Source organism: Schistocerca americana, chromosome 2 (assembly GCF_021461395.2).
Source record: "Schistocerca americana isolate TAMUIC-IGC-003095 chromosome 2, iqSchAmer2.1, whole genome shotgun sequence".
NCBI lineage: Eukaryota > Metazoa > Arthropoda > Insecta > Orthoptera > Acrididae > Schistocerca > Schistocerca americana.
The window spans coordinates 901,697,056-901,841,234 of record NC_060120.1 but is presented as its reverse complement, the minus strand read 5'-3'; the positions used below and the strand labels follow the sequence as shown (position 1 = coordinate 901,841,234).

Sequence of the window (144,179 nt, the reverse complement as noted above, 5' to 3'; positions counted from 1 at the left end):
CATGTGTTAAGGAAAACTCAAATAAGACATCAGTGTGATCTATTTTAGAGTAGATTAATGCTCCAAGCTTTCAGGAATTGTTGTCACTTACATCTGACAGCAGATGCTACACGAAATAAGAGGCACTGCTAGGATAGTAACAGGTCAGTACTGCCCATACAAAAGTGGAAAGTAGATGTTCATGTAAGTTACATGGGAATGTTTTGAAGAAAGGAAACATTGTTTTCGTTAAACTCTGATGGGTAAATTTAGAGACTGAATTTTTTGGGCAGACAATGTGTTGTATTTTATTTAGCACTGTGGCCAACAAAATAGGCTACTGACACAGGAATTGCATAGAAAATTTACAAATGATACAAAAATATGTAACAATTTTTCTAGTTTCATTGCACAGGCCTACATTATTTGGGGATCATGATAACGAGATATACGATACTCGAGTATCTACAATGGGACATTATCTATAATTTTACTTTCGCTACATAAATTAATGTAAAAGACAGGGCAGACAAACGCTGGAACAATGTACTTTTTCTCATGTTCCACGTCATTATGAAATGCCGTATTTATGATCTATGGAACAAGGATTAATGGATGTATGTATGTACGTCTTTCATTCTCACCGTTGAAGGGGGGGAGAGAGCTGATGAGAGAGCTTATGCTCTTTTCAGCCATTGGTTTAGTTGTTCTGTTTTCTTTCCATTTAAGTTTAGATGGAGACAAGGGGGAACTTTGAATTTACTGTCTTAAAATTTTATTTATCTGATTTGGCTCTGGTTTTAGGTTTGCTCGAGAGTGTAAATCATAATTGGAGCACCTGTGTTACAACCTCACCTGGGATTAATATCTTCAATGCACAAAACAGTACCTACTTACATAGGTACAGGCAATCCTGGTAATGGACAATCAATATACTATTCTTTTGTACTTCCTTATTATAAAGTAGACCTAACTAACGATTGCACGGCAAACAGTTCAAGGTCACCCTGTACTGAAACATAGGCCCTAGAAGAAAACAGCCTGTACTTGACAAACCACTTCCGCAAAACGAATGGTGTAACTGTGTCAACATAAACAAGTAGTATAGACTAGTTGGTTATATATAACAGGCCAATATTGTCGACAGATGCTTCTGAAGAAAAACAATTGTTATGTAGTGGAACTCATCGTCATTTTTCGTTGTTCATGTACCTAATACATATTTTCTGAATGTATCTTGCAGTATTTGTTTCGATGACGAAAAGTGCGTAAAATACGGCTAAGCGCGTTTAAATATGGTGCTAACGTAAACAGTTGGCTACGCTACAGGTCAATCTATTACTGCAGCCTTTTTTGTCATTCATATCCGTCGTCTTCGCAAAATGACAACCAAATTACATTTCAACCTAACCTAAACCTCGATCGACACTAATCTTTCAGGGAGGGGTGGGGGCGGTACGAGTTTCCAATATCACACTCTAACCGCCAATCCTACGTTATCTGTGGGAATGGAAATGGCTTTGCCACTTATATTCACCGACTAAAAGAATAGTTTATTATGAGACTAAAAATGCTGGTAGAAGTCAGTTCTGCCCCTCTGAAGCGCACCTAAGTGAAGTTTGTGTATTACAACAGTAATAACAAAATGTCATATCTAATAACAGCCACACAGTGCTTGCCAATAGCTGCAAGGGAGTATAATACACGATCAACTGTGGATAATTTTCTCTCACAGGGAGTAGGAAACTGCAGGGGGAGATGCACACACTTTCATCTGAAAAATATTTACATTGCTTTTAACGATAAAACACACTGTGAAGCGTATGCTATCCTTACCTCATTGAAGGCCATAATTATGGTTTACTCCTTCTTCCCAATGAAGAAACCGACTTCACGTTAAACACCTGGGTTCTTGGTCACTATCGTTGTTTACATGCGGCAAGCGACGAACAGACACGGCTCACTTATTTTCCACAACTCGTCACATTCGAATTAACATCATGCTGACAAGTTTTCTTTAATATTTGTTGTCAACTTAACTTCGCAAAGATCCATTCCTCAGGTGGGTGCAACAATCCATTAGGTTTATATATTAACAAAAACCTGACACTTCAAAATCAGTTTTTCAGCACTAAACATAATCAGACGGAATCACTATTCTAAAACAAGTAATCGTTTTGTACATCTGATAAATGCGTGTTTGTTTATTTCTTTATCTGCCACTCTCCAAACATACTGTCACAAACAAAAACGCCATTTTGGTTTGATGTAAGAACAGTTTAGCATGACAGATTTGCGGAAGTATCAACAGTACTAACAAATCTACACAACAACAAAGACAACGTGTCCCTCTGCCGCGATATTCGCGTATTAACCCTAACCTCTATCATGTGCATTAATAAAGTGTTTTCGTCAAAACAAAGTAATTGGCACTGTCATAAATTGCGCGTCTCTTGATTCACGTAACTTCTCTGACGAAGTAAAATTTTTAAATGCCAAAATTTGCTGAAATATTTATGTTCTCTGTGTTGGAACCCATCTTTGGATGTCCTTACCGCTCAGTGTGGCAACTAACATGAACTATGATATGATTGCAAATGATGGAAAAATTGTATTGCTGCGTAGTGCGCGTTTTTTGGAGAAGCTTACTGGTTAAAAGAAATCATATATGTATTGTTTTAGTGATATGATCTTTTGCAACTAACGCACACTTAGAACAGAGCAAGAAAGCCATTCTTTGATTGGAGGACGCAAGAGAATCCCTAGATGGTATTAACGTTGTGTGCAATTAACGATAAGCACTTCTACAAATTTTTTGATGTTGTAGAAAACGCAAGCTCGTTTAAAAGACCTTCAACTTTACTCATAGGCTGAAAAAAACACCAGCCGTTCCTGTATGTTGGTGAAACTAAAGACTATGCGAACTAGATATTTTGTAATTCTTCCTTGCGTAAAGTAACTGCTGCAAACCGCCCTCCTCGTCTATCCTGTGTGGATAGACTCATTAGCAGTGATTTAGAGCCAACTGTATCCAACATAAAAGAAAAAATGTGTATAATCGAGTAATCTCATCTTTTATAATTACCTCCCCACTAGCCGCATAGCAGTTCGACTTTTGAAAATTAAATCTTTTTCATTTACTCATAACATTGTGTATGCCTGAAATAATAATAATAATTATAAACACTATATTTCTATACTTGATGTTAGAAAGGCATCTAATCTAGCCAATCACACTCAACTTCTGTACAAACTGGATCCTTATCATAAAAGATGAGCCGGTAATGAGTGGTTTCAGTTATAGCCTAGCTATCAAATAGGGAACAGATGATCGAAAAAATAACACATGATGGAAGAACAACTCATAGAGGTATAATATGAGTCAACTAAGGAGTCCCACAGATCTCAACCACTGCCCCAGCCTCCTCCTCCTCCTCTTTTACTAATGACCTCCTGGAAAATCTACCCTCAATGGGAACAGTTTTATTCACTGATGATGCAAACCTCCTGTATTATTATCATGTAACTGGATAGATAAAAAAAATCTACTCACCAAGTAAATGCAGAAGGAAACATTTATAAAGATTAAGTAAATGTGCAAACTTTTGGAACCAGTGGCTACTTATCCTGGCAGAAAGGTTGACGGGGAAGGAAGAGAGACACTCCTCCTCATCCCTTCTGTTAAGTCTCCCCTGACTCGGGGTTCTGGGCAACTTTTCTGAACTCTCCCTATTTCTATAAGCTTGCCCATCCTTTCCTTCATCCCTTTTCCTTCCTTTTCAACGTTTCCGCCAGATGGAGGAGCTGCTGACTCCGAAAGCCTGCACATATACAAAACCTTCATATATGTTTTCTCCTGCCCCCACTTGGTGAGTAGATTTTTCATCTGTCCAGTTACATTATATTTTCAAAAATTGATTATTTTCATTGATGTAGTAAATGTTTTCTCTTGGAGTATTTCTGCACAGTTGATGAGAGTGGACTTAATTGACATCAATGAATGGCTTCTGTACTGGCTTATGATATTAAACTCCACAGTGGTATTCTGCTGCCCACCAAAAGTATGCAGTAACCTTGTCTATACCTACTCTGCCCCTGCTCATAACACCTTACCTAAGTAAAAGTAAAGCCATATAGCATGAATGCCTGGGTGATCCCAAAGGGCAGATTCAACTGCTTAATTGGAAAGGTTTTCCTCCATCCTTCATGCCTGTAGGCACCTTTCCTTCATGAAGTATGAGAGCTATGTATGTAAGTGTACATGTTAAATGTAGATGACTGTGACGGGTGTGCGTGTGTAGTGTAGTGTAGTGTAGTGTAGTGTCGTGTTCATGTTGAAGATGATGAGAGAAGGGAGAGGGTGAAACATGATACCTACATAGCCTACTCCTCTCAAAACGCACCAAGGGGGCCACTGAACTTAACGTCCCGATCCGACTGATGGATCATCATCTATGCTGTCATAATGGCCTCACTTCATGAGACATTGTGGAGAAGTTTGTATTGAACTCCTGTCACCTCTACTGTAAGAGCAAAGGAGAAAATGTCAACAGTGAGTGGTATACCTGGATGCTCATCGATCCAAGTGCTGGCCACGCCTGATGGTGCTTAACTTTGTATGTAATGGGAACTGATGTAACCATCTCGGAACGGCCGTTGACACATCTTGCCTCATATATCTGCAATGCACCTAGATGCAGGACCTGCTCCATACATACTCCCTCTAATACCTACTCTAGTCCTTTCAGTGGCATCTCCTACGCTATCGATGGCCGGGTCATCTGTGAAAGCAGCCATGTGACCCACAAACTTCGTAGCAACCACTGTACCACATTCTACATGGGCATGACTACTAACAAGCTGGTGCCACATTCTACATGGACATGACTGCTAACAAGCTGTCTGTCCACATGAATATCCACTCCCAAATTTTGGCAACCCAGTTGCTGAATGTGCCACCCTACAGTAAATGCTTCACTTTAATGACTTTTTTTTGCAGCCTGTGGTATTTGGATTCTTCCCACCAGCCTCAGCTTTTATGCTGCACATAGCAGCCCTGTTTCTGTTTCCATCACATTCCTGTATGTTCCCATGGGTGGCATTAGCATCTTCCCCAAACCTATCCATCCCTCCCCCTCCCTGCTGCATGACACTTCCTTCTCTCCACCACCCACCCACTCCCTGCTCACATTAGACACAGTCACAGTCAAGCTTTAGCAACCAGAGACAGTATCCATGTTTGTGTGTGAGTTATTGTTGTGTGATTATTCGAAAGGCCTTTGTTTTAAAGTTTAAACATTTGTAGTATTCTTTTCTATTCCGCCTGTCTGCAACACAACTTCTCCTCTTTCTGGCAAGTAGCAGTCTATCCTTTCTATGTTGTTGTTATCTGTCCTGGACTTTCCATTGTTTGACACTACAATATAATATTCATCAAGATAAACTGCTGCGTAAAATAAGTATCCCCTGCAATGCCTTTAGCATTCTCATTCAGAGGTGTGACAGGACTGCCATTAGAGCTGTTTACTTTGTGCTGGTTAACTCAGTCATTTCAAATGGCATTCCTTTCAGGCAGTCAATACACAAGTAAACATTTGTTATGCAAAAACGAATTTTCTTGACCATGATTCAACAGTCACCACGTGCACTTACCAAGCCAATCTTCAAAGAACTGGAAATAGACAGGAGTATGGGAATAGCTGTTATGTATGGTATGACAATAGCAAAATAGCCACAGGTATTTTTGTGACCACTCTTTATAATGATGTGTTTTGAAAGTATCATCATCAGATTCAATGAAGGGAAGGGACTTGGTACAATGTACTGAGTCAACTTACACGTGCTATATTGAGTAGGTGTGAATGCCTATTCAATACGGCACACTTAAGTTGACTGGGTACATTGTATGGTGTCTGTTCCCTTCATTGAATCTGATGATGAGATTTTCGATACATGTCATTAGAAAGAGTGCTCACAAAACTACCTGTGGCTGTTTTATTATTACCATAGCATCCATAATAGCTATTCCCATACTCCTGCCTAGTATCAACACGGGCCTACACCTCATTCATTGTTTTATATTGCCAATAGAACTAGGAATTTTATCTGTTCCATGCATATACATCATAGTGGATGTTTGATTTGTAAATAATAATCTCCATGTCTTTGAAACAAATGACCTGCCTAATCACCACACCCATACTTGTGGTAACATTCATGTGACAAGTAACTGAGTAAATTCCATGACAGTATGATGCACAAAGGCAGAATACTCTATTATAAATTATCCTGTTTAGTTAATCATAACAAGAACTCCTTCAAGAAGAATGTTACCAGTATAATGTTCTGGCTATTTTTTATTTTCTGTTGGTGAATTTATGGAGACCAGTTTATGTCTCGTGTAATATGAATGTCAGGATGTTGAGTGGATACAAAAAAGGGAAGCATTAATGGTTGCAGGTTTATTGGACCCACAGGAGATGTCACGAAGATGCTGAAAGAGGTGAACTGGCAGACACATGAAGATAGACACAAACTATCCCCTGAAAACCTACTTAGAAAGTTTCTAGAACCAACTTTAAGATTCAAGAACCAGTTTTAAATGATACTGTAGAAATATACTACAGACCCCCAAATATCATTCACATAGGGATCTTGAGGACAAGATAAGAATAATTACTCCATACATGAATTGGATGGGGAAAGGCCCTAATAACTGGTCCAGCGGGATGCACCCACTGCCATGCACCTCGCAGTGGTCTGCAGAGTATAGATGTAGATGAGTCTAAGAATATATTCCAACCTGTATGTATTGCATTCATAGGGATTATAAAGACAAGATTAGACTAATTACAGCATGCACACACGCAGTTGAGCAATCATTCTTCAAACAATCCATATGTGAACGGAATGGGAGAAAGCCCTAATAATTGTCACAATGTGTCATACTCTCTGCCATGCACTTCCCAGCAGTTTAATTGTGCTGACAATGTAATAATATTGAATATTATGGTAGTTTACTTACAATCAGTTCTTATGCTGATAAGTATTTTTTCCTCAGCAATATATGTATAATTAAAAGTAGCGACCTCTGTTTGGAAACTATTTCGGAAAAAACTAGGAAAATTATTAGTGAAGATTAAAATTAAAGATGATGTAATATGTGGAGACTATAACATCGATATGGGTTAAGAATCAAAAACAAAACAAAAATTGAAAGAGACATTGTTACAGTGTAACATGAAAACAATAACAGATGTACCTACAAGAGTGACTGATCATAGTCAGACCATCATTAATAACATAATTACAAATATTGAAAATAGTAAACGTGAAGCAAAAGTTCTATATACCCGAATTTCTGACCATCTCAGGTTAATAATTCACGTTTACATAAATAGGAGCTCAAGAACAAAAGAAATGCAAGATAAGAGAGAAGCCAGGATTATCAATGCACAGAATATGAACATTTTTAAAACAACACTGAGGAAAGAAGAATGGGCTGAAACAATGCAAGCACAAGGGACAAATGGGAAGTATGATGCATTTCTTAACACACTGACGCATCACTTTCACGCAGTCTCCCCCAAAGTAGCCTATCAGAAAAAGCAGGGTCACAGTAAGAAATGGATTAGGAAAGAAATAATTGAACTCAGGACTAGACTGAAGGAACTCAGAGAAGCAGGGGGTATGGAGACACAAAAAGTATCAGAAGAAGTACAGGCAATTAATAAGAGAAGCAAAAGCAATTTCAATAAAAAGGAGCCATAGCAAATTCAAATAAAAAAGTAAAACAACATGGGATATAATTGACAGTGAAAGATATAACGAAAAAAGTGTAAAAAAATGCAATTTTATTAAGTCAATGAAAATTGATGACAACATAGATACAGATGGAACAAAAATTGATAATGTACTAAACAACTACTTTATAGATGCCATACAAAAATTAGAGGGGGAAACAAATCATCAGTGGCTGAAGCATGCTTCACTTGGCCAACCATTCCATTCAATGTTCCGGGAACCAGTGACAAAAACAGAGCTCATATAAATAATCCAGAAATTAAAAACCCAGAAAGTCTGTACGAGTAGATGAAGTATAAAATTATTTGATAAAACATGTGAATGAAGAAATAATCAAACCTCTTTTTTGAATACTGCAATATATTTAGAGGAGGACTATTCCCAGTTAAATTAAAAGTAAGCAAAGTAATACCAATATTTTAGAAAGGTGAAAAAAGTGATTCAGATAACTAGAGACTCTGGTTCCTCAAAAATACTAGAGATGCTCGTGCATAGTAGGTTGACCACATTCCTGGAGAAACACATTATTCTGATTCCAGGACAACATGGTTTCCATAAAGGGAAATCTACAGAACCCGCCATCTCAAGTGTTACAGAATCTGTTATAAATGCATTAGCATTAGGGGGGGTGGGGGATAATCTGTATGTGCTATGTTTCTGGATATGTCTAAAGCATTTGACACAATCACTCATACTAAATTTATTGAAAAACTTGAAAGCTATGGTATTCGTGGACATGCAGCCAAGTGGATAAAATTATACATCAGCAACAGAAAGCAGTATGTGGAAACAGAAACTGGATGCAGATCTGAAATCAGAAATATAAAGTACGGAGTGCCTCAATGATATGTACTTGGCCCTTGTCTGCTCAACCTATTTGTAAACAATATTGATGTCAGTGAGACAGGTAAAAAAAATACTACATGCAGATGACATCACACTAATAAATGAAAAAAATCTGGAAACACCAGAAAGAAGTCTGTTTATGTCAATAAATAACATAGTACTGTGGCTTGTATAAAATGACTTAAATTTAAATATAAAAAAGGCAATGTTCATCGTGTTCACATATAGAGAAAAGGAGGAACACACAGATGTATTTGTAGATGAAACAAGACTAGAAGTAGTTACCTCTATTAAATGTTTGGCTATTACAGTTGATAGTAAGCTTCAGTGGAGTCGAACATATAGATAACATTTGCTGTAAATTAAGCACCACAATATTTGTTATGAAACAGCTTGCACACTGTGCCAACAAGGAGCTTCTATGTACAGTGTACCATGCTCTATTTAAGCCATACCTACAATACTGAATTACTGTTTGGGGAAACTCCAGCAGCAAAAATACAAAAAGAATATTTACATTAGAATAAAAGCTTTTAGGGCCATCTTGAACAAGAAACAAAGAGACTCATGCAGAACTGTTTTTCATAGTCTAAAAATACTGACATTTCCATCTCTATACATTTCCAAAACAATAATATCATTAATAAAAGGAAATTGAGTACTAGAAAGAAATGCAGACGTTCATACATACGAAACAAGAAATTAAGGCCAACTGAGAACTATTCAACACCTACTGAGAGTTGCTGAAAAAGGTCCTCAGTACTCAGGTGTCAAATTCATAATGTGTCTTCCGAAGAGTTTACAATACAATGTGAGCAAAAAGACATTCCAAAAACTTTCAAAGGATTATGTAATAGAAAAAAGAATTTTGTAGTGTAGAGGAGTATATGTATCAATGGATGAAAAATGCTACTATTACCGTTATAGAGGTACTGTAACTAATTGAACATATTGTGATATGTAAAGAACTTGAGAACATGAATACTGAGAGAAATATGTAAATATGAGTGTAATGTAGTATGAAAATAATTTTCCGGACCTAAAAAAAATGGGTGAAAAATGCATGCAACATTATTTTAAGTATTCCCACTTTGATGTATTAAATTGTAATAAATAGGTTAAATATTGCAAGAAAATAGGTTTAAGTAGACTTGTGCTATATTACAAGCACACACTTTGTACAAAATGTAATCAAATGAGACCAAATAAAAATCGATCAATCAATATTGTACTGAAAATATATTTATATTCTGTACTTTACAGTGCTTGAAAATTTAAAAAAAAATCATTACAACAAAAAACTATAGACTTCTTCAACAATTCCTGTAACTTGTATCCTGTACCATGATTTTGTGAACAACTTAATAAAATGTAATCATGCATCTACTGTACTTTAAACTGTAAAATGTAACCATTGTAATGGATCATGTAAAACTAGACTCAGCTTTTAAGTTTTTATGTTGAAGATGTAGGAATATCTGGTGGCTGCAGTCTGCTCCACGCATAAATTAGATCCTGGACTTGCCATAATTTTCAGGCTGTGTTTGTCACAGTTAATCATCTTCTATAGAAATGATGTAGCCGAAGTGAAATATTTTCTTGAAAAATTGGTTATTGTCATGACAAATGACATCACTCTGATCTTGTAAACATAAACCAATGACTGACCTCTTTTGTGGCTATTGCAGCATCTCCTTTTATAGATTATAATAATACAATCAGAATCTAGTGATTTACATTTTTTTAAATGTTAATTTTCATAATTTCTACTGAAAGTTACATTTTTTGAGAATAAATTACAGAATTTGAATTAAAAAACAGGACAAACATTCCAGAATAACAAGTAGCTCAAAATAAATCATTTAACATAGCCAAAACACAGAAACTATGGTTGCACAATAACATATAATGTGTTAAGTACGGGTCAGATTTTGTTGCTTAAATATTTCCTAGGTGTTTTCATTAAACTAAATGGAAAGAACAAATCGTCTTGTACTGCAAGAATTTTAAAAATGGGTGTTTAAGTATTTGTTTATGCTCATTGAATGTCATTTTGTATAAAAACTATTTTTCATTACATTTCAATTACAGATGATCATTATTTCATTGGAAGAATGTAAACAATGTTGAATCAGCCACTTAGCATGGTTACAGCATGCTCTCGTTTCATTTACCTGCTTTGCGTAAATATCGTGACTTAGTATCAGGTTCTCCAGAACATACAGGTATCAGTCTCTGCAATATGTGGCATCCCATTCTTTTATATTTCAACTGCAAATTCCAGAGTTTCTGATGATCCTCTTGTTAAATTAAAGACCAAACCAGCCAATAAAATACTGAGTGCGACTTATGGTTTCCCAGAAAAATAAAAATATTTAAAAGGTAGCTGAAGGAGGAAACCTGTAAAATTGTACCATATTCCATGTTTAGTGAAACTTTCCTGCTACATTGAGGTAGATTGTCTGTATAATAGGTTTTCCCATAAGATATCTCGAAGCCTGCCACTGTCACTACCTTGTATAGTTTTTCTGTGCCACATATAGTTTCTTTATTAGTATTAGTGACAGCTGCTAAATCACCAGCAAATGCAAAACATTTAACATTGATTTGGCATCTAGAATTTCCTGTATTTAATACCTGTGGCATCCTTTCGCCGTTTTCTTGTAACTTTGCCCAGAACTAAGTCAAATGACGGGGATGTAAGGGTGGAAAGACTCAATGTTGAACACCTGTGTGTATCTCAAAAGCCTCAAGAGATTCCACAAACAAATTTTACTTGTGTATTTGTAAGAATCTGGGAAATTAATTCCCTTATATTCCTGTTCACTCTGAGCCTTTCTACCATGTCAAAAACAGTCTGCATATTGACATCATAGGCCTTCTTAAATTCCACAAAGGCAACAACTATGCTGGTACATTGGTGAATACTTAGTATTGGCCGGCCGAAGTGGCCGAGCGGTTAAAGGTGCTACAGTCTGGAACCGCACGACCGCGACAGTCGCAGGTTCGAATCCTGCCTCGGGCATGGATGTGTGTGATGTCCTTAGGTTAGTTAGGTTTAAGTAGTTCTAAGTTCTAGGGGACTTATGACCACAGCAGTTGAGTCCCATAGTGCTCAGAGCCATTTGAACTTAATATTGTCTTTGGCCTTCATATCTGTTATGAACATGAGCGAACCTTTTTTAATCCTATTTGCTAGCTGCCAGTCGTATGGTAAGTCAGCTGTTTCCAACAGTTTAGGAGAGATTTGAAACGGATCAATTGGAATGAAAGTAAATCTAATCTTTCATAAGTGATCAGCAAAAGAGATAGGCCTCTGTAGTTGGTCCATCTGCCTTATCGGCTTTTTGTGCAGTTAATGGGTGAATGCAAACTTTCAGTTCTGTGGTATCATTCCAGTTTCTCTTATCTCTATTAAACACTTGTATCCTCTGTAATAATTCATTCCTACTAACTTCCACATCTCATTACTAATCCAGTCTTCTCAAGGGGTTTTGGTGTTTTCAAGTGATGTGACAATATCTGCTATTTCCTTTATTCTTGGGATTCTGATTCATGATTTGGTACGGGTTTCTCTAAAGGCAAAGTTTCTTTTGTTGGAACACAGTTGAGAAAGTCGTGGAAATAGTAAGCCAGTTTCATCCAAATCTCTTCTGTTCATATCTAATGTTCCATTAGCTCGATATTAACGGACTGTTGGAGGCTGGTAATGAGATAGTTTCCCCTTCTATTTATACCAACCGTTTTGTCATAAGTCAATTTTTCCTTGCAGATTATTTTGAAGTTCATTTTCTGTCTCTTTAGAAAAGTCTCATATCTTCCACTGTTTTCACTTTTATTTGGTCCTCTGTCTCTGTGTTACAGGTTGTCTTACACCATCTGTCTTTATTCTTTCATGGAAACTGTCTCGATATCTGAGCTGATGTTTATCATGGTCAGTATCTCAGATATTGCTTATGTATGTCCTGTAAGAGTTTGAGACACTAAGTGTGTAAACTTGGAAAGCTTTGCATTTATATCTACATATGTTGGCCTGATAACCCACTTTGATTTGTATTGAGTAATGATCCGAGTAAAAAAACTCCCTTTTGGTCTCTGACATTTTGGATTTCAGGCATTATTTTCTTTGAGACTGCAAAATGGCCAATTTGAAATTAACTTGGTAAAGTATTTGATGATTTCCAGGTTTTCTTTTTATTTGCATGTCTTGCAAAGTGCACAAACAAGAGATTCAAATTAAAGGCTTTACAAAAAGCTGTAAGATGCTCTTTGTTTTGATTTGTTCTGCATTGTGCTGTGGGAAGGCATGTTATTCTGTCCATTTGACCCTTACGATCAGCCAATAAGATTTTGCCATGATGTTTTGAGATTTTCCTAGTGGTCTCCTATAAGAACAGACAGAAGTCTTTGTCTTTATAAGCATTTTTCTTATAACTTTTTATGGGGTGTGAATGCTGGTCAGTACAATTTTTTGTGCTTGATTTTACAGTAAGTGCTGAGATTCTTTCCTATTTGAAGTTAAAATCAAAAACTGGTATTATAATTGTCCTTTTAGTGCCAGAAAGGTGGACTCAGGTACTGTTAGATTTTCTTTGGCCTGTAAGGCTGTTTTACCTTCATAAACACCATCTTTTAGTGAATCAACATGGTTTTCATGCTGGAAACATTTTCCTTAGAGCTACGATTTGGATTTGTCATTTGTCCAAGGTGTCTGCCAACTGTTTAAGCTTCCAAGTTTTCAAATGCACCAAGAGAGGTGGCGCAGTGGTTAGCACACTGGACTCGCATTCGGGAGGACGACGGTGCAATCCCATGTCCAGCCACCCTGATTTAGGTTTTCTGTGATTTCCTTAAATCGCTCCAGGCAAATGCCGGGGATGGTTCCTCTGAAAGTGTACGACTGACTTCCTTCCCCGTCCTTCCCTAATCCAATGAGAACAATGACCTCGCTGTTTGGTCTCTTCCCCCAAACAACCCAACCCCAACCCTTTTCAAATGCAGGTTGACATTATTCACACCTGAGTAGTTCCTTTTTGTAGGAGGAAGCAGATTTTGGAAGCTCGCACTCTTCCCCTTATGATGGTTCTAATTCCCTCAGCATCTGAGATTCAGGAGATACCAGACAGTGTAAGTCAGTTACCTGGGGTGGTTGGTGTGATAATGTGTGTTATATCATATCGCTATGGCAAATTGATAATACATGCAAAGAGTGGTCATTTGGTATGATCAAAAAATTAAAAGTTGGTTGTTGAGGCAACTACTCACATATAGTGGACTGATGTGTGGAGCATAGAAACATGCAACAGAACGCAGTATTCATTCAAACTGTTTTCTGTTAGTATTTCTATGCTTCACACATCAGTCCACTATAGCACTGTAGATGAGTCTCGTGATTTTTATTGGTCCTATAAATTACCTGCTCTACAACTTTGTAGTTGTAACATAGGAAACATCATTATTCTCACAATCTAGACACTATGTACATATAATAGCTTACACAGTAAATACCTGTAACAGCTTGCACAGCACATAAATAATGTCATAATGTTACATAATGTACAATGATTTTCATTACATAATGATTTACAGTACCAGTGTTTAAAAACTGCAGTTTTGTGACATGATATTATCTTTGTTTGTAGCCTACATGAGTTGTCGAATTCTACCTTGCTTTCTAACACTAATTTCTAATGATAATTAATCGTACACAGAGTGGACTTTTGCTCACTGTCTGCTCATGTTATTGGCCACACTGTAGAATTATTCTTCTATCAGAAATTTCATTAGGGCTCAGGGAACATCGTCTGTTTTGTAGTTGTCGTGGCAGTGCTTGCATTAACTTAATCCTCTGCCGTGTACTTCACAGTGGTTTGCGGAGAATACATGAAGATGTATGTTTGTTTTCTGTTCCTTGTGTTTGAAGATGAACTGTCTCATTGGTCTCCAGTTTTGTGGGACCTCATAATGCAGTCACGATGGTCTTGAATATACTTACGGGGTGAGAATAGTTAAAAATATTAAGATCTTTGAAACAATTTTATAAGATTCTTTGTGCTTCTTTTTCAATATAATTATAATGGCTTTCTTCTGTAGTGTGAATATTATTTTTATTCTTGTGATGGTAGAGTTTCCCCAATTCTGTGATTCTGTATTGCATGTTGGTTCCAAAAGTCCATAGTAGTGCTCCCCTTTCCCTTATTTTATGTATTGTTCCATCCAGTCATTTCCATGATATGATAAATCGATTGTTGAGATTGAAAGGTGACTTCTGGTATCCTCTGTGGCCTATGCAGACACAGCATGTTGTTTTTATATATTTTTATGATTCTTGAAATATGCAGCTGCACTGTATGCAATAAGTTCAAGTTCAAATGTAGGAAAGGGAAACCTATTAATGGATCCCTGTATTAATGAAATCTATTGGACAACCAGTGAAAAAATAATTGGCAAAGTGTGAGTAGAGCTTGTGCTATAAGGGATCTGTAGGAACTTGCTTATGTATTTAGATGGTTCATCCATCCTGTGAATTGAGACTCTCAGTTATTTCTGCTTCCTGTTGATATTGATACTGCAAGAAATCAGTCAGATTGAGATGCATGGTGGCTCGGAACATGCAGTGCACTGTGGATGCAGGCTGGTGGTAGAAGTATTATACTATGGGAGGCATTCTCCTGTACTTGCATGGGACCTGTGGTAGTAATTGAAGGCTCATTGACAGCTGCAAACTACCTGCATCCCTTCATGCTTGATGTCTTCCCTGATGGTGATGTCACACTTCAGCAGTATAACTGTCTCCACTTTAGAGCCAGAACAATGCTACAGTGGTTTGAGGAGCATATAGTAATTTCACACTGGTATCTCAGGGATCAAATTCGCCTGTTGTAAATCCCATGGAACCTATTGGGTTGTTATTGTGTGCCACCACTGCATACGCCAATCAGGGGCCCATTATTTATGTGAATTACATGACCCATGCATAGACGTCTAATGCCACATACCTCCACAAACCTAGAGTCTGCGCGGGACATGATGGCTGATGCGCAGTGACCAGTTTTTGTAAAACGTACTGCTCAAGTTCATTTGTACGATCTCACGGGGAGGCCGACAGTGTCTGCCACCTTCCGGCTGGTTAACGATGACGGAATCAAGGCACAGTCCGTGCTATCTTTCCCAAACAATTTTACAGAAACCATTCGGTAAAAAGATTACATTTTTGCTTTGCTTGTAGCTTTGTATGCCAAGTACATGATAATATGACCATCATTTCGTTAAATAATCACTAGTTGTCGGTATGATTTTGCGTTTGTCTCATATTACATAACATGTTGCTACATATGAAATTTGGGTGACGTATTCAATTTTTCCTTAGACTTGGGTGGAGATCTCTATCCCTCACTGATCTCGAGAAAATTCATCGGATGTAGCACACTCATTTGTGATCGTGCCACACCAGCAATAAAGCCATAGTGAAAGTGCCACACCAGCAATAAAGCCACAGTGAAACATCTAAAACATGCATCGTATTTCATAAATGGTTTGAGATATCGAAATGAGATTTTGATGAAAGAGGAAAGTATTTTTCCATATGGGTATTACGCAAACCTTCATTAGCTAACTTGTTATTCCACTAAATACAGACTTTTTTGGTGAAAGAATAAAAATTTTAAGGGCCATCGATAGCTGGTGAAACTAGAAGTGCTATGAGTTTTGGAACATCATAAGCGAAGACATTATACATTTATTTTGTACCGAGGATGTGCTTTTTCAGTAGGTACTGACCTTACTTTTCCTCTTCGTCGCTTAGTAAAGTTAATAAACCACTGTTCCAGAACTGTCTTGCACCTGCATGTGCACTACATATTAGTGAGGTGAGACTGTGTAAACTTAACTGTGTTTCGATAAAACAAGCAATTTTTAATGAGGCAACTTGAGAAATGTGTAGGTTTTACTCAATATTCGCCACTCATGGTGCTTCTCTGAAAGTTAGAAATGGTCAGGCGAAAATAATGATGCATTTTCAGCAGAAATCTTTTTAGATACTAACCAAAACAGAGGTAACAGATCTTTTTGAATGATCAACACACAAGTGTGGGTGTGGAGGGGTCCCACTTGCTATTTACAAAAAATGTGACTGTAGGCTTCAGTTTAGAATGGCACTTTCCCTACAGCGCCTTCCCGAAACCCCCACCACTACCGCTCTCCCCACACATCACTGCCGTCTGTGTGCATCTACTGTCCATGATATTCTGTGCAGACTCTACCAGCAAAATGTCGGATCTCTGATATGAAGAATCAGTCATATATTTCATTCCAAAGAAGGAGATCTCCAAACTGTTAAGCAGCTGATAATAATGTTTAGGCTCATCAGTCTCTTTGGTCACATACGCCATTACGTTATCAGTTGCCCCCGGGTGCTGAGATGGCAGTGGCAATGGACGGCTCTTACATGTCACGATTACAGCACTTTGCCATCACCATCTAATGTGGAAGTGGCCGTGCTCTTCTTCACTCCACTAAAGGACCGTCACCGCTCGATTTTTTGCCGTACGGTCAAAACCATAAAGTGATAAAAGAACCTTAGACTTGTTTCACACTCGTCCGGCCGCCACAGAGTGGTGTTGGGTGCACAGCTGCCTTGTAGACACTTTTCACATCTGCATCGATGTCATGTAAGCAGCGTGCTAGTACGTGCTGGCAGGTCCTCCAGGCCACAGCGACAATTAAATGTTGTCAGACATTCATACTTGTACAGACATTCCTAAAGTTTGACGCAAATGGGTTGCAACAAATCACTGGCATAGGTGGACTTTAGGAGAAGCCAGAAGAAATAGGATGCAGTGGGTTCATCCAATCAACATGAGAAGAGATGAAGTTTGGGCATTCTTTCTGTTTTCTTAGGACTTGAGAAATTATGGTGTTAATTTTGTAACCATTTTAGGATCAGTATGCAAACTTTCGACAATCTGCACCTAAGAGCAAAGCATTCAGTACAATGCTCCAACATATCCTTCTGAGAATTTATCCAACCTAGTGAAAAGAAACGAAATATTTTTAATTTTATTGTAATTTTTATTCCAGTTTCAACAGACTTAAATAATGCAATGTATTTGAAAGATATTTAAGAACCAAAGAGTTACATATTAAAATACTATATTGTAATAGGCAAAAATCTCAAATGCAAAATGATGGTTAAGAAAAAAATTTAACTTATAAATACAGTGAATCAAGTGATGAGGTTTTGAAATGACATGAGAGATGTGCAAAATCTCATTAGCAGGACTGTTGGGCTGTTTCCCAAACTGTGCTCCACAAAACACTGGTGTTCGACTGGAAGTGAATAAGTGCCCCACTAAACTATTAATAATATTGCGTTTTATTTTTTCGAAGTTTTGAAGATACTAATTTTTCAAAATTATTATAATTTCACTGTTATTGGCAATGATGTAAAATTCGGGTACTGATCGACTAAAACATATTTCTCTCATTTTTCAGAATTGTATTATCCTTCCAAATAATCAAGGTGTACCGTCAAAGTACCAGGAGTCTCAAAACGTTGCATCAGAGGAATAGTTTGGGAACCCCAGACGTAGGGTACTGTGCTGGCTACTCTGGGTGATTTGCATCCATGGAATGTGTTGGCATAAACTGCCACACTTACATTTACTGGTTTTTTGCGCATTTTAATTTCAGAAACTATTTGTCGCACTTTCAGCTAGAATTCCACTGATTCACCGTAGCCGAAATCGTCTAAGGACGAAATTGCCCCATTGAAAAACGACTTCTGCCGATATGGCTTTCGTTTCGAACCACTAATTACTTCAACAGGTACCGGTTTCCTTTTTTCGTTTTTGGTTGTTGGTTTTTTAAATGTTTCAGTCTCCTCCTCGAGTGTTTCGCTTGTAGTGGGTTGATGTATTACTTCACTGTCATTTTCAATATGTTCAGTAGGCGTTAGAGCGTCGTATGTAAAGCTGTGGACAATGGATCGGCAGTCCATAGTTTTTCCAAACATTCTAGTTGTTTGCCCCAAAATTAAAGTTCTGGGTGGCTTCGTCTTGGTTCCAGAAGACTGTTTTGCAGACTTTCGCTTCTTCTCACTCTTTTGAAATTAGTAAGGGACATTCGTCGTCTTCTTCATGACAGCATGCCCTGGGAAGAGACTTACTCATTATTACTTGTGATATTTAAGTTTGATAAATTTCACTTCGTATTGATTGGAACGTTTGTTTCAGATATATGGCTCACGGTTGTACGTGCGATCACAGATCTTCACTACAGTTACAACCTCGATATGTCCAGTATCGGAAAAATTGTTAGAAGTGTATTTTATTGTTTCCAGTCTCTATGGCACGAATTATCCCTGTACCCACATCAGATCACTGGAAGGAAATTGCTGAAAAATTTGAACAACAAACTAATTTACCTCACTGTGCTCGAGCTGTCCACAGTAAACATATTCACATTCTCCGTCCGCGTAATTCATTGTATTACAACTCCAAGGGACTTGCATCTGTAGTGTTAATGGCTGTTGCTGACTCACAACTTCCATTTATCGACGTTGCTTCGGCAGTTACGGTAAATATAGTAACTCGACAATATCTCAAGTAAGTTACTGTGTAAGTCACTGCCGAATAATAGTGAATGTCTTCCTGGCACAAAAATTCCCAAGATACCATACTTTTTTGTTTTTAATTAAGTATTCTGGGTGCACATACACCTTCTCTGACCAAGTGCTGGATAACAGTTTATGACTGCAAAAAGGATCTGTAGCCATCGCCACTTGAGGGCTCGAACGTATGTAGACTGTACATTGGGTCCCGAATTTAACATTGTTATTGTTAAGACGTGTGATATTCTATACAACTTTGTTAAAGAAAGAGGCTCTTAACAGCACTACAACAGTAACTGGGCTTCACAGTATAAATACACTGAACCACCAAAGAAACTGGTATAGACATGCGCATTCAAATGCATGCATAATACAGTGCTGTCGTTGGTGACGCCCACATAAGACAACAAGCGTCTGGCACAGTTGTTAGATCGGTTACTGCTGCTACTATGGCAGGTTGTCAAGTTTTAAGTGAGTTTGAACATCGTGTTATTGTTGGCGCATGAACGATGAGTCACGGCATCTCCAAGGTAGAGAGAAGTGGGGATTTTCCTGAATGACCATTTCGCGAGTGTACTGTAAATATCAGGAAGCTGGTAAAAAAAGTCTCTTACGTCCCTGAGATAGGAAAAAGATCCTGCAAGAACGGGACCAACGATGACTGAAGAGAATCGTTCAGTGTGACAGAAGGGCAACCCTTTCACAAATTGCTGCAGGTTTCAATGCTGGTCCGTCAACAAGTGTCAGCATGCGAATCATTCAATGAAACATCATTGATGAGGGCTTTCGGAGCCGAACGCCCACTCTTGTACTCTTGATGACTGCACGACACAAAGCTTTACGCCTCGCCTGCAGCCATAAACACTGACATTGGGCTGTTGATGACTGTATTCATATTGCCTGGTCAGACTAGTTTCGTTTCAAATTTTATAGAGTGGATGGACATGTACGGGGAATGGAGACACCCATACGAATCCGAACCTGCATGACAGAGTGGAATGTTCAAGCTGGCGAGGCTCTGTAATGGTGTGGGGCATGTGCGGTTGGAGTGATATGGGACCCCTGATATGTCTAGATATGACTCTGACAGGTGACACGTACGTAAACATCCTGTCTGGTCACATGCACTCATTCATGTCCATTGTGCATTCCGACGGACCTGGACAATTCCAGCAGGATAATGCGACACCCCACTCATCCAGAATTGCTACAGAGTGGCTCAAGGAACACGCTTCTGAGTTTAAACACTTCTACTGACCACCAAACTCCCCAGATATGAACATTATTGAGCAGATCTGTGATGCCTTGCAACGTGCTGCTCGTAAGAGATCTCCACCACCTCGTACCCTTACGGATTTATGGACAGCCCTGCAGGACTCACGGTGCCAGTGTTTTCTCCAGCACTACTTCAGATGTTAATTGAGTCTATGTCATGTCGTGTTGGGCACTTACGCGTGTTTGTGGGGGGTATACTTCATGTTAGGCAGGTGTACCAGTTTCTTTGGCTCCTCAGTGTAGGAGTGAATGTGTGTGTGGAGGAATTTCGACAAATAACGTCTGAAAAATATTGATGAATCAATTTTAACAACAGCAGGTTCAGTTAAATGGCAGTATTTTATTATTTGATGTGACAACAAAGCATGAAAATATGGAAATTTTAATACACTGTATTTTATAGAATCAATACAGGACTATACTTACCACAATCGTTTCTTTCGTTTTCACCCATGTCTTCAAAGCCATTGTTTAATTCATTAAATACCTCTGTCCAAGTATTTCTTGTAATTATTCAGTCCTTATTACATTCTTGAGTTTGTTCCATAATGTGGGTCAGTCATGTATTAATGTATTTAGTTCTACCAAGTCCACTTTCACCAGAAGAAAACAGGTAAGAGGAAGTGTAATTTCTCACGAAAGTACGCAGAATGAGTGCTACGACAACAAAAATGGTTCAAATGGCTCTGAGCACTATGGGACTTAACTTCTGAGGTCATCAGTCCCCCTAGAACTTAGAACTACTTAAACCTAACTAACCTAAGGACAGCACACACATCCAAGCCCGAAGTAGGATTTGAACCTGTGACCGTAGCGGTCGCATGAGTCCAGACTGTAGTGACTAGAACCGCTCGGCCACCCCGGCCGGCGCTACGACAACAAACGTCAAATATTGCCACCAGATGTGAACGCCACAACGCCCTGCACCCACCCCTGCCTTGGTCGGCTTGGTTTTCCGTGTCCAGCAGCACGGAATAGTGTGAAGATACGCTCTATACAGTGCCAGTAGCCGACTGGTGTAGTGAGAACTGCCGGCTTACTTACCAGCAGCACATACGTGGTTTGCCATTTAGCCGGCTCAAGTGAGATGTGTCTCATTTAATGTGCCTCCTGACAGCCATGTACTGGAGCTGTTTACACTTCTCCGGTTTCGTTTCATAGGTACGATTTTATTGTAAATCCGTTATCGAATCGAAAGAATAAAAGCGTTTTAAATGACATAAAATTTAATTGATTTAAAAAGGCTACTTATTGACTCAATAAAGTATTGTTTGGGTGTAATTTTGCTATATTTATGTTGCATGAAATGTCTAGTCTCTTGTACTGCTTAGTTATCAATCTTATCGGATGTTATGTATATCTTTCAGACATAAACAATGGCATGTAGCCGTTTTATGTGGAATGAAATGAGTGCTAGGAATCACTATGCCTACATAGAAGCGATTCTGAAACGTTGCATTCGCGGACTTGCAGTTTCTCATGTTAGTGTGGCTCACTTAGAATCCACGCCATCCATAAATTCGGAGTAGTCTGCTTGTGATATTGTCCTTCAGTCATCAGTGATTAGTTGGGTCATATATTATAGCATGTAATATAGATTTATACTACGAGCTTAACTTCAATTTCCCTAGAGTCTGTGAATGATTATGTACACTATGAGGATTGTAGAAGCATTACTTAGGTATATACGAGTTTATTGCTGACAATAAACAATTATTTTCTTTCGCTTCCTGAAAAGGAAATGGAGAGCAAGATTTTTGTATTTGTGCTGATATCGAACGGCAGGAAACCGCTACTCATGCCTGTAGACTCGAATTGCCAACAGATGTCAGGTGTAACATGTTATGCAATCACGTTGCTATGATCCTTCGTTATGGTAGCGAAAACGGAAACGACACGGGGTTGTGCACTATCCCCACGAAGTCGTCCCATCTCTAACAGAGCGACCAATGAGCAGGCATAACTGGAAGACCAATGGGAAAATGGTATGTTTCACCTGCGTGCATGTACATTTGTGTATAACGCATGCATTGTATTCTCGTGATTTTCTCTCCACGGGGGGTGAAATCTAAATGGGTGAAGAGGTAACAAGCCACGTAGTTTCTCCCAGACCACTAGAGACGCTAGGGGTCAAACGGAGCTGGAATTGACCAATGAGAGCTGTCCAACCACGGTTGTTGATATTCAGTCATCTTGCTCCATACAGAATTAGCCTGTTACAGTCGTCTTTGTAGTTACATACTACTGTACTACATACTAATTTATGTGCATACTACTGATCTTCATTGTAAACAGGTTTTTTGCTTTAAATTTCATTAAGTTCACTGTGGAACTGAAGAGATTTCCTGCTGAAAAAATGTTCGTAATTAATCCTAAGGTAAGACATTTAATTTTCAGTAAATAATCTTGTAGCCTATAAATGAAACGTATTCTTCTATTGTGGTTTCCGTTTGTTTATTTAAATAACTTCGATATGTCAGCAGTAGATTTATTTAATAAAGAATTTTATGTTTTTTCAGAATATTCAACACAACACAACAAATTGACATTGACGTTGAAATACAGGGTGATTCAAAAAGAATACCACAATTTTAAAAATGTGTATTTAATGAAAGAAACATAATATAACCTTCTGTTATACATCATTACAAAGAGTATTTAAAAAGGTTTTTTTTCACTCAAAAACAAGTTCAGAGATGTTCAATATGGCCCCCTCCAGACACTCGAGCAATATCAACCCGATACTCCAACTCGTTCCACACTCTCTGTAGCATATCAGGCGTAACAGTTTGGATAGCCATCTTAGCATCAACTGACGCTGCCGCCTAGTCAACAGCGCCTCAAGCGAACAAATGTACAACTAAATGAAACTTTATAGCTCCCTTAATTCGCCGACAGATAGTGCTTAGCTCTGCCTTTTGTCGTTGCAGAGTTTTAAATTCCTAAAGTTGTGGTATTCTTTTTGAATCACCCTGTACTCCTGTAAATTCCTCAGCTGTTCATCTGGATATTACATGGGTTCAACAGAGAAAGTTAGCAACAAGCATTTCTACAGGTTTGCAAACAACCTCAAGAATTGCTTCTGAAGTGGAAAAGTGTTTGTAAACTGCCACCTGGTGTGAACTGTGCTACTTATTTTGTTTGTGAACATCATTTTTTCGAAGAAGATTTTATAAATAAAACTAGGCATAAGGTAAACAGGGGTGTGCTTCCAAAACATATGGCAGGCGTTCCTTGTGAAATTGCTAATATCATTAGTGAATCTGCTGAAACCGTTGTTAATAGTGAAATTTTTACTGTGTGCTTGAGAAATAAAAAATAAGTTTTGTTTTTATGTCACTGTTTTTATCCACCTTTCCTATTTTTGGTGCTTAATACTGATGTCTTCTTTTTTGTGTTGAAGCATGTGCAGTCGTAAGATGTAGGAACATTTTTTTAAGAAATTAATGGTCAGTAGTGCAAATTTCCTGGGCAATTGCTCAGAAATTACAGTCCTGAAACATAGTTGTAACAAATTTTAGGACTCTTCATTAATTAACACTGTGATGAAGATATCTTAATTGAACCTCTTTAACTGCCGATTATTCTCTTAATAATAGGTTTTTTTGTAAGACGTCAAATATACCTGTTCAGGTATATTTGTAGTCCAATTTAGCTGCTACAATTTGTATTTAGCTTGTATAGTTATATAGAATACAAGCTTGTTCTGACTTACTGTCAGTTTCAAGTGTTGTGTCTAGCTATTATAACCCACAAAACGTCCTGGAGTTTCTATATGTTGACAAAAATCAATATAAGTGTGTCAGTTTTCAAGTCTATTCTTGACGTTTGCACTTGACAGTTGCTGCTGAAGAAAACATCACAGGAGCAGTGACTGTCAGACGCAACCATCAAAAATAGAATTGTTAAATGACACACTTATATTGATTTCTATCAACATATAAAAGCTCCAGGATGGTTTGTGCGTTATAGGAACCAGATGGAACACTTGAAACTGACAGCAAGTCGAAATAAGCTTGTAGTTTAAATAACTGAAACTAAATAAAATAGTTGCAGCTAAACTGGACTACAAGTATTCCTGAATAATGGGTATGTCACTGCTGTATAGCAGTGTGCTATAGCTGTGTTTAAATTCTTTTACTGTGATTAAAATTAAAAGAAAAAAAACCTACAATGTGCATTAGCTAGGAGGTATGCAACCCGCAATGTTTGACCTTTTTTTAGTTCATCTCCATACCACTAGAGGCGTTGCTATCATTCTGTGTTTCCCTTTTTAGGTCAGTTTGATTAGTGCCCCCGCCCCATTTTTCTTTTTTCTAATTCTAACAACATGCAATGACTGAAGCTCTTGCACTGACTGGTCTGATCCCATGTCATGTATTACTGAATATAATAAGTAAGTCGCCCTGTTTCAGCAATCTACTCTTTTGATTTTTACATGTATGTTGCATTATATTTCTTCACTCCTCTCCTTTGTATGTTATACTTTCATACACCTGAAGATGGGATTTTAAAATCCCAAAACCGGTCTTGGTTTGATTAAATATTAGTAAACTGAAACAGATCTCTCTAAATTACACTACTGGCGATTAAAATTGCTACACCACGAAGATGACGTGCTAAAGACGATTTTACCGACAGGAAGAAGATGCTGTGATATGCAAATGATTAGCTTTTCAGAGCTTTCACACAAGGCTGTCGCCAGTGGGGACACCTGCAACGTGCTGACATGAGGAAAATTTCCAACCGATTTCTCATACACAGACAGCAGTTGACCATCGTTGCCTGGTGAAACATTGTTGTGGTGCCTCGTGTAAGGAGGAGAAATGCGTTCTATCACGTGTACGACTTTGACAAAGGTCGGATTGTAGCCTATCGCGATTGCGGTTTATCGTATCGTGACATTGCTGCTCGCGTTGGTCGAGATCCAATGACTGTCGCAGAATATGTAATCGGTGGGTTCAGGAGGGTAATACGGAATGCCTTGCTGGATCACAACAGCCTCGTACCACTAGCAGTTGAGATGAGAGGCATTTTATCTGCATGACTGTAACGGATCGTGCAGCCACATCTCGATCCCTGAGTCAACAGATGGGGCCGTTTGCAAGAAAACATCCATCTGCACGAACAGTTGGACGACGTTTGCAGCAGCATGGACTATCAGCTCGGAGACCATGGCTGCGGTTACCCTTGAAGCTGCATCACAGATGGGAGCGCCTGCGATGGTGTGCTCAATGACGAACCTGGGTGCATGAATGGCAAAACTTTTTTTTTTGGTATTAATTCAGGTTCTGTTTACAGCATCATGAAGGTCGCATCCGTGTTTGGCGACATTGCGGTGAACGCACGTTGGAAGCATGTATTCGTCATCGCCATACTGGCGTATCACCCGGTGTGATGGTATTGGGTGCCACTGGTTACACGTCTCAGTCACCTCTTGTTCGCACTGACGGCACTTTGAACAGTGGACGTTACATTTCAGAAGTGTTAAGACCCATGGCTCTACCTTTCATTCGACCCCAGCAAAACCCTACATTTCAGCAGGATAATGCACGACCTCATGTTGCAGGTCCTGTACGGGGCTTTCTGCATACAGAAAATGTTCGACTGGTGCCCTGGCCAGCATGTTCCCCAGATCTCTCACCAATTGAAAATGTCTGGCCAATGGTGGTGAGCAACTAGCTCATCACAATACGCTAGTCACTACTCTTGGTGAACTGTGGTATTGTGTTGAAGCTGCATGGGTAGCTGTACCTGTACATGCCATCCAAGCTCTGTTTGACTCAATGCCCAGGCGTACCAAGGCCGTTATTATGGCCAGAGGTGGTTGTTCGGGGTACTGATTTCTCAGGATCTATGAACCCAAATTGCGTGAAAATGTAATTACATGTCAGTTCTAGTATAATATATTTGTCCAATGAATACCCGTTTATCATCTGCATTTCTTCTTGGTGTAGCAATTTTAATGGCCAGTAGTGTAATTATCTTGTTGTTTTCCTTGCACCAGTCTTAGAATAAGCCCAAACTTGCACAGATATGTAATTTTCGTTTGCTGGTCTTGTCTGATGTCCTATATTCGCCATGTTATCACCTGCAGGTTTTCCAGCATCTTCTGCCAGTGGCTCATCGGCTGTTTGCCGCGAATTTGGTAGAAGTCTGTCCATTGCATTTGATGACAAAAAAATGTTGGTCAGTAAATATGTTCGAATTGACTGGTTCAATACCACTGACGCTAAATCGTTTCAAGATGTTGGAGAAAGTAAAAGCCAAAGGATATGTCATCCCTACAATGCTGTATTATGTTATATGATAATTCTTGGAAAACTAGCAGGTGTTGCTGTGAAGCTCCTCATTATGTTCCGCAAATTTAGCTAACATTCAGCAACTATACAGGTTCAAATAGTACTTCCAAACCAAGACAATAACTTTATGGCATGAAAAAATAATTTTCCCGCCAGAACTATTAATTAATGTAATGGTCCAATTAACCTATGAGTTCAGGTTACCCCAACCTCTCCTATGGCTTCTGGACAGTGAGTATGATAACAGTCTATTGCAGTAAAAATGTAGTTGAAAAACTTTCACTTGATCTAGAGGACCTATCAAATCAGTATCAATATGCATTAAATGTTGTGTAAGTTTGTTGAAGGTACTTGCAGGCTTGTGCACATGGTGTGCCTTTTGACACACTAAGCAAGCTCATACCTGCAAGTGGCAGTCATGGCTGTACATACCTATCTGTTGCCATTTGAACAGCATATTTAGCTTCAAAATGTGCAGGTCTGTGAAGAGAATCGAAATTCGTCTCCTGAAATATGAAATGTAAAGAGACTGGTCAATGATTCTAGTTTCACCAAAAATGGGAAATGTGTTACATACAGTACAAACTGTTGCAGTTCTCAATACATACAAATATGTAGAGCACCTTATACATGCATATATTCAGAATACTCAGTACACTCGGGTAACCAGATTATCTGATACACAAAAATGCATCAGAAACCACATAAATTTTGGTTTCAGTAAATTATAGACAATTATTTAATTTATGTGCTGTATGCTTTGAAATATTTCAAACTTGTTGTTGTTACTATTTAAATAAATATTGGATTATAATTTGAAGCAAGTATGCAATGTAAATATTATAAAGCGTTACTGGCTAATAAATTTAACTTTCGATGTACCAATTATTGCAATGTGTGAGTGACAACGCAACATGAGCATCACTGACCACTTTGCATGTGGGTTCTGTTTGAATGCTATAAAAGTAGTAGTTTGGCGTCTGTCCTGTACTGCAGTAAAATAGTGGTCTGGATGTGCAGTGTTGTTCTGGGAAGTTTTATTACGTTGGGACTGTATGTGCCCTTTCAGTACGGAAATTAAACATTTAGTGATGTGTATAATATTTCAGTCCAGAGCACAGATCTCAAAATGAAAACACAGCCTCCTGTAAGCAGATGAATACTACCAGATCCTGAGCAACAACAAAAACACATTGAATCAAGAAATCAAATGAAGTAATGTAATAATTATTAACTAATTCTCATTACAAAAAAAATACATGACAAATTCTACCTTTTTCTTTTTCTGCTAAAATACGTCACACAAACAAATGCAAAGATCAAAATTGTGAGAACTGAATAAAAAAAAGTGCCACCTTCAATGAGAAGAAATGAGATAAGCAGGTTTTCATCTGGAGCGTCAGCAGGGTTCAAATGGTTCAAATGGATTTGAGCACTATGGGACCATCTGAGGTCATCAGTCCCCTAGGCTTAGAACTACTTAAACCTAACTAATCTAAGGACAGCACACACATCCATGCCTGAGGCAGGATTCGAATGTGCGACCTTAGCAGCAGAGCAGTTCCGGACTGAAGTGCCTACAACCGCTCAGCCACAATGGCCGGTTATCAGCAGGGATATAAATGTATAAATGTACTGAAATGCTGTATGTATTACAAGAATAACTGAGAAGAAATATTATTGTTGAGCTGCCTGACTGCAAACATAAGACATATACTGAACAATAAAAAGACTGCCATTCTCAACAGCAACGCATGGACAAGTTAATGACAAAATGATATTTTCTTATAGTTTCTTTATTGTATTTTACATGTAACGAAAAATTTTCCTCGAAATGACCATTACATAGCTGACTTTAGAACCTATAGCAGAAGGGAATGAAAAATAGTAGACATGTGGGAGTTGGATGAAACAGGTGAAGGAGATGTGGTGTTTGAATCAGCAGAATGGAGGGATTCAGACATAAAAAGAATGGTGCAAATGATGGAACAATCGTCTCAAACTGCAGCTGTCAAGTCTGTAAACCAGTCTTTAAAAGTTATGAAAAAAAAGGAATGATGAATTCCCAAAACGGTTAATCAACCACTTTCAAGAACGAGGAATGTTAAAAGCAATAGAACAACTGTTTGAACAGACCATGTTAAAAAACAAAGATTCTACAATAATTTAAAATCTGAGACAATACATAGAAACATTACACAATGAAGTTTGCAAATATGGGGAGCAAATTGCGAGTGAAGAAACAGAAATTTTGAATGTACAAACAAACATGGGAGAAATAAAATGAAGTCTAGGTAGTGAAATAACACAAGTGAAAGAGGAAACAGGTACCGATAGGCATAAAAACAAAATTGCTATTGAAAATGACTACATAGGAATTAAAAATGTTGATGAGAATGTACAAACCTGCATTTATAGGGTTGAAACAAGTATTGAAACAAGTTTAGCAGTAGACAGTAATCTTGATGAAAAAGTAAAAGTAGCTAGTGAAATAGCAAAAAAGATGATGTATTGAAAGTTTAGATCTTTTCAACAAAACTGGTTCTATGTGGCATAATATTCTAGTGAAAAACTTTACAGATGAAAATAGTTTACATGCTGTCGAAATTTTACAAAACTGTAAAGAAAATAATGTCCCTAATATGAGCGACACAGTGAAAATTAAGTTTGTCAAAAACATTTGGAAGATGAGGCATTGTCACAAGCTAATTAAAATTTTACTGTGGACATGTCTTACTCATAATTTGAAAAAGAGTTCTTATATTAGTTCCAGTCATAAACTATGCTGTCTGTGACAAAAAGTGAATTTCTGAATAGATCATATTATAGGGAGAAATGTGATAACATAAAACAGATTTCCAAAAATCAAAAAAAGAAGTTAGCACACTTAAACCATCTATTAACACAAAGAGATTCTTTGAAAAGACAGTTGCCATCCAAGATACAGTGAGAATTAGTGTGTGTCCTAGACGACACAGAATTATGGAGAAAATGGACAAACTACGTTACAACCACTACAGTTGTCCACAGAGGTGAGGAAACCAAACTTTGGGAAAAACTAATCATTTCAAGAGAGAACACAATAATTATAATGGTAGTAACTTTTATCCAATGGGACATCAGGGAAATAATTGGGATAGGAAAAGGAACAGAGGTTTTGATAATAGGAACAAAAGTGGCAGGGAGGCAATGAGGTGGAAAGAAGATAACACTCATCATATCAAACAGTAACAAACCATGTCCACTCTATTAATAGTCTACAAGTTGACTGAACGTAGTAATAAATGAAACAACAATAGTAATGTAGAATGTAAAGTTTGCAGGGACATAATCAGTAATTATTGAAGAAGTGTGTACTACACTATCAATGTAATGTCTGTTGAAAAGCAAATGCATCAAGCAATCAACCTTAATGATGCAGGTCGAGAGAATGAACACACATCTATTAGGGAGAAACACGAGGAAGTGATTACCTTAGCAGCATTTCATGAATGGGCAGAAACTTATCAATTGTCAGAAAATAGTAACTGATTTGCACAACAATTTAGAAACTGAAGAGCTGATGAAGGAACAACGTAAGCAAGATGTGAACACCGTGTTAATTGAAGAATATTTAAATGTAACTGGATGTACAAACAATGTTGAAAGAGTAAGGAAAGAAGTTACTGATCATGTTCGTGATATTAGGGAAAATGATCACTGTAATGACTTGGTGATAGATGATGACAAGGTGAAATACACTCCTGGAAATGGAAAAAAGAACACATTGACACCAGTGTGTCAGACCCACCACACTTGCTCCGGACACTGCGAGAGGGCTGTACAAGCAATGATCACACGCACGGCACAGCGGACACACCAGGAACCGCGGTGTTGGCCGTCGAATGGCGCTAGCTGCGTAGCATTTGTGCACCGCCGCCGTCAGTGTCAGCCAGTTTGCCGTGGCATACGGAGCTCCATCGCAGTCTTTAACACTGGTAGCATGCCGCGACAGCGTGGACGTGAACCGTATGTGCAGTTGACGGTCTTTGAGCGAGGGTGTATAGTGGGCATGCGGGAGGCCGGGTGGACGTACCGCCGAATTGCTCAACACGTGGGGCGTGAGGTCTCCACAGTACATCGATGTTGTCGCCAGTGGTCGGCGGAAGGTGCACGTGCCCGTCGACCTGGGACCGGACCGCAACGACGCACGGATGCACGCCAAGACCGTAGCATCCTACGCAGTGCCGTAGGGTACCGCACCGCCACTTCCCAGCAAATTAGGGACACTGTTGCTCCTGGGGTATCGGCGAGGACCATTCGCAACCGTCTCCATGAAGCTGGGCTACGGTCCCGCACACCGTTAGGCCGTCTTCCGCTCACGCCCCAACATCGTGCAGCCCACCTCCAGTGGTGTCGCGACAGGAATGGAGGGACGGATGGAGACGTGTCGTCTTCAGCGATGAGAGTCGCTTCTGCCTTGGTGCCAATGATGGTCGTATGCGTGTTTGGCGCCGTGCAGGTGAGCGCCACAATCAGGACTGCATACGACCGAGGCACACAGGGCCAACACCCGGCATCATGGTGTGGGGAGCGATCTCCTACACTGGCCGTACACCACTGGTGATCGTCGAGGGGACACTGAATAGTGCACGGTACATCCAAGCCGTCATCGAACCCATCGTTCTACCATTCCTAGACCGGCAAGGGAACTTGCTGTTCCAACAGGACAATGCACGTCCGCATGTATCCCGTGCCACCCAACGTGCTCTAGAAGGTGTAAGTCAACTACCCTGGCCAGCAAGATCTCCGGATCTGTCCCCCATTGAGCATGTTTGGGACTGGATGAAGCGTCGTCTCGCGCGGTCTGCACGTCCAGCACGAACGCTGGTCCAACTGAGGCGCCAGGTGGAAATGGCATGGCAAGCCGTTCCACAGGACTACATCCAGCATCTCTACGATCGTCTCCATGGGAGAATAGCAGCCTGCATTGCTGCGAAAGGTGGATATACACTGTACTAGTGCCGACATTGTGCATGCTCTGTTGCCTGTGTCTATGTGCCTGTGGTTCTGTCAGTGTGATCATGTGATGTATCTGACCCCAGGAATGTGTCAATAAAGTTTCCCCTTCCTGGGACAATGAATTCACGGTGTTCTTATTTCAATTTCCAGGAGTGTATTTTATTTGTTTAAAGAGGAACTGGAGGCATTGTAAATTGATGAGCATATTAGTAATTCTAAAAATATTGTGGAAATACACAAGGATACTGTTAAAGATTTAAGTAATATTAATGAAATTGTGACAGCCAGTGAATGCTATAATTTAATTTCTTATCAGAGGACCTGTGAGAATCCTGATGTTTTAGTTACCAGGCATTATAGTGAGGGTAGATTGCCTGTTAAAATGGGAAAAGGTCAATTATTTCTTTTTATGGCAGAGTATTAGAAAAGATAAGAACTTCAGTAAAATGATTACCAATGTGTATAGAATGTTGTATTTTAGTTATTGACTTAGAATTAAGTACACTTTTATAAAACAACTGAAAGGTATATGTCATAGTGGTGAACGGTATCAAATAGATGAGAATTGTTGAATTAACGAAAATTTTTAGTGAGTTTGATAATTATGGTGATACTTGTGTTAATTTAACGAAAGAGTATCATATAGATGACGATATTAAAAATAATAGTAAATCTGGAGGCCATAATTTCAAAGAAATGGAGGATGATTTGTTACATGAAGGTGACAGTTCTAAAAAAGTGATGAAATTTGTAGTGTATTTATTAAAATATAGATTGTTTCTTGGAAAGATGCATGTAATTAGATTTGAGGTGTGTCAGATGCATTATAGTAGTAAGTGGGAACACTGAGCACAGTTGGCATATTTTTATTGACACCATTTTTTGACAAATTAATTAAATTAATTTTGCTCTAGTATGAATTAATTACATTAATTTTCTTTTAATTTTCACAAATGAAATAAATTAAAAATTAAAATAAAATTAATTAAATTAATTTATATGGAAATAAAATTTATTTAATTAATTTTGCAAAACAGAATGTCCAATAAAATTCCATCTGTACTTAGTGTACCCATTTAATATTTATATATCTAAATCCACATCGATTTTGAGCACACTAGAATTGATTTTAAAACAAATTGCAGGATACGAATTTCATTATCATTATTTTTTAAAGTTCTTTTTCATTTCTAGTACTGTCTTCTTCAAAATAGTTGGAATTGTTAGGAGGAATATTAATATAACGAATAAAAAATTTTAGTTGAAAATTTACTACTCAAATCACACTTTTATTCAGCAAAACCTCCTGTCTCATATAAAGAAATCGTGAGCATCTCTACCCAGGATTTTTAAAAAATACCCGCTATTCAATCAGGGTTCAAACCATGATATACCACTAGGAAACTCGGAATGATTTGAGTCCACTCATCTTGGCACTGGGCTATCTGCAAAAAGCGAAAATAATTTTAATTTCATTCATATCTCAAGCAGCAAACATTGAAAACGATAGTAAGTGACTTAAATAGCGTACGTTCACAGTTTAAATTGTGAAACTTGATTAAAAAAGAAGTGAAAAAATTGTTTACAAACGTTGTGCCAGTCGAAATATATATGGTATGCGTTAATTTATCAAAATGAACTTTAACCATTTAGAAAATGATAGCACGAAACTTAAACAGTGATCGTTAAAATTGTAAACCATTAATATCAGTTATGAAATAGGTAAAATATGCTTAAAAACCTTGTATTAAACTTCACTACGCAGATAACATCTGGTAATCATAATTTAAAACAATTCCTTGTGTGCCAACGCTGCGAATGTAACTGTGTGACAAGCCACAGCTACTGTGTAAAGAATGGTGATAAGGAGGTGGAGCAAAGCAGAAGGTGTGGCTGGAGATCCTTGTCAGCCATGTCCAGCTCACACAGATGAGAGAACTGCTAGAGATTAGAGTTTAGGCAACAACTGCCACTTGGACAGTTAAATAGATCAGTTTTTGTTTATTTCTCAGCTAATAATTGGTGATTTTAAAAACTGAAAATGCGAACATGATTAATATAAAAAAAGCTAAACAGAAAAATGATGATGAATAAAATTGGATATCATTAGATAGTTAATTTTTCAGATCAAAAATTCTCGGTTAATATTTTGTGTTGTGCATCAAATGTGATATTTTTCTTTCCATATCTAATTATGTAAGCGATTGTGTCCTCCAATATTTTATAGTTGAATGTTGCATGTAATTTCATAGTAGTTTTCTGACTGGTAACAATATTCTTTCTGTGAGTTATGTTAATCACATAGATATAATAATTCCTTATGAAATTAAATGGAGTTATATCTACTTCGTCCTTCAATCCTGTAACTCGGTTAAATTCAATAAATGCACCATATGCCTTCAGATAATTATTTTGTAGATCCAAATTCCACATTTCTTGACGAAATAGTTCTTCCATTTTTAATATAAATATTCTTAAGTTTAACATGGTCATATATCGAAGAATTAATCAACTATTATTTTTTCGGTTTGTTTGAAACAAAACAAAAATGAAATAAGTCCTATCAGAGTCTAGTAAATTGTAGTAACTCACAATATCTAGGTCAAAATCTTTCTTTCCATTTAATCCTGCTACCCCAATAATAGTGAGTACACTGGATGCACTTGGCACGTTTTTATTGCATAAGCTTTTTACGAATTAATTAAATTAATTGAATTACGTTATAAAACATGCCAAGTGCACTCAATGTACCCACTTATTACTATGTATAAAAATCCAGGACAATTTTGAGCCCACAAGAATGAAATATAATTTAAGTTGAAAAAAATGAACATTCTTAATTTCTTTGCGTGTTTTTGGTACTTGCATTGTTTAATTCATAAATTTCGGGCGTATTATAGTATTTGAGAGTTATAGCATCGCGTTTTAGTACCTGAATAGTGTTAATTCGCGTAGTCGTTTGTCTACTGTTTTTGTTTTGAACGGCCAGTGTCGGTTGGTCACAGTGTGCTCCCTGCCGCCGTTGGATAAGCAGCTGAGCAGCAAGTCGTATACTCCTAGCTCACTCATTTGTTACATAGTTTAATTCTTAATTTCTTTGCGTGTTTTTGGTACTTGCATTGTTTAATTCATAAATTTCGGGCGTATTATAGTATCTGAGAGTGTAGCATCGCGTTTTAGTACCTGAATAGTGTAATTTCGCTTAGTCTCCTTCCGCCGCCGAGCAGTGTCAGCAGTGCGCAAGTAGCAGCATTACTGCATTTACTAGGCAATTTTGTATTTTAATAACCGTTTAAATTTTGTCGATTTGTTTGCGCTCTCTGTAGATTAGTTCAGACGTTCTTTGCAAAACAATTTTTAGCCTGGATAGGGACTGCAACTGCTGTGTTCGGATGCAGGCTGAGTTGGCATCCCTTCGCTCCCAGCTTCAGGCAGTGTAGGCTTCGGTCACACAGCTTGAGGCTGTTGCCAATGGGCATCACTGTGGGGGTCCAGATGGGGGTTTGTCGGGGACGGCCAGCTCGTCCCACGCATCCTGTGATCGGACTACGACTGTGGTTGCCCGGGATACTGCCCGCATTGAGGCTGATCCCTCACCTGTGGTAGAGTGGGAGGTCGTTTCAAGGTGTGGCAGGGGGCGAAAGACATTCCGGAGGGCTGAACGGAAAGCCTCTCCAGTTTGTCTGACGAACCGGTTTCAGGCTCTGTCTCAGGCTGATACTGATCTTCGGCCTGACACGGCTGCTTGTCCTGTTCCAGAGGTTGCCCCTCAGTCTGCAAGATCCGGGCAGTTGCAGAGGGTGGCCTTACTGGTAGTTGGGAGCTCCAACGTCAGGTGCGTAATGGGGCCCCTTAGGGAAATGGCAGCAAGAGAGGGGAAGAAAACCAATGTGCATACCGGGGGGAGTCATTCCAGATGTGGAAAGGGTGCTTCCAGATGCCATGAAGGGTACAGGGTGCACCCATCTGCAAGTGGTCGCTCATGTCGGCACCAATGATGTGTGTCGCTATGGATCGGAGGAAATCCTCTCTGGCTTCCGGCGGCTATCTGATTTGGTGAAGACTGCCAGTCTCGCTAGCGGGATGAAAGCAGAGCTCACCATCTGCAGCATCGTCGACAGGACTGACTGCAGACCTTTGGTACAGAGCCGAGTGGAGGGTCTGAATCAGAGGCTGAGACGGTTCTGCGACCGTGTGGGCTGCAGATTCCTCGACTTGCGCCATAGGGTGGTGGGGTTTCGGGTTCCGCTGGATAGATCAGGAGTCCACTACACGCAACCAGCGGCTACACGGGTAGCAGGGGTTGTGTGGCGTGGGCTGGGCGGTTTTTTAGGTTAGATGGCCTTGGGCAAGTACAGAAAGGGCAACAGCCTCAACGGGTGCGGGGCAAAGTCAGGACATGCGGGGACCAAGCAGCAATCGGTATTGTAATTGTCAACTGTCGAAGCTGCGTTGGTAAAGTACCGGAACTTCAAGCGCTGATAGAAAGCACCGAAGCTTTAATCGTTATAGGTACAGAAAGCTGGCTTAAGCCAGAGATAAATTCTGCCGAAATTTTTACAAAGGTACAGACGGTGTTTAGAAAGGATAGATTGCATGCAACCGGTGGTGGAGTGTTCGTCGCTGTTAGTAGTAGTTTATCCTGTAGTGAAGTAGAGGTGGATAGTTCCTGTGAATTATTATGGGTGGAGGTTACACTAAACAACCGAACTAGGTTAATAATTGGCTCCTTTTACCGACCTCCCGACTCAGCAGCATTAGTGGCAGAACAACTGAGAGAAAATTTGGAATACATTTCACATAAATTTTCTCAGCATGTTATAGTCTTAGGTGGAGATTTCAATTTACCAGATATAGACTGGGACACTCAGATGTTTAGGACGGGTGGTAGGGACAGAGCATCGAGTGACATTATACTGAGTGCACTATCCGAAAATTACCTCGAGCAATTAAACAGAGAACCGACTCGTGGAGATAACATCTTGGACCTACTGATAACAAACAGACCCGAACTTTTCGACTCTGTATGTACAGAACAGGGAATCAGTGATCATAAGGCCATTGCAGCATCCCTGAATATGGAAGTTAATAGGAATATAAAAAAAGGGAGGAAGGTTTATCTGTTTAGCAAGAGTAATAGAAGGCAGATTTCAGACTACCTAACAGATCAAAACGAAAATTTCTGTTCCGACACTGACAATGTTGAGTGTTTATGGAAAAAGTTCAACGAAATCGTAAAATGCGTTTTAGACAGGTACGTGCCGAGTAAAACTGTGAGGGACGGGAAAAACCCACCGTGGTACAACAACAATGTTAGGAAACTACTGCGAAAGCAAAGAGAGCTCCACTCCAAGTTTAAACGCAGCCAAAACCTCTCAGACAAACAGAAGCTAAACGATGTCAAAGTTAGCGTAAGGAGGGCTATGCGTGAAGCGTTCATTGAATTCGAAAGCAAAATTCTATGTACCGACTTGACAGAAAATCCTAGGAAGTTCTGGTCTTACGTTAAATCAGTAAGTGGCTCGAAACAGCATATCCAGACACTACGGGATGATGATGGCATTGAAACAGAGGATGACACGCGTAAAGCTGAAATACTAAACACCTTTTTCCAAAGCTATTTCACAGAGGAAGACCGCACTGCAGTTCCTACTCTAAATCCTCGCACAAACGAAAAAATGACTGACATCGAAATAAGTGTCCAAGGAATAGAAAAGCAACTGGAATCTCTCAATAGAGGAAAGTCCACTGGACCTGACGGGATACCAATTCGATTCTACACAGAGTACGCGAAAGAACTTGCCCCCCTTCTAACAGCCGTGTACCGCAAGTCTCTAGAGGAACGGAGAGTTCCAAATGATTGGAAAAGAGCGCAGATAGTCCCAGTCTTCAAGAAGGGTCGTCGAGCAGATGCGCAAAACTATAGACCTATATCTCTTACGTCGATCTCTTGTAGAATTTTAGAACATGTTTTTTGCTCGCGTATCATGTCATTTCTGGAAACCCAGAATCTACTATGTAGGAATCAACATGGATTAGGGAAACAGCGATCGTGTGAGACCCAACTCGCCTTATTTGTTCATGAGACCCAGAAAATATTAGATACAGGCTCCCAGGTAGATGCTATTTTTCTTGACTTCCGGAAGGCGTTCGATACAGTTCCGCACTGTCGCCTGATAAACAAAGTAAGAGCCTACAGAATATCAGACCAGCTGTGTGGCTGGATTGAAGAGTTTTTAGCAAACAGAACACAGCATGTTGTTATCAATGGAGAGACGTCTACAGACGTTAAAGTAACCTCTGGCTTGCCACAGGGGAGTGTTATGGGACCATTGATTTTCACAATATATATAAATGACTTAGTAGATAGTGTCGGAAGTTCCATGCGGCTTTTCGCGGATGATGCTGTAGTATACAGAGAAGTTGCAGCATTAGAAAATTGTAGCGAAATGCAGGAAGATCTGCAGCGGATAGGCACTTGGTGCAGGGAGTGGCAACTGACCCTTAACATAGACAAATGTAATGTATTGCGAATACATAGAAAGAAGGATCCTTTATTGTATGATTATATGATAGCGGAACAAACACTGGTAGCAGTTACTTCTGTAAAATATCTGGGAGTATGCGTGCGGAACGATTTGAAGTGGAATGATCATATAAAATTAATTGTTGGTAAGGCGGGTACCAGGTTGAGATTCATTGGGAGAGTGCTTAGAAAATGTAGTCCATCAACAAAGGAGGTGGCTTACAAAACACTCATTTGACCTATACTTGAGTATTGCTCATCAGTGTGGGATCCGTACCAGATCGGTCTGACGGAGGAGATAGAGAAGATCCAAAGAAGAGCGGCGCGTTTCGTCACAGGGTTATTTGGTAACCGTGAAAGCATTACGGAGATGTTTAATAAACTCAAGTGGCAGACTCTGCAAGAGAGGCGCTCTGCATCGCGGTGTAGATTGCTCGCCAGGTTTCGAGAGGGTGCGTTTCTGGATGAGGTATCGAATATATTGCTTCCCCCTACTTATACCTCCCGAGGAGATCACGAATGTAAAATTAGAGAGATTAGAGCGCGCACGGAGGCTTTCAGACAGTCGTTCTTCCCGCGAACCATACGCGACTGGAACAGGAAAGGGTGGTAATGACAGTGGCACGTAAAGTGCCCTCCGCCACACACCGTTGGGTGGCTTGCGGAGTATCAATGTAGATGTAGATGTAGACTAGAGCTAATTTAAAAGAATTGAGATTCCAACTCATTATGTATTCCTGAAGAGGGGCAGCAGCCTTTTAAGTAGTTGCAGGGGCAACAGTCTGGATGACTGACTGATCTGGCCTTGTAACACTAACCAAAACAGCCTTGCTGTGGTGGTACTGTGAACGGCTGAAAGCAAGGGGAAACTACAGCTGTAATTTTTCCTGAAGGCATGCAGCTTTACTGTACGGTTAAATGATGATGGCGTCCACTTGGGTAAAGTATTCCGGAGGTAAAATAGTCCCCCATTCGGATCTCCGGGTGGGAACTACTCACGAGGACATCGTTATCAGGAAAAAGAAAACTGGCGTTCTACGGATTGGAGCGTGGAATGTCAGATCCTTTAATTGGGCAGGTAGGTTAGAATATTTAAAAAGGGAAATGGATAGGTTGAAGTTAGATATAGTGGGAATTAGTGAAGTTCGGTGGCAGGAGGAACAAGACTTCTGGTCAGGTGATCACAGGGCTATAAACACAAAATCAAATAGGGGTAATCCAGGAGTAGGTTTAATAATGAATAGGAAAATAGGAATACGGGTAAGCTACTACAAACAGCATAGTGAACGCATTATTGTGGCAAAGATAGATACGAAGCCCACACCTACTACAGTAGTACAAGTTTATATGTCAACTAGCTCTGCAGATGACGAAGAAATTGAAGAAATGTATGATGAGATAAAAGAAATTATTCAGGTAGTGAAGGGAGGCGAAAATTTAATAGTCATGGGTGACTGGAATTTGGTAGTAGGAAAAGGGAGAGAAGGAAACGTAGTAGGTGAATATGGATTGGGGCTAAGAAATGAAAGAAGAAGCCGCCTGGTAGAATTTTGCACGGAGCATAACTAATCATAGCTAACACTTGGTTCTAGTATCATGAAAGATGGCTGTATACATGGAAGAACCCTGGAGATACTGACAGGTTTCAGATAGATTATGTAATGGTAAGACAGAGATTTAGGAACCAGGTTTTAAATTGTAAGACATTTTCAGGGGCTGATTTGGACTCTGACCACAACCTATTGGTTATGAACTGTAGATTAAAACTGAAGAAACTGCAAAAAGGTGGGTATTTAAGGAGATGGGACCTGGATAAACTGAAAGAACCAGAGGTTATACAGAGTTTCAGGGAGTGCATAAGGGAACAATTGACAGGAATGGGGGAAAGAAATACAGCAGAAGAAGAATGGGTAGCTCTGAGGGATGAAATAGTGAGGGCAGCAGAGGATCAAGTAAGTAAAAAGACAAGGGCTAATAGAACTCCTTGGGTAACAGAAGAAATATTGAATTTAATTGATGAAAGGAGAAAACAGAAAATGCAGTAAATGAAGCAGGCAAAAAGTAATACAAACGTCTCAAAAATGAGATCGACAGGATGTGCAAAATGGCTAAGCAGGCATGGTTAGAGGACAAATGTAAGGATGTATAGGCTTATCTCACTAGGGGTAAGATTGATACTCCTTACAGGAAAATTAAAGAGACCTTTCATCGGTTCATAGAGGATCGGTCGATGAATTCTGTAGCGCAACTAAATTTATTAAGGAATTATGTACATTGGCATTGGACTGAGGAATGTCACAACAAGCGTTCAAACCAATCAAGCAAGCTTTGTAGAATGCATAGATTCTCTATCATCCTGATATGTCGTTGGAATTTGGACAGATGCTTCATGTGTTGGTTTGGGCATTTATTTGTTCCAAATTCGAAAAATAGGTGACAAGCCCACCTTTTACCCAATAGCTTTCGCTAGTAGGATACTGTCAAGTTGCGAGAGATCGTGTACTACCATGGAACAAAAGTCTCCTGCAGTTGTGCGGGCATTCAAAAAGATAAATTATTATTTATATGGAGCAAGAACCACTGTGTATTGTGACCATCAAGCTGTTAGCTTTTTACAAACTTGTAAGGTATTACATGCAAGATTAGGAAGATGGACAGTTCTTCTTCAAGAGTTCCAATTTCGTAGTGTGTACATACAAGGGAAGGAGAATATAATACCAGATGCATTATCCCATCTTCCAGGAGAATTAGAAGAGGGCATCGACTTGGACGAAAATGAAGATGAATTTCCAATGTTATTGATGAGAGATCAAGTAAACCGAAGATACTATTTAGAGATACTTGGTGATATGACGAGACTCCAACAAAGTGATCCAAAGTGGATAAAGATTCGACAGAAATTAGAAGATCCACAAGAAGATAAAATAAACCAGTACTATAAACTATTGAATGATGTACTGTTCCATCGTCAGTGTAATATGAGTCAGAACTGGTGTGTATGTATATCTGAGGAATATGAGGAGAAGTTACTACTAACATATACTCACATCACTTTGGTGCTGCAAAATGTGTGAACACACTGAGAATGTACTGTTACTTCCCAGATTTACGTAGAAAAGTATGGAAAGTACTGAGAACATGTGTAATATGTCAGAAAACAAAACCAAATAACAGAGGCAGTAAAGGCTGTTACATTCCATTATTCCGGAAAAGCCCCTAGCTATTTTATCAGTGGATGTATTTGTACCATTACTAAGGGCTAGAGGAGGCTGTAAATACATTGTAGCTCTCTTGTACATACTTAGAAAATGTGTCAAATTCTATCCAAAGAAAAGAGCTACAGCAGTGCCAATTCTGAACAGATTATTCAATTACTACATTCTGCGTGTTGGAAAGCCGAACACAGTGTTATCTGACAATGCTACAAATTTCACTGGATATAGGTGGAGGCATGCCTTAGCTTGAGCCAACATCACACAAATATTAACATTCAGGTATAGCCTGGGTGCGAGCCTGATCGAGAGAATTTTTCGCAAAATGAATAGATTTATGGGAACATATTGCCTTTTGAAGCAGACAAGACGGATAGAATCTCTCGATACATTTGAGGAAATCATGAACAATTTGCCTCATATGACCACAAACTTTACACTTGCTGAACTAAGGTTCGAGAGAAGAGGAAGAAATGTATGGTTAGAGAAGATTCCAAACACATCAGAAGGAGAAATCCAATGGCAAGATAAGATGAGAACAGTTTTAATAAATCTGACCGAAAGTGCTACAAAGATGAAGTTAGATTTTGACAGAATATTACGCAGACAGTCCTCTGGCGTTGGCGAAAGATTATTGTTGTTACTTACACATGTTCGCATGTCGCTGCTAAAGAAGACAAATAAAAAATGGCAATTGATATACGAAGGGCCATTTGAAGTGATTAGGACACCACATCCAGAAACATATGTATTAGAACATCCTGAGACCAGAAATATAAAGGGATTATACGATCATCACGATTTAAAAAACTTTCATTCCTGAGGGAATGAAGAAATATAAGAAAATGGAGATAATTTTTCTAATAGTAATATAAGTAATCTTTTCATAATTTCAGATAAGATTATGATGGGTCGACAGGGATCCATAAGGGATGACTTATAATGATAATGTAAATGTATATATTTCCTTACAGCAATGTGATTTTGTATGTTCTTAAGGAAAAGTAATTATGATGTTTTTTAATTTCAGTAAAAATTATGGTTACATTGGATATCTGTTTCAGTTTTCATGTAGTAGTTAGTAATAGGTACATGGGAATATTCATGTTAAAGGCATAGGAATTTATATATATATATATATATATATATATATATATATATATATATATATATATTCAAGGCAATGACACAGCAATATTGCTGATTAATTATTTTAAAGAATAAAGTCAGTTCACTGGGTGGAGTTTCAGGAAATTTTATTGAGATAAAATACCAACGAAAGTATTCGGAAGGACAATGCTGGACCAGATTGAGAGGCATATGTGTGATCGTTGTGGGGTGTTTGGTATTAAATCGAAGTATTTGAAGTATGATAAATGATGAAGAGAAAAGACGGGATGGATTTGTGTAGAATGGGAAGAAGTAGATAAATTCGTAATTATATTCTTAAAGGTTAAAGCTAATTTCGCAGACTAATAGAAGTACAGAGTAGTGATGGATTCCGTGAACAGCAACACACTTCACGTGGAGTGTTGTGTGTTTCCAGGTACAAAATAAGTTATGGACACATGCTGGTGCAGCGTCATAAAAATAAACTAGTGATGAGACGCAAGAGTGGTTATTTGTGTGCTAATAAGCAAGGATATACTCACGTGCGACATATTCGAAAACGATTTTGTGCTTCATTGAGGAAAAAGCTGAAGTCACATATAAGAATTATCACTAGAGCTTACCAAGGACAATGAGTGTGGACATGGTACTGTGATATTGATAAACAAATGTATAAAGGAGAAAAGAATCGATAATTGTGGCTAAAGATTACCTCAATATTGAGTAATAAAATTTATATTACTTCTTCCGAATCACTAAATTCAGACCAGTAGCGTGAGAATGAAGAGTATATGTACTAACCCATTCTCTCATAGAACTTTCCCATCAGTAATGGTTAGCATTGATACTTGTTCGGGGGTATGTTAATGTTCACACATCACTGCCCTATCAGAGGCCCTATGAGGTCCAGCCGTCCTCCTACCTAAGGATCAACTATGTTCCTGACCATCCCACATATACTAGCAACAGGGTCATTCGCCATCTCTACACACACCTGTCCTGCAACTTCCATCAGACGTCATGCTGACGTTGCTACCAAGACATCTTCACATTTAGCCGACTCCATAAATGCAAGAACACCCTATATAAAGACAATGTCAGATCTGTTATTTAAATTTTTAATTAATATTTGTATGTTACTGGGTGGAACATAAGGTTAAATTAGCATTGTTCCAGGTTTTCCATGGTTTCCCTTAGGAACCCTTGCCCAAATGGGAATGCTCTTCTGATCGAAAGTCCATAGGTACATGAGACATTTACAGAGCTACTTAAATGGCTAATGTAAAAATATTTAACCTTATGAGAAGTAGCGAGTGATTATGAAAGCTACAGAAGAAGTTTGTGATGTAGCTTATAAATGGGAAGAATGCAAAAGGATTTGTCTGAGATCTAAAGAACATATGCGAAAAATGTACAAACTGTAATCTACAGGTAGAAATTGAAAGTTATGAATGTTACATACAACACAAAATCCAAAAAGGTGATGTGTGTGATAGATAATTTGGTGAAGAGTACACAAAGATAGTAAAAAATGTAGTAAAAATGGTTGTTATTTTTAATTGACAATCAAAAATTTCTTATATTTCTGAATGTTTGAAGTCTCATAATGTAGGTAGAGGGAAACAGTTTAAGTGTTGTAGAAAAGGATTCTGAAGGAGAATTCCTTGTACCTATGCTGAAAAATACATGTGGTTTGATTATGAAGCTCAACAAGAAAAAGGAATACATATTCAAAATCTCATAATACATTACAATTTTATTGGAGATACTCTTGATGAATTTTTAAAAAATGATGAAATCTGTAGCAGGATGATATCTAATAAACATAATAATTATACCTATATAACTCATTATGCTAATGATTATGATTCAATTTTCATTCTCAAGTACTGAGTCGAAAATCCAATAAAATCATATTCTATTTACACAGGAACTAAATTAATGTTATCAGAGATAAAACAATTAGACATAAAAATTACAGATAGCGGGAATTTAATACAAGAAAACGAAGTAAATTTCCAGAAACATGTAATCTGAATGAACTAAATAAAATTTGCTTCATCTATTTATTGAATACACAGGGAAATAAAAATTATGTTGTACCAATTCCTGATATCAAATATTATTGTGCTGAAGCTATGAAATCGAAATATTAGCAACTATTTCTCAAAGGCCAAAGTAAAAAAATTATAGAAAATTAAATGTTCAATATGAAAAAAGAAATTAATGAATTCTGTAAATCTGACATAGATATATTATGAAGAAGTTGTTTAGAAATAAGAAAACAGTTATTTAACAATTTCTGAAGTTTGTGTGGCTATATACAGATCTCCAGATTCACCTAATACAGGAATTGCTGTGTGGTAAAAATAGGGTGCTAAAAATAAATATAGCTGGAGGTAAAGTAGATTGCTTTGTTAAAGAACCCAATACTGTTTATCAATGCCATGGCAATTTTTGGCATGGTATTCACTAGATCAAATGTAAGACTGAGATTGTCTAATAAATAGATAATCTAGGAAAAGCTGTTAGGTATTTTGATACAAACAGTGTAGTATATACTGATAATGGTGAAAATACTGTAGAAACTGATTGTATACTAGGTGAACAGACTGATGAATTAGGAATTAACTTGATTACAGATTGGGCTCCAACTGGATCTAAACGTTATTATTGTAAGAAAAATGATAAAGATACTGAGGTGAAAATAAAGGGATTCAGTTTAAAATATGAGAATATTCAAAACTGAACGGTGAATCTGCGTTAAGTATAATTGGGAATGAAGTTTAAAAAAAAGTACAATTACAATACAACCAAGTAAATGGAGATATAAATACAAAAAATTTAATAAACAAAACAATTAAGAAAGACTTATCTTTTCAGTATAAGAAAAGAATACTTCTAAAAAATTATGGTACAGTATCATAGAGATTTTAAATTTTATTAATAAATTTTTATTCTGTTTAAATGGAAGATATACTGAATAAGTTCAACAATGTTAACAATATTAATTTGTTAAAAATATTAGTGAGTTACACGTAAATTTCTTATATAATCACCAGTTGTGAATATTTCAATACTACACATGGAGATAAAATATGCTCGGAACTGCATAATGAATTTAAAATGATTTTATTATACAGCTATTTGAAATTAGTAGTGGCAGGTTGTTTTCAAATTTTTCAAGGAGGGAATATTAAACTGAGGTGTAAGAAATGAAGAAATTTAAGATAGAGATAGTGATCTAAAGCTGCAGAATTTTTGCTTTATATTTTCTCAGATATATACATAATTTTTTCACTTTTTGGGATATGAAAAAAATAACCTCAAATCCACTGAATCGGTCCACATAATTGTTTGAATTAGAGATGATAAAAATTCATAAAATTGAATTGTAGTTTAGTGATTAATTTTGAATATCAAATTATTTTTAAAATTTAATTCTAAAGAATTCAAAATTGAAGTGGATTTGGATGTATTATAGTTCAATTCTTTTATCTATGCGGGTCGCGCATGCCCGCCCAGACGCGGGAGATTGCTGCGTTGCCAGTTTTATGCGCCAAGAGAAGCAGCGCCATAGTATAGTTCGCAAACTTATGTTTAGGGGGGAGCGCGCAATTTATGAAGTAAAGCCACCATGGGCGCATTAACCCTTTCGCTGCTACAAAGACGTGCTCCTCGCATTCCGCGATGTGCGCGATTTTGTCATCATTGCGCTGTTCTTCTGTGCAGACACATGGTGTTTCGACTGCTTTGACACACTTTATCATTCGATTTTATGAAAACTATTTGGCCCAAAAATTTGATTTTTACACATCTTATTGACTGATACCTTCCCCCCATAAATGCCTTAATTTTGTTTCGATGTTCAACGCAGTTATTGTGCAGCATTAGATGTGGTAAACCATTGCACGACATTTTGAAGAGTTTGCAGAGGTAAAAGTCCATAGCGTATACTTTCCGTATGGTCGATTTTAGTTGCCACTAGAAATTTCAAAAAATTACATTTAAACGAATAAAATTCATGAAGTAAGACACTTCGATATTGTTTTTAAAATAAAGAAAATATTGAGCACTGTTCAAGGTTTGAACTCAGAACCTTTCGTTTAGCAGCCATACACTTTTTTTTTTTTTTTTTTACCATTACGCTAGCGCAACTCAGCGTTTAATGTACTACCCAGAGGACTTTAAAACATAACGCAAAAAACCGACAAACACTGTTGGTACGATTATGAATTACTCACGTTTTGTCGAAGTACAATAGGAAATAAACAATTACTGCTGTTCTTTATTGAGAAAAAGCGGTTAGTGAGAATGACACAAACACCTTTCCTTGCTATTGCCTGAATTAGGGGGCTTATTGCTTGTTTGGTTTAATTAATTACTAGAATATGAACCAATTGGTATAAAGAATGCTTTTTCCAAACTTTCTATAAAAGAAAGTCTGCTATCAAGACACTGCTTTTGTTCAATTACTTTATTTATAACTGAACGTTTCTAAATCTGAAGACACTCGCCCGTTCTGCACTGCAGTCGAGGTCTGGCAACGTCGTTCTCTGTTCATTGGCTGAATGTGTTTTGTGATGTTAGATGCACAGAACGAACCTAAACTCGGCCGCCGTCATAAATGACGCGCACTTTAGTAGTAAGTGGGTCAGCGAGTGCAGTTTACATGTTTTTTATGCACACAATTTTTTACTAATTAATTATATTATGCTAAATATATTATTTTATATAAAAGATATTCATGTGTGTAATATAATTAATTTAATTAGTTCGTAAAACAGTATGTGCTTAAAAAAACATGCCAACTGCACTCAATGTGACCACTTACTACTCATTGTGTAGAAAACTGAGATATGATTTAGATTATGTTAAGATGCCTGTAATTGGAGGAAAAAATGGTGCAAAAGGGGGACATAGTAAAGTAGTAAAAACCAAGTATTCTATTATTTAACGAGCAACTTTTATACATGGATGTTTAATTATAGATGAACTTAATGAAGACTTTATTCTGGGATTATTTTGTATAACAAGTGTGAATGCAGGGTTTGACTGGCGTGGACTAAAACTTTTCTTAAGAGCTGTAAATAGGAAATGTATTTATACTAGTTTTACCTAATGAAGCATAACTTTTTTACAGTAAAATTAAGAGTACAAAATTTTCCAAAGAGGAAAACTTGTAGACAGTAGATATAACAGGATTAGACATGAACGAATAGAATTAAAAAAAACTTCTAGACATAAAAATTTCTGAAACAGGAAGACATACTGACAAAAACTTGAGCTGAATTCTTTATTGTGGGCCTACAGTGATGTTTTAGTAACATTTCTTTTAGAGTTAAAGGTTATCAGTGTGCTTAGTAGTTAAACTCCATCAACTCTTTTTCATGTAGCTATATGTGATGTCTATAGGCAAACAAGTCGCTGTAATAGGATGACTGGAGCGGGTGACGTTTTCGGGGTTGTAGGTCGTGGCTGGGTAGAAGAAGGTGGCTGTTTTTAGCAATCTTCCTCTTTGTTGTTGGTTCTTCCAATACATTTTCTGGTAGTTCAGCCCCCCCACTCGTGTCGTGGTGGAGATGTGCTGATGTGCGAAGCCCGGGGAATGCGACGCCGTGCTCGGTCATGCGGCGCTGCAGGTGGTAGGAGATTAGCAGCATGAGGCGCAGTCTAGCTCGCCTCCTGCAGGCGCTGCCACTCGTGACGATGCCGGGAGTCATCAGTGCAGCAGTGGGCAATGCGCTCCGCTGACTGGTCCTCGGGGACAGTGTCACTGATGACGACGACGTAAGAGTGTGTATGGAAACACGCATTGACTCGATGTCTGCCAAAGGTCTGGATAGAAATAATTATGAAATTTTTAATGACGCATTCTTTGGAAGTTTCAAGTCGCAGAGGGAGGAAATCATTGACCCAACATCACTAGAAGATGTGGCCACAACATTTGATGGAGGGGTCGATGGTGGGGTGCAACATGCAGTGCACAAGGAGTTGCCCAAACTTTGACTTGCCTGTGAGCACAGTGCATAAAATTATACAAAACATCATGCATTGCTATCCATACAAATTACTTGTATTGAGGAGTTGCTTCATGCTGACCAACTAGTAAGGTAAATTCTTTTTCTAGAATATTTTGCTCTTCTGAAAGTGAACAAAGAATGTCCATAAGAAATTCTATTTACAGACGTTGCCCATTTCCTCCAAGGCATATCAATACACACAACTGAAGAAAATGAGCAATAGAAAATCTATTGGCTTACCGAGCGGTACCACGTCATTTCGCTAAGGTAATTTTCTGGCATGAGTTGAAGCCATAATTTATTGCAGGGCACTATTTATTTGACGGAATGGCTCCTGTGATTTCTGTTACAGGGTGTCCAGAAAAGGACTCCCTGATTTAAAAATTAAATATATCGAAAACAAAGATCGATAGAGGAATGCAGTAAACAGTATGTTTATTGTGAAAGCTGTAAGAAGTTTATACAGAAGTTTGATATAATAGTTACAAAAGCTGCTAACTGATGGCGCTGTAATCGCCATATGTAATGCCTAGTATTAATAGTGATCCGAAGCCCACAGCGATCAGTTCCACTATTGAAACGTGAAAGGAGGTTAGCGTCCGAAGGAAGAGATTAAAACCATGTACTCCATTGAACAATGCGTTTTTCTGGTGCTAGAGTACCACAGGTTAGAAGAGAGTCCTACTGCAACAAGGCGAAGTTTTCAAGCACGATTTAATGTTCCAAAAGGACCCGATGCGAAAACCATTCGTACGCTCTTCGCAAAATTTCAACGAACAGGCAGCGTAACTGATGATCTAGTGGGGCATGTTGGCCGCAAGCAAACCGCAGTTACGCCTGAAAATATCGCCTTAGTTTCTAGAATTACTCAGCGAAATCCAACATCATCCGTCCGTAGAATTGCATCTGAGACTTGTTTGAAGCGTTCCAGCACGCAGAAAATACTTAGAAAGAGCCTACACATGTTTCCATTCAAAATTCAAACGCACCAGGCCATACCTGTACTAGCTGTGCAACAAAGGGTTCCCTTTGCTAATCAGATGCTCACAATGATTGATAGTGAAGGATTTGATTTTGGCTGCATCTGGTTTACAGATGAAGCACACTTCCACCTGAATGGATACGTGAATAAGCAGAACTGGCGATTTTGGGGTTCTGAAAAGCCATATTGGCGTGAAGCGAAACCCCTGTATTCTCCTAAAGTTACTGTGTGGGCTGCAGTATGCAGCACAGGCACTATTGTCCCCTTTTCCATTCGAGAAACGGTAACTGGTGCACGTTATGTTGCAATTTTGGAACAATTTGTCGCCACACAGCAAGCGTTAGAGAATCGACCAGGTACTGAATGGTTTATGCAAGATGGAGCCCGACCACATCGGACCGAACAAGTGTTTCGCTTTCCTGAGGAATACTTCGGGAATCGAGTCATTGCTTTGGAATATCCCAAATTTACTGGTGCAGGCATGGATTGGCCTCCATATTCGCCGGATTTGACTCCCTGTGACTTTTTTTTGTGGGGCACAGTGAAAGACATGGTCTACCCGAAGCATCCCGCCACGCTGGACGAGCTTGAATCGGCGATCTCTATGGCATGTGAATCCATTTCAGTTGAGACACTACGAAATGTGATGGCGAATTTCAGTCTTCGTTTGCGCCACCTCTGTAGTGCCAATGGTGAACATTTTGAAAACATTGTGATGTGATTGTTTGCAAAGATTGTTTTCATACGATTATTTCACTTAAGTATGCTTATATGAGTTGTACAGCGTACAGCGCCATCTGTTAGCAGCTTTTGTAACTATTATTTCAAACTGCTGTGTAAACTTCTTACAGCTTTCACAATAAACATACCGTTTACTGCATTCCTCTATCGATCTTTGTTTTCGAGATATTTGATTTTGAAATCAGGGAGCCCTTTTGTGGACACCCTGTATCTATACTGTCACTGGTAAATGTTAAGAGAGTGTTTTGCACCCCTAAATCGTTTCAATCCCTCCACAGCATGGATGTGTGGATGGGATCATTTTTATGCAAGATGGCGCTCCTCCACACATTGCACAGCCAGTGAAACAGCTGCTGCAGAGGTGTTTTGGAAATTCTAGAATTATCAGCCTCCATTTCCGTAGAGACTGGTCATACAGATCATCTGATGTTAATCTGTGTGCGTTTTGGGTGTGGAGTTACCTGATACATGTTCGGTGCTCCAATGACAAACATAACTGGACTGAAAGTATGCATTGTGCATTGTGCCGCCTGAGATACTCTGATATGTTCTCAGTATCAACTAGTAGCAGAAGTGATGGACACCATATCAAACAAGCCTTGCCCCAGTTTAACAGCAACGAAAAATCAATGTCATTGTTGTTTCTTATACTGTTTTTAACTTCAGAACAATTAAAAGTAGACTTCATTGTTGCTTTTTTGTGATTATTGGTCTCAGGAGAATTGAAACCCAATGTCATTGTTACTTTTTATGTATTGTTCACCATATCCCCGCAATAGACCTAGATGAAAGAGCTTTCCCATACATCCTCCCACCATCATCTCCTCCAGTCCGGTCACAGGCATCTCCTACCCCATCAAGGTCAGGGCTACTTGTGATAGCAGTGATATAATGTACACTGATGCTCATAAATTAAGGATAACTGCAGAAGGTGGTTCCACACAACGTGGCACTACACAAAACTGGCGCTAATAGCATAGGCACATAGGAGAAATATACGGCACAGATCTGTAGGTCCACAGTATTGGTGATAAGTTGAGAAAACCGTCCCAAAACAGATGTGCTACAAAAAGCCACTGTTTCCTGCTCATGTACCCCGACATAAATATGGGGTACGATCACCATGCACATGTACACAGGCCGCACGGCGGGTTGGAGTACTCTGGATCAATTGGTCGAGCAGCTGCCTTTCGGAGCTCCTGAAGTGTCGTAGGGGTTTGAAGACGTGCAGCGATACATCGACGTGTTCGATTGGTTTTAGGTCTGTAAAACAGGGAGGCAACTCCATTTGCCTGATATCTTCTGTTTCAAGGTACTCCTCCACGTTGGCAGCTCCGTGGGGCCATGCATTATTATCCATCAGGAGGGCAGTGGGGCCCACTGCACCCCTGAAAAGGCATACATACTGATGCAAAACGACGTCCTGATACACCTGACCTGTTACAGTTCCTCCGTCAAAAACATGCAGGGCTGTACATGCACCAATCATAATCCCACCACACACCATTAAACCACGACCTCCATGAGGTCCCTTTCTGGTTTCTGGTTCATGCCAGGTGAAAACTCGGCGAGAATGACTGTTCAGACTATACCTGGACTCGTCTGTGAACATAACCTCGGACAATTGTTCCAATGAACATGTACTGTGCTCTTGACACTAGGTTTTACGGGATCTCCTGTGGCTAGTGGTCAATGGAATGCACCTTTCAGGTCTCCGGGTGAATAAACGGTGTCTGTTCAGTCGTCTGTAGACTGTGTGTCTGGAGACAACTGTTCCAGTGGCTGCGGTAAGGTCCTGAGCAAGGCTACCTGCAGTACTCTTTGGCCGTCTGCAGGTACTGATGGTGAGATATCTGTCTTCTTGTGGTGATGTACTGCTGGAATAATTATCATATCTTGAGATCACACTTTGTGGCAACGGAGTGCCCATGCTACGACCTGCTGTTATTGACCAGCCTCCAGTCGCCCTTTTATTCTACCCCTCATAACGTCATCAATGTGTGTTCTTTGATCCATTTTCAACGCACAGTCACATTAGGACTTACTCGCTGCCCCGTACTCTGACTTGCACCAACACACCTCTGTGTATGTGGACTGCTGCCAGCGCCACCGTGCGACGACTGCAGGTTAAGTGCACTGCATGGTCATACCCTGAGGTGATTTAAACCCGCGTTGTTTCACCATGTATCAGCATGATCCTTAATTTATGAGCATGAGTGTACAAACTAAGCTGCAACCACTGTGCTGACTTCTATGTGAGCATGACAGCCAACAAGCTATCTGTACCCTTCCTATCAATACCAGATTTTCTAAGCTGCACAGATGGTAACTCTCTCTGTAATTGATTCTATGTTCCCTCCTGACCTCAACTTTGCTAGACCCTGTCCTTCACCAATCTATCCCCATCCCTACTCACACTGCAGAACTTAACAGCCTTCTATCCCACCAACACATACACCTTCCTGTAATTCTCTCCTTTTATGTTCCCTTCCCCGACATCCCAAGCACCTAGTAACTGTACCCTGTCCATACCATGTCCCTGCAAGCAGTACTACACCTTCTCCCCCCTTCCCTCCTGTCCACCGCTGTCTCCGTCCATCACCCAACAACTACTTCTAGTATCAGGTGCATTTGCCTGTACACAGTCTGGCCCCAGCAGCCAGAGACAGTGGTCATATTGCACGTATTCCCTAGATTAGTAAGAGTGTGTAAGAGGTCCGAGCAGATGTAATTTCGATGTATTGCTCATGCGCTGCCTGCTATATGCAAGGTCTCTGACCAGAGAGCAGTGTTGACTACAGTAGGAACGGTGTAGCTGTAGCAGTAAGTTGTTGCTAGTCTGGAGTCTGCTCTGGTCTGGTCTGGTGTATCGTGTTGGCTGGTCCGGTCGCGATGCAACGATGCCGGAGCCTGAGTATTATTGTACAAGGTAAAAAGCAGCCTCGCGCATATGTAGTAATGTTGTCTTAAGTCGCATGTAAATGTTTTAAAACTCTCGTAATAATAATCTTCCTCATAAAAAGTAACTTTTAACAACCATTCATTTCAATTTAAAGAATTTACTAATTTCTGCCATCCATAATCATCCTGATTATTGCAATAGAAAAATCAGTTGCTTCCTTTCATAAATGACAGATAGGTCGGGCAGCATTGCACAGAGCTGTGCCGGAAAAATTTATTGTAAGAGCAGATATATCCGGCGACTTCATTGAGGTAAGAATTTTTCCTTTTTTTATTCGGAATGATCTTTCAGGGCCATGACGCAGCACTGCTGTCGTCCAAAATTTACCAGGTTAAATTCACAGTGAATTATTGAAAAGTCATAAGTGAGTGACAATTTAATTGAAGGGTTAGGTTAGGTTAGGTTAGGTTAGGTTAGCATTCAGTCACCTGCTGAACGCAATTATTCTGTTACAGAACTTGAAACATTATGTGTTGTATGGGCATTTACGAGATTTAGGCATTTTCTTTATGGAAGACATACGACCGTTTACACAGATCATAGATCTATAAGTTTTTACTTTCCGCAAAATTTACACATGACAGATTAAGCAGATGGAAACTTTATTTACATGAATTTAATTTTACAATTGTTCACATTGCCGGTACACAAAATGTTGTAGTAGACGCACTATCCCGTTCTCTCAGCAACAATCAGCAAGACATCGCAACCAACTTCTGCCAAGCAAATTTTAGCGTCATGTATATTCAACAAGTTGCATTTGAAAATTTCATTTCGTCGTCATTACGAGATATAGCACAAGAGCAGAGAAAAGACAATGTATGGAAAGAAATCAAACACCTTTGGCAAGATAGGAATAACGTTACCATCAGAAACTATTGCACTGTACCCAATAATATTCTGTTTCGGTGCTCTCACCCTGACAGCAACAATTGGTTACTATGTATTCCTGACGAACTTGTTAACAAATTAATTTGGTATACTCATTTAAGTTACGCACATTACGGAGCCAGAAAAGTTTTCTTATACTGAGACAGAACTGTTATTTTGCCAACATGGAGAAACGTATTCGACGAGTTTTAGTGTCATGTAAAATCTGCCAGAAAGCTAAGTCATACACGACTTCACATATTCCTCCGTTACATCCCACTGTACCTGTTAAATTGAGACACATGGCCGCTGTAGACATTTTTGGTCCGATTCCCAGATCTAATAGAGGTTTTTGTTACATCTTTTTTTCGCTGTTGAACTCACTTCGAAATTTATTACCTTCACTCCGTTACGCAAAGCTACTGCTAAATCAGTTTCGAACGCATTTATAAAACATTTTCTATTTCATGTAGGGCATGTATTGAAAGTAATTTCCGACAATGGACCACAGTTTCGATCTGCTATATGGACACGTATGTTACGAGCAAGAAACATTTCTCCGATCTATATATCCAGGTATCACGCTTCTTTGAACCCTTGTGAACGACTAATGAAAGAAGTTGGTAAACTATGTAGAATATACTGCCATGAAAAAACATATTGATTGGGATACACACATACTGTCATTCCAGGATGTAATTAACTCCATACCAAATGAATCTACTATGTTATCTCTGACTGTTATACTGAAAAATGTTGAACCACCTAACAAAATTAAAGAATTAGTATCCTTTCCTACATCTCGTCGACTACGACACCATGAAATAATTGACATTGCGCTGAACAACATCAAACGTGCCGCAGAGCGCCGGAGATGACAGCAAAAACAGGTTTTTACACGCCATGACTTTCAAGTTGGACAGAAGATATTAGTACGCACACATTATTTATCCAACAGAGGAAAGCGTAGATGTAGTAAATTTGAGCTTCTATATGCAGGACCATACAGAATTCGCAGCATTCCTCACCCCAATGTACTACAGTCGAAACTCTGAGAACCAGAAAAAGTAAAGGCAATCACCATGTCTCCAATATTAAACCCTTTATTGAATGAACATACTTTATGATTTATCACTCTGTAATGCCATTTTCTGATTTTTATATTACCAATGATGCAATTATATTTATGTGACTACTTACTGATGATTATCATATTTTTTTCTTGGCAAGTGCCCGGAAGGTAAGGTTAGCAGGTCGCTTTTCTTGTCGTTATACATCAGACCGTGCACATTTTCCATTTTTCGTGTATGTATGATTGTTTTCCTGATTTGTTTGTATGCACTACGAAATCTTTAAGATATAACAAACACCAGTTGACTTTGACATTTTGCCTTATGATATCTCAACATCGTGACTATTTTACATTTTTTTTTTGCTGCTACATTATGAGACTGTGTGTACATTTTTGCACCTGAGCACTCTCTATGTTTTTGACATAATACGTTTTCTGTCATGCTATGCTGTATGCTTAATTATATCTCTAGAAACAAGTTTTTATTTAATGGGTATATGATTTAAATGCAAGATATTAATCCTTATTCATCATTTTCAGAAAGCAATAATGTGTAAAAGAAATAAATTAGACGAACCACAGTGGATTACTATGAAGTGGAAATTTCACCTTCGGAATGAACGAAATAAAATGCAATACCTTGTCATGAAGAGTGTATGGATCAGAATTAACAAGCATTAACAAGAATATACTATACACATCGTATGAGAGACGTCTTAACTAATTGTTTCTTTCAGAATACGAGGCGATTGATGCAGGCTGTCAGACAGAACTACACATCTTAGTTTTAGTGATGAAATATGCTAGAAATAAGAAACTCTATACTATGAATAGTTGTATGAAGTAAATGGAAATATGAATAATGAATAATGAAGTGTCTATTTTTTGCAAGTGATAATAAATGACGGTGAATAGTTATATGAAGAATATGGTAATATGAATAATGAAGTTTTTCTTTGCAGATGAGAATAATGATGAAGTTTATATATTTACTGCTAGTTAAGAAATGCTATGTAGTTATTTAAGTATTTGTTGCAGTTCGTTTTGACAGTATGGCTTATATCGCATGGTATAATGACTGAATGTTCTGGAAAGGACAGCTAGAGTACATACATATTGAGTACACGTTTCATTACCTGTTAATTCAAAGTTCACTACTTTTCAGCATAATATGCGTTTCTTCTTTCAGCGTAATAATCCATTTTGTATTTTTTCCAGGAGAAGCTATTCATGAAATTAATGTGCTATAAGCAGTTAGTTATTAAACTTGTTCTAGTACTTTAGTTTTTTTTACCCATTTGTGTGAGTCATTCATGAATGTGATCACTTATGCAATGCTTGTTTCATAACCTTGCTACAGCTGACTCATGACGAATGACGTTACTAATCCTTATTTGCAGCAATAAGTCGAAAGCAAATGTTTTCATGCCCCAGCAATTAATTATCGATCCCAACGCAACACATTGCTACCACACAAAAAAATGTATTACCAGTCCCAAATAATGCTACTAGTTTAAGAGATATTTATAGTACTAAATATAATGCAGATTTGTCAGATGTATTGAATCCATTATATCTATGTATTATTGAACCACAGACCTTGAGTAATAGTTACAGTGTGTTACATTTTAAATATGTCCTATATCACTTGAATGATGAGTTCTGAGTAATACTGAATGATGTTTTCTAACCACAGACCTTGAGTAATAGTTATAGTGTGTTACATTTTAAATATGTCCTATGTCACTTGAATGATGAGTTCTGAGTAACACTGAATGATGTTTTGTAATAATGCATAAATACTATGCCAATAATTTCTGTAAATAATATTTTTGTTATACTCTATAAATGCTATGCCAATAATTAACTCTCATTTTGAATGACGACTTCTGAATAATACTGAATAATGTTTTATAAAACTATATGAATACTTTATAACTGGCCAATGAATGCCACTGTTTCTTATATTTTAAATTTTTCTTGTGTCACTTACATGCTATTATATATGAATACCAGTATCTTGATGCTACACTCATTAACTCCTGTTTTGAATGATGATTTCTGAACAATGCATAAAAATGTTTAGTAACTGGCCAATGAGTGCCAATGATTACTATAACTAGATGAATTATGTTAATGCTATGCCATTAATTAACTCTTGCTTTGAATGATCACTTCTGATAATGCATAAAAATATTTAGTAACTGGCCAATGAGTGCCAATGATTACTATGACTAGATGAATTATGTTAATGATATGCCATTAATTAACTCTTGCTTTGAATGATCACTTCTGAGCAATGCATAAAAATGGTTTGTAACTGGCCAATGAGTGTCAATGATTACTATAACTAGATGAATTATGTAAATGGTATGCCATTAATTAACTCTTGCTTTGAATGATCATTTCTGAATAATGCATAAAAATGGTTTGTAACTGGCCAATGAGTGCCAATATTTAGTGTAATCAGATGACTTATGAATAATGTTCTGTAATACTCCATACGTAGTACAGAAATATTTAGTAACCAGGCAATGAGTGCCAACAATTACTCAAATCGGTTGATAGACTAATGTAATTCTCAATGATGACTAGCATAAGACTTAATGTCCTTCACCTTCTGACCTAATTACCAGAAATTGCTGCAATATCCGTTTGCCCTGTCCATCCTCATGATCATGGAGCACTATATTTGGATTTTGCACTAATTCTACGTTGGTGAAAAAGTATCAATTCTGCAGGTGTGGTGTTGCCACATCATGCTGTCCATCACCTTGAACAATGGAAATGTTATTATGGTCCCACTGCTTGGTGTAACTAATATACTACCAAAATGATAACATTGAATATTAATACGACATTTCAGTATCTTGGCTACACTGATTAATATTTCAGGGAAGAGAACTTCAGATTGTCTCACTTGGTGTTGCGCTTCTGTAGAAAGATATGGACTTTCAGTGCAGCTACGTGCAACCAACTGTGCTACAACCATGATGCAATTCTTCCCTTTCGTTTCCTAGTTCTTGTAAAATGGTAGAGACATATACAGTGCTTGGGCACTTTATGTCATTTGTTAATATCTTTTGTACTCATTGTGTATCCTAGTTCTTGTAAAAGGGTAAAAAAAAATATATACAGTGCGTGTGCACTTTATGTCATTTATTAATATGTTTTGTACTCATTGCGTATCCTAGTTCTTCTAAAATGGTAAAAAAATATATACAGTGCGTGTGCACTTTATGTCATTTGTTAATGTGTTTTGTACTCATTGGGTATACATTTTGTCATTGCTTGATATGTTCTGTACTCAGTGCATGTGCACTCTATTTCATTTCGTGTTTTGCCCTTATATATATATATGTATATACTCTGTGACTGTAAACTTAGTTCAGTAGATTTTAGAAAAATTTGTTGCTCATGGCAAGTCCAATTGACTCACCATCGCTGCCAAATTTTTGCCCCCCAGTGCAAGGTTATGTAAGAGGTCCAAGCAGATGTAATTTCGATGTATTGCTCATGCGCTGCCTGTGATATGCAAGGTCTCTGACCAGAGAGCAGCGTTGACTACAGTAGGAATGGTGTAGCTGTAGGAGTAAGTTGTTGCTAGTCTGGAGTCTGCTCTGGTCTGGTATGGTGTATCGTGTTGGCTGACCCAGTCGCGGTGCAACGATGCCGGAGCCTGAGTGTTATTGTACAAGGTAAAAAGCAGCCTCGTGCATATGTAGTAATGTTATCTCAAGTCGCATGTAAATGTTTTAAAACTCTCGTAATAATAATCTTCCTCATAAAAAGTAACTTTTAACTACCATTCATTTCAATTTAAAGAATTTACTAATTTCTGCCATCCATGATCATCCCGATTATTGCAATAGAAAAATCAGTTGCTTCCTTTCATAAATGACAGATAGGTCGGGCAGCATTGTACAGAGCTGTGCCGGAAAAATTTATTGTAAGAGCAGATATATCAGGCGACTTCACTGAGGTAAGAATTTTTCCTTTTTTTATTTGGAATTATCTTTCAGGGCCATGACGCAGCACTGCTGTCGTCCGAAATTTACCAGGTTAAATTCACAGTGAATTATTGAAAAGTCATAAGTGAGTGACAATTTAATTGAGAGGTTAGTTACATTGTTTTATTACCAGGTTACTCAATTTATTTTATTATTGGGATGTTACACTGAATGTGAACGACATAATTATAATTTTTACTGTTGAGAGGTTAAGGAATTTTTCTGTTTTGAGGTTATGCTAAATGTGAATGAATTTTGAGCTTAGATTAAATGAGAAAGAATTTTGTAGGGAGGTTACAAATGAGAAAGAATTTTGTGGGGAGGTTACACTAAATTAGAATCATACTCATACTATTCATTATATATTTTTGTGGGGAGGTTACAAGTGCTAGGACGTCTATTTGTCCTAGACTGCCCATACATATGAGGTTGCCATTGGAAGCATGCAATTCCAACACACTTCACATAAAATGACTCTATGTGCACTCCTACCTGGAATCCAATGTAGATGGTTGTCCGTCTGTGCCGGCTGGTGTGGCTGAGTGGTTCTAGGTGCTTCAGTCTGGAACCATGCGAGCGCTATGGTCGCAGGTTCGAATCCTGCCTCGAGCATGGATGTGTGCAATGTCCTTAGATTAGTTAGCTTTAATGGGGATGAATTTGCTGCAAGTTGTGAAATCATACCATGAGGAGTCTGTTTAGGAATGGACAATTCAATGTTAATAATGACACAAATCACTTGAAGGATTCTACACATTTGTAGCTGGGTGTTAATCCAGGTGTAAACAGATGTTGCACCAGTCACCACAGTCCAACACATAAATTAAGCAATGCATTAAGATCGGACCAGCATCAATACACACTCGCGATCGATTCTCCCAACATCTGAACACAGTCAAAAGTGGCTGTAAATGTCATTAGCTTGCTGCAAAATACATTTCCTAATCCTAACAACTTAAATGGCTCAAGTATTGAAACGAAGTTGTTAAATATAATTTGCAAAGTGCTCGAGCTTAGAGATGAAGTAATGGATAACTGTATACAGCACAAAAATATTGTGATACAGCACCGCTGTTGCTGTTGATGCAGGAAACACTACTAATCCTGTGGCTGATACCTCCTCTTTCCAGAATATGTTCACTCTTCTTTTGCAGATGATGTTATCTTTGATGGTAAGATCAAAATTGTTAGCACTTGAGGTAATTTGAGGTGAATCTTTGTTTCCAGTTCTTGGTCAGTTTGTGAAACATTTTCTCTTTAAGAATATCAGTGTATGGAAGTGTTTCTAAAATATGTTGGCAAGCTGGATAGGGCACTAGAGAGACATAAAAGACACATTTTAAGTCAGACTGATTGTCGTATTCATCATTATTGGGGATGGATCCAAAATTATAATGGGGCAAACCATGGGAAGGGAAATAGGAAATTTTAGAAACGTTTATCAGGGTGGAGGTAAGGGACAATATTTTCAGTGGAATGGCAGTAATAGGAGTGTGTATAGAGAGCATGATAACAGGAATAGATGAAGGGTAGGGAATAATAGACCATTTGATAACAGAAGACAAGAGTGTGGGAAATGTTCATGGTGATTGGAGGTTGTCCCATAGGGAGACTGTAGGTTTGGGGTAAGTATAAATAACTAACACAGGTAAAAAGTTACAAGAAAGAATAGCAGAAGAGAAGAATTAGAGATTCCACTGACAGCAATATAGAAGAGAATACCACATGAATAGGATATAAATTGCTAGGAAAATATGATATATTTTGCTAGGAAAAAATTTATGTGTGTGGGAAGAAAGAAATTAAAGTTATTCACAATGATGATGTGCAACTGGATGCAGAAATGCTAACAAATTTTTACAGTGAATCAGATAATGAAGCTTTGGTGGGAGAAGAAGTAACTGACATTAAATTTAATGAATATGGCATACATATGTTAACGAATAACAAAGTGTGGTAAGTGGTGAGTGAACCTGTTACTTCTAATGTTGAAACTGGGGAGTTGTAATAATAAGAGTGAAGAGGTCACTTTAAATGATTCTAGTGAGACTGGTGAAGTAGTTGTGTCAGTGGTGAAGATTTTGAAAATAGGGCAGGAAATGAGACATGTTTCTGAGGAATTAGTTAGTATGATTTATGTGGAAGTTAAAGCAGAAGCATTAGAGGAAGGTAATTACGGAAACTAATGAAACTATCAGGGTAGGCCAGAACAATGATAGGAATGTACTTGAGTATCAAATTTTACTGGTTGACGTCATTAAAGCAGTGAACACTTTCAAGAATGAAAAGGGATGTATAAAATCCATAAATGATGAAATATTGAGATTATCCTGGAACTGTTATAGCAATGACAACTGAAGCAGCAAAATTAATTAAATTACAAAAAGTATGTGAAGGTACATATCAAGACTGGTGGGGAGCATAAAAAGTGATTCAGATCAACTAGGGGAATTTATATGCCTGTGACTGGCATACAGCCAAGATAATAAGCTCTTAAAAACAAATATGAGGTAAAGAATTTAGAGCTCCAGATAATACAGGAAGTGCTTCTTTATGAAACTGAAATCAAAAGTGATGGTGAAAGCCAAGAGAGTCCATACATATTCATTCAGACTGATAACTGGGAGGGTAACTGTTTAATTGACACTGGCAGTCTCCATCTGTGACATCTTTGAAAAACTGAGGGACAGAGTTAAACACAGCTCAAATTTCGTTACCTGTTATAGGGGTAAAAGTTAGAGAAACTACTGGGAGATATAGCAAAACAGTAAGAAAAAAAACAAGTATTACTGTAATTTAAAATTAACAATGGTTGTTTAAGTTTGTCCTCTGATTCCAGAGTTGAGTGACAATATCATTTTAGGCACGGAATGAAATGTAAAAGTAAAAATAGGATTATTTTGGACAAACCAAAAAAAGTTTTTACTGATGCAAAAAGTAGGATTTCATCTCAATACTATCTGTATAGGCATGCCAATGCTGTTACACTCCAATGTCGACATGGGTACTCCATGGCCTGTTGGTGTCCTGGTAATAACCAGAGAACAGAACCCTTTGAGAGGAAATGAAAATGTGCCATACAATTCAGTCTACAGGAAATAAGATAAGATCAAGGTGATAAACTCCTCCCACAGCTAGCAAGGACAGCTGACATCTGAGCACTCAGCAACACTCAGCATGAAATGCAAGGTGAGGTTCACAGTAGTTGAGAAAAGCATAACCACTGTCCTGCCTGGCTTACTGGCACCCACAGGTAAACGCCTTCTGCTAGCAAGTCAGTTCATACTAAGTGTCACAGGCACCATTCATGGCAGGTTTTTGCTCTTATTCTGCTGTGCTACACATGCCAGCTCATCTGCCTCCTTTGTGATGTCTACTTGTGAAGTTCTAAAGCCCTCCCATTGAAAAGGACAGAAGGGCCGAAACTGGCCAGGTTTGGGCCCAAAATACCAGATGGAGAATACGGCAGTGGACTGATTACTGAATGAGGTAATGCTGATGCTGCTGGCTCCACCAGAAGTGTGGAAAGGCACAGAGACTAAGGCAAAAGGGGGTTCACTGGCAGCAGTGGGTGTGAGGCCACTGCCACTGGTGAAAGTGAGGAGAAGGCAGAGGTGGAGAAGAGTGGATCAAAATCTTTGAGTTCCACAGCAACAGGTGCAGGCATGAGCCTCATTGGAGCCCAAGGCTACAGGCAACGGGAGGACAACATAAGCTTAGAGGGGACAGGAATGGCGAGGCATACTGCTGCATGATGTGGGAGGCCCCCCCCCCCCCCTCCTGGAACATCAAAGAGACCAATCCTCAATCATGGCTCCCAGCTGACCAGGAGACCATAATGCTGATGCGCCAGCAGGGTACAGGTGCAACAGATTTGCTTGATGGCTTAGTTGCTTCTTACCAACTTCCACCACTAACAACTACCAAACATTGCTGCCTATCACGACACCTGGCAGCCACCCATGATTCCAGCTGGATGACTGTGCCCAAACAGTGTATCCTTGTCGGAAGAGACAGGCATGGACTTCTTAATCTAGGTCTTGAACATATGCATGAAGTACTCCACCTCTAAGTATGAAGCCTGGTGAAACAGGACGATAATGAAATGCCGGATACTACTGCAAATTCAAAAATCTTCAAACTCGACGCAAACTGCCTACTGTTATTGGATATGAGTTCCTGAGAGAGGCAAAAATAATTGAAAATGCATGGACAGTGGCAGTCGATGACATAGAGGGCGGCTTGGCATGTATGGGAAACTGAAAAAAGCATCGACCCCCAACAACCACATGCTGCCAAAACACTGACCCACAAAACTGAAGTGCAACCTGTCTCAAGCATGTCCCAGAACTAGCCAAGGAGAACACTTTTGTGGGATGCAGTCTGGTCCTGTGCGTAGGGCCCACAAACCAGCATTATATGTTCTATTTCACGATTGGGCCTAAGACAGTGGACATGACGTTGCACCAGTGTCTTCAGACAAATAATACTGCAGTGTGACACACGCAGTAACTGGAGTATGTGAGGACACCAACGCTGGGCCGGCGTCCACTCAAAATTATAGTTCCTCTGTGGCAAGCATGAGGACCTCATAGGCAACACTGAATCTATCATACAGGAGAAAAAAGAAGTATTCCAAACCAGATCCACACCCGAAGTTATGCTCTCTGGAGAACCCACTTGTCGCACCAAAACGATTTTCCAGAAATGCAGGCGACTGGCTGTGGTGATCGCGACCTCTTATGCTGTCAGTGGAAAATCCGTCAGGGTTTGCTGCAAGGAATCATCCATTGCAAACACAAAAGCTTCCTGCTGATCAAACACCAGATTGGGCCCCACTCGTAGCTGCAATAGTGCATCACCATTGGCATGCTGGGTGGTGGAGTAGAAACGAATGTCATAGCAATAGCTACTGAGAAAGAGAACCACCTCTGCAGTTGCTGGGCAGTCCTACTGGGCAGCTTGGGATGAGGGCCAATTAAGGCAACCAGTGACTTATGGTCAGTGACGAGGAGGAACCTGGCTCAATACAACAAAACGTGAAAATTTTTAACCCTGAAAATAATAGGTAGCGCATACTTTTCCATCTGTGAATAATTCCGGCTGCTCATCTGGCGGGACTGCAGTAATACCATACTGGGAAACATCACAGTCCGGGTTTGAAGGTTTACATGGCGTAAAAGAAGTGTGACAATGAGTGGAGCACAAATACTACTTGAGAAACTGAAAAGATCATTGACAATCTGCAGAACAGACCAACTTAAATCTCTTTTGGCAACACTGTTAAAGAGGATGACAGATATGTGCAGCCCATTGAATGAACTGAGCATAATGTGAAATATTACTAAAAATTACTGGATCTCCTTCTGGTTCTTGGGCGCTGGCAGATTGACAATGGCTTTGATGTGTGGAGTGTCTGTAGGGACCAGCCCATCTTTCCTAAGCACATGACCCAAAAAGGCACTGCTGGGGAGAAAAAGCTGCACTTTTCCTGCCTGCAACGAAGACCATTCTCCAGGAGCCATTGGAAAAGCAAATGAAGGTTTCGTAAATGCTCCTTTCTTGTAGGGCTTGTTACCTAGATATCAGCAAGGTAACTGACACAACAGGGACTCTCCTTAATCAACTACTTCAGGTACAATTGACGAATTCCCAGAGCACACAAGATTCCAAAAAGCAAGCGATTAAACTGGAAATACCCAAATGAGGTCTTGAAGACTAAGAAGGTCTGAGAAACTGTGTCCAAAGGCAACTGCACGCAAGCATTACACAAACTGATTCATGAAAAATGCTGGTCCTCCAGCAACTTCATCGGTCGCGGAATTGGATACAAACCCACAATACATTGCTCACTGACAGTCTGTTTAAAAATTCTGAGAAGGTGCATGGTGCTGTCAGGCTTCTGAATCACTACAAAAGTGGTGGCGCACTGACTCAGGGCAGGGGCGACAAAATTTAGTTACCACTGATGGCTTAGTAGAAACGTGTTCTTCTCAACTTTCTGCCCCGTCCAAGGTATTCTTAAACAGTGGGCTCTATAACAGCAAGAAAGGGTCCAAATTCCGAAAAGGCACAGATTGAAGCATTTTAAATACACTTCTTCAACTATCTGGAGCCTAAAAACTGAAAAAGCGTCTACCCCAAAAATATTCTTCACCAACAGTAAACTGATCATTAACAAACTAAGTTGTCATTCCACTTTCTTATAATGCCCGGAGACAGTGAATTGCCCCTACAGAGTAATGTGCTGTTTATTATAAGAAACAATCTGACATAGCATATGTTGCCATTCCAGGCACACCAAGAGTGGGCTCTATAACAGCAAGAAAGGGTCCAAATTCCGAAAAGGCCCATCTTTTCTAAGCACATGACCCAAAAAGGCACTGCTGGGGAGAAAAAGCTGCACTTTTCCTGCCTGCAACGAAGATCATTCTCCAGGAGCCATTGGAAAAGCAAATGAAGGTTTCGTAAATGCTCCTTTCTTGTAGGGCTTGTTACCTAGATATCAGCAAGGTAACTGACGCAACAGGGAATGTATTGCGAATACATAGAAAGAAGGATCCTTTATTGTATGATTATATGATAGCGGAACAAACACTGGTAGCAGTTACTTCTGTAAAATATCTGGGAGTATGCGTGCTGAACGATTTGAAGTGGAATGATCATATGAAATTAATTGTTGTTAAGGCGGGTACCAAAATGAGATTCATTGGTAGAGTCCTTAGAAAATGTAGTCCATCAACAAAGGAGGTGGCTTACAAAGCACTCGTTCGACCTATACTTGAGTATTGCTCATCAGTGTGGGATCCGTACCAGATCGGGTTGACGGAGGAGATAGAGAAGATCCAAAGAAGAGCGGCGCGTTTCGTCAGAGGGTTATTTGGTAAGGGTGATAGCGTTACGGAGATGTTTAGCAAACTCAAGTGGCAGACTCTGCAAGAGAGGCGCTCTGCATCGCGGTGTAGCTTGCTCACCAGGTTTCGAGAGGGTGCGTTTCTGGATGAGGTATCGAATATATTGATTCCCCCTACTTATGCCTCCCGAGGAGATCACGAATGTAAAATCAGAGAGATTCGAGCGCGCACGGAGGCTTTCAGACAGTCGTTCTTCCCGCGAACCATACGCGACTGGAACAGAAAAGGGAGGTAATGACAGTGGCACGTAAAGTGCCCTCCGGCACACACCGTTGGGTGGCTTGCTGAGTATAAATGTAGATGTAGATAGATGTAGATGAAGAGCCTGTGCATATCCAAATTCGTGATAGTCACACTGGTGTCTACTTGAAATTCGACTGGGTGCCATCCACAAACAACAACAGCAACATATGTCAGGGCAACTAGCACAGAGCGTCCAGAACATCCTTAGAGTCCAGTGAAAACACAGATGCATCTGACAACTGGCTTGTGGCAAGCCGACTGTCACATATGGTTGTCAAATGGCCCACCTGGTTGCATATTCCTCACAGGGCTTCCATGTGCAGGCAGTCTAGTCGAACATGTGGCAAATGATAATTGGGACCGACTGCAGGTCCACCCAACAAGCGGAAGGAGAATGACACCAAGGACCCAAAAACCACCATGGGAGGGAATTATGACGCTGTGACCAAATTAAATTCCTTCGAATTCGGAGTGGGAAATTTTGGTTTAGGTGTTATATCTCCATTCTTCTTCGTTGGCGCGAGTATAGTTCTAAATGGACAGTTTTGGCGGAAGTATAGTGGTAAACTGATAATCTTGGAGGAAGTGTAGCTGTTAGTGGATAGTCTTGGCGAGAAGTTGTTGCAAATAAAGCTGGTGTGCATTTGTAGAACTGCTGAAGACAGATTTATATTATGTTTTTAGTTCAGAGTGTGAAATATTGTTGAATCTAATTATATGAAAGTTCAGAAAATTTATTTTATTTAATAATCTTTGGAAGTCACTTGAGTATCAAAACCCTTTTATCAGTTAATGTTTCTTCATATGGGAACAGGATCCGTGACCAGCATAATGGCCTAAAGAAGACACTGAGACCCACAACGAGATAATCAGAATAACTTAGAATTTTATATGTGGATGCAGGATTCGATGCAGTGTACTTCGAAATAATGATCACTGTCTGGTTTGAAGACAGGTAATTGAATATTAAGCATTGAAGAGGCATGTTACAACATGTCACTAATTCGCAGTGATGGCATTCATGGACATTGAATCTGCATCAGCCATATAACCTTCTGCGTCCCTAGCAGAGTCAATGCTGCACCCATCTGTGCCATCAGATGGACATCCTACCTCTGGCCTTTGACATAAGTTCTCGGTGGTTCACAAGACGAATGTCAGAATGCAGGTTGATTGGCACTATCTGACATTGTACCACAACCAACTGTATCAACAGCAGCGTAACGCAGACTTCGCACCAGAACAGGCATATCACTCTACTGGCTGCACATCAGTTTACAATAAGAGAGCCAGTTGTTTGCCTCATAAGGGCTGAGTGCAACCCATTTGCCAACAGCACTTGGCAGACTGGGCAGTCACCCATCCAAGTTCTAGCCAAGTCAGACAGGATGAACTTTGCTCATCTGATGGGAACTGGTATTACCAGTGCAGGAAGTCTGCTGGCAGTTGAGACTACAGTGTTCTATTTTGGAGTCTGGAATTCCGTGTCAGTGTCAGCTTTATCGATAGTACCTGGCTTGATGCTCACAGCTACACAGGAGATGGCACTTTTAGACACCCCACCAGCATGCCACTGGAGAGCTTGATCTTCCATCGCTTGCTGTCTCTGATGAGGATGTGCCACCAGAGGATGCGAAATTCGCATACGCTCACTGCCTATGACACTGACTGCCTGGTGCATCTTTGTAAGCAGCCCGACTCAGAGCTTCTCCCTAGAGTCAGTGAATCTGCAGAAACTTACCAACCTTATTACAGAAGACTGCTGTGAAGAAATTACATTGATGTAGTAAGATGTTATCGAGCATTACTCTGTCTTATTGTATTGTATCAACAGTCAATACTCTTTGTTTCTATCAAGAACATTATTCTCACTGTATATAACTTAGCGTCACAGAAAAACTTACAGCGCTTCCAAGTTACATATATCTCAGTTATTTAATCTACATATTGTAATCAAACTTATTAATATGTTACCTTTTTGTAAACGTCTGATTGTATTTAGTGGCCACCTCAGCTACCAACACAGCACATGGAATGTTTTGACATGATGACATGATGTATCGTGATGGCAAGTGTGAATTGGCCTGCACTGAAACAGTGCATCTTTCACATGGCCAACTTCATTTTAAATAAGTAATGACTTTTTCATTGCTTCCAATGGTGTGCAAAAATTAGGAAAATATACCTGCAACTATTTGTCCTCAAGGGTATACTGTAGAATGGTCCTAAGGTAATGGTTATTGCACTGAAGGCAACAATAGCTCTTATACAGTACTTTTATTACATTGTGAGAAATTGTTGATTGGAGAGGAAGCACTTCTCTTGTACCTGCAGTGGGGTACTGTTCTCCTGTATTTTAGCAGTGTCTGTGCAAGAGCTTGAAAGCCTTCTCCTGCAGCTGTGCTGAATATCTTCAGATCTCATGCACACATTCTTTGAAAATTTCTCAGGACAATGGATTTTGTTGATACTGGAAGGTTGTTACTACAGTTGATCTATTAGGAGAAGCTTTACAAGGTATTCAAGTGTCACAGCAGTGTACTAGTACTGGAATCATTTATTTCAAAGGCTCAGTGAAATTTTTATAAGTTTTCTCCCAGAACAACTTACACTGTGCCTTTGTGACAGAAGCTGCCTGTCTTCCAGAACCGAGGCGTTCTGTCCAGTTAAAGCTGCTGACAAGAGACGCCTTTAGCCCCCTGTTGAAACTGCTAGCGAATTCACACCATCGGTTTTAGCCAATAGCGTGCTTGAGGTACAGGTCACGTGTGTGAACGCTGGAGGATCCTGCAGTGCAGAACATAATTGACTCGCCTCGCTCTCTTGTGATCCAGACCTAGAGCAGAACAGACATCTTTTTGGCAGACAGAAAAAAAATGGTTCAAATGGGTCTAAGCACTACGGGACTTAACATCTGAGGTCATCAGTATCCTAGACTTAGAACTACTGAAACCTAAGGACATCACACACATCTATGCCAGAAGCAGGATTCGAACGTGCGACTGCAGGAGCAGCATCGTTGTTCCGGACTGAAGCCCCTAGAACCGCTCGGTCACACGGCCGGCTTGGGAGACAGAGCCTCTGGCTCTGCAATCCATGACTGGCTACCGACATCAATTAACGTGAACCGCCTCCCATTCCGTTGCCCATTTCAATTAGTTGTTCGACCTCCTAGACTGCCCTAAATCTGGTAACTTCCTCCGCAGGCGCGGCCTTTTAGCCCTGGATGCCCACTTACAAGTCCTGACCGCTCGACCTCCTATACATTTTCGTTGTTGTAAGCAGTATCCAACAACCTTTTCTCCCCTTCCCTGCCCACGTACAGGACCTTTGCTGTTGGATATGTATGTATATGTGACAATAATAATGATAACAATAATGACAGTAATAATAATAGTAATCTAGATCTTCATGCATACTTCGCACTTCACCTTACAGTGTGTGGTGAAAAGTACTTTGTCCATTGTTGCTATGCCACAAGGAGGAACACCGCCACTGGCATGACTTGTCACACGTCTACCAGCCACTCTAGACCTATCAAAAATTATTTTCTCACTTCTATTGATATCCTTCTAGTAGGACGATACCTGACCACATCACCATCTGAGCACTGATTTACAACAGTCTTCCTAACACGTATTTTCTGGCAACAATCGTCATTCATTGTCTTGAACACAAATTTAAGACAGTCTCTGCAACTTTTATAATATTTACTTAGGCAACATATAACTACTATAATCACTACCTCAGGCCCACGTAAATCGAAAAAGAGAAATGGGTTAACGAGAAGTTGCTGTAGGAACTTCTCTTCTGATAGTCTCTCTTTGTAGTTCATCCAGCGTACGTCCAGCAATTGTAGTCATCCAGCTGTCTAACTGCAGGATGTACTGACAAATCCAGCTTAAGTTAACTTGTATTTTTCCTCTCGTTATTTAATATGCAGCAGTCTATTTCCATAATATGACCACTGGAGACATTTGTCATATTACATGTCCAGGCTGTATCTACATCTGTACTGCACAAGCCACCTTATGGTGTGTCACAGAGGGTATTTTGTCTACAAGTGTCACTTCCTCCATTTTCTGCTCCGGTTATGTATGACTCAGTGAAGGAACGAATGCTGGTACATCTCTATGTGGACTCGAAACTCTCTACTTTTATTTTGATGCTCCTTCCTTGAGATATACTCAAGAGGAAGCAGTATATTGGTCGACTCCTCTGGGAATGTATGCTCTAGGAACTTCAACAGTAAGCCATACTACGATGCAGATTTCTTCTCCTGCAGTGTCTGCCACTTCTTCGCTTACTAAATGACCCTGTAATGGAATATACCACTCTTCTTTGAATCTTCTGTATTTTCTTTATCAATCCTACGTGTTACAGATGCCAGGCTGACGAGGAATTTTCAAGTATCAAGTGTTCTCTTCTGTTCCCTCTAGTATAACCACTTGTTCACAGAGACGGTACGGAGCATTGCCGAGTTATCTGAGAATCTACGCTCTTTGAACTTTAGCAGTACACCATACTGTGATACAAAATGTCTCTCATGCAGCGCCTATCACTGGATTTGGCTGAGCATCTCCGTGACGCTTTTGCACTTACTAAATGAACCTATAACGAAACATGCTTCTTTTTTCCTGTGTCTGTTCTACCCGGTACAGGTCCAATTCTGACAAGCAATATACAAGTATTGGTCGAACAAAGTATGTTTGTAACCTGTTTCCTTTGTTTTGGACTATATTTGCTGAAGATTCTTCCAACTAAACTCAGTTTGGTATCTGCCTTACTCGTGATTAATTTTAGGTGGTCTTTCCACTTGAAATCACCCTGTGTGCATACCCCTAGAGATTTTGTGGACGTAATTACTTCCAGTGATTGTTCTGAAATTGTATAATCATATAATAGCCTTCCTGTCAATGTATATGCAATACCTTACAATTGCTTACTTTGAGGGTCAACAGTCACTGCCAGCTCTAAGCATCGATCCTCAGAAGGTATTCCTGTATTTCGCCACAATTTTGTAGCATCGCGACTTCTCTGTGTGCAACAGCATCAGCCGCAAAAAGCCTCACTGAACTTCAAACGTTATCTACTGCAGACTTAACTATGTTGTGAAAAGCTATGGCCCTATAACACTCTCATGGGGCACACGCAAAGTTAGTTTTATGACTGAAGACTTCTCTCCATTCAGGATGACATGCTGTGTTCTGTTGGCTAGAGACACCTCAGTCCAATCACACAGCTTGTCAGATATTCCATATCCTCATATTTTGTTCATTAGGTGGCAGTTTGTAACTGTATCGAAAGCCTTCCAGAAGTAAAGAAACATGGCATCTATTTGGGTGCCTGTACATACTTCTTTCTGGATCTCATAGATGAACAGGGCGAGCTGGGTTTCGCACAACCCCTTGTTGGCTTCTTCAGGGGAGATTTTCAGTCTCCAGAAATGTCGTAATACGCCAGCACAAAATATTTTCCGAAATTCGACAATAGACCGACATCAGATATTTTTTTGTGTCTGTTCGACGACCCTTAGCTGAAAACACGTTTGACATGTGCTTTATTCTCATCACTAGGAACGTTTCGCTCCTCGTGAGACCTACAGTGCACTGCTGCTAGTTGTTCTTTCGCCTACTCTGTCCAGTGACCTTCCCTCTGTTGAGTGATTGCAGTTGCTTTTCTATCCCTTGGCCACTTATTTCGATACCTGTCATTTCGTTATTTGTGCAACGATTTAAAGGAGCACCTACAGCACGATCTTCCTCTCTCAAACTATTTTGGAAGAAGACGTTTAGTATTTCAGCCTTTCCTGTGTCGTTAGATTGGATTAGACTAGATTAGATTCGATTTTCGTTCCATAGACCAAAAAAAAAGATGATTCTCGTGGGTGTGGAACATGACAGAAAGTATAACATAAAAAGATAAAACATTTGAATATAGTACTTACTATCTTGTTCATCTGTCAGGAGATTGTCGAAATAGGAGAATGCAATGCAGTAAACTGGAACAGCTAATATTTTTAGAATTAACACACTGTCAGAATGGAACATTGTTATGCACTATTAATAAATTTATCATACACAAAGTACCTAATCTTGACTGTTGTGACACAAGTGCTGTCAAAAGTAAAATTTAACAGACATTTTTAGTTAAGCTGGCTTTACAGTTTCTGTTAAAATATTCAACTATAGAGTAGGTTGAGTTGTCTATCAAAAGGTCTTTCAAACTCTGTTCAAACCCTGCTTTGTCTGAAACCAAGTTTTTAATGGTTGCTGGAAATTTATTGAAAATGTGTATTCCTCAATACTGGACCCCTTTTTGGACTGAGGTCTCTATATAGACTGTTCTTACTCCTATTACTGATACTATGTATTGAGCTATTGGTTGGAAATAGAGATATATTACTTGCAAAAAAGTTCATTAAGGAACGAATGTACTGAGAAGCAGTGGTTAGAACAAAAAGTTCCTTGAACAGGTTTCTACATGATGTTCTTGAATTTGCACCACAAATGATTTTATCACTGGCTTTTACACCATAAAAACTTTCGCTCAATTCGATGCATTACCCCAGAATATGATCCCGTATGACATCATAGCATGAAAGTAAGGAAAGTATGCAAGTTTTTTTTATATTTATATCTCCTACATCTGACATCACTCTCACTGCAAATACAGGCTTGTTTAGGCGCTTAAGCAATTCTGTGATATGCCCTTCCCAACTGAATTTATTATCGAGTCATAATCCCTGATATTTAACACTGTCAACCTCTTCGATCTACATATCTTCATATGTTGTACACAAGCTGGAAGGAAATCTCTTACAGGTTATGAACTGCTTATAGAGGGTCTTTTCAAAGCTTAATGACAATGAACTAGCTTTATATCATTTATTAATGACAGTGAAAATTCGATTAGCAGCTATTTCTAAATTTGTACTTGACTTGCCACTTATTACAATGTTTGTATCATCTGCAAACAAATCAAATGTAGCATCTGGGATTTGCAACAGCAAGAGGTCATTAATGCCCACAAGAAAAAGCAATGGACCTAAGGTGGAACCTTGAGGAACACCACATGTAATTAATTCTCAATCAGATGAAGACTGACTGCTTACTGCACAGGTATTTTGCAATGACACCCTTTGTTTCCTGTTAGATAGGTAAGTCTCAAACCACTTCGCAGCATTGGCAGTGACACCATAATATTCTAACTAACTTAAAAGAATGCTGTGGTTCACACAGTCAAAGGCTTTTGACAGGTCATAAAAATGGCTGTAGCCTCTAATTTATTATCTAATAAATTAAGTACATTCTCACTCTAAGTGTAAATAGCTTTCTCTATATCACAACCATTAAGAAATTCAAACTGTGACTTGGAAAGTATATTATTTGCATTCAGATGCTTAAGGAGGCGCTTGAACACAACCTTTTCAAATATTGTTGAAAAGGATAGCAAAAATGTGATTGGTCGATAGTTCGATGGTATCTCTTTGTCCCCCTTCCTGTAAAGAGGCTTAACTTCAGCATATTTTAGCCAGTCTGGGAATGTTCCACTGATAAGAGACAGCGTACACAAATAGCGTAACACAGAACTCAACCTGCTTGAGCACCCTTTGATTAACATCATTGGTATGCTACCATACCCACTGGAATAATTAGATTTTAAGGATTTTGTGATTAATGCTACTTCTTTGGGAGATGTGAGTGTCATTTCCATTTTACTGAATTTATTTTTGAAGACTGGTCTCAGATACTCCACTGCGCTGATCACTGAACCTGATAACCCCAAGCTGTAAGTAACAGAACTGAAGTATTTGTTTAAGTGGTTTGCAACACTACATGCCCTTGTTACCAAAGTCTCATTTATTTTTAGAGCTATCTGTTCTTCCTTTTTGGCCCTACCTGTCTCTGTCTTCACTATACCCGATACAGCTTTTATTTTGTTGCCTGATATAATTATCTTTTTCTCATAATAAAACTACCTCGATTTCTGGATTACTTGCTTAAATATTTTGCAGTATTATTTGTAATGCATTACAGTGCTAACTTCAGAGCTAATCTCAGATAGAAGACACAGTCTCCTTTTTGTCCCACATGATATATTTATTCCTTGTGTGATCCGCAATTTATTTTTTAACTTCTGTGTGATTTGAGTTACCTTTAGGGGAAAACAATTTTCAAAAGTGGAGGTAACTTTTTTAATGAATACTTTGTTTTTTCAATTTGAGTCAGAAGTATTGTAAACATCTATCCAGTTCATGTCTTTGAACAATTTCCTGAATTTCTCAGTTTTTGACTTATTCATTACCCTCCTGTACACAGATTTAATAGGTTCTTTTCCTGACAAGTTTCAACATTTAACACAAAATGCTGCTTGTCATGATCAGGTAGCCCATTTACTATTGGTTTTGTGACATGACTTTTTTCCCTAGATTTCTCTACAAAGATATTATCAATATGAGTCTCAGATCATTTACATATCCTGGTTCTTACATATTCTAGTTCTTTCTTTGTGTGTCGTTATGGTCACAGAGTGGGCAGATGGCTTCGATCCATTTAATTGTATAACATAAGATCAGAGCTTCTTAGGATTTTGTGTTAAATTGATAGATAGAGCTTTACTTTTCTATTTGCTGAACACCTCATGCATAGCTCTCCTCATGCTATCTGTGAGGATTTGGTTACATTAAAATTAGCAGGAAAGTTCTCTTTGCTTTCGTAGCAGCTTGCTAACACGATTTTCAAATCACAGTTCTCAGCCTCATCCCTCACAATTTTGCCTTGGACATACTCTTGTCTAAAGCATATTGTACGAAGCTCTAGAACCTTGTCCATTGACACTCAACATTGTCAGTCATGAAGATGAAATTTTCGTGATGACCTGTTAGATAATCTGATATCTGTCTCTTGCTCTCTTGCTAAACAGAAAGATCTTCCTGCCTTTCTTTGTAGTCCTGTTAACAACCATATCATTTGATTCTGTAATTCAAGATTCCCTGTTCTACACTGAGTCGAAAAGTTCGGGTCTGTTTGTCGCAAGCAGGTCTAAGATGTTATCTTCATGAGATGGTTCTGTGATGAACTATTCAATGCAATTTCACTTGATTTTCTGTCCCTACTGTCCCTCCTAATAACTTGAGTCCCCCAATCTATAGCTTGTATGTTCATTAAAATCTCTACTCGAACTAGATCATATCCAGGAAGTTTTACACAAAATTTTCTCCAAGTTTCCCTTCAACTGTTCCACTGCTCTTGCTACTGAGGCAGGGAGTCCACAAAAGGAACCAACGAGCAAGTTTGACACACCTTTAACACTTATGTCCACACAAATTACTGTACTAATTATTAATATAAATATACCTCCACCAGCTGACTTCAATCTATCTTTGTGATAAACGTTCCAGTCTGAGCTTAGAATTTCATTGCTGTTAACCTCTGTTTTCAGCCAGTTTCTGTCCCTAGTTCTATGTGGGCATTGTTATCGTTTATAAGTGAGATTGATTCTGGGACCTTGCCATAGACGCTCCTGCATTTAACTAATGTTATATCAACATTTTCTTTATTCGATATCCAAGGACGAGTGCTACTCTGGCTAGTAGACCATGTCTGACCTCACAATAACCGAAAGCATTGACAAGAAAACCAAAACAATTGGGAGTTGGTTACACTTGCTCGCTTCAGTGTATTGCGCTGAACTGTCTGTGTAGGGCTGTATTAAGTGGCCACACACAAGCGGATTTTAGCGAAGGGCACTGATATTTCCAATGGATTCTGGAATACCTGAAGTCTATACCTGTGTGTTAATGGAGACACGACTCTGAGGTCGTCAGCTGCACCTTTTAGAACGGGTTATCTGGCGGATTTCTGTGAGAACCACTTGCAGAAAGTTTTTCTGTTGATTTCATGTGACAGCAACACATGGAGGAGTCAACCAATGCCTATATCGAAGAACTTATAAACTTGCACAGTGAAAGATCTTGTTTGTGGAAAATGACCCATGAACATTATACAAACAAGAATATAGTATACAGGGGCTACAAATTGATGATTGAAACATTTCTAGACGATATTACAACTGTGGATGAAGAACTGTAAAAAGGGAAGCAAGAATTGTATAAACAAACAAAAGTTTTTTTCTACTATGTTCATTGCTGTATTATGTATTACTGTGTTACATCATAATTTTAAAAGCATTATGAGTTATTTTCTTTACAAAGGATCAAGAACGCCCTCTTCCTAGGATATTAAACCTTCATGATTCTCAGAGCAGTGCTGACACTTCAGAAAGCAAATCCATACTTGTGTTGTCATATATTCTCGCCTTCCCAATGCTATCTCCCTGTTGCACAAGCTCTGTTGGTTCTTGCACTCAAAGACCCCCCGAAGGCGCATCGTGGCTCGCGCACTCCATTCCTGCACTGTGGGACAACAGAACGGAGCAGTCAGCCACAGGCAGGCTCAGACGGGTAAATATGGTGGGATGCACGGCTCTGATCACATTTGCTGTCACATCACATAAAAATATTCCACTATGAATTTCATGCAGGCCGTCAATTTCACACATCACGTCACATCAAGGTTTGTGTCGTTTGTGGAGGAACTGTGTTGTCATCTGCTATCCTATTTTGCCTGCATTCACTGCTGCTACAGTAGTCTATCAGTAAACTCCGATTCTTTAAAGAATCGAACTTCCATGTGTATAATATCTGTAAACGCCTGATTACTTTACAAACGAGTTGCTGTGTTAGACATTTTTTGAAATTTACTTAATGTTCGTTGGAAATCGTTAAGTGCTCTCCTTGGCAAACACAGGATGAATATAGTCTGGGTAATTGGCGCTCCATTTTAATCAAAAGCAACTTTTTCACGTATCTCAATGTTTATGAGGTCAACCCTCCTAAACTATGTATCATACTGTGATATAATTTTGCAGGTACATTCAGCGATATGTGTAAATATTATCTGCAAAATATGTTGTGAATAGAGTTAGTAGTAAAGATGCAAAATATGTTGTGAACGGAGTTAGTAGTAAAGTAGTAATATATTAAAACGTCATGCCTAATGTTGAAGATTTACTGCGCTTCATTTTAAGCACAAGTTAGTTTTTTGCGCATCAAAAGTCTATAACGTCATGTCTCCTAAACTATGTTTCACTCAATGATGTAATTTTGCAGGTACATTCAGTGATATATGTGGATACTGTCTGCAAACCACATCGCAAATAGAGACAGCAGTAATGAAGTAATAAATTAAAACGTCATATCTGATAATGAAGTTTCACTGCATGAACAGCGAAAACGTAGTAAGTGACAAACTTTTTCTTACATCATTTTGTGGGGAAGTCAGGGAGAAAACGTTTTGCAAAGGTTTGATATTATGTGTAAACTTTATTGTAAGTCGCTAAGTGCTCTGATTCAAAAAATACTGGATGAAGACAGTCGGTGTATTAGCGCCCCGTCAATTAGGCTCCCTCAAGATAAGCACACAGTTTCTAACTGTTGTTTTCGTCTTATTGTATTAGAGTGTAGGACTATATCTCTTATTGAGTAGATTATGAAGGAATTCAATTTTTTTAAATTCGGTCATTAATGTCATGAAATATTGTAAATCAAATTTTTGTTGCATGTTGGAGGTATTAGATAGGCAACCTACGAGTGGTTCAAGGTTCTCAATATTCTCTTAATAATATAGGTTAAATAGATTTCGTGCTTTTGCCTCTTCTTAATCTGTAGTGTATCATATTTCTTTGTTTTCATGTCAAACTGCAAATCTTCCGTGACAACTTGGATATTTTTTCCTAAGTGATCTTCCATAAGTGAGACAAGACATATGAAAGTGAAAAATGATTTAGGTTTTACAATAACAAAATAGAGCTGACGGTTGCACTGTTCATAAATAAGGACGTAAATTGATGAAGCAATTTTCGTTCAATTATCTTTTTCTGAGTGAAAAAGTCAGCTTTATTGTAGGAGAAAATTACTTATTTATTCCGTTATTTCCTACGTAGAGGAATAAACGTAATGGGTGAGGTAAATAGGCCTTGTAAATATTGTCTGATGTGTTTGTATGTACATATTTTCGTTACCAGTAACAAATAAACGTCGATGTTTTGAAACGTCGGTTCACTTCTCAGCGATTTACCACACAAAATTGATAAAGAATATCCGCTATGAAGTTTGCTTCGGTTTGTTATGAGTTAGCTGGCGAAGCTTCTACCAGTACGTATCGGAAATAGACGGTGATAGGATCATGCCCTATATTCCAAAACTCAAAAATTCGAAACAGGTTTGCGTTTAGAAGAATCCTGTTATATGTGGTTTAATGATTAGTGGTTATAGAATTTCTAAGAATTTATAGGCTTATTTATCAGCTGTGTATTGAGGTAACTTGTTTCACACAGTGGTGTGTTGTTTTAACTTGTTTTATCTCAAATGCTTAAAACAGTAGGAATGAGTGACCCTTTTATTTTATTATTATCACAGTTATTGTTTGTGTAGAGATATGAGTTAATAAAAAATATATAAATCTCGTTTTCGCGGTTATATACTTAATAATTTTATGGACGTTGAGGACCCATGCGAGCCGCGCGGGGTGCCCGCGCTGTTAGAGGCGCCATGTCACTAATCGTGCGGCCCCTACCGCAGAGTTTTGAGTCCTCCCTCGGGTATGGGTTTGTGTGTTGTCCTTAGCGTAAGTTAGTTTAAGTAGTGTGTAAGTCTAGGGACCAATGTCCTCAGCATTTTGGTCCCTTAGGAATTCACACGCATTTGAACATTTTAACTCTCAGCGAAGTGTCAGTCACAGAGGATCAGAGAACATTGGTCACATACATCACAGACATGTCTGTATAATGACATCCTTGGCGATAATCGAGATGTATGGGTTGTTTGACTCTTCGAGAGCGCTTTGTCATAGACCATAGTGTATATACTATATTGACTGTGGAGGGCTGCGGATGTTGTGAGTGTCAGGGTGTCTGGCGTGGTCCGACTAAAACACGATGTCTCGGCATTCGCATAGTTGCAGTGGCGATCATGATCATGAAATTGACGATAGTCCGGAAATGGGAGTGCAGTATAGTCTTTACACTAAAATAGACACAGAAAATCTGGAATGCTTGAATGAAAAGGTTGAAGGGTCGGGCAAAACTGTGTTTAAAGCTTGGGAAGACAGACTAGATTACGAAAAGGTATAAAATTTGCATCAGTTGTCGTTCTCCGCGAAACATAATTAAAATTTATGAAGCTGTGCTTATATTTATGTTGTTAAATTCAACTAAAAGTGCACTTTGGCTGCCTTAAATGTTCCCGTGCTAATTGACTCGTAAGCGTACAAGAAGTGCGGACGCTAAATATATTTATTTTTAAGCGCTCTCACATCAGAATTAAATTGTATGCTGTGCCTAGATTTCTCAATAAAAAGTTTCCTATATGTATATGTCCATATGTGAACAGTTTGGTCGTTGTAACCTTCCAGTGAGACTTCATCCTTATCCGTCTATCAATAATCTTGTTAGACAGGTATCTTTAATCAGCTGGCTGTGTGGAACGTTAAGATGACGTGAAAGATAAAAATTAATAGAATGCTTAAGTTTTCGGTACTCATAGTCTGTATTTTGATTTGATGCCGTGTAACAGTTTCGTTAAAGGAAGACATACGTCAGTTTAATACATTAGTCCACACCACTTTGGAACGTATTCCTGTTGATCCCTATGTCTATTTTATGTTAAATCTAACTTGCGGCTGTTTTTCGATTGAGTTTAGAAGTTGAGATTAGCAATGCGCCACAACCGAAATAAGCATTTTTAAATAATGTTGAGCAATATTTAATAAATTTAGTGCTGAAGTACACTGGTTAAACCAATTGTCTTCCTTCTGTGTTGTACTTAGTATGAACTGAGTATGCTGCACGATTAACATTGTCAAAAGGTAATTTTGCAGTAAGATAATTAGTAAATAGTACAGATAAATTATTCGGAACTCATGGGTAAGAGTAACGTATAAATGCAGTTGTATTATAAATCTATTGGCGCACCTAAAGTAAAATTTTGTATTTGTTTGTAAAAAAATCTTCATATATTTGGAATCTTGTTATATACAGCCTGAGTGAAACACACATCAGATTTGCTTGTCCCATGGGACTAGTCATGGAAAGAAAAACTTAAGTTCTTTGTTGGATACACCTAGTGGATGCACAGTATTATACCAGTATGATGAAAAGGCTTACACATTAATAGTGGTAACTTCACATTACCTGAGGGCTGTGGCACCGACCCCCGTAGCTCTCGGGGGGAAGGAAAAACGTAGTGTAGTGTGAAAATGATTTCAGATTTGGTACTGTGCAGTTTTTTTACAGGCTCGAAACTGGATTTTTTGATAGCTGCTTACAGCTCGTCAAAAATATTAAAAACACTCTGTACACCAGGATCTGTCTCTCCCCACCCTCCCATACAAACATTCATCTTGGCATCTACACTGTATGGATATTGAGTTACAGTTAAACCTACTGATGGAACTTTATGAACCTATTGTGACAACTCTGCTGAGTTACAAATTCTCAAGCTGTTAATTTTTCTGTGACCTGTTATACTGAACGTGATAGATAATTATTTTCCAATTGAAAAGCACAGAAGCAAACCATACATAGAGTTTAAAAATATGACGACTAGCGTGTGATTCATTATCAGCATCAAATAAATCTCTCAAAATCTCAATATCAGTTGTATATTTATTTCATAGTTAGTGAAAATGATATGATGTATCAGGATTGTTTCTACTTTCCATTCTGTGGAATGTGGTCTCTGAGAATAAAGTGGAACTAACTTGGAGAGGCTGCTTTGAATAGTTGAGTCAGCTATTGTCAATTATACCGTGACTTCTTTGGAGTACAAGAAGTTTTGTCTTGTTATCTGCTCTGTGCGCACATCTCTTCTGAAGAGTGAATTGAGGAACAGCATGTTCATCATTTTAATGAGTGATAGAGCTTTGCAACATCTATACATGAAGGAAAACTGCTGTATAAGGTTTCCCCATCACTTGTAGTATCATGTAACGAAACTATTTACTGTCTCTCATTCTACTGAAGAGTTATGAATTACTACCTCCAATTCTGCTTATGTTGTTCAGTATTACATTGACCTGTAATATTCTTTTAGATACCCAGGAATGAGTTTCAAGTCAGCAATTATGTTGCAGGGGGAAAAAACAGCTAATGGCTAACTTATGTAATATTGCCAAAAGGAAACGAGAAAATTTTATTTGATAGTGGCACCACTTTTTCAAGAAAGTTGTATCAATAGCAAGGAGAAAGGTTACCACAGTTCTGAGGCATCCAATTGACTTATTAGGATAGAAGAAAGATGAGGAAAAGAGGTAAGATTCTTTGAAAGAAAAGGTTAATGGTACAAAAGGTAACATGTACAAGCAATTGTAAATTGTGTAGAGGAGGAGGGAGGACAGTGCAGCATACGTCTCTGATTAGGTGTGCATTGTGGGATATGAGGATGAGGGGGATGGTGTTGGCTGAAGTAGTTTGGAGGCAAGTAGGAAGCTGAAGTTATGTTGTTGGTTGAGGTGATCTATCTTGCATTCTGACAGTACAATACTGAATCATATTACGAGGGCTATTCGGAAAGTAAGGAACGATAGGTTGTGAAATGGAAACCACCCTGAAAATCAAAACTGTTTTATTTGCAACAGTTAGCTACAACTTCCAGCTACATATCTCCATGGTCGCTGATCTGACTTAGGCGTTTGTTGTTGCGTTGTACCGACTTTCCAATACCATCGTTATAGAAGGCAGCTGCCAGTGCTTTCTTTTCTGCCAAATCTCTACGCTGGCCTACAGCTCATTGTCTGTGCCGAAATGTTGTCTTCATAGCCTGCGGTTCATGTGAGCAGAGATGAAACTTGGAGGGAGACAATTATGGTTTGTATTGTGGGTAATCAAACATTTGCAATTGAAAACTATTCAGGAGAATTGCCCCAGCAGAATGCAGCTGAGAATTGTCTTGAAGAAGGAAGCACATGACAGTTATGTAGTGTTGATTGCATAGACTCAGGCGAAATTTCTCACCAGGCCCTTGTACTCGGTGGGAGACACTATTGTTCTAGTTTTCTTTGTGTGTTCCCTGTGTGCTCAGAACTAAAAAGAACGACGTAATGCAATTGACGGGCATACTAGAGACACTACCCAACACACCTGTGCAAAACTTCATCGGATTTTTGCTGTGGTTTCCATTTCATGCCCGATTGTTCCTTACTTCCCGAATAACCCTTGTACGATATAAACGTGTCATACACAAGGGATGACGTGATACATATAAGGTTTTTTTTTTTTTTTTTTTGCGTGCCTGTGAATGATGTGTAGCTGCTTCACATTTGAGAAGAAAGTGTCTGTAATACGAGAAGTAAAAGCAACAGTTGAATGAAAATGTGTAAAATCAGGGGTGATCTGAGGGGGGGGGGGGGGGGGGGAGGGGTGGCACACAATAGGTAGGTTTTGGAAGGGATCCAGGATAACAAAATAAACAGTAATCATTGATCACAAACATTGCTTGGCTATAGTTAGAATTGAAGTATTAACTGATTTAGAAACTTGAGGTGTGCTCTTAAGATGAATGATAGCATTACTACAATATATTAGTCAAATTTAGCACTGAGAAACTACAGGGAAACCAACAGATATTAGTCTGTAATACTGAACAGTTGTTAAAGACAAACAAGTTTTGTATATTTGCTTAACCTGGTACAAGTTCCGTTGAGTTTGTTAATTGGGAGTGTAGTCTTTGTGAGTAGATGGAGTGTTACTAGGTTGCAGGTGTGTTAGAGGGCTAGCAGGGATATTGACTCAATTTTACTGCAGGAAAAAGATGTGATTCACCTATTTTATACACACTGTGCTTGCAACTGGGAATGTATACTATTTTTGAGGCACTTGGACTGTAACATATGAATTGTGTACGGTTCTTTGATATCTTATGTACTAGGAGGATAGAAAGTTTAATGGTAAATGTTTATGTTGGGAGTAATGTGAAAATGCATGATGTAAGTGTGGTGCAGCAGTAGGCGTAAGAAATTGTTGAATTGTCTTTTAAGACAGCATGATCACTTGGTCATTGTGAAGGTAGTGTGCATTGGGGTATCAAAAGTTGCTGTTGTAGAACAGCAAGGTGAACCCAAAAGCAGGAACAAATCACTGTGTGGATCATTTTTATTAGCATCAAAGTAGACAAACCAAACTACTGTTAAAATAAGGGAACCATGTAGTGAGATAGTGGGGAAATGGGAAATGTTGAGGAAGGAAATAGTAAAGGGTGTCTGTGAAATGTTGGGTTGTTGTAACAGACATGGCAGATATTACCATGTTGTAACTAAAAGGCAGATGTTTACAAATTTTGTTCGGGATGACACATTCTCATGAAAATTCTGAGAAAATGTATGCCTTTTCTCCAGTTGATTGCGAGCAAGACTTGTAATTGGATATTATGTAAACATTAGCTATTACCAATTGTATTTAATGTAAGCATATAATTTTTTACACTTGGGTATTGCCATAGTTGCAATCATTAGTGTGTAAATCAGGAAGAAAGTAACTTGGCAGTGAAAGCACAGAATTTGCAGATCTCTGTGAAAATTGTCCAGTATCTAAATTAAGTGTCATTATCACAAACCTGCAATGATGTGGTTAGATGTTGATATAAGAAATGTCTGTGAACAGAACGAAGTACTGTCTACTGTTACATTGGTGGTAACGAAGTTATATCAGTGATTTAGTTCCAACAATGGAAAATCCAGGATGGACTGTAACAATATTAGATAAGTGAAGTTGCTACTGACCATATAGCGGAAATGCTGATCGCAGGGGTTTGCATGTATCGTTGACAAAGACCTTAATGACCGAAAGCTATAAGTGTGAGAATCTTTCTGTTGTGTGTATCTGCGACTCAGCGTCTCCGTTATATGGTGAGTAGCAACTGTCCTCCTCTAATATAGTGATATAGTTCCCTCCTCTAATATAGTGATATAGTTCCTACGTACATGGCAAAATATAGCCTGCTCCCACATGCCATGCTTAATTCTCATTGATTAAAGATTGTTGTTGTACGGAGTATTCAGGAAACTAATACAAAGTTTGGTTTGCTTTGGTATTTCACATAATAGTGCAGGCAAAATAATACTGCTGAGTTGTTTCAGGTTGTTATAGGTGGGTGAAATCTTCATTTGCAATTTTTATATTACAATATGCATTTTTAATAAAAACAGGCACATATTTATGAAAGTGTGCTTATTCTCTGTACAATTTTTAGTGATGTAGCTGCTGTCCGCCCCTGTTTGTTTTACCTTGGCTGCTTTCTATGCGCAACTGTTTGAACCTAAACAGTTATTATTTTGATATATGAATGCTCTATTTTTAAATATCTTTAAGTTGTCAATGTTATGTTATATTTTCTATTACTGTGTTAAAAACTTAGTACAAATGTTGTGGCACAGTTAACTGAGCTTCATGTAGTCTTTATGAAACTTTCGTTTATGTCTTGTATCATGGGAAACACAATATTTACATTTCGTGATGTGATCACTGTTAGTCTACATATCAATGTATATGTAAATAGTAAAATTTTCAGATTGCTTACTGTGCACATAATTCTCACAGCTATACTATAAGAGTATATGTGACAAAAGATTGGCATCTGATACCTTCTTCTGAAATATTATTAACTACAGTGTAGTCACTCATTTAAAAGTACTGTTGAATCTGTTTCAGAATTAATAAACTTTTTTGTCAGAATAATGAGGAATGAAAAACAGATATTTCAAGCAGTTTTTAAATTTGCATGTGACAATCTTGCTGTTTTGCACTTCATAAGTAGATGCCTTTTTTGTCACAAATATAGCTAATATTTAATTTTTTACACACACACACACACACACACACACACACACACACACACACACACACAGCGAAGTAAAAACCAGATCCCTAATTTTTCCACACTAATAATATTTCTCTTTTTTCCCCTCAGTATGTTGAAAGTGATGTTGACGAAGAATTGCTGTTCAAAATTCCGTAAGTACACAAAATTCAGTCTTCAAAGTTTAATTAATGTAGGCCGTACCCTCCATGGAGTTTATTTTGTTTTGATTAATAAAAAGTAAATATTTTTCACTTAGAGTGCAGCATTTGTGTCATGAATACAGTTAAAATTTAATTTGTTTTTTTGTCATCACATATAGCAGAGTCAGGTTGGAGTTACCCCCAAAAATGCAGGATAAAGAGCAGTATTCAGTACTAGTTGTTGGCTTTGACCAGTGATGTAGGAAACATGCAACAGATGTAAACAACATGGTGACTATAACATGATATCAGTGGCTATTTTTCAAAGAGGCTAAGTTATAGATCAGTCTATCACCACAGTGATGTTTTTTTGCTTTCACATTCACTGGCTTCACCAACAAACACTCAAGCTGTGAAAATGTGTGACAAAAGATGATGTCACAGCATCAATTAACATTGTTAGTGGTCAAAGCCAATGATTAGTATTGAATATTCCTCCTGACCCAGGATGCTATCTGTTAATTAATGTATTATATGAAGTAAGCAAATGCACACCTGAAAATAATGAACTGTTGATAGCAAAGTGCAAAACCATGTTTTTCAGAAAAATAAAATTTTTCCTGGTGTTAGGGTATTTCTGTTAAGTTATGCTTGAGATGCTTCACCTGAAGTATATTCAGTATAACTTCCTCAAGTCTGAAGAAGATGCATTGTGTAAGAAAGTGAATCATGATTGAATTATGCAGTGCAGGAAATTTTTTATCAATCACATAATGATAGGCACTCAAAATTTGAAGCAATCAGACATGGTGTACCGCAATGATAGGTTTTGGATCCTTCGTTGTTTGTGATGTACTTGAATGATCTTCCACTTACAGTTTCAGAATATGCAAATTTTGCAATTTTTGATGTGACCCAAGTCTAGGAATAGAAAATAGTACCAGCACTCTTACTGAAAAGACAGCTAATGAAATATTTGAAAACATCAACAGATGGTTCAAGACAATTCGATTATCATTGAATTTTGACAAGATTCCATGTAAACAGTTCAGTACTTCTCACAGGACTGCAAAAACTATAAAAATAAGTTTGTCAGATAATTAAAATCAAAAAGTAGAAAGTGTTAAGGGGATGTATGTGCAGTTGCAATACAATCCAAAGTTTTTCAAGGCAGTGCAACTAGATTTGGCACAGTTGTTAAGGAATGTTAAGTAGATACACACATACATTTTCATGCTTATTGAAGGTATAAGTTTTTGATTATAAACAACTGAAAGTTTTTCAACCGGTTGAATAGAAATGTTTCTTTTTTGAAAAATCTGTCTGAACAAAATTAATGTATTTTTCTACAGAGATTGATATATCATTATTACAAACATTTGTGGAACAGAATATTGGTATCTTCTTTTGTTAGATTTTTGTAGCTCTTCAAATTTGTGTGGAAAAAAAAAAAAAAAAACAAATCTTATGGCTTTTCTCATACCTAAATACCTTACTATTGTTATAAATCAAAATTACACTCACAAAATGTTTCACTATAGTGTAGACTAATTGTATGCCAAACTTAAGTTCTATAATATCAGTGGTTTGTGAGAAAAAGTACATAAAGTTGTCAAAATGAAAGTTATGGGAAATCTGAATCAAAGATTTGACAGTGTTTGTATTGGGTCTTACATTATTTGGGTGAACTAGTGCAAACCATATGCAGTCTCCTCTTCATCCTCAAGCATTGTGTTCTTTGCTTGCCCTCTTAGGTTAACCTGATTTTCAAATTGAGTAATAATAATGTCAGCTGCATCAGTTCTCCTGTTATTGCTTTCCTCCAAAACTGACAGTGTGAAAGCTCATGTATCAAATTTTGGCCTCTGTAGAGTCCTTAGTCTGCCAAGATTAGCACAATTATATACTAAACAAGCATCATATGCTGAAACTTCATCAGCAGTTGCGAAAACGAATATTGCCTTGGGGCATAGTTTTCCTATCAGAGAGTTGTAACTTTCATTTTGAGTTTTTCCATGGATGTTGTGGATCTGCGAACTGCTGAAATATTCCCCACATTATTACTGCATAAAACTGGAAGAAAATGCCTCAGGAATAAATAATATAAAGAAATACAGAAAAGCATAGGGGTGTGTCCCCAGGTAGGCTTCTTTAATTACTATTTTTTATCATACTTAGGATTGTAATTGGAACGTAATATTCAGGAACTGAAATTTCAGTACCATGTAGTAAATGAAGATTCAAACATTTTTCACAATTTTGGTTGCATTCGCGTATGTCCCTGCCTAGAATAAATAAAGCATCTTGGTTCAACTGTGTTTACAGTGTGCATAATTTGTGCTATAGAGAATTAAAAGTGAAGAAACTAGTTTAATTTACGTACTTCCATTCACCCCTAATGAGTTAAGGAATCATTTTCTGGGGAAATTCAAGTTATTGGGACACAATTTTCAGAACATAGCAGTCTATTGGAAGAATTAAATCAAGTGTCAATTTAAAAACATAATACATAGACATCTTTAAAAGAACTGCACATTTTGACATCTACTTCACAGTACAAGTATTCATTAATGTCCTTTATCATTACTAATAACTCTCTTCTCACAAATATAGTGGAAAGTATTAATGTAACATTAGGACAAAAACAAGCCTCTGCAAAGACCTCAGGGCATTACCATTAGTACAGAAAGTAGTCAGATATATGAGTACACATCTATTCAATGATCTGCATTATTATTGAACATTGCATAGGTAATGTAGTGAAGTTTGACTGGATTAGGGAATTTTGTTTAGAAATATTTTAACTGAAACACTTAAATTTAATGTTTTAAGTTAATGTATATTTAGGATTAACGCTGCAATATAGTAATGTAATGTTACTGCACTTAAATTAAATTAAATGTACATCTTTGATTTCTTAACACATCCCAGAGACAACTCCACTTGGGATTGGAGGAGGACAGCTAATGTAATGTGGAAAGGGGCAGGTGTAGTTATGAATCACCTGCTAGGGAAAGCAGCCAACAAACAATAATAATTTCCATTTGGTTATCTATTCTGCCAAAAAATTATATTAGGAAAATAATTCAAGTCTGTAATTTGTCACACAATGTTATGCTTAGGCTCATATTTTACTGCATATCTGTTAATCTTCCACGATCTGTTTTATCAGTCTGATCTATGTGCTCATTGTGTAAAAGATATACAACATTAAAGCAAGTTTGCAACAAACAAAGAATAAACTACTGAAGAGCTTTTGTTTGCTTCTGTTCTGAGCAATATTGTATTATCCAGTTTTTGATGGCTATTGATTTTTGTTTGTGTACTTTGCAACAGATTCCTCAACAAAATCTCAGAAATGGTATTAGAAACAGTTTTATTCTTTGTCTCTTTTACTTCCGCTGTAGTTTTTTAAGGCCAGTTTCATTTTTAGGTTTTATGGAAACGTTATGCTGAAAAAGTAATTGGCCTGAATTTTCAGATCAAGCATTTCACCTGAGTTACTGAGCAGCATCGACCTAGAGGAATGCCACATTATATTGGAAAAGAAAACAGCAAATATGAAAGCAGCACAATCCACACAAATCTATGTAGTCCGTCTGTTCTAGTGATAGATCATCTACCTTACTAACATTATTGCATCTCAGATTTCTTTCATTGGCAATTTTTGTTGTTAGTTTTTGAGCATAGTGAGAATGATAGATGCCATTACTTTCTTTTATGTGCCTCTTCTATGTGATTAACTACACACTTTTTAATGAGAACTCTTCATTTCATATTAGCTACAAAAATTGATAGGCTTTCAGTCTTGTGTGTTAATGTTTGTTTAATTGGAAAAAATGTCCTGTTCGTTTCATTCATTCATTCATTCATTCATTCACACATCTTGTTCCATAAATCCTGTCAGGAAGGACAGCCTTCAGAGATGAGGAGTGGTCAAGTTCATGATGCAGAAGGAAAAGGTCATGCGGCAGCACGATTTAGTGCAAGTCTTCTAATTGGATGCCACTTCAGCAACTTGCATGTTATTAAAACCAACAGCATCCAGTTTCCCTCAGATGGTCACCCATTGAAGTATCTGCCAGTCCCACTATTGCTTAATGTCATTGATAGGACAGGAATCAGCGTTACCAACATGGGAAGTCCCTTGGCTAACATGCGGAAGCAGCCACTATTGACTACTTGTGAATTATATAGCAACAAACTATGACTAGTGTAATCTGCTCACATTGACAAATATGGGATTTACTTCTTGATTACTTTATAAATATATATCATGGAAAAAAACAGCTGCTTTGGAAAAAGCCACTGCTCCTTTTCTTATGTTACTCTGTGACTCTTTTTATCCAATACTTCCAACAAAACGTATACTTTACACAGACCATTATCAGTTGATGTAGTCTAGATACTGTTCGATACAGACATGAGAGTTTTGCAGATTCTACATCCCTGAGTCTCATCTATCTAAAAAGAAAGATGATGCAACTTACCAAACGAAAGCGCTGGCATGTTGATAGACACACAAACAAACACAAACACACACACAAAATTCAAGCTTTCTCAACCAACGGTTGCTGCATCAGGAAAGAGGGAAAGACGAAAGGATGTAGGTTTTAAGGGAGAGGGTAAGGAGTCATTCCAATCCCGGGAGCGGAAAGACTTACCTTAGGGGGAAAAAAGGGCAGGTATTCACTCTCGTGCGCACTCACACACATATCTGGGATTGGAATGACTCCTTACTCTCTCCCTTAAAACCCACATCCTTTTGTCTTTCCCTCTCCTTCCCTCTTTCCTGATGAAGCAACCATTGGTTGCAAAAGCTTGAATTTTGTGTGTATGTTTGTGTGTCTATCAACATGCCAGCCCTTTCGTTTGGTACTTTCTTTTTAGATATATTTTTCCCACATGGAATGTTTCCCTCTATTATATTCATATCATTAATTTGAACCCAACAATTAATCTAATGATCTGTCACATAATAATCTCACAAATCTAAGGGCTGTCAATTCAACTAAATACCTAGGGATAACGATTATAAACAACTTAAATTAGAACGATCACATAGATAATGTTGTGATGTAGTTGAACCAAAGACTGCATTTTATTGGCAGAACACTTATAAGCTGCAACAAATCCACTAAAGAGACATCCTACACTAAGCTTGTGTGTCCTCTGCTGTAGTGTTGTTATGTGGTGTGGATTCCTTACCAGATAGGGCTGATGGGGCACATTGAAACAATTTAGAGAACAACTCATTTTGTACTGTTGTGAAATATAGGGGAGAGTGTCACAAATATGATATGCAAGTTGGGGCGACTGTCATTAAAACGAAGGCATTTTTCAGTGCGGTGACATCTTTTCACAATATTTCAATCTCCAGCTTTTTTCCTCATTTTGTTGGTGCCCACCTAAGAGAAATCAAAGGTCACATGGAGAGATATAAATCTATATTTTCCCTGCATTCTGCCCAAGAGTGGAACAGTAGACAATTAAAGTGAAAGTGGTTTGATGAACCATCTATCAGGCACTTCAGAGTGAATTGCAGAGTGGTCTTGTTGATGTAGATAAACTGTACGAGCAGTAGAAACTCAGGTATTCTTTTACTTTGTTTTTTGTTTCCTTGGAAATTTTCAATTTCCCAACTGAGTATAAAACCATTTTGAATCCTAGGCTGTGATACAAGGTCTGTAAGAAAATTACTTTTACCTGTCATATTGTGATTGTGAATTGCAGAGTTCATCCTAAATTCACTTTTCTTATTAATCACAGATATTACGTATGACAGTTAAGTCTAAGAATTCATAGATACATGAAGAGGCTTCTGCAAGATGTTTGGTTATTGATTGTATACAATATTCTTTTTGCACACTTCTATAAAATAAATATATACTTTTTATCTTGGCTGTATTACCCCAGATTATGCCGTAGGACAGTACTGACTGCAAGTGTGCTAGCAATCCTGTCTTAACTGTCAACACAGTGATATAGGTTTCTAAGTGCAAAGAGGACAGAACTGAGCTTTTTGGTTAGTTTATGCAAGTGCTGATCCCATGGCAGTTCATTATCCATCAGGGCACCCAGAATTTCACATGCTGCAGCTCATCCAGTGTATGCCCCTCAGTCTTCACTACTGGTCCCCGTAAGTAATTTTGATTTTCTTTGAATTGCATAATATGAGGTTTGGCACATGAAAAATTAAGCTCTCTGGTTTGAATCTGCCTTAACTTGGTTCCACTATTCTCCTTAGTCTGGCACGGATCTGTTTGGACCTCTTATCAATAAACTTGTTATAATAAATAAACACACACATCTGGATGACTTCTTTTATTACCGACTGCTGATTTCAACCTGTGCTGCAAATAATCTTCAGGTCTAGCAGGAACAAGAACAAAAGAAATTAAAAAAAAATAAATAAATTTTTAAAAAATTGCAAAAGTGTAGTATTAGCAACCATTACACCCAGAGATTGCACAATAAACAACAAAATATTATAAGAACCCACACATACCACCATAAATAATAGTGTCTTTTAATTCTTAATTTCATTATCTATTTTATTTTGTGATGGAGAAATCCTTTTGAAGCTGTTTTAATGTATGAGCCTATGACATATGTGCATGTCACGTGACTATTAAAACTTTTTGCCCCACCCACATCCTTTGTATTTTACATTAGTTGACAAACTGCACTAGGCGGCATCAGGTACATGTTGGTTTTTATAATATTTTCTTGTTAATTGTTCAGTTTCTGATGGATGTGATTACATCATAAACTTTCACATTTTTTATTATTGTTGCCTCTCTTTTACTATTCCAACTAGACATGACAATGTTCTGTAGCCCAGATTGAAACCAGTGTTTGGTAATAAAAGAAGTCATCCAGACGGTGTTTGTTTATGTATTATAACAAAATCGATCCTAATTTCTACAACATGTCATCAGTTATGCAATATACTCGTGACATCAGCAAACTTTCAGTTTTTGAAAGACTCCTCCAGGATCTTGAATACGTCATTTATATGAGATCAGAAACACTAGTGTGGAAAACCCTGGACCTTAATATGTGCCCACTCTGAGTTTAGTTTTGTCTTATTCCTGTTACGTCAAATGCTAATGTGACACTTTATTTCCTGTTGTTAAGATAAGCCTTCATCCTTGCAAATGGAATGGCTTTATCGCTATACAGTCTAGTTTCCGTAGTGGAATTTTATGATCTAGACAAAGGCCGTGGCACAATTGCAGAAAATGACAGCGGGGTAATTGTTCTTGTTTATTTTTAAGAGAAATGTTTGTAGGATATATATCTTTGTGGAATTAGTGTTTCCACAGCTATCTTTTGTTTTTTATTATTTATTGGTTTTATTTATTTTTTTGATACTAGTTTCAAGGTTGCAGCCACATTCTCTTGCAGTCATTATCCTTCAAGTCAGCCAAGTTGTTATGCTACTACCTGACATTATCACTACCCATAGCTACACTAAGACTGCAGTATTGTTTTCTCCTTAAAGAAGCCTTTATGGAGGCCAACTGAGATGTTGTTTGAAAATTATTCTAGGAAAGCTGGGTCAATATTCTGTTGTAGTCTATGTTCTCAGAAATTTTGAGAATGTGGAAAGGAAGGATATGAGACTATATTTAGAGATCATTCTCTCAGTTCTGCTTTTATAAACTGGTGTTACTTTTACATACTTCAGTCTTTCAGGAAATACACTTTGACTAGTTTCAAACGTAACTCAACTGTTGTGGTATCAGGTTTTCACAAGATTTTAGTACCTTTGTTGAAATACTATGATAGCCGAAAGAGTTACTTCTTTTTAGTGTTGTTACAATTTCTGAGATCTCATGTGCTAGAGATTTGGCTAAACTGATGTGTGGTGGTGGTGTAGACAAAAACTGGATCTGTGTTTACAGTAGTGTTTAGGAGGAATTTTTGGAATGAATTTAATATCATCTGTCTTGCTGTTACTGTCATCTGGGAGTTGAATATAATTTGCCGTGTTGAGTATTTGTTTCCTGTTTAAAAATTCTACGAATCATTGATGTCTTGTTATTGGAATTTTGAATTTTTTGTGCATAGCATGTGGTTTTTGCCTTTTGGTACCACAAGGAACAATTTTGCAGTACTGCTTGTTGAACATTTTCAAGTTTTAATTGGTGCTGGTTCTCTTTATTAAAATTGCAGCGGGACATTAAGCAGAATCAGTGACAATGAGCAAAAATGTGTACTGGACTGGGATTCGAACCAGGGATCTCCTGCTTACTAGGCAGTTGTGGTAACCACTGCACCATCAAAGAGGCAGGGTTATCACAACTGCATGGACTATCTCAGTATGCCTCATGGCCAATCCACACTCCCATCAAGTGCCACCTATCTGAAGTCCCTGATAGCAGTGTTCCCCGTTCAGTTTACGTGTAGTGTTACACAGCTGCTGAATCTGCGTGGTGTCTCTTCTTTCGAATGAACAGGCACTGTGCATCAAAATAGTTGATAAGCTTAGCTGGGCAGTGAATCCACTTTCTTCAGTGCGAATGCACAAATCCGTCTGACCTCCTGTGGGAATTTCTAAGTAGCAAACAGGAGCATAATGGACTGGGACAACAGATAGGTGGCGCTCGATGAGAGTGTGGATTGGCTGTGAGGCATACCGAGATAGTCCGTGCAGTTGAAATAATGCTGTCTCTCTGATGGCACAATGGTTACCACACCTGCCTAGTAAGCAGGAGGTCTCAGGTTTGAACCCTGGTCCAGTATACATTTCCACTCATCACCACTGATTCCGCTTAATGATCTGCTGCAGCTGATTGCTGTGATCCCCTATTTACATATAGTGACTCACAGCTGCTGGATCTGCGTGGTGTCTGTTCCTTCAAATAATTTAAATGTCACTGGGAATCTTGAGTTACATGTGACTGTTACTATGCCTATTGCTTCTGTGTTTGTGATACATTTTGATGGCTTTGTATGTGAATGATGGTACCTGCTGTGTCAGGAGTCCTGTGACTTATATGCAAATGAAACACAGTCAGTACCTAATGGTATTGTTAACATGGAAGTGTCAGATTGAAATGGTTGCGTTGAGTAAAATGTCATAAACTGCACATTCTTTTGCAATCCGCAGTTGAAATTATGCTGTTGACATAAATGGTGTTGAGTCCAGTTTCAGGTATGTAAAAGATTTTAGCTGAAAAACATGTACTACTACTACTACTACTACTACTACTACTACTAAAAATTCATAAATTCTTGTGTGGAGTTGAAGGTGGTGTCAAACAGATATGATTCCAGTTTGCCTTTGAAGTTAATTGTAGTCTGTATTAAATTCCTTACACCACTGGGTAAGTGGTTGAAGGTTTTTATGGCTGAATGCCTCGTGCCTTTCTGTTTGACACTAAGGCTGAGTAATGGATAGTAAAAATCATGTTTTCATGTTATGTTTCTGAACATTACTCTTGTTTTCAAATTGTAATTGATTGTCGACAACAAAATGCGGAATTGTTAAAGATCTGTCTCCAAGGGGCTGTAGAGTGGACACCATGTACACTCCTGGAAATTGAAATAAGAACACCGTGAATTCATTGTCCCAGGAAGGGGAAACTTTATTGACACATTCCTGGAGTCAGATACATCACATGATCACACTGACAGAACCACAGGCACATAGACACAGGCAACAGAGCATGCACAATGTCGGCACTAGTACAGTGTATATCCACCTTTCGCAGCAATGCAGGCTGCTATTCTCCCATGGAGACGATCGTAGAGATGCTGGATGTAGTCCTGTGGAACGGCTTGCCATGCCATTTCCACCTGGTGCCTCAGTTGGACCAGCGTTCGTGCTGGACGTGCAGACCGCGTGAGACGACGCTTCATCCAGTCCCAAACATGCTCAATGGGGGACAGATCTGGAGATCTTGCTGGCCAGGGTAGTTGACTTACACCTTCTAGAGCACGTTGGGTGGCACGGGATACATGCGGACGTGCATTGTCCTGTTGGAACAGCAAGTTCCCTTGCCGGTCTAGGAATGGTAGAACGATGGGTTCGATGACGGTTTGGATGTACAGTGCACTATTCAGTGTCCCCTCGACGATCACCAGTGGTGTACGGCCAGTGTAGGAGATCGCTCCCCACACCATGATGCCGGGTGTTGGCCCTGTGTGCCTTGGTCGTATGCAGTCCTGATTGTGGCGCTCACCTGCACGGCACCAAACACGCATACGACCATCATTGGCACCAAGGCAGAAGCGACTCTCATCGCTGAAGACGACACGTCTCCATTCGTCCCTCCATTCACGCCTGTCGCGACACCACTGGAGGCGGGCTGCACGATGTTGGGGCGTGAGCGGAAGACGGCCTAACGGTGTGCGGGACCGTAGCCCAGCTTCGTGGAGACGGTTGCGAATGGTCCTCGCCGATACCCCAGGAGCAACAGTGTCCCTAATTTGCTGGGAAGTGGCGGTGCGGTCCCCTACGGCACTGCGTAGGATCCTACGGTCTTGGCGTGCATCCGTGCGTCGCTGCGGTCCGGTCCCAGGTCGACGGGCACGTGCACCTTCCGCCGACCACTGGCGACAACATCGATGTACTGTGGAGACCTCACGCCCCACGTGTTGAGCAATTCGGTGGTACGTCCACCCGGCCTCCCGCATGCCCACTATACGCCCTCGCTCAAAGTCCGTCAACTGCACATACGGTTCACGTCCACACTGTCGCGGCATGCTACCAGTGTTAAAGACTGCGATGGAGCTCCGTATGCCACGGCAAACTGGCTGACACTGACGGCGGCGGTGCACAAATGCTGCGCAGCTAGCACCATTCGACGGCCAACACCGCGGTTCCTGGTGTGTCCGCTGTGCTGTGCGTGTGATCATTGCTTGTACAGCCCTCTCGCAGTGTCCGGAGCAAGTATGGTGGGTCTGACACACCGGTGTCAATGTGTTCTTTTTTCCATTTCCAGGAGTGTATTATTTGCATTACACTTCTGTGAAACACACTTTCTCCCTCAGTGATGACTTACACCAGAATGTATTGCCATAAAACTTTAGTGAATGAAAATGAGAAAACTGAGTAATTATATTGACATTTTTGTCTCCACAATCTGATATTATCTGAAACACAAAAATTGCTGAGCTTAGACTTTTCAGAAGAACTGTTACGATGACTTTCATTTAAGGGTCTTATCAGTATATACACCTGAGAATTAGAATATTCTTCTTCATTTGTTGATTTGCCCACATGCGTTATTTCTGCTGGTGTGGTAAACTCTATGCAATACTGAATTGTGCTTGTATTGTGTTTTATAATTAATTTCCAACAAATATGTTTTGCAGTTGTTGATATGCGTGAGATCTGCATAGTTAATAGCAAATTTATTTATTTATTTTTTTTTTTTTTTTGCAGGTTTACAGGAAATGTAAAACTGAAGGGAGTGATTGTTATTGGAGGAGAACAAGACATGCATCCTTCACGACTGAGAATGTAAGATATTTGTGATTTTTTAATACAACAAACTATTTGTTATTAATGTAATATTTATGATAGTTTTATGCTGAAAGAAGAGACTACACTTGTCTGTATCTTATGTTTTATTTCAGATTTGTAAATCACATGTTGAAAAACTAAGACACAAAGAGACACAGACACATAGTAAAGTCTATGTTGCTCAGTTAACCAGCAGTAGTGCTGACAACCTCACTTTGACACTTAATTAAGTACAATCAAAGATAACTGCAACAGTTAAAAAAATGGTATTGAATACTATGTGTGAATTAACACATCACCCCAACTGAAGCAAAAAGTCTGATCAATGAAACTGTATAACTGTGCTTTGATATGAGCATACAGTATGAACGCAAGTGTTGATTAGAAACTTTGTGGCAGATTAAAACTGTATGCCAAATTGAGACTCTTAACTCAGGACTGGTGGATGTAAAGCTGTGAGGACAGGTCGGGGGCTGTGCTTGGGTAGCTCAGTCGGTAGAGCACTTGCCCATGAAAGGCAATGGTTCTGACTTTGAGTCGTGGTCTGGCACAAAGTTTCAGTCTTCCACAAAGTTTAATATCAGCACACACTCCACTGCAGAGTGAGAATTTCATTCTGGAACCAGTGTTGATTGTTTGGTTTTGCTGTCTTCTTAGTCCACAGTATGCAGTGGTCTTGTAGTATCGTCTGACAGGTAGTGCATGGAACTAAAGGTGGTGATAATCAAGGGAGATGAATTCATTTTTGGCAATTAAATAGCAATCTCTTCGAAAAAGGACAGAAGAAACATTAACTTTTTGTCAGATCTGTAGTAGGAATAATAAAATAGTCATCTAGACCTTTGATCTGGATTGTTCTGGAACTCACTTTACACCTATGGGGAACAATATATACAATTTTTATAGGTTATTTTCTCTGTACGCAGTTTGTTATTAATGCAAAAGAATAATCTGTTACGAATGAGAAAACACACTACACTGGTGTAACATTCTACAATATTTAACAAACTGTATTATTTTACAAATCACTTATCAGCCGTCATGTCATCATCAGGTAAAAAGAGATTCAATAACAAACTACACGACACATTACAACAAATGTTCTGAGGAGAAAAATAAGGGGAACAGTACAGGCATGTTCTTCAGTGGCATATTCAAGGAGTTAACTGAACAAGGTAATATTGTCCTTAGCAAGTCTGTATTACAAACAGGTAAAATGCTACAAGAGAGACTAAGCAGCTTAGTGAAACAACTGTAATTGTACAAAACAAAATTTCTTAACAGGGCATCTGGAACTGCAGTAATTGAAATAAAGGAAAAATGTGGCATACGAGTACTACAGTAGTACAAGTTTATATGCCAACTAGCTCTGCAGATGATGAAGAAATTGAAGAAATGTATGATGAAATAAAAGAAATTATTCAGATTGTGAAGGGGGACGAAAATTTAATAGTCATGGGTGACTGGAATTCGAGTGTAGGAAAAGGGAGAGAAGGAAACATAGTAGGTGAATATGGATTGGGGCTAAGAAATGAAAGAGGAATCCGCCTGGTAGAATTTTGCACAGAGCACAACATAATCATAGCTAACACTTGGTTCAAGAATCATAAAAGAAGGTTGTATACATGGAAGAACCCTGGAGATACTAAAAGGTACCAGATAGATTATATAATGGTGAGACAGAGATTTATGAACCAGGTTTTAAATTGTAAGACATTTCCAGGGGCAGATGTGGACTCTGACCACAATCTATTGGTTATGAGCTGTAGATTAAAACTGAAGAAACTGCAAAAAGGTGGGAATTTAAGGAGATGGGACTTGGATAAACTGAAAGAACCAGAGGTTGTACAGAGTTTCAGGGAGAGCATAAGAGAACAATTTACAGGAATGGGGGAAAGAAATACAGTAGTAGAAGAATGGGTAGCTTTGAGGGGTGAAGTAGCGAAGGTAGCAGAGGATCAAGTAGGTAAAAAGACGAGGGCTAGTAGAAATCCTTGGGTAACAGAAGAAATATTGAATTTAATTGATGAAAGGAGAAAATATAAAAATGCAGTAAATGAAGCAGGCAAAAAGGAATACAAACGTCTCAAAAATGAGATCTATAGGAAGTGCAAAATGGCTAAGCAGGGATGGCTAGAGGACAAATGTAAGGATGTAGAGGCCTATCTCACTAGGGGTAAGATAGATACTGCCTACAGGAAAATTAAAGAGACCTTTGGAGATAAGAGAACGACTTGTATGAATATCAAGATCTCAGATGGAAACCCAGTTCTAAGCAAAGAAGGGAAAGCAGAAAGGTGGAAGGAGTATAGAGAGGGTCTATACAAGGGCGATGTACTTGAGGACAATATTATGGAAATGGAAGAGGATGTAGATGAAGATGAAATGGGAGATACGATACTGCGTGAAGAGTTTGACAGAGCACTGAAAGACCTGAGTCGAAACAAGGCCCCCGGAGTAGACAACATTCCATTGGAACTACTGACGGCCTTGGGAGAGCCAGTCCTGACAAAACTCTACCATCTGGTGAGCAAGATGTATGAAACAGGCGAAGTACCCTCAGACTTCAAGAAGAATATAATAATTCCAATCCCAAAGAAAGCAGGTGTTGACAGATGTGAAAATTACCGAACTATCAGTTTAATAAGTCACAGCTGCAAAATACTAACACGAATTCTTTACAGACGAATGGAAAAACTAGTAGAAGCCGACCTCGGGGAAGATCAGTTTGGATTCCGTAGAAACACTGGAACACGTGAGGCAATACTGACCTTACGACTTATTTTAGAAGAAAGGTTAAGGAAAGGCAAACCTACATTTCTAGCATTTGTAGACTTAGAGAAAGCTTTTGACAATGTTGACTAGAATACTCTCTTTCAAATTCTAAAGGTGGCAGGTATAAAATACAGGGAGCGAAAGGCTATTCACAATTTGTACAGAAACCAGATGGCAGTTATAAGAGTCGAGGGACATGAAAGGGAAGCAGTGGTTGGAAAGGGAGTAATACAGGGTTGTGGCCTCTCCCCGATGTTGTTCAATCTGTATATTGAGCAAGCAGTAAAGGAAACAAAAGAAAAATTCGGAGTAGGTATTAAAATTCATGGAGAAGAAATAAAAACTTTGAGGTTCGCCAATGACATTGTAATTCTGTCAGAGACAGCAGAGGACTTGGAAGAGCAGTTGAATGGAATGGACAGTGTCTTGAAAGGAGGATATAAGATGAACATCAACAAAAGCAAAACAAGGATAATGGAATGTAGTCGAATTAAGTAGGGTGATGCTGAGGGAATTAGATTAGGAAATGAGACACTTAAAGTAGTAAAGGAGTTTTGCTATTTGGGGAGCAAAATAACTGATGATGGTCGAAGTAGAGAGGATATAAAATGTAGACTGGCAATGGCAACGAAAGTGTTTCTGAAGAAGAGAAATTTGTTAACATTGAGTATAGATTTAAGTTTCAGGAAGTCATTTCTGAAAGTATTTGTATGGAGTGTAGCCATGTATGGAAGCGAAACATGGACGATAAATAGTTTGGACAAGAAGAGAATAGAAGCTGTCGAAATGCAGTGCTACAGAAGAATGCTGAAGATTAGATGGGTAGATCACATAACTAATGAGGAAGTATTGAATAGGATTGGGGAGAAGAGAAGTTTGTGGCACAACTTGACTAGAAGAAGGGATTGGTTGGTAGGACATGTTCTGAGGCATCAAGGGATCACCAATTTAGTATTGGAGGGCAGCGTGGAGGGTAAAAATCGTAGAGGGAGGCCAAGAGATGAATACACTAAGCAGATTCAGAAGGATGTAGGTTGCAGTAGGTACTGGGAGATGACGAAGCTTGCACAGGATAGAGTAGCATGGAGAGCTGCATCAAACCAGTCTCAGGACTGAAGACCACAACAACAACAACATGAGTAGGATGGTTTAAGTTACAAAATGGTTTGGATGAAATTATTAGCAGTATCTGCAGTTGTAATTGATGAGTAGGGAAACTGTGTGTAACTATTCAGTACTAAGCTTGGGCAAGTGGACATATGTTTATTAATTTCTATTATTTCAAGGTAGTTCATCTTCCTGCATTCATGAATGTAATACTTCATAATGCACCTTGTAATTGTGGCCTTCCTTAATCAGGTGTTTTGCAAAAATAGAGTCTCTTTTTTCACATCTCCAGCTATTATGGCAATCCTTCAAATAGGTGGGTATTGCCCTACCAGACTGGCCTATATAGAATTTGCCACTATTACAATTCTTCTACATCTATATTTATACTCTGCAAACCACCATGACGTGCATGGCAGAGGGTATGTCCCACTGTACCAGTTATTAGGGTTTCTTCCTGTTCCATTCATGTATGGACTGTGGGAAGAATGACTGTTTGAATGCCTCTGTGGATGTTGTAATCATTCTAATCTTATCCTCATGATCCCTATTTGATCGATGAATAGGGGGTTGTTGTATATTCCTGGAGTGATCACTTAAAGCCAGTTGTTGAAACCTGAGTGCCAGAATTTCTCGGAATAGTTTACATCTGTCTTCAAGAGTCTGCCAATTCAGTTCCTTCATTGACTCTGTGACACTCTCCCACAGATTGAAGTGATTTCAAAGCAATCTATTTTGTAGATTGATTGCTCTTCTCCAGTATTCTACCAATAAACCAAAGTCTACCACCTGCTTTGCCCATGATGAACCTTTGTGAGTAATCCATTTCATTTCCCTATGAAGAGTTACACTCAGGTGTGTGTATGAGTTGGCCAATTCCAGCAGTGACTCATTGATGTTATAGTCATAGGATACTATGTTTTCTCACTTTGTGAAGGGCAAAATTTTACAAGTTGCTAATCTGTGCACCATGTTGAAACCTTATCAAGATCTGACTGAATATTTATGCAGCTTCTCTCGGACAGTACTTCATTATAGATAACTGCTTCATCTGCAGAAAGCCTGATTTTATTATTAATACTGTCTGCAAGATCATTAACATACAAAATGAACAGCAAGTGTCCCAACACTCTTCCCTGGGGCACACCCAAAGTTGCTTCTATATCTGAAAATCACGCTCCATCCAAGATAAAATGCTGTGGCCTCCCTACCAACAAGCCCCCAATCCAGTCGCAGATTTCTCTTGATACCCCATATGATTGTACTTTGGCAATAAATGTAGGTGTGGTACTGAATTTTTCCAAGAACTGGGCATGGTTCTTTGTTCAAGGGATGTACAATAGATTATAGTTAGATGAGGGGCTAACTCAGCCGCAAATTCAGTATAGAATCTGACGGGGACGCCATCGGTGCATAGAACTCTGTTCAATGCTAATGATTTTAAATGTTTCTCAACACAACTGCCACTAATACTTAACTTCATTCATCCTTTCAGTGATACGAGGATTGGATTGGGGCAATTCTCGTGGGTTTCCCTTTGTAAAGAAACATTTGAAAATGGAGTTAAGCATTTCAGCTTTTGCTTTGCTATCCTCAATTTTAATTCCTCTCTTATTCACTAGCACTGGACACTAACTTTGGTGCCACTAACAGCTTTTACATATGACTAGAATTTCTTTGGATTTTGTGAAATGTCATTCTGTGGTAGTCATTGAAGGCATCGTAACACATTGCTTTCTTGACAGCCAAATGCATTTCATTCAGTATCTCTCCATCTACAGACCTACACTTTCTTTTACACCTATTACACAGTAATTTCTGTTTCTTTAGAAGCCTCTTTACAGTAACTGTAAACCATGGAGGTTCCCTCACATTATGAACTATTCTACTGGGTACATATCTGTTAAATTCGTGGTCAATTATTCTTTTAAACTTGAGCCATTGTTTCTTTATATGCTCCTGCCCTGTGCTGAAAGTTTCAAGTTCATCATTGAGATATAACTACTGATGTTTATCATGTTTACTGGACACATTTATCTTTCTGCTTGTTTTAGTTGTCCTTTGTACTCTGGCAATCATTGCTGCCACAACTGTGTCATGGTCACTGATACCAGTTTCAATGTGAATAACCTCAAAGAGGTCAGGTCTACTTGATGCCATTAGATTCAGTGTATTTCCATTATGTGTGGGGTTCCTAACTATTTGTTCTAGGTAGTTTTCAGACAAAGCATTTAGTAAAATTCCACAGAATGTCTTATCATGCCCACCACTAACAAAACTGTAATTTTCCCAATTAATTGTTGGATGATTAAAGTCTCCACCAATGATTACAGTATGACTGGGAAACTTATGTAGAAGTGTATGGAGGTTTTCTTCTGTTTTCCAAAGCAAAAGAGTTGTCTTTACTATTGGGTAAGAAGTTTCCGGTAGTGTTGTGTGTATAAAATATGTTTCAAAGTTACACGATGCAACACAAAATCTTACATAATATCCAAAATTGGAGGAAAATGAACTAACTGAAAATAATGGAAGTTAATAAACATATCTACATCTACATACTTACTCTGCAAGCCACTATATGACTATGGCAGAGGGCACCATTTAGCACTACTAGTCATTCCATTTCCTATTCCACCATCTAATAGAGTGATGGAAAACAACTGTCTATATGGCTCTATTGAAACTCTAATTCATCTTATTTTGTCTTTATGATCCTTAAGTGGAATGTACATTGGTAGCAATTGAATTTTCATGCAGCGATCTGCAAATGTCTGTTCTCTAAACTTTCGCAATTGTGTTTTGTAAAAAGAAAGTTGCCCATTTGAGTTCATGAAGTATCTCTGCAACCCGCAACACTTATGTGTTGTTTGACTCTGCTGATAACAGATTTAGCAGCATGCTTCGGAGTTGTTTCGATGTCTTCCTTCAATCCAACCTGGTGAGGGTTCCAAACATTTGAGCAGTACTCAAGAATGGGTTGCTCAAGTGCTTTGTATTTGGCCTCTTTTGTAGATGAGTATACTTTCCTAAAAATTTTGTAATAAACCAAAGTTGACTATTCACATTCCCTACCACTGTCCTGTTGTGCTCATTCTCATTCAAGTTATGCATACATATTTCATTGATGTGACTGTTGTGCAGAACACTGCTAATATTGTATTAAGACATTATAGGATTGTTTTTCCTACTCATTTGCATTAACTTAGATTTTTCTACATTTACAGCAAGCTGCAATTTGTAAGTCCAAATAGAAATTTTCTCTGTCCTGTATACTTCTTCCTTCTACAGTCACACAAGGATGATGCTGTCCAGCATACTACAGCACAGTATATGTGTCCACTTGCTCAAGCTTTGAACTGAATGATTAAGTAGTGTTCTGATACTGCTAATAATTCCATTCAGAACACTATGTATGTATTGTGCTTCTCACATGACCTCTTTTTCTTCAGTTGCTGTTGTTCCTCTTGCCTATTACAAAATTTTACTTTGTATAATTACAGCTGTTTCAATTATCTGTTCAGTCTCACATGTAATATTTTACCTGTTTGTAATATTGGACATTTTAAGAACAAGATTATTTTAACATGTCACCAGAATTTACTGTATGTAATTTATCATGCAGTTAATTATTTAATGTGTCAGATTTTATCTAAGCCAAATAGTTTCACATTACATTTTCACTATAGTAATTCCCTCTCATTTTCATCCTAAATCAGACATTAACAATGATATCTTTGACAACCAACTTAGATGTTATCTAGGTGAATTATTTTAAAATCTTTAAACGCACAAAAATTTCATAGTCACACACATTTATGTTTGTACCTGAGAGTGAAGTAACAGCTGAAAACCAGTTTGTAAAATAATGAATACTGTAGAATATTACACCTATGGTGTGTGTTTTTTCCTTTGTTATGTATAAAACATTCCACTAAGGACTAATGAAACAGTCGATTAATGCAGAAAATTTGATATAAATCTCCAAATGACTATTTTTGCTGTCACAGAAACTGGTGTCATTTATTTTCAGTGAATTAAGGTGAAATGGGAAAGCGCCATGATTGACTTGCATACTGATTATTGATGTTATAATCTTCCTGCTGGTTATGTATTTATTGATCCAGGGATCATCTCACAATGATACAGGATTTGTCATCATCATTCAATGAAAATAAATAGCTCAAAATATACATCCACACTGGATACATCGGTGTGCTTTTATGATAAGACAGGAAGCTGGCAGTGACCTTGATGAAGAAACCATCTTGACATTTGCCTGAAATGATTTAGGAAAACTTTGTAAAACCTAAATCAGCATGACCAGACAGAGCAAATTCTGCCCTCCCAAATATGAGGTCGGTCAGTCTCTTTAACAACTGCACTGTCTCATTCGGTTGGCTCTTATTATACAGTGTTCTTTTGATTTACAAACAGTTTGCTACAGAAACTTGTAGTAAGAAAAATAGTTTTGCATTTCATTATTCCTCACATGAAGAACACTTGCTGGTGACTTCTGGACCATGTACATGCTGCTAAGTCCCTTGCACTGACTTCAGTTTGCTCAGAAAACTGAAAAACTGAATGTTAACATGCAACTGTGACCCATCCACGACTTCATGTACTCTTATGTGTCCGCATGAAAAACTGATTCAGTGTCCCTGTATAATGAGTGAGATGTTGAGCTCAGGAGAATGACAAGACATAGCTGTCTTGCATGATTGATCTTGGCACATGATTTTCTTGCAAAAGAATTACATTGTTATCATGTATTGTAATGTGACTGGCTGTTGTAGTTATGCTCTTTTGTTATTAATCACTATTCTGAGTGCTTCAGGTAATCTTTAAATATGTGATATGCATTACTTATGAAGAATATTACCCTTTTCAAACTGATTTTTTAGTGATCTTTTTCATCTGCTTGGGCAATTTATTATTTTTGAGTTTTGCTGTTTTGAGTTTTTTATTTGTTTTTCCTGGGTAAATGTAAGTCCAAAATGGCTCTTGTCCCATAATTATATATAGAACTATTAGTGAAATACTTAGTAATGGATAAGCACAATAGATTGATAGATGTACTCACTTGGTGCAGTAAGGATACCCAGTTTTTTAGATAATTCTCTGCAGTGACTCTGACTACTGCTTCTAATTTTTATTCTTACAACCATTTTATACAGTTTAAATGTGTCTGTGTTTTGTGCCCACAATCCCCAGAACATTGTGGAACCATGGGATACTTGTAACATTAGGTTGAATGTGTCCATGCAACTCTTTAGTTGTTATTGTTCATTTATCTTTCCATTTTGTTATGGCTTTTTTTCTATTATTGTCATGTTATCAGGTGTGAAATGTGAGTAATAATACCAATAATGGCAGCTTGTTTAATAATGTTATCAATTCTGTATTCTAGTGAGCTTTTGCACACAGGAAGTCTACACTTTACCTCTCCTCCAACATTCTCTCCCTTGTGGGCAATATTTATTGTGTGTCTGTAGAAATGTTTCAATTGTGAATGTGAAATGTTTTAGTAGGCTTTATCTGGCAATGAAATAATAATCTCTGACACATAGCTATCTTTTGTACACTGCAATGCTTTAATTGTGACTGGAGCTTTGGTATTACATATTGTAGCTTAGTGGAGATGTTTATACTATTCTTTATGATGGGTTTTAGGTCATAGTATAGCATACTCCACTATTTTTTCTCTTACAATTTTAGAACCCTTAGTCTGCATAGTAAATTCAGTGGTTGGTTAGATTCTTCAGTTTCTTTGGCATATTTTTTGATTGAATAGCTCACGAGTCTACTGCCGGTTCATAGTGTCCAACAGGCAAATATATTGATGATCGGTCATGTTGCCATTGCCAGGCATGCTGGCAAACTGAGTTACTGAGGGTGTGTGGCTGACTAATATCTGCTGGCAGGACTAAGTTTGATTAAGAAGACTCTCAGCAAACAAAATGATCTGGCGAATAGGGCGGACAGAGAACTTACATTTATGCCTTCACAGATGCTGATGCTAGTGTCTCCGCATCTGCTGACGTGTGAGCACAGACCTTGGACAGAGTGGCTGATGGGGACAGGGGATATTAGTCGGCTGTGTGCCCTCAGGAGTTCGGTTCATCAGTACACTTGATGAAGGTGACATGTCTCATTGCTGAAATATTGTGCCCGTTGGACATTATGAACTGGCAGAACACTTGTGGACTGATTGATCAGTGGTTGGTTAGTTTGCAATTAGTTAGTTCAATGGTTAGTTTGCAATTAGTGCAATGGTTAGTTAGCCTTTGCGTAAGCATTCTCCACAACAACATATGCCCACATGTTGCCCGTTAAACTGTCGATCTCCATCAAAACATTGGTTGGAACGTTGTCACTCCCTCGCCATAGACTCCTGACTTGACACTGAGAAACTACCAGCTGCTCCCTGAGTTGAAGTAAGATTTAAATGGATTCTGGCTCTGCTCCGATGATGAGATGAAAGGTGAGATTCCGCTGTTCTTGAAGGACTTGGTTGTGAGCTGGTATGACGTGGGAATTGAAAAACTGCACAATATCTTCAAAAATGCATCGACCAAGATGGTGCCTATGTGGAAATAAAAAGCATTTTCAACCCTTGAAATAGGTAACTATTATACGGAGGGCTATCTTTTGAGAGGCCAGACAAACGTGTGGTTCCTGAAGAGGGGCAGCAGCCTTTTCAGTAGTTGCAAGGGCAACAGTCTGGATGATGACAGATCTGGCCTTGTAACATTAACCAAAACGGCCTTGCTGTGCTGGTACTGCGAACACTGAAAACAAGGGGAAACTACAGCTGTAATTTTCCCCAAGGGCATGCAGCTTTACTGTGTGGTTAAACAATGATGGCGTCCTCTTGGGTAAAATATTCCAGAGGTACAATAGTCCCCCATTCGGATCTCTGGGCTTGTGTCTGTATATGTGAGGATGGATATGTGTGTGTGTGCGAGTGTATACCCGTCCTTTTTTCCCCCTAAGGTAAGTCTTTCCACTCCCGGGTTTGGAATGACTCCTTACCCTCTCCCTTAAAACCCACATCTTTCGTCTTTCCCTCTCCTTCCCTCTTTCCTGATGAGGCAACAGTTTGTTGCGAAAGCTTGAATTTTGTGTGTATGTTTGTGTTTGTTTGTGTGTCTGTCGACCTGCCAGCACTTTCATTTGGTAAGTCACATCATCTTTGTTTTTAGATACATTTTTCCTACGTGGAATGTTTCCCTCTATATTTGAATTACAAAAAACAAATACTAAAAAAAAGGGTTGCATGGCGCAAGATTCGATCCGGCGACCTTCGAATTACGAACCCGAGCACTTAACCGCTGCACCACGACGCTGTAGAAAATTATTAATCGTAGAGAGTATTTCACCGCAACGGTTTCTTTTAACTGTCGATTTTCTCGACAATGGCTGAGAAGTGCATCTTGGTGCTTTGCCACATTACACCTCTGGCCATTAGCTTTTATTGTGCGCAGTATGAATCGAATCTGAATTTCACAATTGGCGGCCTCCCCTTGTGAGTTAGTCTCAGGAACTACTGTAGAAATTTTGGGGCAGTCGTGGACTTCCCGGGACCTGTATCTTGCCAGTATCAACACTGATAACATGCAATAAGGGCCAAGAGTATGGATTCCTGGGATGGATGAACTATCTATATACATAATTAAGTTTGTACGGAACCGACAGTGTGCAAGTCTTATTTGCACATGCCCAATTTCTTTGTAATTTTTTCTGAAAATGACAACTACCTCTTTATATCCATTTTGGATCTACGTGAATATACATCTAATTTGTAACAACTTACTGTAAGATTATCTGTCCAAGTGGTTATATAGTGACCAGGCAGACAAATGCCAAATTTCTCACTAACTATTGCTATTGAAAGCTTCAAAACTCTTCCACTTTTTTTTATTTTCCTGATATTTTTATGCATAATGATAACAACAACAAACTATATTAGCACACGCACCATGGTTTGACAATGATAGATTTTGTACAACAGCTTTGCTGCCTACCGCCACTACTGTTTTGATGGCACATGCCCAGTTTTAGGTACAAAAGTTAAACATGCAAAAAATATAAACAAAACTATTTGGATTAATAATAGTGCCATTGAAGTGAGGGGGACATTAGTTACTCTGTAGTGCAATTGTTGTACGAAATCTCGAGTTTAAGGAAGCCTTCAAACTTTTAAGGAGTGCTATTAAAAATTTGTTATTACAGACCAGGAGCAATTATGTTGCAAACAAGTGTCAAGCTTCACACAGTGTTGCTGCTGGTGTCCGGGAAGTGACAGTTTTAGAACATGCAGAGACAAATCTTTTAATATTAACCACAATGAGATGTACATTAAAGACCAACTTGAAATTGCAAGCATCTGCAGTGAATACTTTCCTTCGGTAGGGAAAGCTGTCAGTGACAAAAAAACCCTGCAGTAAAATTTTAAAGGCAATATATCTTTGCAAAGGTATAATGAATATCTTTGGCTCTGTAAAAGCCTGCAGTTCTGCAGGGCATGATGGCCTCAATTTTAGTGTATTAAAAGTGTATACACATAGTGTGTCTGTGCCTCTGTCTTCAGTAATAAATAATACAACAGAATGAGGTACCTTCCCAGACAGACTAAAAGTAGCCCATGTAAGAACAATCTTTAGAAAAGATGATGAATGCAAAATAGAAAACTACAGACCAGTCTCAATATATCCTGTCTCTTCCAAAATAGTAGAAAAAGTCATAAATAATAGAATTATAAAGTTTCTCTACAAACTCAATCTAATGTTTGAAAATCAAAAGGGATTTAAAAAATGTAAATCAACTATTATAGCAGCAACTCAGTTAACTGAAGAAATATTAGTGGCATCAAGAACAAAACTCATGTTACATTTATATACCTAAAACTTGGGAAACCTTTTGACTACATGAACATTACTATCCTATTGGATAAACTATGGAATACTGGTATAAGAGGCACAGCTTATGACCTAATTAATTCAGTGACCAAAAACACTTTGTACTGCTTAAAACTGAAAGTAGTGTTCACAACTCTGAAAACATTGATATTAAATATGGGGCACCACAGGGCTCAGTATTGGATGATTTTCTGTTTTTGATTTATGTAAATGACATTAAATATTGCTCTTTAAGTTACAGAGTAGTTCTGTAAGCAGATGAAATATCAATCATGTGTAAAAAGGAATCATTTAATGAACTAAATGCTCACAGTAATAATGTGACCAATGAAATTGTGCAGTACTTCAATTAAAGGCACCTAAAAGTAAGCACTAAATAGTGGAAAGTCCAGGATGAATATGACAGTATAGACTGCTGCTCACCACATAGAGCACACATTGAGTTGCAGACAGGCACAACAAAGAGGCTGCTAAACATTTAAGTTTTCAGGAAAAAAGAGTCTTTCTTCTGAACTAGCACACACACACACACACACACACACACACACACACACACACACACACACACACACACACGCTCACGCGCGCGCGTACGTACGTACGCGCTCAAGCAATCACATCTTACACACACATTGCTACTGTCTGCAGCCATGGGGGCCTGACTGCAGACTGTGTATGTGTCGGACATGCGCAGCAATGTGGAGTGGTTTGGGGAGGGTAGGGAGGTAGCATGGGGTGGGAATTGGAAGGGATTGCAGGGTAGGGCTGAGGGGAAGGTGTAGTTCTGCATCTGGGAATGAGCAGGGACATGGTGAGGACAGGTTAGGCTGCTAGTTGCAGAGCAGGGAGGCAACAATTTGGGAGGAGGGGGGAGAGGCATAGAGAAGGGGAAAGGACTGGATATATGCTGGTGGAATGTGTAGTGCTGGAGTGGAAGCAAGGAAGGGGATGGATACATAAGGGAAACCCAGGGACTAGGGAAGGTTGAGGCCAAGGGAACTAAGAGAACTAAGAATATGTTGTAGAGAGAGTTCCTATCTGTGAAAATCAGAAAAGCTGATGGTGGTAAGGAAGGATCCAGATGGCACAGGCTGTGAAGCAGTCACTGCAGTGAAGCACATCATCAACATGTTCAGCAACTGGGTGGTCCAGCTGTCTCCTGGCTACAGTTTGGGGTGGCAGAATACCACTGTGGGAGGGGTGGAGAGGATAATGGGTATGATATACCTCATTTCAGGGCACAATGTTAGCTAGTCAAGACCCTGGTAGACAATGTGATTCACTTGCCCCAGTTCTGAGTGGTATTGAGTCATGAGGGAAATGCTCCTTTGTGGTCAGATGTTGGGACTTCGGGAGGTGGTGGGTGACTGGAAAGGAAAGGCACGAGAAATCCTTTTCTGTACAAGGTTGGGAGTGTAATTCAACCTGTGAAGACCTCAGTGAGACTCTTTTCATGCTTGGAGAGGAACTTCTCCTCATTACTGGTGTGTTGACCACAGGTGGCTGGGCTGTAAGCAAGGGACTTCGTCGTGTGGAATGGGTACTAGCTGTCAAAGTGAAGGTATTATTGTGTCTATAGTCTTCTCTCCTTCTCTCTGTTCCTTCTCTCTTCCTTCCCTTTCCTCCTTCCCCAACTGACTCCAAACCTACAACTGCGTTCCAGGTCACCATCCACAATTACTTCTCCTTTGAATCCACCACCTACAGAAATGTCTGTGGTGCAGCAGTGTGCACCTACCTGGCACCATCCTTTGCCAACCTTTCATGGACCATCAAGAGGAGTCCTTTCTAACCACCAGAATCCTAAACCCCTCACCTAGTTCAGATTCATCTTTGTGATATGGACTGAAGGTCCATTCCTCCAGAATCTCAATAGCTTCTTCTCAAGTTGCTTTACCTTATTCTCCTCAACCCAACAAGCCTCAGAGATGGCTAAATCAGTGTCTTGATCCACATACTAAATCAGTATCTCCATCCTCATCAAGCCTACCAACTATCAGCAGTACCTCCAATTTGACAACTACTACCAGTCCCATACCAAGAAGTTCCTTCCATAGATCCTAGTCAACTGTGGTCATTGCATCTATAGTGAAGAGCAGTCCCCTTCCAAATAAGCCAAGGGTCTCACCAAGGCCTTCACATACTGAAATTATACTTCAGAGACCTTGTTCAGAAACAGATTTGCTGTGATTTGTCTCTCCAGGCACCTACCACAGGGCTGCCTGCAAAAGCAGTTGTGTGATCTACAAACTAAATGGCAACCACTGTACTGCTTTCTACGTGGACATGACAACTAACAAGTTGTCTGTTTGCATGAATGATCACTGTCAAACTGTGGCCAAGAGACAGCTGGACCACCCAGTTGCTGAACATGCTGACGATGTGCTTCACTTGAGTGGTTACTGAGTGAGTTGGTGCAGTGGTTAGCACACTTTGCACTCGCGTTTGTGAGGACGTCGGGTAAAACCCATATCTGGCTGTCCTGATTTAGGCTGTCCGTGATTTCCCTAAATCGTTTCAGCCCAGCGCCGGGATGGTTCCTTTGAAAGGGTACGGCCGACTTCCTTCCCCATACTTCCCTAATCTGATGGGACTGATGACCTCACTGTTTAGGCCCCTCTTCCAAAATCACCGAACTAAGAACTTCAGTGATTGCTTTACAGCCTGCGCCATCTAGATCCTGCCTATCACCACCACCTTTTCTGAATTACACAGGTGGGAACTCTACCTACAACAAAATTTTTGTTCCCATAATCCCCTTGGCCTCAAACTTCACTACTCCCTGTCTTTCCCGTACATATATATCACGTTACCTGCTTCCACTCTATCACTACACATTCCCCCAACACTTTTACAGTCTTTTCCCTTTCTTTCCATCTTTCCTCTCCCTCCCCCCATCCTTCTCCACCCCTCCCCACCCCCTCTTTGACTCATAGCCTCTCAACTGTGCACCTAGCAGTCCATTGTGTCCCCACTATGTTTTTGCACCTTCACACAAGCAGAACATGTGGTGATTCTTCTGCAAAAACCTGGAAATACCTGGGAAAACTTGAGGAATTTTAAGAATTTCAGGAATTTCTTAAAATCTCAGGGAATTATATGTTCTTAACCTAGCATTGAAATGTAATTTTATTGAGTTTTATAAATCACACATTTTAAAATACTTTATAAAAAAAGTGTGTTACTTATATGAATATTGTTCCACATAAATTATTAATGTTTAAATACTGTTGGTAAATACTGTTTGCAGCTAGTCTATCCCAGCTGAGAGGAAAGAGAAGTCATTATTGAGGTATGCTCCTCCCCCCCCCCCCCCCTCCCACTCACCATTAACTTATCAGGAGCTATCAGGAGCTTTTTATGACGCCAGCTTCCTCCCCATACCAGGAATTCTCAGGGGGGGACCCCCCCCCCCCCTCCTTTTTTCTTCCACCCTCCAAGTTTGACTAGCAACCCTGATGAACATCTTCCCTCACCCCTGAAGTGCTGTCCCTCCCACTGATGACCCCCATGCCTCCCCCTTACCATCGACCAACCACCCAGATTGCTGCGCAAGTCCGACACAGGCACAGTCTGCTGTAGTTGGAGAGTTGTGCTCACATGAATATGTGTGTGTGTGTGTGTGTGTGTGTGTGTGTGTGTGTGTGTGTGTGTGTGTTTTCTATTTCGGAAGAAGGATGTTTTGTCTGAAAGCTTAAATGTTTAGTAGGCTTTTCATTGTGCCTGTCTGCATTGCAATGCCTCCTGTGTGTGGTGAGTAGCAATCTAATCTTTTCCTATTTTTATAAACATTACCACCAGTAAGACATATCTTATGGAGTTCAACAACACTTAGATTCAGTGATGAAATTAAACCACATATAGGCGATGAAATGATATGAAAAGAATTTAGTGTAAAATCCCTTGGTTTAACCATTGAAAGCAATCTGAAATGTGGCCCATATGTTGACTCTCTTCAATGTAGTTTAACTAAGAATATATTTGCAATCAATATGATTAGCTAGTTTTGCAAAGACGCAGTTGTCTTCATGACTGCACACCATGCTTTATTATCCTCACACTTGAACTATGGATTAGCAATTTGGGTGCAGCAAACAAAGCAGATCTAATTAGCCACAGAAAAAGGTCTATAAGGCTCACATGTAGAGCTAAATACATATTCGCCCAAAAATAAGTCATCATCTCATATAAGCTGCATCCCTAAATTTTTAGGAGGAAATAAAAAAGAGGTTTTGCATGAAAATAATCCGCACACTGATTGAGAGGAGGAAAGTCACCAAAAATTTGTTCATACTTATATGTAAGACGTAGGTATATTCCATAAACGTTTGTTCAGAGATTTGGTGCAATACGTTGGCAATGTATTTTGTCTTATTTGCTCTCATTACTATCAGTATCAATATTCAGTTCATCATTCTCACTCTCACTCCTGTCATTTTCTTCATTCTCTTACCACAGTATATCATCCTCACTGACAGCCAGCGCATGCAGTATGCAGTATTCTTGAACCCCCTGATGATGGAGTCTGATGATATTGAGGACCATCTCGCACAAAAGTGTGGCTGGTAGCTTCTTAATGTAGTCAGACTGTGTGAGGGCATGGTCATTTTCCAGGTGTCCATCTGAGTACAACTGTGGAAGGTTGTCCTTTAAGGGTTTGTTTATGGCCACATGTAGTACCTCTAGTTTTGAAGCCATTCCTCTGGTGCAAGATCTGTCCTTTGTGCAGCAGTCTTTTACTTCAGCAGTTAGATGTCCCTTCAAAGCATCCAAAATTAGCATGGCTCTCTTAGCAAGTAGTTCCTCAGGTCTCTGATTCCAAACAGTAGACAACCAGTCCTCCATCAGTTCCATTCTCATCCAGCCCTTCTCTTGTCACCGAATCACGAAGCCCATAGGAAAGTTCTCATTGGGCATGGTTTTTCTCTTTTGGGCATGGTTTTTCTCTTCAGAATGATATAAGGGGGTAACTTTCGCCATCAGCTGTAACCACTAACATCACAATTATTCTGTTTTTTCCCCCCATTCCTCTTAATGAGATACTTTTTGTCCCTTTCATGTCTATGATCACATTGCTTGGCATGTCAGAAGATATTGGCATTTCATCAGCATTCTCAATCTGATGAAAAGGGTATGAGAGACACTTTTGCAACTGGATGACACTCGACGTTGACTAGCTTCTCCTTGAAATCTGCTAGTATTCTCTGTGCTGATGAAGTACTTCATCAGAGAGCAAGGCCATTTCTATACATAAACCAATGACACCAACCAGTACTGTCACGATAATTTCATTGGGACGTGTTTAAGACTCTTGTGATTTCCAAGGCCTTGAGGTGGATAATTTCTCGCAAGATAGGCATCCTATTTTCCTGCTTATCTTAAATGCATGAAAGAACCTTAGCTTCAAGTTCCTGACACTTGCCACATTACAGTCGCCTGAATGATTTTCTCATTGAAACTGCTTTCTTTCATTTTTCTTCTGAAGCATCCCAACATTGTAAATAGATTCATCCAGTCCATAATTTCTTCTGGCCTCTCTGTTGGTTGTAGTTTTGGCATAACGCACAACTGTAAGTTTGAAGCTTGCATTGTAACTACACTGAATTCTATGGCTTGATAATGCTTTTTATTCTAATTGATCACTCATAATGTCATAAATCAGGCTTTCTTACCAGTATTCAACTAAAACTGAATTATAAGCTAACAAAACAATACTGATAGGCCTACAAAATGGTAATGCCAATAAAACACTGGTAAAAGTTCTCACTGTTATGCAATTAAGTGCTTCTTCACTAGTTTTGGCTGCAGACACTATTTGCACTGTTGCAAATGAGCTTAATTTTTATACAGCAATTCTTTGTAACAAGACAAAGCAGTGGATATAAGCCACACCCTAACTTTTCAATTATGAAATTGGGATTGAAAAGTGTAGCTTATTTTTGGGTAAATGTGGTATAAGAAATCGTGCCATACCTTGTTTCCAAAAATTTGTGTCTGACCATGCTGAACATATACATTGTAAAAGCCATATTGCTTGTGAAGAGACTGCACCCGAACATATATTCTGATTAGCACCAGTATAATACCAGAAATAAAATTTAAAAAACAATTGTCAGCAGCCATAGAACAGCACTCTCTGTAAAGAGTCCACAATATGTAGATTTAAAAATTAGCCACCGCACTGACTCTTCCTATAGTGTAATTAAGTTTACAAGACACTTTATTCATGTTATAAGAATATTATACGAGGGTTATTCCAAAAGTAAGGTCCGATCGGTCGCGAAATGGAAACGACTATGAAAATCCGATAAAGCTTTGCACAGATGTGTTGGGTAGTGTCTCTAGTATAACCCCAGTTAGCATCACGTCGCTCTTCTCATTTCTGAGCTCGCAGTGAGTGCGTAAAGATGTCTAGAAAATAGTGTCTGCCGCCAAGTACGAGGGCCTGGTGAGAAATTTCGCCTGAAGCTATGCAGCCAACATTACATAACTGTCGTGCTGTTTCGTCTTCACGACAATTCTCAGCCGCATCTCTGGTCACATGAACCGCTGTCTTTGAAGACAACATTTTGACACAGACAACGTGGTGTAGGCCAGCGTGGAGAATTGGCGGAAAGCACTGGCGGCTGCCTTCTATGATGAGGCTATTGAAAAGTTGGTACAACGCTATGACAAAAGTCTAAGTCAGAACGGCGACTACGTAGAGAAGTAGCTGAAAGGTGTAGCTAATTGTTACAAGTAAAACATTTCTGATGTTCACTGTGGTTTCAATTTGACAATCAATCGGACCTTACTTTTGGAATAACCCTCGTACTTAACCTGCCTGGCTCATTTCACTCCTCCACCCAATTGTAATCCATCCCCACTGCCCCCAAATCACCCCTTGTTAATGTTCTGGAATTTCTTGACTTCAAACCTTACGTCTCCATCATTCCCCAAATCCTTCAGCATGCAAGCTAACCTTACATCTACAGAAAAAACTGCAGTTCACCACCTAAAAACTGATCCCGACTTATAATCCTATCTGCAGACAAAGGCTCTACCACTGTGGTTTTGAAACACAAGGATTACTTGGTGGAAGGACTCCACCAGCTGTTAGATTTGTCCACCTACAAACCCTGCCTCAGTGACCCCATTCCAGATATTCGACAGGATCTCCAGTCTCTCCTAAAATCCTTAAGCCCACTCTGAATCTCTTCACTGAGTCTCCCTCCCTCCCTCCCTCCCTCCCTCCCTCCCTTGCACCTACCAGTCCCCACACTCCTGCCTTATACATGCTTCCCCATTGTGACTGATTACTGTGGACCCACTGAGAGAATACCTGTTCTCATAGACCAACACCTTTAGCCTCTTACCTTCAGTCTACCCTGCTATATAAAAGACACCAGCCAGTTTACTCCACCAACTCTCAACATTTCCACTTCCTTTAACACATGTGCCCTGCTCATCACTATTGATGCTACCTCCCTTCATACTAACATCCCTAATGCCTTTGGCCTTGCCAGTATTGAATACTACCTTCCCAATGCCCGACAGTACAACCTCGTTCTTGGTCACTGTGACCAACTGTACATTCACCCACAATTACTTCGCATTAGAAGTCAGTGTATACAAACAGATCCATGGTATGACAGCAGGCACCCATATGGCACTATCCTGTGCCAATCTATTCATTGGCCAGAGGAATCCTTCCTAACAACCCAGATCCCAAAACCTTCACAGATTCATTTAGGACACCTTCGTGTTCTGGATCGATGTTGAGCGAATTGGGGAGAAGGTGTTGAGGTTCTGGAGAAATGTGGGTTCCTCTGGAACCTCAGCACCTTCTCCCCAATTCACTTCACTTGTTTTCTTTTTCTTTTTTCTTTTCTTCTTCCTCCCTCCCAGCCCAACAAACCATCTTCCTCAATGTTGATATCCACCTCAAAGATGGCTACATCAGTACCTCTGTCCATAGCAAACCTACCAACCTGGATCAATACCTCCACTTCGACAGCTTCCACTCATTCCATGCCAAGAAGTCTCTTCCATACAACCTAGCGACCCATGGCCATTGCATGTGGTGAGCAGTCCCTCTTGAAATATACGAAGTGTCTCACTGAGGCCTTCACAGACTGAAACTATCCTCCCAACCTTGTACAGAAACAGACCTCATGTGCCTTATCTCTCCAGTCACCCACCACCTCCCTAAGTTCCACCATCTGACCACAAAGGAACATTGCTTTCGTGACTCAGTACCACCCAGAACTGGAGCAACTGAATCACATTCTCCGCCAGGATTTTGACTACTTCTTGTTGTGCCCTGAAGTAAGGAATGTTCTACTGACTATCCTTCCCATCCCTCCCACTGTGGTATTCGCAACTTACCAAATCTTCACAATATCCTTGGCCAATCCTACACTACTGGCCATTAAAATTGCTACACCAAGAAGAAATGCAGATGATAAACGGGTATTCATTGGACAAATATATTATACTAGAACTGACATGTGATTACATTGTCACGCAATTTGGGTGCATAGATCCTGAGAAATCAGTACCCCGAACAACCACCTCTGGCCATAATAACGGCCTTGGTACGCCTGGGAATTGAGTCAAACAGAGCTTGGATGGCATGTACAGGTACAGCTACCCATGCAGCTTCAACACAATACCACAGTTCATCAAGAGTAGTGAGCCAGTTGCTCGGCCACCATTGACCAGATGTTTTCAATTGGAGAGAGATCTGGAGAATGTGCTGGCCAGGGCAGCAGTCGAACATTTTCTGTATCCAGAAAGGCCTGTACAGGACCTGCAACATGCCGTCGTGCATTATCCTGCTGTAGGCACGGTTTTGCAGGGATCGAATGAAGGGTAGAGCCACGGGTTGTAACACATCTGAAATGACGTCCACTGTTCAAAGTGCCGTCAATGAGAACAAGAGGTGACCGAGACATGTAACCAATGGCACCCCATACCATCGCGCCGGGTGATACGCCAGTATGGCGATGACGAATACACACTTACAATGTGCGTTCACGGTGATGTCACCAAACACAGATGCAACCATCATGATGCTGTAAACAGGACCTGGATTCATCCTAAAAAATGACGTTTTGCCAGTCATGCACCCAGGTTCGTCGTTGAGTACACCATCGCAGGCGCTCCTGTCTGTGATGCAGCGTCAAGGGTAACTGCAGCCATGGTCTCCAAGCTGAGGCCATGCTGCTGCAAATGTTGTTGAACTGTTCGTGCAGATGGTTGTTGTCTTGCAAACGTCCCTATCTGTTGACTCAGGGATCGAGACGTGGCTGCACGATCCGTTACAGCCAGGCGGATAAGATGCCTGTCATCTCGACTGCTAGCGATACGAGGCCATTGGGATCCAGCACAAAGTTCCGTATTACCCTCCTGAACCCACCGATTCAATATTCTGCTAACAGTCATTGGATCTCAACCAACGCGAGTAGCAATGTCGCGATACGATAAACCACAATCGCAATAGGCTACAATCCGACCTTTATCAAAGTCGGAAAAATGATGGCATGCATTTCTCCTCCGTACACGAGGCATCACAACAATGTTTCACCAGGCAACGCCGGTGAACTGCTGTTTGTATATGAGAAATCGGTTGGAAACTTCCCTCATGTCAGCACGTTGTAGGTGTCGCCATCGGTGCCAACCTTGTGTGAATGCTCTGTAAAGCTAATCATTTGCATATCACAGCATCTTCTTCCTGTCGGTTAAATTTCACGTCTGTAGCACGTCATATTCGTGGTGTAGCAATTTTAATGGCCAGTAGTGTACATAACCCCTGCTCCCAACCCCATGTCTCATGGTTCATATCCCTGTAATGTACCTAGATGCAAGACCTGATCCATACAACCTCCAAGCACCACCCACTCCAGTCTGGTCACAAGAAGCACCTATCCCTATCACCTGTGAATGCAGTCATGTGATTACAAGGTAAGCTGCAACCACTGTGCTGCGTTCAATGTGTGTCGTCGTAACTGCCGTCTGCTTCACGTCTGCTGTGCAGCGAGCTACCTTAATTTAAGTATTAACTGTATTTTTCTTACTTGTCACTTCTTCTTCCGTGTGTATTTGCTTTTAGGAAGCTTTAATTGTCGGGTGCTATTAATAGTGTTCCATAGATTTCGTGTTTGTTTTGAATACAGTCAGAGAGAGTCCCTTTAGTCGGCCATAGTGCCAGTAGTTCTAGTGTTTGTTTTCAATACAGTCCAGAGACAGGTAGTGCTATTTTCATTGTTTTCTACAAGAAGTGCCTAGCAACCACAGTTTAGTTAATAAACAGCCGCCTTTAGTGAATTAGCAGTCTAGTAATAGGTTGATTCCTTAGGATGGATAGGATGTGTGACTGCTGTGTACGGACGCAGGAGGAGCTGGCCACTGTTCGCGAACAGCTGAGCGTGTTGATGGCCGCGGTCAGCCGTCTTCAGGCTGCTGCCTCGGAGTGTAGCGGCAGTGGGGAGTCTGGTGCGTCGCAAGTTACACCCCAGGTGTTACATGCTTCACCCACTGTCCCTGCTGTCGAGACATCTTCGCGTGTACTGGGCGCGGTTGGGCCACCCTCTCCCCAAGGGGAGTGGCGGGTTCAGCGGCGTTCGCAGCGCACGAGGCGGAGGGTCAATGTGGAGGCTGGCCGTGTGGCATCGCCCGCTCTGCCTGTGAGTGGACATGTGGTTGCTCCTTCAGCAAGGTCTGAGCAGGCACACGGGGGGAGGGGTTTATTAGTTATTGGGAGCTCCAACGTTAGGCGGGTGATGGAGCCCCTTAGGGAAATAGCGGGAAGGTCGGGGAAGAAGGCCAGTGTTCACTCTGTCTGCTTGCCAGGGGGTCTCATCCGAGATGTGGAGGAGGCTCTGCCGGCGGCGATAGAGAGCACTGGGTGCACCCGACTGCAAATTGTTGCTCATGTCGGCACCAATGACTCCTGCTGTCTGGGTTCAGAGGTCATCCTCAGTTCGTACAGGCGGTTGGCGGAATTGGTGAAGGCGGAAAGCCTCGCTCGTGGGCTGAAATCAGAGCCAACTATTTGTAGTATCGTTCCCAGAACCGATCGCGGTCCTCTGGTTTGGAGCCGAGTGGAAGGCTCAAACCAGAGGCTCAGACGATTCTGCGGAGATCTGGGGTGCAAATTTCTCGACCTCCGCTATCGGATGGAGAAATGTAGGGTCCCCCTGAATAGGTCAGGCGTGCACTACACGCCGGAAGCGGCTACAAGGGTAGCGGATTACGTGTGGAGTGCACATGGGGGTTTTTTAGGTTAGAGAATCCCCTCCCTAGGCCCGACAAGACGCCTCCTGAGACGCAGCAAGGTAGGAGTAGGCAAAATGCAACAGGAAATAACAATATTAATGTGCTAATAGTAAACTGCAGGAGCGTCTACAGAAAGGTCCCAGAACTGCTCTCATTAATAAACGGTCACAACGCCCATATAGTACTAGGGACAGAAAGTTGGCTGAAACCAGATGTAAATAGTAATGAAATCCTAAACTCAGATTGGAATGTATACCGCAGAGACAGGCTGGACAGTGAAGGGGGAGGCGTGTTTATAGCGATAAGAAGTGCAATAGTATCGAAGGAAATTGACGGAGATCCGAAATGTGAAATGATTTGGGTGAAGGTCACGGTTAAAGCAGGCTCAGACATGGTAATTGGATGTCTCTATAGGCCCCCTGGCTCAGCAGCTGTTGTGGCTGAGCACCTGAAGGATAATTTGGAAAATATTTCGAGTAGATTTCCCCACCATGTTATAGTTCTGGGTGGAGATTTTAATTTGCCGGATATAGACTGGGAGACTCAGACGTTCATAACGGGTGGCAGGGACAAAGAATCCAGTGAAATTTTTTTAAGTGCTTTATCTGAAAACTACCTTGAGCAGTTAAACAGAGAACCGACTCGTGGCGATAACATATTAGACCTTCTGGTGACAAACAGACCAGAACTATTTGAAACAGTTAACGCAGAACAGGGAATCAGCGGTCATAAAGCGGTTACGGCATCGATGATTTCAGCCGTAAATAGGAATATTAAAAAGGGTAGGAAGATTTTTCTGTTTAGAAAAAGTGACAAAAAGCAGATTTCAGAGTACCTGTTGGCTCAACACAAAAGTTTTGTCTCATGTACAGATAGTGTTGAGGATCATTGGACAAAGTTCAAAACAGTCGTACATAATGCGTTAGATGAGTATGTGCCAAGCAAGATCGTAAGAGATGGAAAAGAGCCACCGTGGTACAACAACCGAGTTAGAAAACTGCTGCGGAAGCAAAAGGAACTTCACAGCAAACATAAACATAGCCAAAGCCTTGCAGACAAACAAAAATTACGCGAAGCGAAATGTAGTGTGAGGAGGGCTATGCGAGAGGCGTTCAATGAATTCGAAAGTAAAGTTCTATGTACTGACTTGGCAGAAAATCCTAAGAAATTTTGGTCTTCTGTCAAAGTGGTAGGTGGATCAAAACAAAATGTCCAGACACTCTGTGACCAAAATGGTACTGAAACAGAGGATGACAGACTAAAGGCCGAAATACTAAATGTCTTTTTCCAAAGTTGTTTCACAGAGGAAGATTGCACTGTAGTTCCTTCTCTAGATTGTCGCACAGATGACAAAATGGTAGATATCGAAATAGACGACAGAGGGATAGAGAAACAATTAAAATTGCTCAAAAGAGGAAAGGCCTCTGGACCTGATGGGATACCAGTTCAATTTTACACAGAGTACGCGAAGGAACTTGCCCCCCTTCTTGCAGCAGTGTACCGTAGGTCTCTAGAAGAGCGTAGCGTTCCAAAGGATTGGAAAAGGGCACAGGTCATCCCCATTTTCAAGAAGGGACGTCGAGCACATGTGCAGAACTATAGACATATATCTCTAACGTTGATCAGTTGTAGAATTTTGGAGCACGTATTGTGTTCGAGTATAATGACTTTTCTGGAGACTAGAAATATGCTCTGTAGGAATCAGCATGGGTTTTGAAAAAGACGGTCATGTGAAACCCAGCTCGCGCTATTCGTCCACGAGACTCAGAGGGCCATAGATATGGGTTCACAGGTAGATGCCGTGTTTCTTGACTTCCGCAAGGCGTTCGATACAGTTCCCCACAGTCGTTTAATGAACAAAGTAAGAGCATATGGACTATCAGACCAATTGTGTGATTGGATTGAGGAGTTCCTAGATAACAGGACGCAGCATGTCATTCTCAATGGAGAGAAGTCTTCCGAAGTAAGAGTGATTTCAGGTGTGCCGCAGGGGAGTGTCATAGGACCGTTGCTATTCACAATATACATAAATGACCTTGTGGATGACATCGGAAGTTCACTGAAGCTTTTTGCGGATGATGCTGTGGTGTATCGAGAGGTTGTAACAATGGAAAATTGTACTGAAATGCAGGAGGATCTGCAGCGAATTGACGCATGGTGCAGGGAATGGCAATTGAATCTCAATGTAGACAAGTGTAATGTGCTGCGAATACACAGAAAGATAGATCCTTTATCATTTAGCTACAAAATAGCAGGTCAGCAACTGGAAGCAGTTAATACCATAAATTATCTGGGAGTACGCATTAGGAGTGATTTAAAATGGAATGATCATATAATGTTGATCGTCGGTAAAGCAGATGCCAGACTGAGATTCACTGGAAGAATCCTAAGGAAATGCAATCCGAAAACAAAGGAAGTAGGTTACAGTACGCTTGTTCGCCCACTGCTTGAATACTGCTCAGCAGTGTGGGATCCGTACCAGATAGGGTTGATAGAAGATATAGAGAAGATCCAACGGAGAGCAGCGCGCTTCGTTACAGGATCATTTAGTAATCGCGAAAACGTTACGGAGATGATAGATAAACTCCAGTGGAAGACTCTGCAGGAGAGACGCTCAGTAGCTCGGTACGGGCTTTTGTCAAAGTTTCGAGAACATACCTTCACCGAAGAGTCAAGCAGTATATTGCTCCCTCCTACGTATATCTTGCGAAGAGACCATGAGGATAAAATCAGAGAGATTAGAGCCCACACAGAGGCATACCGACAATCCTTCTTTCCACGAACAATACGAGAATGGAATAGAAGGGAGAACCGATAGAGGTACTCAAGGTACCCTCCGCCACACACCGTCAGGTGGCTTGCGGAGTATGGATGTAGATGTAGATGTAGACAGCCAATGAACTGCCTGTCTGCACAAATGGCCGACTACAAACTGTGGCCAAGAAACAGCTCGACCACTCAGTTGCCGAGCACACTGTGCAGCACAACATTCTTCCCTTCAGTGACTGTTTCACAGCCTGCACCATCTGGATCCTCTCTAACAACACCAGCTTTTCTGAGTTGCGCAGGTGGGAACTCTCCCTGCAGTATATCTTATGTTCGCATAACCCCTTGGCCTCAATCTACGCTCGTCCCTGTCCATCACCCAGCTATCCTGTTCCCTGCTCCCAGTGCAGCACTACACAGCCTTCTATTCCACCAATGCACCCACAGTATAATTTGACTGCCCCCACCCCCTGCCTTCTGTCTGCACCTAGCTGTCCTACTCTATGCTCCCACAAGCAGCATTTCACGTCCCCTACCCATACCCTGGTCTCTCCCCCTCTGTTGGGGAGAGAGGACAGGGAAATAGTGTGAAACAAGACTCACCTATCCAAATGACATTTTTCCATTGTCCCACATAGCTCAGATTTTATGATTTTAGCACCACATTTTCCTGTTATGAGCATTTGCATCACTGATGCGTGGGTTTGGAATTCCAGCTCACCCTTCAATTCCCTGCTTATAGAGTTCCCTTTGTGTTGATTTGATTTGGTGCTGGCAGGTTTTGTGCGTGCAATGTTCAGTTCTGTAGTGACTTCGGCAACTGTTGTCTTCTTATTTTCTCCCACAATCCTCTTCCATTACTGTCTGTCATGATAAGTCAACAGATACTTTTCTCCATGTTGTGACTTGGGAGATAATGTTTGTCTACTTTCTCTGTATCCGATATAAGTGTTTGATATGGTGCCTCTTGGAGCTTTGTTATAGAAGCATCCACCATACGAGCACGAACAGTTAACCCTTATTCGACTTCACATAGCTCCAAAATAATGCATTTGCAACTACACAGAACACTATTCTCACCATGACTGATGCTTGCAACATATTGAGGACATCGCTGTTCATGGTTAAATACAACATTGCAACCTAGAAACTTGGCTCCCGTATGTGGTGATAGCAGAACTAACATCTCTATGCCTCCTATGTAAATTTAATAGACTTAGTGTGGCCCCTTCGGGCAGTCCCATGTTCCTAATCTCAATCCTGATTGTCATTGCTTGCATTTAACAAACAGTTTACAGTTTATGAGATACAAATTTATTCTACAAATGAAATATCTCTGGAAGACCTAATAATCTGAATTTTTGTCACAAGATTGGAACCTGTACATGATCGTAGGCCCCATTGGTATCAGAGAACAATAGAGTCTCTTTGTTTTCTTTTGTCATCTCTGCCGTTTTGTCTGAGGAGGATAATGTTAAACTGTCTGAAACAATTTTCCCTCTTTAAAATGAAAATTGTGTTCTGGCGAATAATCTATTTAATTCTGTCCACCAGTTTGATCATTCTCTCCAGAGTATTGCCAGTACATGGTGAGAAAGCAGTGGGTCTCTGTTTGGAGGTATTACTTGGATCCTTTCCAGTTTTCAGGATTGGCAGTGTTATTTGTGGTTTCCAATTTATGAACGAGTAGTGGATTTCATCAAAACCAGGTGCTACTGTTGTGTAAAGCATTTGTGGCTTCTCTAACTTTTTTCACGCAACTGGGAAGTGGATCCAATGTTCTTGTCATGTCAAATGTGTAATGGGACCTCTTTCTAGAGGAGGAGAAACTATTCCATCTAATATTTCGTCTAACCATCCTCTCTCTCTGAATCAGGATTATCTTCTTGCTAGCACTTTTGTAACACTTTTAATTTTTCCACACTTTCAAAATGTTATTGTTGCTGCAAGTAACCCACAGATCTTGTTTATGCTTCTCTAATAGCTGACTTAGCCTTCATTTTTCTCTTTGTATAGTGGATAATTTTCTCAGATTTGTTGGTTTTTATAGGACCTTAATGTAAGTCTTTGTGATGCTACTATCTTTGAGCTGTAGGGCCCCTCAGAGTATTCCCTGTTTTCTGTCTGTGATTACTATTATCTGTCTTTGTAGAGTTGTGTACAGCATTGTTAGTTGCAGTGAGTAGTTCTTTATAGCATTCCTGACTAGAAACTATCAGATAAACAGCTTTTTCTCTTTCTAACATAACATGTGGCTCATTGGCTCAGTGATAAGGTACAGATTAAAAATCCAAAGGTCTTGGGTTCGATCCTCAGTTAACCCTAGGATTTTTATCCTTCACTTAGCACTTCTTTCACCTCTGGCAATGTTTGTTGATGTGAAAAATGGCAATTTGTGCACTGGCTCAGAGTCCATGTCAAATTGTAGGCTATCCTATAACTGGCTGGTTAAGTCGATTCAAAGTTAGAAGCAAGATAAGGACATAACATCTGAAACAGGGCCATGCCTAGTAAAGTACTGTAGTGTTTAAAACAATCTTCAGATTCTTTTTAACTTAGCAGAATGTTAATGTATCTCTCCCAAACACTTTCCAACTGCTGTTACTATAATACGAGGTGTGTTTTTTAAGTAAGTACTGTTTCGAAATTAAAAAAAAGACATGCTAAAATGTCTCAATAATTTTATTTTTACATGAAAGCCTGTACCTTAATCTACTTTTCCACATACTTTCCGTCAATATTGAGGCACTTGTCATAACGTTGTACCAGTTTTTGAATACCCTTCTCATAGAAGTCTGCCACCTAACTTGTTAACCACTGCATCATCACTGTTTTGACTTAGTCATCGTCTTGAAGACACTGACCGCCCAGGTGTTTCTTCAAGTGCAGGAACAGATTGTAGTCACTGGGCGCAAAATCGGGGCTGTACAGAGGATGATCTAGAGTTTCTCATCGAAAAGATGTGATGAGATCTTTGGTCTGATTTGCCACATGCGGATGGGCATGGTCTTGCAGCAAAATGATGCCATTGCTCAACTTGCCACGTCTTTTGTTCTGAATTGAACAGTGTAGAGTGTGCAGTGTCTTACAGTAAGCTGCTGCATTGATTGTCTCATTACGAGGCAGAAATCCCACAAGCTATACTCCTTTTCTGTCCCAAAAAACTGTGCACATGATCTTCTAGGCAGAAATTGTTTGCTTAAACTTCACTTTTCTGGGTGAATCTGAATGCCACCATTCCATGGACTGTTGCTTTGATTCTGGTGTGACATAGGCCACCCATGTTTCATCGCCTGTAACAATTTGGCTTAAGAAATCATCACCGTCGTTGTGGTACCACTCAAGGAAAGTCAATGCAATGTCTGAACGTTTGGTTTTGTGCACATCAGTCAACATTTTCGGTACCCAACATGCGCATAATTTTCGGTAATTCAACTGCTTGGTCTCAATGCCATACAAAACACTATGATAAATATTAGGAAAGTCATCCCGCAAGGAGGAAATCATAAAGTGTCTGTTTTCTCTCACCTTATTGTCCACTTTCTGCACCAAACTTTCATTAACGACCAAAGGACGCCCACTCCGTTGTTACGAAGTTGTGTGGCCATCTTTAAATGCTCTCACCCACTTTCTTACTATTCCATCAGTCATAACGTTTTCACCGTAAACTGCACACATCTCACGATGAATATTGATCGCTTTTAGGCCTTTAGCACTAAGAAATCTTATAACAGCCCGTACTTCACAGTCGGTGGGCCTCACGATTATCGGAGGCATCTTAAACACTCAGTACACAATGTAAACAAGGAAGAATCAAACTGTAATGGCGTTAGTGTGTAGACAACAGATGTAGGTACCCAGTGCGCATGCTCAGAACACCGACCATAGTGCAGCGGCCGCGGTGTGGCAAAATGGTACTTAAATAACACGCCTCGTATTTCCAGTTTTCCAACTGCTGTTGCTATAATATTTATGGAATAATGTTGCCTCACTTGTAACTTCAATGGTTGAGTATAGTGATCTGATTTTTAGAAGTAGAACTTTACTTTTCATTTTGCCACATTTTTAATATCTTGTAACATGAATATGAGATTGAATTCTGTTGGTCTTCTGCCTGCAGGAGGGATCACCGTTGGTGAGCCATTATTAATTATAACCATATTATAATCCTCCTCCTTTCATTTTAGCTGTCTGAGGACCTTATTAATTCATGTTAGCTTCATTTCTTCTGGTCTTTATCCTTGTCCAGTATTCCTTCATTCTCATATTCTGCAACATTCTGTGCTCTTCTGTACATGATAATGTTGCCCTGGGTCTAATTCTGTTCTGGAAAACTGTGAAAGCCTAAATTTTTTTTATGAAAATCACCATGTTGTAAATATTTGTTACCTGTTTTCGCTTTTCTTCCAGATGCCTTTTAATCTCACAGATCCAACATACTTTGGTTCTCCTGTTTACAAGAAACTGTATTATTTGATGTGTCAGCCTTCCCTGATCAGTCCTTAGAATGTGTGTAAACAACATGCTGCTTCTTTTTACGATGATATCCAAGATTCTCTCAATCTAGGTATACAGTTCTCGGTTCACTTGCATTCTATATTGAGCATCTCCTGTTCTTGGATGAATCTATGTTGTCCTGGGTATCCTTCATTCCATGGTTCTAGCCTCTTAAATACGCATGTTCTTACCAGATTCAGACTTTATGTCATGTATGAGGCTTCAGGACAGGTTACTGTCTGGCAAGTCTCAATTTACATTGACTCAAATGTTATTCGTATTGTAGATGTTCTTAGTTAGTTTGTGTGCTAAAATCATTTTATTTATTCACACTCTCATTGCTTGTTTTTATGCTAGACCACTTTTTACCCATTCTTCCAAGTATTTAAATCTCTTCACCTTTTGAATTTTCCCTCCTTCTATTGTTATCCGCCTAGGAGCTGCTTTAATGTTTGTCATATACAATGTTTTCTCAATAGATATTGATAGGTATGCTTCAGCTTGTCTCACTGTTGATGGCACGTAGAGTTCTAATCTTTTTTCCTTCCTTGCATCGAATGATTCAGACAGTGTAACAGTATTGTCTGCGAATGCCAGACAATCAACCTTATTCCTTTTTTTCCTTTCACCTGATTCTTGTTCCATCAATCCTTGGATTTCTTCTCACCATTGACCATTCCCTGTTCATCTTATCAAATATACAGTTAAATAGCAAAAGCTAGAGTACGTCTCCCCGCCTGACTCCAGTTTTGATCTTCAAGGTCTATGGTTTCTGAAGGCTTTCCTCTTTACTTTGGATGTTGTATTGCTTAAAGTTTGTTTAATTAGTTCACTGGATTTTCTCTCCTCCAAACTTTGGGATAGTGTTATCTATCTACTAAATCACAGACTTTCTTGAATTCTACAAATGTGAGTATGAAATTCTTGCTCCTCTGTTTTTTATACACAGTTACCAGTTTCAGATTAAAGATTTGTTCGACACATGATCTGTGCATTCTGAAGTCTCGTTGTTACTAATCAGTTTGTCCTATATAACAGTTATGAATTAGTTCCAGTAGCATCTCTGTTTGGAAATTCCCATAGAATATGGTGGGCCTTAAAGTTGTGGCATATAATGTAAGTCATCCACGTTTGCAGAGAAATTTGTACCTGCTGTTTCTACATGATTAACTAACTACAATGGGAGGAAATCTTCGCAGTGCTGAGAGGACAATGGCTCAAACTCGTGTCAGGTCACCCCAGATTTAGGTTTTCTGTGTTTCCTCTAAATCACTCCATGCAAATGCTCAGATGGTTCCTTTAAAAGTGCATGGCCAATTTCCTTCTCCATCATTGAAATATTCTGAGCTTATGCTGTCTCTGATGACCTCAAAGTTGACAGGATGTTAAACCCTAATATACTCCTTTCCTTTGCAACATCCTGCGTAAAAAGCAATTGAATGAGATGCCAATTGGGGACTTACAATAGGAATAAGAATAAATTTGTCTGGATTCTGCATATGGTCTGAATCTAAAGACAGAGCCAGTCTCTGTAAAAGACAAGTTGATACATGCAGCATGTTCACGTAAATTGTGGCTTGTGTAAGGTTTTGTGCTAATGCACCTGATAATTAACTTTGAAAAACTTGTGCGTTAAGGTTTCTATTTTAATCCATGATTAGTTTCATTTCAGCAACACAGAACAGCAATAGAAAGACAAGTTCCACACAGAAAAAGGCTTTATTTGAGGGGGAATGAGGAGGTAAATAATGCCTTTAAAGAAATTATTCTACAGAAGAAAAATTGGGAAGAGTAATTTTAGTGAGATAGCATGTTTGACATGAAGATATGGGTTGAAGGATCTAAAATAGATATGTGAAAAAAATTAATTGTGTGCATAATTTTTTTGTCAAACTGAAGTGTGATTACGAAAGAAGTACAAAGATACTGTAGTCATCTTTAAAAAAGGTAGATGACAAGAATGAGTTATGTATGGAGGCATCACATAGTAATATGTACAGTACTGTAACACCAGTGTGAAACAGGTTAGTAGTTGTTACTCTCTACATAGAGGCCTAATGGAATCCCTATCAGATTCTATAACAAAGTTAGCCCATCTTTTAACCATAATATACTGAAGATCCTGTGAACAAAAAATATTCCCAGAGGTTGAAGGAAAGCAAACAGTTACACCCATCTACTAGTAGGGCAGCACAACTAAGCCACAAAACAACTGTCCAGTATACCTGACATCCATTTGCTGTAGGATCGCAGCATGTATTCTGAGCTCAAATGTAGTGAATTATCGCAGCAGAATGACTTCTTCCATGTCAACCAGCATCCATTCTGAAAAAAACAGATCATGCTGAAACCCACTCATTCTTTCTCCCCCGACTTTCTGAAAACCATGGGGGATGAGAGTCAGGTAGATGCAGTGTTTGTTGAGTTCCTAAAGGCATTTCACACACCATGCCGAAGCTTGTTGTCGAAAATATGATCATATGAGATACCAAGCAAAATTTGTGTCTGGATTGAGGATTTCTTGGTGGAATAATAGAATGTCATTTTGGATAGTGTGTCATCGATAATTGCAGAAGAAACTTCAGGTGTGCCCAAATGAAATGTGATGAGATGCTTGCTGTTCTTGTTTTATATTAATGACCTTGCATACAATATTGATAGTAACCATAGGCTTTGCATAGTTGATAAAGTTATATGTCATGAAGTACTGTTTGGGGAGGGGGGGGGGGGGGGGGGAAGCTGCACAAATGTTCAGTCTGATCTTGTCAAGACTTCAAAGTGGTGCAAAGGCTGTCAGCTAACTTTGAATGTCAGAAAGTTAAATATTGCACTGCATGAGCTGAAGAAAACATACTATCCTATGATTTGAATGCTTGATCATCTCGTACAAATACTAGTTATAACAATTTGCAGAGATATGAAATGGAATAGTCACATAGCTTCAGTTGTAGGTACAGCAGGCGACATACTTCAGGTTATTGGTAAAATATCACAGTGCAATCAGTTAACAAAGGAGAGTGCTTACAAATCACTTGTGTGACCACTCCTAGAATATTGCTCAGGTGTGCATGATCCGTACCAAATAGGACTAACAGAGAGTATTGAATGTATACAAAGCAGGTAGCACAAATGGTCACAGATTTGTTTGACCTATGGGATAGTGTCACAGAGATGTTGGAAGAACTGAACTGGTATATTCTTGAAGACAGATGTAAAATATACCTTGAAAGCTGTCTTAGAGTGTTCCTCGAATCAACTTTAACTGAAGAGTCTAGAAATATAGTACAACCCTCCTATTGGGATCATGATGACAAGATTAGACTAATTACAATGCACACATAGGGGTATAATCAATCATTCTTCCCACAATTCATATATGCATGGAGTGGGGAAAAAGCTCTGATAACTGATACAATGGGAAGAACCTATAGGCGAGCACTTCACTGTGGTTTGCAGATTATAGGTGTAGATGTAGACAGAAAAGGTATTGAACAGGAAGTTGGCACATTTAAAAGTAGAATGAGCTATCACACAGTAAAGATGCAATGACAAAACCCTGTTGCCATTCTCTGACAACAGAAAAAGGGAAAATAAGTTCCTTTGAAACAAAAGCAGTTCATTCTTACAAAGGTACTTTCATGTAAAATTTTTAATTATTTCTAACAGCCCAAGGTCACACAAATTCAATCATTGCAGGCAGAAAAAGGAACACCAAAAATCATGTAACAGGGAGAAGGGACATGTTGAGGAATAAGACTGCTGATGTTGCTGCGAAGGCTGCAACTCTACTACCCAGGCATTTTAGCTATTCTGTTTTGTTGAATGTTTTCAGTGTTGTTATACATAGCAATGTTCTATCATACTGGCACGAACGATGGGCATCTTCCCTCGGGGAGATTAAATCCCTCTATATGGCTAGGGTAACTTCCTCTCATCCATCTTGCCATGAGGAGACGACGGTATGGGCATGCTGGCATATAAAGTATGCCATATGAAAACTAAGTTCAATTTTTGTGAGCTTACATCCTTTGTCGGGTTTGGACAAACAGCTATTCCTTCATTAGTGTTTCGGCTGTTGTGCTGATAGGTTGTGTGCATTCTCAAACACCTGTAGTGCATCTGTGAGAAGTTTAAAAGTGAGTGTGTCTCATTTCACGTAAAAAATCTGGTTGCTGAAGTGGAATTTCCTCTGTTTAGTTTTTCTACTTTCACTAACATAGCTACTGTCTTGCATCTGGTTTTATTTCACATAGTCTGTAAATTACAAAATATGTTTTTCTTGTTCAAATCGCATAAAAACATGACAACTGACAAACTTTACGAACTATACAATACGAATTCCAATGCTGAAGCTTCAGAAGGGAATGAAAGCAGTTCTGATGATGAAGAAGAAAGCATTGTCTATAGTGGCCATGATTCACAAATAGACAGAGTAAATGGAAGAAAATCTTCAATGTCACAAGAAAAAAACATTATAAAAACATTTTTGTTTATTATAAAAAAGTTAGATATTGTGATCTTAACTAAAGAAACCATCTAATTATAAATATAAAACCAAAATACTTTATCTCATACAGTTGGCAGACTTGTGTATTAAGGATCCCATTGTGTAATTCTGTTATAAGCATACCATATGTAGCAAAGATTGTTGATTAAGCAACTTGAAATAATATCATCATACTAATAAATGAGGTATTTGTAAGTACACCTCTATTGAAGTGATGGATAAGTGACAAATTGATATGGAGTACAAAGTACACCACACCTGTTAATGTAGGAACACACTAGATTGTGTGTTCGGCAGTCTTTTCAACCATAGTAATCTTTTAAACAACCCCACATTGCTTTTTATCTAACTGTTTTGAATCACTGATGGTGCATTGCTTTCTAACACAATGTTAATTTTTTTAACCCCTTAGACTTAAATGTACATTTGTCATCTAGCTATTGAAGTTTTTAGCAGATCCTGTACAGGTTAATTACCTTACCATTTGTTAATTACTGTACAACTACATTTACAGTAATTGATCTGTCAGGCGGAAGATTTTGTTGTATAGATGTTTTTAATCTTACACATTTTATACTGGCTTTTATACAATTGTATGTTTTACCTTGAAAGGCACACATTATTAGTATTTGCACTTTTTAGGTGGATTTTAAGCATGAATCCAATTTCTTGTATAGTATGTCAGTACATCTTTTATTGTCAGACACTCATTTTGCCATGTGAAGTAATTTTAATTAATGACTAAGCATATTGCATTTTAACCATTACATTTGCGATACTGGTTAATCATGTACCCTAACTATAGTGCCCTCTGCTGGCCTCAGTTTCCTTGTATAAATACTAGACACATTGTGAGCATCACCAGCACTTACTATGTACCTACATGTTTAGTTTGACATTTATACATCAGAATATTTTATGGTATATATGTCTGGTATAGATGGCTGTTAATCATGTAAACGCTTTTTATCTTTCTTATGTAGCACCAGGACTTTTATAGATGTAACATCAGCAAACTGAACTTAGTTGGTTACACACTGTTTTTGTTTGTAACAGATCTGAAGATGGCAGTAGCCCAAGCTGGTAATAGTAAAGTGTAAAAGTTCGTGTGATCAAGATGGACCTGTAAAATAAAGTATCAAAAATATGATTATGGACTCATTTTCAGACTTTTCTCTCTTCAATTGATAACTGTACAGCTTGTAGATTGCTTTACTTGCTGTAGCAACATGGTGAAAGAGATTTAATTTTCGAGCATGGATGCCGGTTATCCTTGAAATTAATACTGAATGGCCTCATAAGAAAGGATGAACTTTGTAACTTTAATTTTACCTTTCTACTTTGTTAGCCTTTAACAAGCATTTTAAGTTCACTGTCATAATTCATTATGCCACTTATGTCTTTATGTGGTTGATTAACTTCAAGAACAACATAGTGCTTTTCCTGAAAAACAATCCAGTTCAAGCTAAGATATAGGCACTTAATGATCTCATCTCTTTTGTGCATCCCCCCCCCCCCCCCCTCTTTTTAAAAAAGGATGCTGTATGTTGTAACCACAGTTTAGGTTTTATAAATATTTTCTGTTTATTTTGCTATTATTTGTATACTTTTTGTATGCTTCATATGACAATTTAGCAATACATGGTACAGTGCATGTTTTTGTTATTTTGCAGATACAAGAATCGTCCAAATATGTCATTTGATGATGTTAGTGCAGAGCCTGATCAAGAATTTGAACTTCATCCAGACCAGAACGGAACGTTAGAATACTCAATTAAGTAAGAAAATATGTTTAATGCATTTTTAGCTCTTACTTGGGAAAGTAAATTAATTTAGTGGACAGTAGATTTCGTTTTTGCTCTAAACATCATTATATATTAATTTGTAGTGCATTTGTTGGTTGAATTATTAATTTTCTCCATACAAAATACAAAAATATTCATCCTCTTTGCAACAGCAGAATATCTTTTTATTTGCTTATAAAATTACATGCGGAGGAATGATCATCATCTTGAATTGTTTCCAGCCCCAGGCTAGGTCTGTTAGAAACATAAGCTTCGCTGTCTAGTCCTGTTATTGCACTGTATTTATCCCTTGGTCTTCCTCATGGTCATTTCCTTCACATCTCCATTTCACATATCTTCTTGGGAGTCCTCTTGTTTTCGATTCTCTTTAAGTGCATATACCATCTTAGTAGTGATGTTTGGGTCCCGTTCTGTAAGGGTTCCTCTTTCACCATTCCCCTTACCCTTTCATACCTTAATTTCTCTCTCTTTCTCATTCCTATCTTAATTATGCCTGTAATTCTGCTTACATCTCTTTCTTTTTCATTACCCATGTTTTGGATGCAGAGGGCAGTGTTGGGATGTAGTTTTAGATGCATAGGTTTGTATTGGGAGTTAAAAACTTCCATATATTACTTCTTTGGCTTTTTGTGGGACATCTTTGTTCCAAACCAGGCTCCTGACGCTGAGTAGGAATGCTTCTGCCCACCTGCTACATTCACTTATCTCTTTCTCATTTCTTCCCCTTTCCTCTGTCATGTTTCCCAAGTACTTGGTGCTTTCTACCTTTCTCAATTTTTCACCTCCAGTCCTTACTGCACTAGTTGGTCTATCTTTCTTTCTAGTTGTAACCATGACCACACATTTGTTTACATTAAATTTCATTCCATTTTGTCTCATAGTTTTGGCCGAGCGGTTCTAGGCACTACAGTCTGGAACCGCGCGACCGCTACGGTCGCAGGTTCGAATCCTGCCTCGGGCATGGATGTGTGTGATGTCCTTAGGTTAGTTAGGTTTAAGTAGTTCTAAGTTCTAGGGGACTGATGACCTCAGAAGTTAAGTCCCATAGTGCTCAGAGCCATTTGAACCATTTGTCTCATACTTTCTTCCTCATAATCCAGCTGTTCCTGAATCTCCTTCTCCCTGTCTCCCCTGATCATGAAGTCATCCATGAACACCATTGCTTTCATCTTGTCTTCTTCAGGTTTTTCTGCCATCCGAGTCATTATCTCATCCAATTTATTACTTATTATTTATCACATGGTAATACATATACAAAGATTACAAAACTACTCCATATCAACATTTAAACACAGCTCTCCAGCATAAAATAGCACAAATAACAACAGCTGTATATGGATATCAAGGTCTTCTATGTATTTTATCACACTACTCATTGCTGGCAGGAAATCTTCAAAAGGACCCTTGTAGGCATGGATGGGACATGTTGGTACGACATGAGCAGTTGTCTGTTATTCCACACTGCCGTGAAATGATGGTGATAAAGATTTCCCCCACTTTTAGAGTGTGTCTGCACATATTCCATGGCCTGTTCAGATGCAGTTCAGGGTAATCCAAAGTTGTCCAAGGCTGGTCAAAACCAGGGGTTTCTTCCAGATGCATGGCAGTTTCAGACAGTGTAGAGGACAGTTCTGTTGCCAGCAGAATTTTTATTCAGTGATGGTATTGAATTCAGTTTCCGTGAGCGTCGTGGCTGTGATAAGAGTGGGATGTCTTGATCGTGGTCTTTTTCACTATGCGGGAACACATTTTTCAGTGTATGGAGGTCAGTGTTATTAGCAGTCTTTTGGTATTCACGCAGTAGCATACTCTTCCATTTGACATCAGGAGATGGAATGTGTCTTAAGATCGGTAACCATTATGTTGGAGCAGATTGTACTGACCTACTAACAATACTCATGGCCTAGTTGATTTGCACACCTACCTTTTTTAGGTATGGGCTATTAAGCCAGACCAGTGCAAACTGCTCTACTGTTGATTATACGAGGGTTGGAACTTAAATAGTGACAACTATTTATTCGCAACTGATACAAAAGAGTTACATGTTTGCACCTGTTACTGTCCTTCAAAGTAGTCACCAGTGTTGTGTCGAACCCGTTGCCGGCGATGTGGAAGGCGTAGTTTACTGTTAGCAGAGCCTGTTCTGTTGATGGTGCGAATGGAGCAGTCTACTGCCTGTCGAATCGCTGGAACAGTTCTGAAGTGAATGGCATGAAGTGGTTCCTTCATCATCGGAATCAAATCTAAGTCACAAGGACTTAATTCTGGGGATTATGGTGGATGGTACAGTACTTCCCAGTCCCATCAACCAAACAGAGCAGCCATAGCTTGCGCTGTGTGCACCTGCGCATTGTCGTGCAGAATGATGGGTAGGTTGCACAGAAAGTGTCACCGCTTCTTTCGCAAAGCTGGTTGCAGGTGATGCTCCAAAAAAGATCACTAATACTGTGCATTTGATTCTGAAGATGAAGGAACCACTTTATGGCATTCACTTCAGAACTGTTCCAGTGATTTGACAGGCAGTAGACCGCTCCATTCACACCATCAGCAGAACAGGCTCCGCTAATGGTATACTATGCCTTCCACATTGCTGGCAACAGGTTCTACACAATGCTGGTGACTACTTCGAAGGACAGTAACAGGTTCAAACATGTGACTCTTTTGTATCGATTATGAATAAATAGTTGTCACTATTTAAGTTCCAACCCTCATACCAATTTGAGTGCCGATACTTGAAGAGTGTTTGCTGACGATCAACAACTAATGCCACAGAGTTTATGGAGAGTGTTTTTCTGCTTCTGAGGTTAGCAGATGTTCATTAAAAGAAAGTGTCCCAACTAACGTGGTCCCAAAGTATTTTGGGAGCATGTCGTGATGAAGTTTCTTCCCCTGAAAATAGAAATCAAGAGCTCTGTGTGCCAAAGTGTTGGACAGATGAAAACAGGCAACTTCTGTTTTATTTGAGTTTGGTTGTAACCTCCATTTATGGAAATATTGGCCTAAAGTGTCTAGATCAGAAGTTAGGATTTCTTCAGTTGTTTCAAAGGCCTGTGTTGTATGGCTAAGGCAAAGTCATCCATATAGCCAAACTGTCTGGACCATTTTGGAGGAATATTGATACATATAAATTTAACAACAGAGGAGCCAGGACTGGTCTCTGTGGTAAGCCATTATTCAATACTTTTGGACAGCTAGTGTGTCTTCCTGTAGTTAATGTAAATGTCCTTCCAGTTAACATGTTATCAATTAGTTTTGTTGTCCGTCTGTATCGGACAAGTTGTGATAATTTATAAAGCAATCCATGCCTCCAAACTGTCTCATATGCTGCACTTATATCAACGAAAGCAACTGATGTTGAGTTAAATGCTCCTTATAAGAAAGTGTCCTATCTAACGTGATCCCAAAATGCTTCATTTGGTATCCTGCTTCAATAAAAGTTGTTAAAGATAAGATTTGATCAGTTCCATCCTGGTTGGAATCCAACTTGCTCAGTAGGAAGTTTTTGAAAGACTAAATCGATTGTATTTTAAGGAACTTACAAATTGTTCTCCGTAGTGCAATTGAGCAATAGTTCTTAGGCTAGTCAGAGCCTTGCTGGGCTTGAGTATTGCTATGATTTTTGATTGCTTCATTTTTTGTGGTATTGAACTACATATCATAATGTCAGATAATATTGCCATGTAGAAGAAGGTGTAATTAGACAAATGACGAATACTAACTTCACTTAACGAAGGTTTATTCAGCACTTGCACATACAAGAGTGCGGAGCAAACTGCCTCCGGGAAGAACACACACAGTATATATACAGCTACAGAACATTCCAATACAATGATTCTTGACATTTATGGATACTTCTAGAATGTATTGGAAATTAAAATTGTACAGTCCAGGTGAGTTTTGAACTCATGACCCTCCATGCAACAGTTCGGTATAATAACCACTACACCACGATGATACTCAGCTTCTTCTGTGACTTTTTCCCTCCTTAAGAGAACAGTGGCTCGGTGTTACATCGTCTTAGTTCAGGAACGAGTCATTGGTCCTGCATACTCTGACTCCTGATGACTGATTCTCACCCTAGCGGTGATCTTTTTAGAACTTCTTTTGCCGCTACGCTCTTGGTCACCTTTCCACTTGTTGTCTGTCGCTGGAGCTTCGAATTTACCCTGGGTTGCAGGATCCTTATAGGGCTTCATTCGAAGGATGTGGACCATATCTCTGATCTTTCGTCATCTTGTGTTGGGGTCTAAATCTTCAACTTCACAAGTAATATCAGACAACAATGTCTTACAACCTTATAAGGTCCAAAGTAGTGCCTGAGGAGCTTCTCAGAGAGACCAACCTTCTGAACAAGAGTTAAGATCCAGATGAGGTCACCAGGCTGGTAGACAACAGGGCAGTGGCTCACATCACACCTTCGGCGATCATTTTCTTGAGCCTGCAGCGTGCGGAGTCAAGCTAACTGCTAAGCTTCCTCAGCTCTGGTTAACACCTGGCTGATGTAGTCCACATCATCAGGATGTAACAGAAACACAGTGTCCATTGTCATAGTCGCCTCACACCCATACACCAGGAAAAATGGCGTAAATCCTGTGGTGTCTTGTTTGGTGATGTTGTAGGTAAACATCAGGAAAGATAGCACCTCATTCCAGCTGCTCTGCTCAACATTGATGAACATTGATAGCATGTCGGCCAAGGTCTTATTAAGGCATTCAGTAAGCCCGTTAGTTTGCAGATGGTAGGCAGTCGTCATGTGATGGGTAATGTTGCACCGACAGTTTATCTTTGTCACAAGATTCGATTGAAAAAGTTCCCTCAATCCATAATTAATAACCTTGGGGCACAGTGTTTTAATACAATGTCTTCCACGATGAATTTGGCCACCTCGGATGCTTCAGCTGTTTTCAAGGCTTTTGTAATGGCATAGCATGTCAGATGGTCAGTGCAAACAATAATCCATCTGTTACCACTAGCAGATGTTGTAACTCGTCCGAGGAGGTCAATCCCAACACGCTGGAAAGGCATTTCAGCTGTTGGAATTGGTATGAGTCGGCCAGGTGGTTTCTGAGGAACTGCCTTTCTCCCCTGGCACTCTAGACAGTGCAACACATAGTGATGGACACTCCTAAATAAACCTGGCCAGAAAAACCTCTTGCAAATTCTATCGTATGTCTTAATAAATCCTAAATGTCCAGCCTCAGGTATGTCATGGAATTTCTGTAGAACATCTAAGCGCATGTGTTTAGGAATCACTGGTAGCCACTTCTTTCCAAATGAATCAAAGTTCTTGTTGCAAAGTAATCCATTAACTACTTTAAATTGTCCTTTCACAGCCTCTGACGAATTTAAGGCAAGCATAATTTGAGATATCTTGGCATCCTTCTGCTCAGCAGAGAGATCCTGAAGTTCAAAGAGATAGTCACTATCTTCATCAAAGTCTTGATGGTCTTGCACAGGGTTTCTTGAGAGACAGTCAGCATCTTGGTGTTTTCTTCCACTTTTGTACACTATGGTAATGTCATGCTCTTGAAGATGTATTGCCTACCTGGCGAGTCGTCCTGTTGGATCCTTAAGACCTGTCAACCAACAAAGTGAATGATTGTCTGTAACAACTGTGAATGGCCTTCCATAGAGATACTGTCGAAATCTGCACATGGCCCAGATCACAGCAAGACATTCTCTTTCTGTAGTTGAGTAGTTTCTCTCGGCTTTTGTAAGTGTCCTAGAAGCATAGGCTATAACCTTCTCTTCTCCTTCCGAAATTTGCACCAGAACAGCACCGATGCCATACCCGCTGGCATCTGTGTGTAGTTCTGTAGGTGATCTCTCATCGTACAGACCAAGTACAGGGTCAGTCGTCAGAGCTCTTCGGAGCACATCGAAAGAATTTTGTTGAGCACCAGCCCAGATAAATTTAGCATAAGCTTTTAACAGCTCTTGGAGTGGCCTGGCTTTGATGCAAAAGTATTTGATAAAACAACGGTAGTAAGAACAGAATCGGAGGAAGCTTCTGACTGGGTCTGGCCTCACACCTTTGTTTGACACAAGGTGTCCAAGTATTTTGATTGCTTTTGCTTCAGACACACTTTTTTGGATTAAGTTTCAGACTACCTTGTTGGAGACACTTAAGAACAGCTCTCAGTCTTTGAATGTAGGCTTTCCTTGTGTATACTGCTGATGAAATCATATTTCATTAGCCCTCAGTTTTTTATATGTTCATCAAATATCTCTGAGAACACTATGCCATCTAAATAACAAAGACACATTGTACCCTTCAGAAGATAATTCATCATCCATTCAAAAGTTACTGGTGCATTACACAAACCAAATGGCATTATCTTAAACTCATACAGGCCCCCAGGGGTGATGAATGCAGTTTTCTTATGATCAGCCTCATCTACTTTGATTTGCCAGTATCCCGAGTACATGTCTCTGGTTGAGAAAAACTTAGCCCCCTTCAGACAATCTAGAGTATTGTCAATTTGTGGAAGAGGGTAAGCGTCCCTTTTAGTTATCTTATTAAGCTTCCTGTAATCAACACAGAAGTACCAACTGCCATCCTTCTTCCTGATGACGAGGACCACTGGTGATGACCATGGGCTCTTGCGAAGGCTGAATGATGTCATTCTTCATCGTTTTCTCTACCTCAACGTGAATTATTCGATGTTCCATTGCTGACACATGGTATGCTCTCTGGCTTATTGGCTGATGGTCTCTAGTGCTAATCTGGTGCTTCACTGTCGATTTGTCTAATTTGCTCTTCACCTGTGGATTGAAGCATTTGGAGAACTCTTGAAGAACGGCAGGTAGCTTCTTCTGTTGTTCCTTAGTGAGATCTGGTGATAGTCAAGCTAGAAGATCTTGTCTTGCAGTGGTAGCTCTAATTTCGCCCACAGACTTGGCGTGGGAGGTTTCTATGACACTCTGCTGTTCTGCAGTTAACAGCTCAGCTTTTGCTACGAACATGCGTCTTGGAAGGATCTGCAGTTCTTGGTGACAGTTAACAATCCACAATTCACTGAATCTGTTCTTAAACGAGACGCCAGAGGCTGGGATGATCAAGTTATTCATCAGTGGTATGCTTCTCGTACATTCCACTACATGACAGTTACCTTTCTAGCACTGACTGCAGAAATGATCACTTTATCCAGCACACATAGTCTCCACACACTTGGATGTGCATCTTCCTGTCCACAGTATCTCATCTCGTCTAGCATAATCTTCGAGCGACCACAGTCTAGAATTACTTGAGAAGCTTTCAAAAAGTCCCATCCGAGAATGACATCATGACTACACTCTTGTAAGGCAATGAATTCTAAGGGCTGCGTATGGCCATTTGTACCCACACGAATGGTACATCTTCCTGCAGGTTTTACATATTTCCCATTAGCCACCTTCAGCAGAGATGTTTTGTCGTCGACAAATACAGTGACTCAAGAAACTGTTAAGAACAGAGTGGCTTGGAGACCATAAGCCATCTCAGTTGCTTTGATGTCTGCGAACATTTGGAATGCATGTGCTGTACATGATCATTCCTCAGTTTCTGACTTTCAGTTGTTCCATTTGACATATTAATACATGCAAAGATTGTTTAGTTGCTGTCTGAGAAGACTCTTACTGCATCCACTGTTGTAATGTTTTTAATTATATTTAGATTTTTAATGAAATGTCTATGTTTGTACCTGTTTCTACTCTTTTTTTGTGCAATCTTTGTGGTTTTAGCTCATATTAGGTGCCATTTGTGAATTTCATCCTGTTCTTGTTTTTGTAGTGCTTTCTGCTGTTTTGATATTTTTTACTTTATTTGTGGTTTGTGGTATGGGGCATTGTATGCCTCAGACTTACACATAGCTTGCCATTGTGAACACACTACATGCGTATCTAACTTTAGAAGTCTGTTCGCAGACAGTCTTCCTTTTAGAATGTTTTTCACTCTAGTGCTGCCCACCCAGTGATATGAAACCTGTGTATAATAACATACTTTTGTTATTTACGTGATTTTGCTGTTGCGAATTCAATTTGCACGTAATTTCTTTAGTACTAGGTTAATACAAAGTGAACAAGTTTCTGTCTCATAATTTTTATGCCTTTTGTTGGGAACCTTGTGTCTTTTGTTATAACAAATAGACACCATCTACATTACAGCTTTGTATTACCAATTACTGCGTTCAATTTTTGCTCTAAATCATCTTCAGGTCTGGTGCTGCAAAGCACAGTTTGTCAACAGTGATGTAAAAGTGTAATATCTGCTAGACCGCATTTTGAAATCAGAGTACAGAGTTTAAATAGTAACTAACATTTTAACTTCATCACAGAAACAAAATTTCTTTCAATATCAGCATGTAATTTAGTCATCCATATTTGTTTCTGTTTTTTTTTTTTTATTTATTTTTTATTTTAACTTACCTTGCTTCAACAGGAGATAAGCTGGAACTTTGTGGAAGCGTTTCATACAGTAAATGAAATGACTAATTTGACATAGATCTTGTATTTTTAAAACTAGTGAATAATGCAAATGCAACTATCAAGATTGTAAAACTGGATTATTATGTGAGCAAGTTACTTGTTAAGTGAAATTTATTCTTTGTAGCAACTTGATGAGTTGTGCTATGCTCTTAAGGCAAGCATAAAATAAAAGAAAGTGATTGAAATCCATATTCAGGTCTGACAATACTCTAATAATCATAAGAGCTTTTATTAGTTTTAATCTGTTTTTTTGACTTTCAGAGTCGTGAAGTTCTCTTCTGTTCATCATTTAACTCTACATTTCCCAAAGAATTTTGGAAGTGAAACCACAAAAATATACTATATTGGACTAAGAGGAGAGTATTCAGAAGCACACAGGCATGGAGTAACAATATGTACATATGAAGCAAGGCCAAATCCTGCTGACTGCAAGGCTGAGTTACCTGAGACTATGTCTCATGAAGTGCACTGAAGAGATTTTTATTGACTGTGAAGTAATTGTTTTGTTTCATAATAATAAGTATTTATACTTCAATTTATACTTCAGTAAATAAAGTATGCTATGCCTGTTGAAAATAAATGGTTTGTTAACATCTTTCATGTTTAAAATTGGAATTACTCCTTTACATAAACATTAATATGCTTATGTTGTGGAAATTAATGTATTTCAAAACAGAAATAAGTGGACCTGTCACAACTTAGTTTCCATAAAATGGCTTCAGTGCGAATGTAGTATGTTCAGAAAGCAAGTGAACAGGAATATATATCACACACACACACACACACACACACACACACACACACACACACACACAGAGAGAGAGAGAGAGAGAGAGAGAGAGAGAGAGAGAGAGAGAGAGAGATACGACTGAATATATGGTTAGAAGAACAAAGCAAAGAAAAGTTTTGCTACCTGGATGTTATTTACATTCCAGTTATTTGTCCTTCCAATGGTGAAAAGTTTGTGTAAATACGAAGTTCCCTGCCACCTTATACCAATCTCTAAGATTGTAAGTAGTTAATCAAGTGCAGACATCAGAAAGGCTCTACATACCAATACAAAA

At 39.2% G+C, this 144,179-nt stretch overlaps 1 protein-coding gene across 1 annotated transcript; it reads left to right on the top strand.

The window, feature by feature from the left end:
- The first annotated feature begins 79,401 nt into the window (after positions 1 to 79,401).
- Positions 79,402 to 143,710, top strand: LOC124595269 (PITH domain-containing protein GA19395). The gene is made up of 5 exons (XM_047133943.1): positions 79,402 to 79,668; positions 85,505 to 85,548; positions 96,935 to 97,012; positions 134,518 to 134,622; positions 143,377 to 143,710. The coding sequence occupies exons 1-5, from the start codon at positions 79,480 to 79,482 to the stop codon at positions 143,585 to 143,587; spliced, it is 627 nt and encodes a 208-aa protein (XP_046989899.1). The 5' UTR covers positions 79,402 to 79,479; the 3' UTR covers positions 143,588 to 143,710.
- Positions 143,711 to 144,179: the final 469 nt, after the last annotated feature.

Coding starts and splice junctions, on each gene's coding strand:
- LOC124595269 (XM_047133943.1), top strand. CDS start 79,480: ATGTCTCGGCATTCGCATAGTTGCAGTGGCGATCATGATCATGAAATT. Junction 85,549..96,934: donor GAATTGCTGTTCAAAATTCC/GTAAGTACACAA, acceptor TTTTTTTTGCAG/GTTTACAGGAAATGTAAAAC. Junction 97,013..134,517: donor CATCCTTCACGACTGAGAAT/GTAAGATATTTG, acceptor GTTATTTTGCAG/ATACAAGAATCGTCCAAATA.